Source organism: Anomalospiza imberbis, chromosome 6 (genome assembly GCF_031753505.1).
Source record: "Anomalospiza imberbis isolate Cuckoo-Finch-1a 21T00152 chromosome 6, ASM3175350v1, whole genome shotgun sequence".
In the NCBI taxonomy this organism is placed as follows: Eukaryota; Metazoa; Chordata; class Aves; order Passeriformes; family Viduidae; genus Anomalospiza; species Anomalospiza imberbis.
Genome location: NC_089686.1, coordinates 204,884 through 347,632, shown reverse-complemented (window position 1 = coordinate 347,632; position 142,749 = coordinate 204,884). Strand labels below are relative to the sequence as shown.

The window sequence follows — 142,749 nt, the reverse complement described above, 5'->3', positions numbered from 1 at the left end:
GCACAGGTGCCCAGAGCAGCTGTGGCTGCCCCTGGATCCCTGGCAGTGCCCAAGGCCAGGCTGGGAGCAGCCTGGGACAGTGGGAGGTGCAGCAAAGGGGTTGAGGGGCATGGCTGGAGCACATGGAGAGCAGAGGGGAAGAGCTGTGCCCCCATGAGAGGCTCCTGCTGACTGCCTTCCCAACAGCAGCATTTGGAAGGGCAGGAGCTCCCAGGCTGGTTGAAGCTGCTTTCCCAGGGTCACACTTCCCTCCAGAGCTGGTGGAGGCAGCAGAAGCTGTCCCTGCCCTGCCAGGGCCCCCTCATGCCCTGTCCCTGCCGCACAGGGACTCTGTCAGAGCAGCTGGGCCGCAGAGATGGAGGTGGCAGAAGGGTTTCACAGTGCCAGCTCTGCCAGCACAGGGAGCTCGTTGGCATTTCTGTGGGACTGCCACGCAGCCAGCCAGGACGGGCACACAGGTGTCCCTGCACAGCACAGCTCTGGCTGGGAGGCTCCATCCTCCTGCTCTGGGCTCTGCCCACAGCCCCCCAGCAAACCTCGGGGACCCTCCCCACCAGCCCAGCCCAGCCTAGCCCAGCACACGCTGCCCTGTGCTCCCAAAATGCCACGTCACCAAACTAAAACAGGCTGAAAATAAAGGCTTGCTTCCTCCACAAGACCTAGAGGAACACAGACCTTTGGTTCTGATCTGGCACTAGGAAAAATACATTTTCTTTTCTCTCGGGAACAATAAATTTGATTTCAGAAACATGGAAGTGAGTCCACAGCAGAGCCTGCCCTGCCTGTCTGCCAGCAGATGGGCAGAGTCTGCGGTTGTGAAGCCACAGAACTGCAGGACTCGAGTGTGCCACAAGGGTAATGTTCTTTCATATCCACAACAGAAGCTGTTAGCTTGATTGTTAATCTGTAAAGTGGTTTTTTTCCCTAGGAGAAAACAGGCAAATTACAGAGTCAGTCACCAGGAGATGTTCCCATGGATCTGATCGTACATATGTGAGAAAATGTTCTGCAGGAGCTGAGAGCAGCAGGAGCTGGCTGCCCAGGAAAACAAACCTGTGAACACTGCCCGAGGTGGGGGATTACTCACGCCAGGAAAGGTCACATTAGGCCCAGAGAGAGGATGGTTCACGGGAGGTCAGGCAGCCAGGGAGGAGCAGGCCCCTTTAATAACCCCTTCTGCTGCTCCCAGCTTCTTCTGCGAGTACAAACGGGAACACTGGGGAGTGGGAAGGAGGTGAACTTATCCTTCCTTTGCTTGACTGGCAGGCAGAAACCCTCAGGGAGACCTGTTCCCAGTGCTAACAGACCTGCACCAGAACCCGCAGGGAGACCTGTTCCCACTGCTCACAGACCTGCACCAGAACCCGCAGGGAGACCTGTTCCCACTGCTCACAGACCTGCACCAGAACCCGCAGGGAGACCTGTTCCCACTGCTCACAGACCTGCACCTGCACCAGAACCCACAGGGAGACCTGTTCCCAGTGCTCACAGACCTGCACCAGAACCCACAGGGAGACCTGTTCCCACTGCTCACAGACCTGCACCTGCACCAGAACCCACAGGGAGACCTGTTCCCAGTGCTCACAGACCTGCACCAGAACCCACAGGGAGACCTGTTCCCACTGCTCACAGACCTGCACCGAGCTGAGCACACAGCCCAGCTCCTCGGCTCCCTGCTCAGGGGACCCATCACCAGCACATCCTGCCGTGTCCAGGGGAGCAGAGCGGGGAGATGTGGGGTGGGAGTGGTTCCTGGCTGCAAGACATCTCCTGTAGGTCCTAGCAAGGAAAGCGTTCAACTCTGTCAGGTATTTCATTAAAATGTCCTGTTGGAGGGGGACGAGAGCAGAAGGAAAAAGGAGATCACGAGCAATCTGGCATCCCACCAGGTGCAGAAGATGCCAGGCCATGAGATGTTGGGCAGAACTCTGGCCTGGGCACGGCAGGAGGCACAGCCTGTCCTTGGCACCGTCGGTGCCTGCTGAGCCTCAGCAGCGTGGGGACGTGCTGGGAGTGCCTGCACCAAGACTAGCACCCATGGGCTATGGCTGCCCCAGCTGCAGGAAACAACCCCTTTTTATTCACTCACCCCTCCTTGTCCTCCCCAGAGTCCCTGGGCCTCTTTTCCACGTTCCTCTGGCAGCAATGAGGTCGGCTCCCAAAGCACAGTCTAAGGCTCACCCCAGTGACAACGAGGTCCTGAAAAATGGCAAAAACACCCTTTTCTCCTTCCTTGCTGGGTCACTCAGTCACAGGGAGGGGCTGTAATTTCCTCATGGCTCATGAGTTCTCTGTTCTGTCCCCAGGGACAAGCCTTTTACAAGGAAGATCTAAAGACGTTGGACATAGTCCAAAGGAGGGACACAAAGATGGTGAAGGGTCTAAAGGACCTTAGGAGGAGCAGCTGAGGACACTTGGTTTGTCCAGCTGGAACAGAGGAGACTGAGGTCAGACCTCACTGGGGCCTCCAGCTCCTCCCGAGGGACAGCAGAGGGGCAGCTCCCATCCCTGCTCTGGGCCAGGGCTCAGGGAGCAGCTGGGGCTGGGCCAGGGAGGGTTTAGGATGGATCTCAGGGAAAGGTTCTTCCCCAGAGGTGCTGGCACTGCCCAGGCTCCCCAGGGAATGGGCACGGCCCCGAGGCTGCCAGAGCTCCAGGAGCCTTTGGACAGCGCTGCCAGGGATGCCCAGGGTGGGGCTGTTGGGGGTCTGGGCAGGGCCAGGGGCTGGGATGATCCCTGGGGGTCCCTCCAGTTCAGGAGCTTCTGTGATTCTTTGATTCTAAGATTTCAGGCTTTGCCTGAGTGAAATTCCACATTAGTGCCCGTTTTGCTCCCCAGTCTTACACAGACGGTTTCCCCAGCCCACACTAGAATTCCTGTCAGTAATTACAGCTCTCCAGACTGCTGTGCTCCTGCAGAAGCTGTGACCCTCACAGCATTCTCTGAGGTCCCTCCTGGCCCAGCTGGGGGTGCTGGGGCGTTCTGGGGTGGCTGATCCCTGCTGGGCTCCCAGCACACACCCAGGAGTGCAAACCCTCTCTGCAGCAGCAGCCCGCACACCAGCCCTCCTTGGTGCTCCCTGAGGCTGCAAGCACTGTCCAAGCAGGAAACACTGCTTTGGGATAACTGGGGCTTAGCTCGGGAAGGTTTTGGCAAACACTGATGTTCCTCACTCCATGCCAGCCCCGACAGCTCTGGCTCCCACGGGTGAGGTGCTGCTCTGCCCCTGCACTGCCGGGGCCGCCGCCAGTTGAGAGCTCTCCTGCCACCGGAGATGTCTGTCGTCGCACAGCGCAGTCTGGCTGCACAGGAAAAGGGCATTTTTACTTTGTTGTGGTGGTATTTGCACCTTTTGAGGTACTTTATCTGTTTTCTTTTCCTTTAGAAAGGAGGTGTGGTAACTCACCCTTGTCCTGCCAGCATTCTTTCCCCAGGTCTGGGATCCGCAGGGCAGCGATGGCTCTGCCACTTGTCCTGCAGCCTCTGGAGCTGGGTGTGGGAGGAGGCTGCTCCCTGTGCCAGCTGGGTGAGCCCTTCTCCTCTCCCACTGCTGCTGGCATTACAGGAAATCCCTTCAGCTTGGCAGCTGCTCCCCAGTACCTGTTCTGCCATGTGGTTCCTGCCTCTATAACCAGGCTTTGTGATTTTGCATTTAGATTTCAGGTAAAATCATCTTCTGTACGAGCATTTACAAAATTTAAAATGAAAACAGTCCCGAGTCCAACACAGGGTAGTAAAGTGCTGACTAGAGACCACCTGTAAGGCTAGGAATGAAAATATAGTGCCCAGCTGAAAGTGCAGCACGACAAGTTGAATATTTGGAAGGGCCCTGTTTCCTTCTCTTGTGCCAAAATTTCTCAAGGTTTTGGCTGGTGATGTGATGTATAAGAAAAAAAAAAATCTAAAATCATAGAATCACAGACTGGTGTGGGTTGAAAAAGACCTTAAAACTTCTCTCATTCCAACCCCCTGCATGGGCAGGGACACCTTCCTCTAGACCAGATTGCTCAGGGACACAGAAAAAATAGCTTTTTTTTAAAATTTATTTTTTCTTTTTTGAAAGAGTTCCTTTTTATAAATGCCAGACAATTGGTTCCTTGTTTATTGCTGTGCTGTCATACATGCGTCCGTAGGTGTTCATTTGGAGATTTAGCACTTTCTCACCAGTGAGAACACTTCTCTGCAAGTGTGCTGCTATGATGAGTTAATTAAGTATTCATTGTAATGACACTGATATTAACAAACTTATTTTGCATTCATTTTCACGTGCACGTTCCGTATTTCCAAATGAGTGCTGTCAGTGCTATTTTCACTGATCGTTGCAATCAGAGGTATAAAAATGAGCCCTCAGCAGGAGTGTGTAAAGGCCTGAGCTCCCACCCTGGCTGCTCACTCAGGGGGCTTTGCCCCTTGGGTTTCCCCTCCCCGGGGTCCCAGGCACAGCTGGGCAGCCTGAGCTCTGCAGTCAGGCGCAGCTCCAGGGGATCTGGGGCTCTCTTAGGGTACAGGATCTCCTGGGGCAAGTATTCACATGAGAAGGCATCTGCTCGGGGCTGGGGAGAGGCTCTCAGCTGGAGAGCCACCGCAGAGGGGCTGCTGTGCTGGAGCCAGGCTCGGGGGCCCTGGGGCCAGGGTTTGGTGCTCTCTGATGGGCAGAGCCCCCAGGGACAGCCACAACACTGTCACCCCCCTCTGAGCCCCAGTGGGGGTCCCCATGCCACGGCTCCTGTCTCACAGCACAGTCCCCTGGCCAGGTGCTGAGGGACAGGGCACTGCCCAGGTGGACCTGGAGCGTGTCCATGGCTTATCTGGGGGCAGGAGAGGAAGGGAAATGCTGCACAGTGCAGGCTGCAGCTTTCTCACGCTGCCAGCAGGCAGGAGATCCACAGGGAAGGCAGCAGGGAGAGCAAAACAGGCCGAAACCCTGGCTAAAAGCTGCTGGCAGAAACAGCAGGATTCACAGTGGGGAGGGAGGGCACAGCTGGGTGCAGGGAGCCTGGAGGCTTCCTGCAGACATCAGGCACTGCAGCCCAGCGACTCTGTGTGTGTGTGCCCCTCTGGGAGCGACTCTGTGTGTGTGTGCCCCTCTGGGAGCAGCAGCAGGACAGCAGCTGGCACAGCTGGAGCTGCAGCTGGCCACTGCCCTGGCATTCCCTGAGCTGCGCTCCAGAGGCTCTCTGGCTCGCAGGTGTGTCGGGGGATGAGCTGCACACAGAGCCCTCCCTGTCGGCCAGCCGGGCTGGGGAGCAGAGTCCCACAGCTGGCAGCTGCTGCTGGCAGGGCTGGGCTGTCCTCACAGACTCTGCTTCCTCCCGCTGAGGAGGAGGAGGATGCTCCTTGGGAGGCGAGGGCACAGAGGGACACGTGGATGCCAGCACCTGTCACTGCATGAGCCAGGAGAGCTCTGCCCAGGAGCAAATTCCCCAGCCAATTCCCCAGCCAATTCCCACTCTTCCGTGCTGCTCTCGGGTTTGCTCCCAGCGGGGCAGAGCTGTGGGGAACTCACCTGGAAAGGCACCGGAGAGCAGCAGCTGCTCCCCAGCCCGTGCACCAGGGCCTCTGACCCAGCGGAGGAGAAGGAAGAGGGGAAAGGGAAAAAAAGCAGGTGGAGAGGGAGAAGGAAAAAGATTTAGTAGAAGAGAGAAGAAGAAAACTAAACAAAGCGTGTGATTTGGGGAAAACACGAGCTGGCCTTCTGTCCTCTGCCTGGGTCCGATTCAGATCCAGGGAAAGCAGCAGGTGGGTACCTCAGGTTCTGCCACAAAAACAAACCTAACAGACTTCAAAATTCTGTCACAAAACAAGGAATCTGCATGAAAATTATATTTTCGAAACTGTTCTCATTGGACCTCTTATTTTTATTTAAATCTCTCTTTATTTGAAATATTGTTAGTGTGTAATGCAGACTTTGGCAGGGAGGGTATTGCAACCCTCTGCCTGGGCAGCTGCCTCCCCTTTCTTCCTGCACTCTGCAAAAGGCTCCCGTCCCCCGGGTTGCCTGGCTTTATCCTGGAAAATCCCTGGGGTTCTGCAATCCTCAGAAATAGTTTCTTTGCTAAATAGGGATAAGGAAATAAGATAATATAAAAATATAATACTGATTGGCAATGACTTCTGACCAAGCAGATAAAGACTTTTCATTGCAAGATATGACGTGATGTTAAATACCACAGTGGTTTAGAGGGTGAGGAGTCACTTGCATTAAGGAATGTGCCCCAGTGCCAGGGGTGTTTGTTCACACAACCTTTAGATTCAACACCCAGTGGCTGGGATTTACCTCCCAGGCTGTTTTCATGGAAATAACACAACCATAACAAAGCAATAACTAAATGGGGCTCACAGAGGGAAGAGCCTCCCCAGCAATGTGGCTCCTTCTGCTGGAACAGGGAATGGTGAAACTCTCACCTCAAGGAAAAATCAACTTTCAGGTTTGAGGTGATTAGCAGCAGCAGTGAACACATTTTAAATATTTTGCTATTAAAATACTGATCTATAATATTTAAGTGTTGTTGTATAAAATATTGAGCCAATTATATTTAAACGTTATTAGTTATCATTAACAAGAGTTGTGGACTACCACAGCCACGATGAAGTTTTGGCAAGGATGTGTTAAGTGGAAAGATAATCTCTTAGGTGCCGTGATTCCAGAATGTTGGGTGTGAGGTGATTAATGAGGAAGATGATCTGTTCTGACAGGTTCAGTCCCCCACGGGGGTGACAGTGATGCTAACAGCAGTGACCCATGGTCAGCACTGCTGGAGCAGCAGCTGCGGAGCTGTGCTGTCTGCTGGGCACAGCCCAGCCCCGGTGACACTGCCAAGGGCACAGGGGGCGAGCCCAGCCCCTGCCACACCCAGCAAGGAGCAATTGGTCCTCCCCCGAGCTCCTTTCTAAAAATACCTGCCCCAGACAGCTTGGACCTGGGTGAGGGCAGGCTCAGGCTGGAGATCAGGGAAAGGTTCTTCCCCAGAGGTGCTGGCACTGCCCAGGCTCCCCAGGGAACGGGCACGGCCCCGAGGCTGCCAGAGCTCCAGGAGCCTTTGGGCAGCGCTGCCAGGGATGCCCAGGGTGGGACTGCTGGGGGTCTGGGCAGGGCCAGAGGCTGGGATGATCCCTGGGGGTCCCTCCAGCTCAGGACATTCCATGATTTTATGTCAGCCCTGCAGACCCCTGAGCTGTAGTAAGGAATGCTCATCTCTTTTCCTCCCATTTCCTCCAGGAATGTTTTGAACTCTGCCTCCAGCAGGTCTTGCTGGGCTGCACCAGTTCAACAGGAGAGCTGGCTATGCCACGGCATTGGAGAGGAGCTTCCCTGTGTCCCTGGCCACTGCTGCTGTGCCCAAATTTCTCCCTGGGCAGTCCCAAAAGCTTGGGAAGAACGTCCCGTGTCCCCCACTCCATGTCTCTGTGGAATCAGCCACACATCTGTGAGGCACTGAGGAGATCACCGAGGATCTCCCCTGCTCCACATCTCAGCTGTTTCTAAAAGCAGGCTCGGCTGCCATTCCAGGTGAGGGCCGTGCCCATCAGCCCCTCGGGATTTCCACATCTGGAGCATCCAGCACAGCAGCACTCTGTTCATGGACACTGTCAGCAGCCGTGAAAGCACCAGGAACACCATCCCTGTGACAGCTCCAGGAACACGGAACCCTGTGACTGAACAGGAACACGGAACCCTGTGACTGAACCAGGAACACCATCCCTGTGACAGCTCCAGGAACACGGAACCCTGTGACTGAACCAGGAGCACGAAACCTGTGACAGCTCCAGGAACACCGAACCCTGTGACAGCTCCAGGAACACCGAACCCTGTGACAGCTCCAGGAACACCATCCCTGTGACAGCTCCAGGAACACCGAACCCTGTGACTGAACCAGGAACACGGAACCCTGTGACTGAACCAGGAACACGGAACCCTGTGACTGAACCAGGAACACCATCCCTGTGACTGAACCAGGAGCACGGAACCTGTGACAGCTCCAGGAACACCATCCCTGTGACTGAACCAGGAACACGGAAACCTGTGACTGAACCAGGAACACGGAACCCTGTGACTGAACCAGGAACACCATCCCTGTGACAGCTCCAGGAACACGGAACCCTGTGACAGCTCCAGGAACACCATCCCTGTGACAGCTCCAGGAACACCGAACCCTGTGACAGCTCCAGGAACACTGAACCCTGTGACAGCTCCAGGAACACCGAACCCTGTGACAGCTCCAGGAACACTGAACCCTGTGACAGCTCCAGGAACACTGAACCCTGTGACAGCTCCAGGAACACCATCCCTGTGACAGCTCCAGGAACACTGAACCCTGTGACAGCTCCAGGAACACTGAACCCTGTGACTGAACCAGGAACACCACCCCTGTGACAGCTCCAGGAACACCACCCCTGTGACAGCTCCAGGAACACTGAACCCTGTGACTGAACCAGGAACACCACCCCTGTGACAGCTCCAGGAACACCACCCCTGTGACAGCTCCAGGAACACCACCCCTGTGACAGCTCCAGGACGAAACCAGCGCCGGTGAAGCATAAACGCGGCTCTGGAGGCTGGGTCACCACCGGGACAAGGGCGAGCAGGGGAGCGTGTCACAGCTGCAGCACCGCTCCTGCCCTTGTGCCAGGGAATGCTCCCAGCAGCCACGGGAGAGACAAACCGAGCAATTAACCCCTTTTTAAACAGCGGGTTAAACAAACAGAGCAATTAACCCTTTTTAAACAGCGGGTTAAACAAACAGAGCAATTAACCCCTTTTTAAACAGCGGGTTAAACAAACAGAGCAATTAACCCTTTTTAAACAGCGGGTTAAACAAACAGAGCAATTAACCCCTTTTTAAACAGCGGGTTAAACAAACAGAGCAATTAACCCCTTTTTAAACAGCGGGTTAAACAAACAGAGCAATTAACCCTTTTTAAACAGCGGGTTAAACAAACAGAGCAATTAACCCTTTTTAAACAGCGGGTTAAACAAGCAAACAGAGCAATTAACCCTTTTTAAACAGCGGGTTAAACAAGCAAACAGAGCAATTAACCCTTTTTAAACAGCGGGTTAAACAAGCAAACAGAGCAATTAACCCTTTTTAAACAGCGGGTTAAACAAGCAAACAGAGCAATTAACCCTTTTTAAACAGCGGGTTAAACAAGCAAACAGAGCAATTAACCCTTTTTAAACAGCGGGTTAAACAAGCAAACCGAGCAATTAACCCTTTTTGCACAGCGGGCTAAACAAACAAATAGAGCAATTAACCCTTTTTTATTCGCGGGTTAAACAAACAAACAGAGCAATTAACACTTTTTTAACAGCGGGTTAAACAAACAGATCAATTAACCCTTTTTTACCAGCGGATTAAACTAACAGAGCAATTAACCCTTTTTTAAGAGCGGATTGATTCCCAGCACGTGTCCGAGCCAATTTAACAGGAGCAATGACAAAGCCCAGAACTACCACACAATGATGCTAAAAGCCACAAACAGAGAAGGTGATATATTCAGAGAGTCCAAAAGAACCCTACGCTAATAATTACAAAATTAATTCCTTCCACTAAAAATAAATACACTGCTGGAACATTTAATACAAGGAACAGCAGAAGAAATTATTGTTCTATCCAGTTAAACGTCAACAAGTGTTTCTGAGGTTGTGAGGGCATTTACTGAGTTATCTCTGAACTTCTTATGCAAATCAGAGGTAGACCCGAATGCCTTATATTGAGCTGTGTCTGCACCCAGCAGTGCTGAGGCTCCGAGGAGCAGAAAAAAGGGCAGAGCCTCCCTGAGGGCTTGGAAGATCCCTGTGTCTCTGGGAGGCAGCTGCCACCATTCCCTCTGCCCAGCCCACCAGCGCAAGGCAGCCCCTCTGCCAAAGAAGAAAAGTGTTCCAGATAAAAGCTTTCAGAAAGGCACATTTCTGAGTTCTCAGCTCTAAATGACGAGCCAGGTGTCCTCGGAGGGGTTCCACCGAGGGCTCACGGCGTGGTCTCACCACAGGCACAGCCAGTGGATCACTTCCCAGCCAGGTCTGTATCCCGGGAGAGCAAACGCCTCGGAGGACAGGGATCTGATCCAACAGACCGCAGCCAGGGATTCCTCCAGCAGGCATGTGGCCAGGGGGTGAGAAACCGCTGCACCACCCCTGGTAGGAGCCAGAGACCCCGGGCACTGGGCCTGTGGGGGGTCTCTGGCTGCGCTTTGAGTCTCCGCGCAGCCACATGTGAGAGTTTGAAGAACGGCTGTTAAATAGAAGTCATTTAATAGATGATTTTGCATTTAGTATTTTGTGCACGTTAATGAGTGACAGTATTTGTTGTCTGTAACAGAGGCTGATGCAGTGTATGCATTGGCAGAGGCTGGAACTGAACGGTCTTTAAGGTCCTTTCCAAGGCAAACCAGCCTGTGATATTAAAGTGTTCCTGCGAGCAGAGATAGCACTGTGGCTCCTAATAATAAAATACCCTGTTAACACAGAACACAGCGACTCATTCTCTCTTCTTGACCAAGTGAAATCCAGCAAACAGGAGAGTCTGGGCAGAGGCTGTTCCCACTGTAACCATAGCAGTAAATTATCCCACCTGAGTTAGCATTTTGGATCATAAATCTCTTTCTTTTTGAGCGCTGGAAATATGAAAACAAATCATCTATTCAAAAAATTAGATAAATTACATTAGCAGAGTGTAATTGCATCACACATTACAATCTACAAAGCTCTCTGACTGTAATCTGCAAATTAATGACAGTTAAACATTTCAAGCTCAAATCTTTGCAAGCGTCTTCAATTCCCCACCTGCTGGGGGGATATCGTTGAGAAAGATCTCGTACTAAATTATGTATTCAAAGCATGAAGATGCACTGAAAGAGACAGAAATGTCCCCAGAAGGCACTTCTAGAAAGGAGTCATAAATTTAAATAGGAATCGAGAAAGCTTGTTTGAGCTGTAAATCACAATTGTTTTCTAAACAAAAGTATTTTCATATAAATATCAAAGTTTTTTATTTCCATGGCACAAGTGAAGGATTTACTGAGATAAGCACCAAGTGAGTAACCCAGGGACAGTCGATACCCAAAGCAGATTTTACAGATACAGATGAAGCGTTGATGGATCGACACTTGATAGCATCCAGCTCCAAAGAAACCCTCGAAAACGGATCTAACTGATCAGGCAAAGCCACTGGGAGAAGGCAGCGGCACGACAGCCGTGGAAATGAAGCCCAGCACACCTCAGCCCCCTCGGGCCCCAGCCCAGGTCCCACCCGCAGCAGTGCCCAGCCAGGCATCCTTGGCCAGGGCTGGGGTGGCAGCGGGCACCGGGACAGGGATGTGGGACAGCCCCAGCCCTGCCACAGGGGCAGGTGGCGTCTGGGCTGGCAGAGAGGGGCTTGTCCTGAGCTGGGCTCAAGAGGGCACAAAGGGACACAGAGACTCCTGGGCTTCCAGCGGGTGCGGGGCACAGCTGCTCAGCCCTGGAGCTCAGCCACCCCACCCCAGACTGCAGCACCCCCAGCTCTGCCAGATCCAGAATTCAGCACTGCAGAGCACACTGGAAAGGAGAACTCCAGATCTGCAGAGACGTGGGAGCTGGAGCTGGAGCAGCTCTGCAGGAGGAGGGCCTGTGAGGGCTCTGTGAGGGCTGCACGGAGCTCCAGGGAGAGCGTCCAGGAGCAGCAGCGCTGGCAAGACCCACACGGAGCTGGAACAGCCATGGCAGAGCAGGTTCTGACCCAAACCTGCCAGCAGGACTCACACAGTACCTGAACAGCCATGGCAGAGCAGGTTCTGACCCAGACCTGCCAGCAGGACTCACACAATACCTGAACAGCCACGGCAGAGCAGGTTCTGACCCAAACCTGCCAGCAGGACTCACACAGTACCTGAACAGCCATGGCAGAGCAGGTTCTGACCCAAACCTGCCAGCAGGACTCACACAGTACCTGAACAGCCACGGCAGAGCAGGTTCTGACCCAGACCTGCCAGCAGGACTCACACAGTACCTGAACAGCCACGGCAGAGCAGGTTCTGACCCAAACCTGCCAGCAGGACTCACACAGTACCTGAACAGCCACGGCAGAGCAGGTTCTGACCCAAACCTGCCAGCAGGACTCACACAGTACCTGAACAGCCATGGCAGAGCAGGTTCTGACCCAAACCTGCCAGCAGGACTCACACAATACCTGAACAGCCACAGCAGAGCAGGTTCTGACCCAAACCTGCCAGCAGGACTCACACAGTACCTGAACAGCCTCACACAGTACCTGAACAGCCATGGCAGAGCAGGTTCTGACCCAAACCTGCCAGCAGGACTCACACAGTACCTGAACAGCCACGGCAGAGCAGGTTCTGACCCAAACCTGCCAGCAGGACTCACACAGTACCTGAACAGCCACGGCAGAGCAGGTTCTGACCCAGACCTGCCAAGCTGTGAGGAGGGTTCAGCCACCACATGAAGGGACAGATCAGTGCAGTGTGTGCTCAGCACAGGAGCAGCATCAGTAATTATTTAAATTCAGGTAAGATGGTGACAAAGAGCTCCCAGCCCAGGTCAGCAGAGGAAATCACACTGGCGTGGGAGCTCATTAAGAGCTTTAGCCAGGTCCCCTGGCCTGGCTCTGGTGGCCCAGGGTGGAACACACGAGAGAGGGGCCAGAAGGACCCTCCAGCCTGCGAGGGACACCGCTGTCCTCAGGACAAACCAGGAGAAGGAAGCTGAGCAGGGGGCATCTCACCACCAGCACGGCTCCAAAGCCACACTGGCAGCAGTGCTCCTGCAGGCAGAAGTGCAGCAGCAAATCCCAGAGGCCGTGGCTGCACAGAGCTCCAGGGTGCCCAGAGTGCCTCCTGCCCTCAGCTTCCCCGGCTGTGCCCGTCCCAGACACAAACATTGCCCTGAGCCCACCCACAGCTGCGGGTGCAGCTGCAGGAGCACTGGGGACTGCATCCCAGGGCTGCAGGGAGCCAGCTGAGCTGGGCTGTGTGTCCTCCCCGGCCTCAGAGCTCCTGGAAGGGAGCCTTCCCTCCTGTGCTCTGCACAGGGACCAGAGCAAAGCAGAAAGAAAACAGGGAGAGATAACGTGCACACAGCAGATTTTTACAGGTGAACTGGCAGAAACGTAGGCAAAGCACAGTTTTTTAGTTCATCCTAAAAGGTCCCTGCAAGAAGAGATTTAAAACTTTTTGGCAAAACAAGTTTTCTTGGCTAGAACATGCGAGAGGCTTGTCAGTTGGGACTGGGAAAAAAAAAAGCCAGATGAGACATGTGATTTCTGTCCCAGGGTGGGCATGGAGCAGGGACAGACCTCCAGGCAGAACTGGACTGTCCAGGGGAAGGGCCCCTAAAAAGGTAGGTGAGTCCATTTGAGTACAGAGAACACTGAAATCTGCACATAACTGACTATTAAAGCCATCTTTTCCCCAAAGAAATGCTAACCCTTTTCAGACTGATCATTGCCCACATGATCGACTACAGTAACAGCAAATACAGCACAGCTTGCAGGATGAGAGAAAGAAGCTGAATTTTTTTATTAATTTATATGATACATTTTATTATTTGTAATTTAAAATTAATTTATACACTATGCTTTTATTTTATTTTATCTTATTAATTTTATTATTTTTATTAATTTACACAATATATTTTATTGTATATTATGACAGAAGCAAGAAACTCTTTTGGTTTTTAATTTCAAAATAATCTCTGGCTTTTAAGAGAGTGAAACCTTCAGCTCCCAAAAAAGTTCTGTGCTTCTCACTCCAGAAGAAACAGAGCCTGGCATTGTAACTGAAGTGTTGCTCAAGAGTCCCAGGTTGGGAGGGACCTCAGAGGGGATCTGGCCCAGCCTTCCCTGGCCAGAGCCTGGTGTGGATGGGATGCCCAAGCACCCTGCTGTGGCTATTGTGACACAAAATGAGTACACAGAAGCTTGGGAAGTTCAAAAGAGAAAAAGAGCCAGTTTTATTCAAACATCTGGTATTGATAGAATTCCAAAGGTGACCGTGGATTGGAGGATGGAATTACCACCTCTCCAACCACACTGGTCCAAAGATCAATCCATCCTTTCTCTCCACCCACAGAGAAATATGTAAATATTCTATTTATACATGAAACTGTGTGGGACCTCTGACTCTCAAATATGCAAACATTATCAGAAGGCTGAAGAAGTTTTATGAGAACTTTAAAACTTTTAAAAGAACTATAAAAGAAAACTTAACACTTTTAAAAATCAGGGCAACACCCTGCCCAGCTGCACGAGATCCCTGCTGGGACGGGCAGCACAGAGCCACAGCGTGGGCAGGAGGGCATTCGAGGGGTCTCCAGCCCAGCCTCCCACTGAAAGCAGGGCGAATGTCAGCGGCACTCCCAGCGAGCACAGCTCCAGTGCTGCCAGCGAGCACAGCTCCAGTGCTTCCAGGGAGCACAGCTCCAGTGCTGCCAGTGAGCACAGCTTCAGTGCTGCCAGCGAGCACAGCTCCAGTGCTGCCAGTGAGCACAGCTCCAGTGCTTCCAGTAAGCACAGCTCCAGTGCTTCCAGGGAGCACAGCTCCAGTGCTTCCAGGGAGCACAGCTCCAGTGCTTCCAGCGAGCACAGCTTCAGTGCTTCCAGCGAGCACAGCTCCAGTGCTTCCAGCGAGCACAGCTCCAGTGCTTCCAGCGAGCACAGCTCCAGTGCTGCCAGCGAGCACAGCTTCAGTGCTTCCAGCGAGCACAGCTCCAGTGCTTCCAGTGAGCACAGCTCCAGTGCTTCCAGTGAGCACAGCTCCAGTGCTTCCAGTGAGCACAGCTCCAGTGCTTCCAGTGAGCACAGCTCCAGTGCTGCCAGCGAGCACAGTTCCAGTGCTGCCAGCGAGCACAGCTCCAGTGCTGCCAGTGAGCACAGCTCCAGTGCTGTCAACGAGCACAGCTCCAGTGCTGCCAGCGAGCACAGCTCCAGTGCTTCCAGCGAGCACAGCTCCAGTGCTGCCAGCGAGCACAGTTCCAGTGCTGCCAGTGAGCACAGTTCCAGTGCTATCAATGAGCACAGCTCCAGTGCTGCCAGTGAGCACAGCTCCAGTGCTGCCAGTGAGCACAGCTTCAGTGCTTCCAGTGAGCACAGCTCCAGTGCTGCCAGTGAGCACAGCTCCAGTGCTTCCAGGGAGCACAGCTCCAGTGCTTCCAGCGAGCACAGCTCCAGTGCTGCCAGCGAGCACAGTTCCAGTGCTGCCAGTGAGCACAGTTCCAGTGCTATCAATGAGCACAGCTCCAGTGCTGCCAGTGAGCACAGCTCCAGTGCTTCCAGTGAGCACAGCTCCAGTGCTTCCAGCGAGCACAGCTCCAGTGCTATCAATGAGCACAGCTCCAGTGCTGCCAGTGAGCACAGCTCCAGTGCTTCCAGTGAGCACAGCTCCAGTGCTGCCAGTGAGCACAGCTCCAGTGCTGCCAGCGAGCACAGCTCCAGTGCTTCCAGTGAGCACAGCTCCAGTGCTGCCAGCGAGCACAGTTCCAGTGCTGCCAGTGAGCACAGTTCCAGTGCTATCAATGAGCACAGCTCCAGTGCTGCCAGTGAGCACAGCTCCAGTGCTTCCAGCGAGCACAGCTCCAGTGCTGCCAGTGAGCACAGCTCCAGTGCTGCCAGCGAGCACAGCTCCAGTGCTTCCAGCGAGCACAGCTCCAGTGCTTCCAGGGAGCACAGCTCCAGTGCTGCCAGTGAGCACAGCTCCAGTGCTGCCAGCGAGCACAGCTCCAGTGCTGTCAATGAGCACAGCTCCAGTGCTTCCAGTGAGCACAGCTCCAGTGCTGCCAGTGAGCACAGCTCCAGTGCTGCCAGGGAGCACAGCTCCAGTGCTTCCAGCGAGCACAGTTCCAGTGCTTCCAGCTTTCTCCTCTACTAGAAAAGGCGAAAGCTCTGATTTTCCACAGGCAACTTTCATTGCCGCTTGGAAGATTTTTTTTTTTTTTTTAATTGCACAAGATGATTTCCTAAACTCTCCTCCTGAGATGGTGATTTGAGCGTTTCTCCAGCTCCCTGCCTGCAGCACTGATGCTCCCCTGGCTGTAAACTGGAATGTCAATGGCTGAGCCGGGTGCTGAATGATGGCCAAGCGTGCAGGAAGCTCTGCTGACCCAACACCCCTCACACTCCTGTGGCATTGGGTGGGGGTTTTCACCCTCTAGTCCTGCCTGCTTTGTTTGAGAGAAGAAGGAATGAGAATGCAGGGAGCTGGTTCCCATTTATAGCAGAAATATGGCAGAGTGGGTTGGTGTATTCTGTGTGATCACAGGAGATTCAGAGCGAGCTCGCAGGGGAAGCAGCACACACACACACACACACACACACACACTCCTTAAATCCAACCCTGGCATCACAAACACTCCCTTCCACCGCTCCTCACGCAGATTTGGGGAGCTGGAAGAGAAGCCATGTGCCATGGACGACAGCAAGAGCACTTTATTCCTACCAGGGTGCAGATAAGATCAAAAATGTTCATTCCTGGAGGAAAAAGAAAAGCTCTTGAAAGAGATAATGAACCATTCACTTCTTTAATTTTATATATAATTATTTAACAAGATGCATTTTTAGCCAATCACTTCATAATTTAAAACTTTCTGCAGAGTAATTATGCATAGCAAGGGTTGCACCTCTATCTATAAAAACACACTCTGCAAGTAGCATCAAACCAATATTTTCACAAAAATTCTATTATTGTTTGGTATTTAGTGGAGTGTTTACCTTAAATCTAAATGAACTGTGCCCTTAAGCATATTAAAAATACCAAGTTTAAAATGTTAAATGCAGATGAGGCTGAATAACATTTGTTTTCTAATGTGTTTTCTAATGAGTTTTCTGTGATTTTCATCTTTCTCTTTGTGAGATTTTCACAGAAACTTGATTTTCTTTAAATTTGCTATTGGAAGGGGAAGAAATATTTTTATGAGAGAGAAGTGCTGGATGTCTTCACTGCCTCCGATGTTTCCCAGGAGCAGAGTGTGGGTGACAGCTGCTGGCAATGGCAGGGGTGGTGTGGGCAGGCTTGAATCACAAATTCAGAGAAATGTTTAGGTTGGAAAAGACCTTTTAAGGCCATCCCCCAGCACTGCCAGGGCTACCAGGAACCCCTGTCCCCAGATGCCACATCCATATGCCAGGGCTGGACAGCCCTTCTGCTGAGGAGATTTTCCCTGTATCCAACCAGAACCTCCCCAGTACAATCTGAGGCCGTTACCCCCTGACTGTTGCTTGTTACGCGCTGCCCAAGGCTGAGCCACAAAAATCAGAAGTGCAAGGAGCTTCCTGGGAAAGTGTTGTGGTTTCAGATGTGCTCACCAGTGTCCTTCCTTGTGCCATGACCATCCTAGAGAGCACGTGTCCTGCCCAGGGCACACTGACCATCCCTGCAGGGCAGCTCGTGTCCTGCCCAGGACACACTGACCATCCCTGCAGGGCAGCTCGTGTCCCTCCCAGGGCACACTGACCATCCCCAGGGCAGCTCGTGTCCTGCCCAGGACACACTGACCATCCCCAGGGCAGCTCGTGTCCTGCCCAGGACACACTGACCATCCCTGCAGGGCAGCTCGTGTCCCTCCCAGGACACACTGACCATCCCCAGGGCAGCTCGTGTCCTGCCCAGGACACACTGACCATCCCCAGGGCAGCTCGTGTCCTGCCCAGGGCACACTGACCATCCCTGCAGGGCAGCTCGTGTCCTGCCCAGGACACACTGACCATCCCCAAGGCAGCTCGTGTCCTGCCCAGGACACACTGACCATCCCTGCAGGGCAGCTCGTGTCCTGCCCAGGACACACTGACCATCCCTGCAGAGAGCTCGTGTCCTGCCCAGGACACACTGACCATCCCCAGGGCAGCTCGTGTCCTGCCCAGGACACACTGACCATCCCTGCAGAGAGCTCGTGTCCTGCCCAGGACACACTGACCATCCCTGCAGAGAGCTCGTGTCCTGCCCAGGACACACTGACCATCCCTGCAGAGAGCTCGTGTCCTGCCCAGGACACACTGACCATCCCTGCAGGGCAGCTCGTGTCCTGCCCAGGACACACTGACCATCCCTGCAGGGCAGCTCGTGTCCTGCCCAGGACACACTGACCATCCCTGCAGAGAGCTCGTGTCCTGCCCAGGACACACTGACCATCCCCAGGGCAGCTCGTGTCCTGCCCAGGACACACTGACCATCCCTGCAGAGAGCTCGTGTCCTGCCCAGGACACACTGACCATCCCTGCAGAGAGCTCGTGTCCTGCCCAGGACACACTGACCATCCCTGCAGAGAGCTCGTGTCCTGCCCAGGACACACTGACCATCCCTGCAGGGCAGCTCGTGTCCTGCCCAGGACACACTGACCATCCCCAGGGCAGCTCGTGTCCTGCCCAGGACACACTGACCATCCCTGCAGGGCAGCTCGTGTCCTGCCCAGGACACACTGACCATCCCCAGGGCAGCTCGTGTCCTGCCCAGGACACACTGACCATCCCTGCAGAGAGCTCGTGTCCTGCCCAGGACACACTGACCATCCCCAGGGCAGCTCGTGTCCTGCCCAGGACACACTGACCATCCCTGCAGAGAGCTCGTGTCCTGCCCAGGACACACTGACCATCCCTGCAGAGAGCTCGTGTCCTGCCCAGGACACACTGACCATCCCCAGGGCAGCTCGTGTCCTGCCCAGGACACACTGACCATCCCTGCAGAGAGCTCGTGTCCTGCCCAGGACACACTGACCATCCCTGCAGGGCAGCTCGTGTCCTGCCCAGGACACACTGACCATCCCTGCAGGGCAGCTCGTGTCCTGCCCAGGACACACTGACCATCCCCAGGGCAGCTCGTGTCCTGCCCAGGACACACTGACCATCCCTGCAGGGCAGCTCGTGTCCTGCCCAGGACACACTGACCATCCCTGCAGGGCAGCTCGTGTCCTGCCCAGGACACACTGACCATCCCTGCAGGGCAGCTCGTGTCCTGCCCAGGACACACTGACCATCCCCAAGGCAGCTCGTGTCCTGCCCAGGACACACTGACCATCCCTGCAGAGAGCTCGTGTCCTGCCCAGGACACACTGACCATCCCTGCAGAGAGCTCATGTCTGTGGGCTCTTCTCAGTGAGAAAATCACCGTCATGGCTTGGGAAGAGCAAAGCTCAGAGGAGGCTTGTGTTGGGTTTGCTCAACCACCCACAGAGGATTTCTTTGTGTTTTTTTCTGGAGGACCTGTTGGCTCTCCACTGACAGTCTGGAAATCTCTCCTGAGGAGCTTTGCTGTGCTCCCTTCAGAGTCACACTTAGGGCATGGCTGGAAGCAAAAACATACCAGTGAAAATTATCACCTTTGGAATTCCTGTGAAGTTTATTGAGAGTTCTGGCTTTGGCAGGGTGATGGTGCCACAATTTATTTAATCCATTTAGCCAGCTCAGTTATTAATTAATCAGTCTTGGGAAAGTCTAATGACAGGTTCATATTAACAGTAATAGCTGTTTCTCACAGTGACATAAAATGAAAATATAATGGAGAATCGGAAGAGACATTATCCATGGGAAATCAGATCTCCTAGCAGAAACAAGAGCAGAATCTCTGCAAATGTTCAGAAGAAGATGTGAGACAGTTAAATATTTAAACCACATAATATTCATTATAAAAGCAAGTTCAATGATACATTAAAAGTCATTGGACAGAACAGAAAACACATCCAGTGGCAGTGGGAGGAAGAAGTTTCTGAGAAATTTGAGGCAGAATGTGGTTGCAGGAACACATCTCAGAGTGAATCCACCGAGATCTGTGCCACTGTTGCTCTTTCTCTTGCTGCCCGGTACTGCAGACACAGCTCTGCCCTCCTGGGGGATCCTGCTCAGAGCCCCACAAGTGCAGGCTCGTGGGTGAAACCATCACAACAGGACACAGCCACACAGCTCTGGCAGCAAACACGTCTCCAGAGGGTCCATCTGGGAGAAGGCAACAGCCTTTGGGTCACCAGGGGCTTCAAACTCAGCAGTTTTCATTTTGAAAAGAATGAAATTGTTGCTACAAAAAATAAAGTATGGGGGAGTGAACTGCATCAACATAAAAAAATAAAAAATTCTGAAAAAACAAAGAGAAGACTTCTTTCACTTGAGCTTTCAAATTGGAGTTTTTTGATGTCTCCTTCAAACCAAACCATCTGGCTTTTCCAAAACATATATTACCATGAGTGGTATTATTTTCAAGTTTAATGAGTTTACCTCCCTGAAACCCCCCCTGCTCATTTTCCTGCTCAGCCCTCATCCTGTCTTTCACGTGCTGTTTCTCAGCTCTGGGAAAAAGGCTCCATCCAGCCAAGCACCACCAGCTCCTCCAGCACAGAGCCTCTGGCTGGAGCAGTGAAAACCCAGTGTCCAACCCAGTCAGGTCTGCAGGTGCAAAGCCAGGTGAGATCCTGTGGGATGCTGGCAGCTCAGGGAGGAGCAGGTGACCCACGGAGAGCTGCACCTGCTCTTCAGGGAGAGCATCTCCATCCACTGCTCTGGGACAAACAGGCTGCAGAAAACAGAACTGCTGTGGCCAGCAGGGTTTTCTCCTTGCTCCCAACAGTGTGGAGGAATTGCAGCAGGGTGGAGTCTGCCAAACAGAACACTTTGTGCCCAAGAGAGGAGAAGGAGCATGTCCTTTCTGAGCAGAGCTTTCCTCTTGGCCAAACATGCAGGATTTTGGTCTCCATGGACGTACTTCGGGGTCCTATATGGATTTGGGGAAAGTTGTTTATGTACGCATGCATGTAGGTCCCTAATTATTTGTTTAATTAATTACCACCACTGTCTTCCTCCTCTGTCTAGCCCCACCACCTCCCCACTGGTGCTAGCTGGGGCCCAGGGAATGCCTCCCTGCAGCCCCACGTGTCCAGGAGGTCAGGTCACTCTGGTGGGTGTTGTGGGTGCACTCAGAGGCACGGAAACGGGGTGACAACGGTGTGTCCCCAGCAGGTGTGTCCCAGAATCTGCCAGGACTCCAGAACAGTCTTTTCCTTTTAACTAAGAAAACCATTAAGGCTGGTTGCCTTGAGCTCTGGTTAATGGACTGCACGGATTATTTATTTATTTTTAAATGAACACACTTTATTTCCCCAAAGTGCCGCTGTTGACTTTCTCTAAGTGCTGCCATCTGGCTCCCCTGACTCAAAGGGAGAGAGAGGTAGTGTGGTAATAAATAAGAAACCAAACAAATAAACAAATAAAAAATCCTGATTCCTTGCAATTGGAGCGTCACCCAAACATTTGTAGGTTTATGTTAAATTCTATAATTGTCTTGCTGATGATTTTGAAAGAAACAAGTGCTGTTGTGCTGGCAGCCTGTAGCACTGATTGAAAATTACCACATCAATCTCCTCGACTGAGGGTCTCTCCCCACCATTCTTTCTGCACTGCTGGAGACTCCCCTCTCTGTGGGAGTGCCATTACCAGCCCAGGAATGTTCATCCTGGCTTTTATTTCCCTTTGCAGAGCGGCTCAGGGCTCAGAACTGCAGCCTCGCTTTGCTTCCCTTTTTCCTCCTCCCCTTGCCCCTTGCAAGAGAGCGTTCCCGAGCCTCACAGCAGAGGACTCCTCACCTTCCAGAACGAGCTGAGGCCATTCCCAGGGGCAGCAGGAATGCCCAGCAGCCTGGGCAGCTCCTTGTCCTTGGCAGAGCCCCAAGGAGCTGGGGGCCACTCAGGGCTGAGGATGGGTCTGTCCCCAGGATTGAGGGTGGGAATGTCCCCAGGGATGAGGGTGGGTCTGTCCCCAGGGATGAGGATGGGTCTGTCCCCAGAGCTGAGGATGGGTCTGTCCCCAGGGATGAGGGTGGGTCTGTCCCCAGAGCTGAGGATGGGTCTGTCCCCAGGGATGAGGGTGGGTCTGTCCCCAGAGCTGAGAATGGGTCTGTCCCCAGGGATGAGGATGGGTCTGTCCCCAGGGATGAGGGTGGGTCTGTCCCCAGGGATGAGGGTGGGTCTGTCCCCAGGGATGAGGGTGGGTCGGTCCCCAGGGATGAAGGTGGGTCTGTCGCCAGGGCCAGGATGGGTCTGTCCCCAGGGATGAGGGTGGGTCTGTCCCCAGGGATGAAGGTGGGTCTGTCCCCAGAGCTGAGGATGGGTCTGTCCCCAGGGATGAGGGTGGGTCTGTCCCCAGGGATGAGGGTGGGTCTGTCCCCAGGATTGAGGGTGGGTCTGTCCCCAGGGATGAGGGTGGGTCTGTCCTCAGGGCTGAGGTTGGGTCTGTCCCCAGGATTGAGGGTGGGTCTGTCCCCAGGGATGAGGGTGGGTCTGTCCTCAGGGCTGAGGTTGGGTCTGTCCCCAGGCTGGCCCTGGGCCGAGGTCCTGCTTGTCCACCTTTCCAACCTCCTCAGCCTCTGCCTGAACTCCGGCATGGCCGTGCCAGGGCAGGATTCTCCCCTTCCCAGCTCGCAGCACGGCGGGCAGATATGACCACAGGGGAGAGGCTGGAGATGGGTGCAGGAGCGTCTGTCCAACAAAACACACACAGGAGTCACACGTGCCAAGACTACACTGAGGAATGATTTCATTTTAGAATGAAAGCTCACTGCCTCTTCCATCCCAGGGCGGGAGTCAGAAGTCATGGAAAATGTAGGCTACAGGCAAGGATAATTGTTGTAAATTGCCAGGAAATGCTCAGATCCTTTGGGTAAGTGTGCAGCACAGGGAAGCTGGCAATCCATCACACTCCTTCCAGCTGCAAAGTTTTGCCCATTTTTACTCCTTGTGCCGGTGACAGGTAATTTTGTGAGAGGTACCTGTGAAACCAATTAGGACCATACGGGGCATGGGGACACAGCGAGTGACAGCGGTGCTGCTGACAGGCACTTTCTCTGGGAGCAATCCCTGGTAATGGCCTCGGGCACAAGGACACGGGGACAAAAGCACCATGGTGCCCCTCTCCGGGAGCTGTGGGGACAAAAGCACCGTGGTGCCCCTGTCTGGGAGCTGTGGAAGCCGGGCTGTCCCTGATCTCAGTGCAGGGCTGGAGGTGCACACACACCCCAGTGTGCAGCACTGGCACCGCTGCTCGCAGCCTGTGCAGCTCCAGGGAGCCCCTGACCAAAGCCACGTGGGCTTGCACCTCTGCTGCTCTGGGGCTGCAGTGAGGCTCCTGGGCAGACTGTCCTTGATGCAAAGGAGTCACTGCTGGCTGCTGGAGCCGTGTTTTGGCATCTGCAGGCATCACTGGGCCAGAGAAGAACCTCGGCCAGGGCTGGGATGGGTGGCAGGCGATCCTGAGGGGAGCCGCAGCTGGTGGCACCAAGATGTCCCCACACCGGCACTGCCAGGGCTTTCCTTCCCATCCTGCAGCTCAGCTGGCACTGCCCCTGTGCCCCGTGTCTCCCAAACTCCTTGCCAGCAGTGCCCAGAGACGCGGTGCTGCCACACACACCCTGCTCTGCTCCCATGCCTTGCCCTTCCTCCCACCCAGCGCCTGGTTTGCAGTGGGGATTGGAGGTGACTCCTGCCCTGCCTGCAGCACCACACTCTCAGGGATGTTGGTTAACCTGAGCTCTTCTCTGATCAAGGGCACTTCCTTCTGGAGACACCGTGCTCCCAGGGCCCCAGCCCAGAAAAACCTTCCAAGTTAATTGGTTGCCCACTGAGAGTATAGGTGTCTTTAATCGGACACAAATCTTTCTCCAGGAAAAGCCATTTCATGGTTGAGGACATTTTCCAACAAGATCTAAACAAGGAAATCACTTAATTGATGGTACAAGCTGTATATCTAGCAAAGAATTGTGTCTCAGGAGATAGCAATACTTTTTGTGTCTGAAGCAGTGACCTAACAGCTTGCTGTTGGCTCAGAGGAAAGCTGTGCCAGCCCTCCATGGAAGCACAGCCTCTGCCCAGCACTCGGAGCTGCAGCACAGCCTTGGAGACTGCTGTTCCCATCAATCCAGCCCCTCAACTCTGGCACTGCGAATAAAATAATGACAGCAAAAGTAAAATAAAAATTTCCCCATCACTTCACTTTTCTGTAGGGCAGGTAAGCAAAGCTTTACAGTTTGTCAGAAGCAGCATAAAATCCTCTCCAGCCCACCTGGGAGTGCCACTTGCTAAATCATCAGCTGAGCTTGCTCCAGAGCCTTCACTCCGCACAGCACGCTGCTCTGAGTCCTGTGGCCACAGCTGCATGTTCAGGGGGGCCAGGATCACACACCCCAAGGCTTACAGCCAGACACGGGGCAGACACTTTGGTGTGCCCATTTGGAGTGCGAGTGCACGGCTTCTTCCTCTGGGGATTGCACAAACAAGGGGAAGAAATCCTTCCTCTGCTCTGTTATGATTGAAAGGGGGTTGGGTGGGGATCTTTGGCGTTTCCAGTGCAGTATTCCTGGTATTACCTCATGATGAAATGAAGTCCAGCACAGTGAGTTCAGCATTTCCTGCCCCGGTAGCCCTAATTTGGAGGTACTCCTGCAAACATCCATCCCAGCTGCCTGAGCCCATACACTTTCCTTAAAAGAGGCTCCAAGTATTCCTGTGAGGACTTCTGCTTTTTTCTTCTTTTTCTACCAGAGGCTACGAATCCCCCCACACCTACTGCTTTTTCCCAGATCCTTAGACATGCCCCCAGCACCAACCGGCTCAGCTGCCTGCATGCTCCAGCTTTGGTGATGAGTGAGCGCTGGGTTCACACCCTGGAACAGCTTTCCTTGTGCTCCCCTCCAGGACGGGAGGCTGTGGGCAGCAGAGCAGAGCCATGTGGGCTGTGGGACACCTGTGGGGCAGGACGGGAGGACATGGGGAGCTGGGACAGAGCTGAGCCCAGGGCGCTGCTGCAGGCTGCTCCTGCGGGCCCCTGATGTGGAGCAGATCTCTTGGCAGGCAAAGGAATGTTGTTGCCTCAGGTTGTCTCTTAACTGCTTTCAATTCTTCATCTCCTCCTGGTCTCAGGCAATATTTGGAGGCTATTACAGCAAATCAAAGGGTAAAACCACCCTGCTCGTCCTCCCTGCCCGCGGGTGTGGTCAGAGCAGAGCGGACCAAGCTCTTTCTGCAGAGGTGCCAGTGCTGCTCAGCAGGAACCCATTTTCACCGCTTTTGGTGAGGATCAGTGAACCCCACACAGCCGTTTTGGGGGTTCCTGCACCCACCCCACAGTGCCGTGCACAGGGCACTGGGGCTCTTCCCTCTGCTCCGTGAGCCAAGGCCCCTGCACAGGGATCCCCTGGCCATGAGCAAGCTGTTGGACCAACATCAACCTTCCTCGGGCAGGGAAATAAAAATCTTGTCTTCAGGCTTCCAGGACAAATTACAGCCATATTCTGACTTGCTGTACAGTAGCAGTGGCTTTTTGTCCTCACTTTTTATTGATTGTAAGGATTCATATTAAATGTAATAGTTGCAATAATTCACCAATAGCCTATTCATCTTACATACAAAAATCTGCAAATAAAATGCAAATGTGCGATTTTACTATTATTATTTCCATGTGAAAGAATCTGTCATATTCTTTTAATAGATTACATAGATTATTCCACATTTTCTCTTCCTTTTAATAGCTGTGCCATGCAATAAGCCATGCCGGATTGTTTGCCCACTTACACATTTTGCCATCACTTTTTAAATCAGTGTTTCTTAGAAATGCTTTTTCATGCTTTACAACCTCATCCATGCAGCCTTATCTTTAAACAAAGTACAAGCCAGAGGTAAAACATACGTGATCTTCACCTTTACAAGGAGATTAAACCCTGTGGCTATTTTTTAACCTTTTAGTTTTATAGTGTGCTCTTTTTCACCATAAACACTTGCTCAAGCACTGCAGTAATGGGCCCATCTCCGGAGAGACAGGAGAAGGATTGCCCTGAGCCACACGCGGCCTTGCAGGAGGAGATGGGATTTTAAACCCAAAGGGCTGAAGGCATTTTTACTCCAGTTACAGAGGGAAAGATCCAGTGCTCTGCCACGGCCTCTGACATTCGGAGGTATGCCGGGCTCCCAGCACAGTCACACTGAAATGCACTTCATCAGCCAGTTTCCTTATCTAATATTCTATCAACCCTCAGACAGCCCCACTTAAATTGATTGAAAGCCTCTTGCCCAACAAAGCAAGAGGAGGAACAGGAGCAGGAATCAGTAAGCAAAGGGCAATGTGACTCATTTCCCACGGAGGCTCTGGCTCTGGTGTCCCCACAGCACGAGCTCCACGAGGAGCTGCAGAGCCAGCCAGGAACCGGCCACCAGTGCAGCACTGGGGGTGGTGGGGAGCAGGAGAGCGGCTGGAGCTGGATGGACACACTGAGCTGGACAGAGGGCCACCTCCCCGAGCTGTCAGCACCCCTGGGGACGCTCCTGGCACATGTCAGACCCCCAGGGCAAGGCTGGGAGGGAGCCCTGGGTGACCCAGCACAGGTAACCCAGGTGGGGAGGAGACCCAGGAACCCCTGGGAACCACTGCCACAGAGCAGCACAACGACGGGCGGGCACTGACACAGGGAGGCGGCACGGGCTGGACATGGTCCCTTGTGACCTCTCGAACCAGCCCCGGGAAGGCCCCACAGCCCAGGACACGGCTCAGCAGACGTGGCAGCCCTGCCTGCGAGCCATCAGCCGTTCCCTGCTCCAGGAGCAGGCAAGGTAACCCTGTGTGCCTCGTGTCACCTCCTGCATTTCTGCACTGCCACTTGGATGTGCTCTGAGCCCAAGTGCGCCCTGTCCTGGAGCAGGCACACGCAGTGACACACCGGGGGCACCGTCCCTCAGGGTGCTGCTGTGTGCTCCCTCACAGGTGACAGCTCCATTCCTGCATCACTGTCCTCAGAGGAGATTCTGAGCTGCTTCTGGAGGGGCTCAGGAGGTTCTGGGCACGCTGATGGGAGATTTTGTTTGCCACAAAAATTTTCTGAGCTTTTTCTCGGTTTCTCCAGTTCAGAAGAAAAGGACAACCTATTTGGCATGAATGTAAGACGAAATGGAGGGGAGGGGCAGAGGCTCTGTCCCACGGGATGTCCCTGCAGCTCCCCTGCAGCTCAGCCTGGAGCAGTGAGGCCGCTCTGCCCCCACATCACAGCCAGCCTGAACCACTGTTTGCCAGAGACCGCCGTGCCTGTGCTGGGGCTGGGCCTCCCCAGGGCAACGGATTCTGCACCAGGATGCTGCTGCGCTGCAGCCGGGCAGGGCACCAGGGGCCGGGCAGGGCACCCAGGGTCCTGGCAGGGCACCAGGGTCCTGGCAGGGAACACAGGGTTGTGGCAGAGCACACAGGGTCCTGGCAGGGCTCCCAGGGTCCTGGCAGGGCACCCAGGGTCCTGGCAGGGCACCAGGGGCCTGGCAGGGCACACAGGGTTGTGGCAGAGCACCCAGGGTCCTGGCAGGGCACCAGGGTCCTGGCAGGGCACCAGGGTCCTGGCAGGGCACCAGGGTCCTGGCAGGGCACGCAGGGTCGTGGCAGAGCACACAGGGTCCTGGCAGGGCTCCCAGGGTCCTGGCAGGGCACACAGGGTCCTGGCAGGGCACCAGGGGCCTGGCAGGGCACACAGGGTTGTGGCAGAGCACCCAGGGTCCTGGCAGGGCTCCCAGGGTCCTGGCAGGGCACACAGGGTTGTGGCAGAGCACACAGGGTCCTGGCAGGGCATGCAGGGTCCTGGGAGGGCACCCACGGTCCTAGGAGGGCTCCCAGGGTCCTGGCAGGGCCCACAGGGTCGTGGCAGAGCACACAGGGTTCTGGCAGGGCTCCCAGGGTCCTGGCAGGGCACGCAGGGTCGTGGCAGAGCACACAGCGTCCTGGCAGGGCACCAGGGTCCTGGCAGGGCACGCAGGGTTGTGGCAGAGCACATAGGGTCCTGGCAGGGCTCCCAGGGTCCTGGCAGGGCACACAGGGTCGTGGCAGAGCACACAGGGTCCTGGCAGGGCTCCCAGGGTCCTGGCAGGGCACACAGGGTTGTGGCAGAGCACACAGGGTCCTGGCAGGGCTCCCAGGGTCCTGGCAGGGCACACAGGGTTGTGGCAGAGCACACAGGGTCCTGGCAGGGCTCCCAGGGTCCTGGCAGGGCACGCAGGGCCCTGGCTGCACAGGCCATGGATCTTTCCGTTCATTGTGGGTCCATGGGATAACTGGGAGCCCCGAGGCTGCACTGTCAGTGTGAGAGGACTGTGCAGCCTTCACGTGTCAGCCTGGACAGCCCCTGAGCAGCTCTGGAGATTTCATCCATGTGCTGGTTTCTGGAGCTGCCCTGTGTGACCTGCCTGCCCCCAGGGCACAGACCAGGAGGGATCTGTTTGGGAAATCACAGAACCCAAGAATGGTTTGGGTTGGAAGGGACCTTCAAGACCACCTCATTCCACCCCTCTCTCATGGGCAGGGACACCTCCCACTGTTCCAGGCTGCTCCAAGCCCCATCCAGCCTGGTCCTGTGCACTTCCAGGGATCCAGGAGCAGCCACAGCTGCTCTGGGCACCTGTGCCAGGGCCTCACAGCAAAGAATTCCTTCCCAATCTCCCATCCATCCCTGCCCTCTGGTACAAGGAAGCCATTCCCTGGTCCTGTCACTCCATCCCTTGTCCCCAGTCCCGCTCCAGCTCTCCTGGAGCCCCTTCAGGCAGTGGAAGGGGCTCTCAGGTCTCCCCAGAGACTTTCAATCAAAGTGCTTAGGTATGCTCAGCTCCTTATCACTGCCTAACTGTTTGGTATTCATTTCAGAAATCGTCCCAATAATTGTGCAAGCAAATTATAAATATACTGAACATTTCAGTTAAAACATTAATGAGAGGGAATACCCTAATTTATTTTTAATTTGTCACTAAATCATATTACCCTGAACTGAATATGTGTAGAAGGAGCCTCAGTAAAAGCAAGAGTGCAGGGGTTTGACCCAGTGTTGACTCTAACTATTCTCCTGTTTTTACAGTTTGTAGTAAATACAAACAGCCCACTAATGATTAATAAAAATATCACTGGCAATAGAGTAAGTTTTGGTTTTCAATATGAAGGTCTTAAATATCAATTTATTCTCCTGTCTTCTGGGTACTTTTCCACCGTTAGTTGCCTTTTAAACACAGAAGAAAAAGGCACTTTAAACAGCAAATCATCATTCTTCCCTTTGCAGCAAGGGCTGTGTGCACCTGGTGGAGTGTGGCTTCACTGTGACATTGCTTCTCCAGGTGGGAGGGTTCACCTCGGGCAGGATCCCAGGGCAGGATCCCAGGCAGGATCCCAGGGCAGGATCCCAGGGCAGGATCCCAGGCAGGATCCCAGGGCAGGATCCCAGGGCAGGATCCCAGGCAGCATCTCAGGGCAGGATCCCAGGGCAGGATCCCAGGGCGGGATCCCAGGGCGGGATCCCAGGGCGGGATCCCAGGGCAGGATCCCAGGCAGGATCCCAGGGCAGGATCCCAGGGCAGGATCCCAGGGCAGGATTCCAGGGCAGGGTCCCAGGGCAGGATCCCAGGGAGGATCCCAGGGCAGGGTCCCAGGGTGGGATCCCAGGGCGGGATCCCAGGGCAGGGTCCCAGGGCAGGGTCCCAGGGCAGGATCCCAGGGAGGATCCCAGGGCAGGATCCCAGGGCAGGATCCCAGGGCAGCATCCCAGGGCGGCATCCCAGGGCAGGATCCCAGGGAGGATCCCAGGGTGGGATCCCAGGGCAGGATCCCAGGCAGGATCCCAGGGTGGGATCCCAGGGCAGGATCCCAGGCAGGATCCCAGGGCAGGATCCCAGGGCAGGATCCCAGACAGGATTCCAGGGCAGGGTCCCAGGGCAGGATCCCAGGCAGGATCCCAGGGCAGGATCCCAGGGCAGGGTCCCAGGGCAGCATCCCAGGGCGGCATCCCAGGGAGGATCCCAGGGCAGGATCCCAGGCAGGATCCCAGGGTGGGATCCCAGGGCAGGATCCCAGGGCAGGGTCCCAGGGCAGGATCCCAGGGTGGGATCCCAGGGCAGGATCCCAGGGCAGGGTCCCAGGGCAGGATCCCAGGGCAGCATCCCAGGCAGGATCCCAGGGCAGCATCCCAGGGCGGCATCCCAGGCAGGATCCCAGGGCAGGATCCCAGGCAGGATCCCAGGGTGGGATCCCAGGGCAGGATCCCAGGCCAGATTTGGCTGCTGCAGACAAGCTGGCAGTGGGGACAGTGGCACTGAGCTCACATCGGACATTTCAGGGCTGATGGAGCGGGGGAGACAGGGACCCAGGCAGGGTCATGGAAATAGGCACGGTCTGAACGAGGACAGGGTGAAATGCGATATTGGGAATTGGGAATTCCTGGCTGGCAGGGTGGGCAGGCCCTGGCACAGGTGCCCAGAGCAGCTGTGGCTGCCCCTGGATCCCTGGCAGTGCCCAAGGCCAGGTTGGACACTGAGGCTGGGAGCAGCCTGGGACAGTGGGAGGTGTCCCTGCCATGGCAGGGGGCTGGAACTAGATGAGTTTTAAGGTCCCTTCCAGCCCAAGCAGTCTGGGATTCTGTGGGCAGGGCCAGGGGAACAGGCAGGGGCACAGGCAGAGTGGGCACACCTGAACAATAAATAACATTTGTGAGCAGTGTGAGGAAGAAGATGGCTGATTTCAGGAGAGTCAACTGCTTCAGGGGATTCAGAGGAACAAATGCCTAATTCCTGCAATGGCACAGCATTAATAGGTTAATAATTAATTAACAGGCACTAAGAGGTTCCTGTTACTGCTCTTTTGGATTTGCATTACTCTGGGATAGCTGGTCACTAGCTGCGGGTTCACAGGGGTCCTGGGATCGCTTTTAGGGAGATGGAGAAGGGAGAAAGAGCTCACACTCTTCTAAGGCAGCAGAAGGCTCCAGAAGCCGCCTGGGCTGTGCAGAAGCTCTCAGCACGGCTCGGATGCAATTAAGGCAGAAATGGGCACAGATCTCCCGGGCTTTGCCCCGCACACCTTCCAACAGCCACGTCCTGGCACTCTCACTCCTGGATTAACCCCTGCTTTTCTCCTGCCTGGGTACGAGGCACTGCTGCCTGCGATGCCAGCTGAGTAAAACTGTCCCTTTCCAGCCCCACCTGGGAAGGAGCACTGGAAAGAGCACCCAGGCAGGGGACTAGTGTTCAGGCACTGGCACCGCGGACTTCCTCCTCCCCAAGGAGCTTGTGCTTCACCCGGTGCTTCAAAGCAGGACAGAACTGACCCTTTTTACACCAAAATGGGCAGTCAAGGTATTTGTGTTCTTTGACCTTGGGAATGGTTCAGCACAAAGGCTGTTTACAGACACTTTTTTAATTTAAATCCCCTTTTAAAAGGGTTTCTTGAACACATGCTCAAGTGCTTCATTTGGGTTTCTCTTTCATCTTTTCTGCTCTACACAATTTTCTCTAAATCCTCTGGGATTTAATTAGCAGCTGGGAAATTCCGGCAGCCTCCTGCCCCCCTGCACTGCATCCAGAAGTGACCCGGTGCTGTGCAGCCCCCTTTTCTCTTCTGAATAACTCCTGAAGCTCTGTAGGGCAGGCCAGGACTTCAAGTGTATATTCCAACCTGATTTTCCTAAACTTGTCAGCTCAGGTGGAAATCCTACACACCAGAATCTGGCACCTACATCTGCTTAGTCAGATGGGCCTGTAGTGACAGATTTGGAAGAAATATTTACCTGTACAGATATAAACACTGAAATAAATACTAATTTTTATCTTTAGGTAAGAGTGCTTAGAGACATTCTTGTCAAAACATTTTATTTCTTGAAGATATTTTCTGCTAATTCTTAGCAAGATTCACGTAAAGCTAACACAACTGAAGTGTTTTTGCTGCTTGATAAGTTTGTAATTAAATCCTGAACCTCCACTGCTCCCTCAGTGAATTGCCAGGAGCGTGCCTTAGAGCATGAAAAGCCTCTCAGGTGTGTGTCCAGGAGCAGAGCTGGATGCCTGAACACAGCTGGGCTGCCCAGCTTCACATCAGCAATCACTAAAGGTCACTTGCACATCTGGGGCCGGCAGCCAGCAGCGAGGCTGCTCTGCAGAGCGCCCAGCTGTGTGCAGCTGGGGACCAGAGGCTGTGGGGAGCACATTAGCACAGGCTCACAGCCGCACTTCATTAAGCCATGAATACTGCAGGTGGAAAAGACCTTCTTGGTCTCCGTGGAACAAGCCTAATTAAGTTCAGTTTTCTCTTAGATCACAGCGATAGCTACCACGGAATTGGGAAAAGCAATTAACTCCTTCAGAATTCAGATGTGTGGAGCTGGATGGACAGAGGCAGCGTTAAACCGGCGTTCAGGCTGGGCCTTAGCAGGTGAAGCAGCTGAGGTCAAACCCGTCAGTGCCCAGCAGCACAGACCCCGAGTGCTCCCAGCCCGTGCTGCCCAGACAGATTTCAGATATCTCACTGTCCCTCAGCTACAGATGTGCATCAGGTGTACAAAGGCCCATGGTGCTGCTTGAGTGTCAGGGGGTCTCTCTCTGGGAAACTCACGGCAGATTTGGCAAAAATGCAGTAACATCTGTCCCAAAAATTCTCACTGGCTTCGACAATCGTTTCAGATGCCATTTGTCTAAAGCAAGGCCATGCTGCATGTAGCATGGAAGAAGATACATAGGTACATAAAAGGTAATTTCAGAGGGTTTGGTAAGAGCTGGCCCAAGTCTCGCTGTGGATGTCTGGCACTCGGTGAGAGGAAAGGAAGTGGATCAGCAGTGCAGCACAGCACAGGAGATGGCCCAGACCATTACAGACCTGTCAGTCCAACACCTGGAAAGGGAACCCAGCAGCGGCTCTGGAAGCTAATCAAGAGACAGCTACAAGAATAAGATACAGTCTGGGCTGGTTTGACAGAATAATTACCTTCTTTTTGGACAGGATTCCAATTTTAAAAGTGTCACAGGGCACTCAAGGAAACTCCAGCAGCGCCCACCAGCTGGGCCAGCATCCTGGAGGGGTGTGGGAGCCTGGGGAAGGAAGCTCTGCAGGAGTAGGAGTGCTGGGAGAGCCATAGAACAGTGTCCAAGGCACATCCTGCTAGAACTGCCTCTGGGAGAGACAAGGGGAGATGGCATCGTCGGGGGACACCTCCCAGGGAAGCCAAAATGTGGGGAAAGGGGAATTTTCATAGAACCACAGAATCCCAGAGTGGTTTGGGGTGGAAGGGACCTTAAAGCTCGTCTCTTTCCACCCCCTACCCTGGGCAGGGACACCTTCCACTATTCCAGGTTTCCCCAAGCCCATCCAGCCTGGCCTGAAGCACTCCCAGGGCTGGGCAGTGAGCAGTTGTGGGTGTGGAGGGGCCAGGGGTCGGCCTGGCTGCCACTGGAAGCTGAGGCACTGCTGGCAAGGGCTGGACAGACTTCTGCTCCACAGGAGTCACCAGGGATCTGACAAACTGATCATGGGCCTGGGAAGTTTGGAATCAGGATGAGATTGATGTTGCTGGTTTTGCTGCTGTTCAGCAGCTCTCCAAGTCAGCCAGGAGTGTGCTGAAGGAGCTCCTGGGGCCTCTGTTGGGAGGAAAGTATCACCAGTCCCCTCTGAGTCTGTAATGTGTAAATCCCATAATCTGTGGATAAAGCACAGGCAGTGAATCCGAGCAGTTAAAAGCCAAGCAGGAACCGAATTACTGTGCTTTAATTGAGAATGAGGAAAAGCATGGTTCTTAGGAGACTTGATCCTGACTTTGGGAGGAGCAATATTGTCAGGATGAGACAACTGCTCTTCCCAAAACAGACCATTTGCAGGCGTCTGCATGCAGAGGATGAGGGACACACCACAAAGAGAACCACTGGCACCTTCCTGAACCATCCCATTCCTGACTGTGGGAAATGAGGAGTAGAGAACTGTGGATTAACAAGAATGGTTTCTGATGAACCAAGGTGACTGCACAGCTGCCTTGACACAAGGGAAGGGAGCAAAGGGTACTTTGTTTTCATGACATGCTTTTTTTATTCCATCCCCGAATAACTATTCCCTTCTCCAAAGTTCCACAGGGCAAGGCCATGGTGAGGGCTCAGCTTGGCTCATGCCCTGATTTGGACAGGGGTCTCCCAGCCAAGCACTGCCCAGGGGATGCAGCTTCCCAGACTGTTGGCTCTTGAGCAGGCTTTTTTCAGAGTATAGCTGGAAGCTCTGTTCTGCAAGAAAGGAAAGCTAACACCTCCCATCCCTGCCCTTGGAAGAAAACAAGCGGTGCTGCACTTTGCTGCCCAGCAGTGCTGAGCAGAAATTCAGTCAAGAGAAGTGCAAGTGCAGCAAGGGAAGACTCGAGAGCAGAAAATCTCCTTTCCTTCCTCCCTCATCCCCACAGCAGGAAATCTCCTCATCCTCACAGTGCTTCCTGAGGTGGGTGCAGGATGGCAGGACCCTCAATGGCACAGCTTTATGGTTTTCTACAGGACACTGATTTCCCAATTCCCAGTGTCAAGGCAATCCCTGTGGCATTACAATGTGAGATCAGAAGTTTCCTGCTTGGCTCTTTTACTTACTTAATCGAAACCCTTTCTGCAGGGAATGACCCTCCAGCCTCCTGTCCTGTAGCACAGAAGGATGAACGCTGGGTTCTGCTCTAACCTCATTACCTGAAAGGGCTTTGTGCCAGTATTAACCACACCAGAGCTCTGGGCAAGGAACCAGTCCCTTCCTCCACGCCTACTCCCTTCCCTCCCATTCCCAGGACACATAAGCCTCTCTGCAGAGCAGGATCTATTTCTGGCATGGCAATCAAGACACCTGTTAATCATGTCTAAGTACCACAATTAAGATCTGACCTGATAAGCAGCAGGCATGGCAGGAGCCCAGTTCTCAGGTTTGTTTATTTTCCTTGATGTGTGGATATCTGCTTCAACTTTTGTTCCTTTTCATAGAATCACAAAATCCCAGGATATGCTGAGTTGGATGGGACCCACAAGGATCACGCAGTCCAGCCAAGGACAGTTTCTGCAGTAGTGTGTCACCACTCCTCCCCTGGTGTCCCAGTGCAGCACAGCATCCTTGATAGGACTGGCCAGCTCGCTGCTGCTGGCAGAAAGTTAATTAATCCTGTTTCACAGAGCGGGCCACTGGAGCCTCAGTGAAGCAGCTGTAGAATTGCTATAACCAGAACTTCTTCTTATTACAGCCCTGGAGTCATGAAAATAGAATTACTTCACCTGCAGCAAGGTGAAGAATTACTTCACCTGCACCCAGCAGCCTGCCTGGAAAGCCTTTCATGCAGCTGTGCTCCTCGGGCAGCAGAGCCCACCTCAGACAGGGTTCCCTGACACCCTGGTATGCTGCACATGGGCTGAGGCCAGCCGGGCTGGTGGCCACAGCAGAGCCCACCTCAGACAGGGTTCCCTGACACCCTGGTATGCTGCACATGGGCTGAGGCCAGCCGGGCTGGTGGCCACAGCAGAGCCCACCTCAGACAGGGTTCCCTGACACCCTGGTATGCTGCACATGGGCTGAGGCCAGCCGGGCTGGTGGCCACAGCAGCAGCTGGTTTTATCACGTACCAAATCCCAAACAGCCATTCCTCTGTGCTCAGGCTTCAGTAGGGCTCTGGGCTCGCAGCAAGGCTCCAAACCCATGCCACGGGTAGGATCACACCGGCCTTCCCCCTTCCTGCCCAGCAGCTGCACCTCCTTCCCTCCCCAGAAGACATGGGAGGACCTGCCCATGGAATCTGTGACACACAGGTGCCACCAGCCCTGGGCAGGCCCAGCACAAAGCCCTGTAGAGGTGGCACATGGCCTGGCAGAGGTGGCACACGGAGCTGCAGAGGTGGCACAGGCCTGGAAAAGGTGGCACAAAGCCCTGCAGAGGTGGCACAAGCCCCGCAGAGGTGGCACAAAGCCCTGCAGAGGTGGCACAGGCCCCGCAGAGGTGGCACAGGCCCCGCAGAGGTGGCACAGGCCTGGCAGAGGTGGCACAAAGCCCTGCAGGGGTGGCACAGGCCTGGCAGAGGTGGCACAGGCCCCGCAGAGGTGGCACAGGCCTGGCAGAGGTGACACAGGCCCAGCAGCGGTGACACAGGCCCGGCAGCGGTGGCACAGGCCCCGCAGTGGTGGCACGGGCCCAGCAGCGGTGGCACGGGCCCGGCGGCGGTGGCACAGGCCCGGCAGCGGTGGCACAGGCCCAGCAGCGGTGGCACGGGCCCGGCGGCGGTGGCACAGGCCCAGCAGCCTTGGCACAGGCCCTGCAGAGGTGGCACATGGCCCTGCAGAGGTGGCACAAAGCCCGGCAGAGGTGGCACAGGCCCAGCAGCGGTGGCACAGGCCCCGCAAAGGTGGCACAAAGCCCGGCAGTGGTGGCACAGGCCCGGCAGCGGTGGCACAGGCCCGGCAGCGGTGGCACAGGCCCGGCAGAGGTGGCACAGGCCCGGCAGCGGTGGCACAGGCCCCGCAGAGGTGGCACAGGCCCAGCAGCGGTGGCACAGGCCCGGCAGAGGTGGCACAGGCCCGGCAGAGCTGGCACAAAGCCCTGCAGAGGTGGCACAGGCCCGGCAGAGCTGGCACGGGCCCAGCAGCGGTGGCACGGGCCCGGCAGCGGTGGCACGGGCCCTGCAGAGGTGGCACATGGCCCTGCAGAGGTGGCACAAAGCCCGGCAGAGGTGGCACAGGCCCAGCAGCGGTGGCACAGGCCCCGCAAAGGTGGCACAAAGCCCGGCAGTGGTGGCACAGGCCCGGCAGCGGTGGCACAGGCCCGGCAGCGGTGGCACAGGCCCGGCAGAGGTGGCACAGGCCCGGCAGCGGTGGCACAGGCCCCGCAGAGGTGGCACAGGCCCAGCAGCGGTGGCACAGGCCCGGCAGAGGTGGCACAGGCCCGGCAGAGCTGGCACAAAGCCCTGCAGAGGTGGCACAGGCCCGGCAGAGCTGGCACGGGCCCAGCAGCGGTGGCACGGGCCCGGCAGCGGTGGCACGGGCCCGGCAGAGGTGGCACAGGCCCGGCAGCAGTGGCACAGGCCCTGCAGCGGTGGCACAGGCCCGGCAGGCCCTCGGCGGTGCTGGCGCTGCCCACAGCCGCGTGCCCCGGGAGCCCCCGGAGGCACTGCACAGGGAGCCGTGCCCACACCTCTGGGTGTTCCCACCGCCTCACAAACAGCTTTGCAGGGCGTTCACACGGCACAGACAGCAAAGGCTCGCTCCATCCAGTGTTTCCTTGGGCCGTGCTGCAGCAGCTCCTCTGAACCCACCTGACCCTGCTCACCCCGCGGTGCTGAGCCGCCGGGCACCAGCCGCGCCAGCCTCTGCTGCCAGCACGGCGTCCCCTTCCCTGAGGCCGGCTCTGTGACTGGCCCAGCCGTGGGAGACGGGCCGCGTGCCGGTGCCAGGCTGCTGTGCCCCGGCCTGGCTGTGTGCTGAGCTCTGTGCCACGGCACGGCTTTGAGCTGCCTCGCCCCCTGCCTCCGATGCCCACCAGACAGGGAGAGCCACCCTCCCCATCCCCTCCTGCACGAGCACAGGATGCTCCTGCATCCTCCTCTGCACCCAGCCCACCGTGCAGAGGCTCCTGCAGCCCCCCTGAAACCAGCACAGCGGTGAGAGCGTGTCTGCACTGCTCCCACAGCAGGCCCTCCAGGTGCACAAGAGGCCATGCATACCTCATTTATTACCACTTGCACATACAGCTGAATTTTTTAAAATAAATTCAATGATGTGTGTGATAATCTAGGTGATATACGTGTAAATCCATGTGACACAAGTGATTTGAAATATTGGAGAGCCTCAGGGTAACAGGAAAATAAAATCCAAAACACCCCCAACAGCATGAGCAGAAACAAACTGAAAAATCTAAGGTAAACAAAGAGAAAAGGAGCATTATATTTTCAACCTTGTAAAGCACAAAGCATTAGTAAATAGATGCTTAAGGGTATAAAACAGTAAAAAGGTACAAAAAGCACAGAGGCAATGGGTTTTTTACAACAAAATAATTAATATTATTATTCTCTGTTGGCCTCAGTTGAACTTGCAGAGATTCAGGCAAGCTCTCACATGCTGCAGACAAACAGGACTGCACCACTCTGTACTGCTGTTGCTCCCTTGTAGGCAATAAATACATCAACTTCCTTGAATTTCATCCCCACATAATGAGCCAAACTGTTATGACAGCAAAACATATGCCTCTTGCATCTAAACACTTTCAATACCACCTGTTTGGGGATCCTTCCTCATTAAATGGGTTAGAAAGTAATCAAACAGAGCTTTCTGCAGACAAAGTACCTCAGGGGGTGTCGGCAGATTGGAAGGTCAGAACTAGCTGCATTTCGTAATTCTGATGCTCCGTGAGGTAAAAGGAGTAGTGAGGACCAGAGGGGTCATCAGTGCAGGGAGAGGTCAGCAAGCAGCTGAAGATCACAGGATGACACAATCACAGAGGGGTTTGGGTTGGGAGGAATCTCAGAGCTCATCCTGTTCCAACCCCCTGCCATGGCAGGGACACCTCCCACTGTCCCAGGCTGCTCCCAGCCCCAGTGTCCAGCCTGGCCTTGGGCACTGCCAGGGATCCAGGGGCAGCCACAGCTGCTCTGGGCACCTCTGCCAGGGCCTGCCCACCCTGCCAGGAACAATTCCTAATTTCCAATATCCCATCCATCCCTGCCCTCTGGGAAGCCGTTAAGATCTCAAGACAGCTTCTCAGCCAGGTTCCAGAAAAGCGTGACAGTGGCTGCCTCCATCTCCTGTGCCCTCTCGGGCCCCAGGAGTGGCAGGTCCTGCACAGCTTAGGGAGGGCTGGCAGGGCTCTGGGCACATCACTGCCCAGGGGCTCCTCCTGCACCCCTGGATTGCTGAGGGATGAGCTGGAGAGCTGGGGTTACCCCTGGAGCTCTCCAACACCTGCGGGCACAGGTGGGACACACCTGTCCCCTGTCACCGACCAGGGATGCGTGTCCTTGGATGGGCAGGTGGTGACAGCCATAATACTGCCTCCACCTTTCCACCAGCCTCCCCTGCCCACAGCAGCCCTGGTGCGTGGCCATTGGCTTTCCCAGAGGTGGCCCCGAGGATCTCCCGAGCAGCAGGATCATCACAGCTCTCACGACGAGGAGACACACGAGGGAAAGGAAAGTGTTAGGTGAGCCCAGGTGTGGTTTTACTTGGTCAGATAAGGCTTAGACGTTATGAAAGGAGCTTGGAGCTTGTCTTTCTCCTCACAGTGCCCAAACATTGGCTTTATCACACACACCTCACTGAATTCCAGTCATCTCACAAGTCATGGCAGCTTCCAGATCATTCTCTGAAGGGCTGCTACTGAGCCAGTCATTCTCCAGCCTTACCTTTCAGGTGATTATTTCCTATTCTATTCTACTCTATTCTATTCTATTCTATTCTATTCTATTCTATTCTGTTGTATTCTATTCTATTCTAGTCTAGTCTAGTCTAGTCTAGTCTAGCTTATTCTCTTCTATTTCCAGAAAATAAAAAACTTTCCATTTGTCCCCACTTTTTCTTACCTTTTTTTCAGTTAATCTCCTTAAAAGCAGGCCAGAAAATTCCCTCCAGAGCCTCCTGAAGCAAAGCAGAGCACATGGCTGAGGCAGGACACACTGTTTCTCCAAATGGGTTAGAAAAATCAGATGATAAGAATTCACTACAAGAAAGCTGGAGAGGGACTTTGGACAAGAGCCTGGAGTGACAAGGAAGAATGGTTCCCACTTACAGAGGGAAGGGCCAGATGGGATGTGGGAAGAAATTCCTCCATGTGAGGGAGGTGAGGCCCTGGCACAGGTTGCCCAGAGTGGTCAGGGGGCAGCTGTTCAAAGAAGAACCTTTCTTTTTGCAGGGGTTACAGAGTGACAGAATTTTGTTCAATTCCGTGCACCAAGATGAAGATTTCAGTCAGCAGAAAGTGAGGAAAGTGAGGGATTAGCCCAATTTGTGCAATGATTAACAGTTACAGGTGCCACAGGTGTTGCTTCCTGTCCTCACTACGCCCCATTTCCTCTGAGTCCTTCCTGCCGTGCAGCATTGATTTCTCCTGGTGCAGAATCGTGAGCAGTTCCAATGGATCTCTGCTAGAGCTGCCTCCTTCCTCCTGAATTCCACTGCAGCAGAGGTTTCATGCTGCTTTTGCACAGTGTATCATGCCAGTGAGGAGTTTATTATCCATTCAGTTCATTTCAGCTGTCCTTAAAAATCACTGTTACCACTCCAGTGCTGATGGAGGGCAGCTCTGACACTTGCCTGGACCAGTTAAGTGAGTCAGTAGAATAGTTATTTCAGTGCTGAATATTTGATATCACTCCAGGACCCTGGTCCTGCTGATTTTTGCTGCAAGGACATGAAGATATCTCAAAGTAGCTGATGGAGACATGCGATCAGAACACAGCCCCAGCACTGGGACACGTGGTGCTGGCAGCCTCCGTGGCACACGCCAGCTCCGTGGGCAAGGCAGGGGCTGCCGAGCCTCCTCCCAGAGCCCTGCTGACGTCTCCTCAGACTTGCTCTCATGACTCTCCCCAGCTGACCTTCAGCAGCAGTCGGGCAATGCAAAGCATCCTGCTGTGACATTTTCCTGCAGATTTTTGTTGCTGTGTTTTCAAAACACAATCCTGGTTGACACTCTCTGCCAAAGTGAGGTGGATACTCTGCCACTGTTCTCTTTATGCTGATATTTGAGGCAAACCCCAGATCAGAATCATCACCCAAACTATCAAGCAGCTGCTACATCACCCACATTTGCCACGTTTCTAGAGCGTGACAATGGCTGCAGAGTGTCAGTGCCTGAGAAATCTTCTCCCTGTGCCGGCAGGAATGAACAGTTCTCTGCTTTGGCCACAAAGCTGGAATATATTGAGAGGACTAGCACTGTGTCTGCTGTCTCAACCCCTGACACTGGTTCAGCAATCACTCCAAAGGGGAGCATCATCTCCAATCAGACTGTATGCCCAACTCCAACGCCTTTTACCAACAAGTTTTCCAGCTGGGATCAGGAGCCCAAAGGGTCATTTGCTACTCTGCTTCCAGGGCAGGAGGAATTCAGGCACTGCATGGCACAAAGCTCAGGCTGCTTCTCCACTCAGCACTGCTCCTGCAGCACAGGGTGGCCCAGCTCACCGAGCCACGGGCTGGCTCAGGCTGAAAGGCCCTCTGAGATCCCCCAGCCCAGCTGTTCCCCCAGCACTGATGAGAAACATCCAGGACTGCCTGGATCTAGGCAAAGGGCAGCTAAGAAGCATTCTCCAAGATACTGCAGTAGGAAAACCCAGGCTGTCCTCAGGCCCAAGCTCACCTGGCTCCCTAGAGCAGGTGCCTGCCAAGCTCACTCCTGATGACCTGTCTGAGACTAAGAAATCCACAGCAAGGCCTGCCCTTCATTTTGCAAAGGCACCTCAGCCATCCAGAGGACCCAGGGGCACCACAGGGCTGAGAAGCTGGGGAGTTTAGTTGACAACAGAAGATACACCTGCATGATGCTGGATCTGCTCTGCCATGGCTGCCAGTTTGTGCTGGTGCCACTGGCCCCATCAGGGTGACACTGACAGATACAAATAATTCTCAGGTGCAGCAGATGTCTGAGATTGAGCAGTTTTTATACCAGGCTTCCCCTCCCAAATCTGAACAGAGATTGGTTTAGAAAAGAGCACTGCAGTTAGAGCTGCCCAACCTATTGCAGGCATAGCCCTGTGCTCTACTCTGGTACTCATCCCCCAGAGCTTCTGGCAGTCTAAAGGCAGTACTGAGATGGTCACCTCAGCATCAGGGACAGGAATTTGGGAGGTGCCTCTTATTGATGGCAGGCATTATAGTTACTTACATATTCAGAGAGATGTTTCTCCAGTTTTGTTTTCAAGGTTTCACATGCAGAAATCCTGACAAGACCACATCAGCTAAAGGTAGGAGCCTGAGTCACTTCCTGCGCTCCCAGACATATGACCTACGTGTGGATCCTGGAGCCCAGCTGTGCAAACCAAAGGATCTCCAGGGAAATGTCAGCCTTCCCATCCATTTCAGTCCCCTTCTTTCCCCAGACCTGGGATTCCCTTGGCTCTGTGCATCTCCCCCTGCCCTGCCACATTCCCACATGGGACTGGTGCCCAGGGGAGGCCCACAGCAGTGACCCTTCCCTGGCACTGAGCCTCCAGGCTGGCTGCCCTGGCACATGCAAGTGGGGCTGGACGCAGCAGTGTGCATGCCCTGCCGTGGAGGGCAGTGACAGCTCAGGGGCAGTGACAGCTCAGGAGGAGGCGATCCTGTGCCATGCTCCCTTGGTGGAGCTGGCAGATGCTCCACAGCCCAAGGACTCACAGACAGGGAGCACTCGAGGCGGGAGCTCAGTATTTGGGATGGCTGCAGCTTGTGAGGATGGAAACAGACAAACACCTGACCTGTGCATGTGCCGTCAAGTTACCAAGGGTGCCATGATTTATTCCATCTGCTCTTGCTTCCTTTAGGTTGGTTGGTTGGTTTTTCCAGGCATTAACAGGATCATCTGAAGACTGAAAAGAAATCTGAAAATCCATTAAAAAGCCCTTCAAGGCAGTGTGAAATGCTTCAGCAACTCTGCCTCAAGTTTCCAGCACGAGCTGGTGAACAGACAGGCAAGGAAAAGAGCTGTCATGCACTGATATCTACACATTAAATTACTCATCTTAATTGGTATCTAAAGCTTTGCAATATTTGTTAATTTTATAAGACTATTCTTTTTGTTTTTCCCTTCATGGAAGCAAACAGCATTGAAATATTAGAAAAGGAAATAAACAAAAAGATACGTTATGCTCCTTGTTGTAAGAATATTCACTGGAGACACACAAAGTTTTAATGTTAATGTCTCTGCATCACTACTCCCTGCATGCTAAAATAGGTTTGGAAATGCTTGAAAGGTTAAAGCTTTCACAAATGATGAAGCCAGACCATTTTGGAGCTATAAATCCTGCTCATCTGGGAGAGTTGTTCTTGTGTAAAACCTCATGTTTTCTTGAGAGACTGAGCTGAATATTTATGCTTAGCACATCAAACACAAGAAAGGCACAGAGGTTCACTTGTCTGCGGTGGGTATTTAAGAGTTTACTGTTGATAGTTAAATCTAGAAATTATAATTAGTCATTTATCCCAACTGGAGTGCCCAGTTTTTCATCACTTACCTTTCCAGCATAGCACTGGTGCTGGCTCACTGGCTATCCTGGAGCGACAGGATCCAGGATAATCCAGCTGTTACCATTTGTGATTTCAGCGTGCCCTGGTGGCTCCAGAGGCCCTTTCCTGGTGCAGAAGCCTGGCCCTGGGCAGGGCAGGGCAGGGCAGGGCTGACCCCAGCCAGGGGCTCATGGCGCACAGCAGTGTGCTGTCAGCTGGGCAGGCTTGCTCACAGGTGAGGCACCTGCACTCACACCACCACTCACCTCACACCAGGACACAAATGACCTGGTCCTGAGGAAAGCAAGGCCCAGCAAGGTGAGCACGGGGCCCATGGGTGGGGCTCTGAGCCAACAAGCAAAAGGGGCACAGTAATCCTGAGAAGTGCACGAGGAGGGCTTGGGACAGCTCTGGTGCCAGGCATGGTGAGATACAGCTCTGTGACTTTGAGGAGTGCTTGGGGCTCTGCCAGTGGTGGTCAGCAAGTCCGGGTGGTGACATTTGGCATGAAAACATCTGCTGGGGCAGCCTTGCTGGGGTAGCAGACATGCAGAGACAGAGCACAGGGACACACTCAGGGAGCTGCAGCAGTGCCCAGCACTGCACAGCCAGCAGGAGCACAGGGACAGGGACACGCTCAGGGAGCTGCAGCAGTGCCCAGCACTGCACACCCAGCAGGAGCACAGGGACACGCTCAGGGAGCTGCAGCAGTGCCCAGCACTGCACACCCAGCAGGAGCACAGGGACACACTCAGGGAGCTGCAGCAGTGCCCAGCACTGCACAGCCAGCAGGAGCACAGGGACACGCTCAGGGAGCTGCAGCAGTGCCCAGCACTGCACAGCCAGCAGGAGCACAGGGACAGGGACACACTCAGGGAGCTGCAGCAGTGCCCAGCACTGCACAGCCAGCAGGAGCACAGGGACAGGGACACGCTCAGGGAGCTGCAGCAGTGCCCAGCACTGCACAGCCAGCAGGAGCACAGGGACAGGGACACACTCAGGGAGCTGCAGCAGTGCCCAGCACTGCACACCCAGCTGCCTGGGCAGCCAGCAGCACTCCAGGTCTTGCACAGCTCCTCCAGCTCCTGTCTGGTGTTTCCTGACACACCAGCCCCAGTCAGGCCAAAAGTCAGCCCAGCAGACAAGAAATCAAAGGTGTTGGGAGGATCTGGTTCTCAGCTTGGGCTGAAACCCCTGGCAAGGGGAGAAAGGAGTCACATGGAGCTGCGAACCCCTCCTGGCACCGAGTGTCTGCAAAGGGTAGGGAGGAGGCCTGGCAAGCGGTCACAGCTGATCCCCACTGCATCTCTGCAGCCTCAGCTGCACCCGTCCCTCTCCCAGCACCTCGAGCTGTGCCCTGCAGCCCCCCAGAAACATCCACACTGCCGTTTACCACAGTGCAAAGCACCCGTGGCAGTACCCCCAGAAGTTCTCCAGACCTCTCCGCCACTATCTGCAATACAATCCCACCTGCCCTGTCATTCACAAGTCCTGGGTTTTGTTTTCCAGGTTATACCAACACCTCAATGCTCACAAAAGCAATTCTGTAGCAACCTACTCTTGCCAAAATACATCTTGTGGGGTTTTCATGTCTTCTTAAATAAATAGCTTCCCTATGCAGTGAAATAAGATCCTGAGGAAAAAAAAAAAAAAAGAAAACAAATAAAAAATAATCCCATCTTCTCCACAAACATCTCCACCAACCACCAACTATTTGTCGCTCTTTTGACTCTGATAAGCCAGAGCAGGATACACGCATTTATCGATGTGGTTGTTGCACTGGGATTTGTAAACATTTTCTTGGCTCAGAGCAGGTTTTCAGTGTGTCCCTGGGACTTACTTATCACTTTCCAAAATCAAAGCAAAACAATTGAAGCCTTAGTTTGGAATATTTAACCTGCCATGTACCATGTGTCCCTCTGCCAGCTGGGGTGCTATGATTCACACAGTTTGGGAGGACACGACAGCACATGCCCCTGCTTGGTTCTTCATGTCCTGCCTCTCATTCATCCAAACAGAACACGAGCAGAATATCCCCATGAAAAAGCACCTGTACCCAAAATCATCTCACCCTAGACCCAAACGCCTCCTGTCAAAACTGCATTCAAGCACCTGCAGATAAATTCTGCTGCTGGCTCACCCTGAGCAGCTTCTCTTCATTTGAAACAAACATCTCACTCCTGCACTGTAAACCTGGGCAGACAACTTTGAAGGCAAGAGAAATCCAGAGCTGCCACCCCAAGATGTAGAATGAAGCCTCACAGAACTCTGAACAAGCTCAATTCCTTCTCCCTGCAGAAGATGAGTGGAGAAGCATTTTCTCTGGAGGAAGGTGAAGGTTTGGCTGTGTGTGGGAAACCCAAACACCTCATCTGCGATGGGATCCCTGCTCAGCCGGAGCTGTCAGACTGCTTCCACCTCCCTTCCAAGATGAGCATCCCAACATCACTAAAAATAGAGACTAGTGGTTAGGTTTTATGCAAATGACATCTGGAATAAGACATGGTTTAAACATAGAACTTTAGATCTCCCAAAGGAGAGGAAATGCATTGAGAGGATCCTGTTTCCCCCAGTCAGGGCACCCCTGCAAAGCTGGCCCTTATCCCATGTGTTACTTAATTTTATGGCCTTTATAGCAGGTGTCTTCTGCTCTCACCAGTCAAAGCAGAGCCTGTCTCCTTCCAGCACCCCACATGCTGCATTCTTGCTTTTGTGTGCATTTGTAGGAGTTGAACAATCCATTGCTTCAGTTATTACGATTTTATAGCAAACAGATTCTGAACTGAGATCCTGCTCTACTTGAACAATTTGTGTATCACCAACTGGCAGAAGCAGGCTCGGCAACCACAGCAGGAATAGCTGCAGATCTCACTGAGCCAGCTGGGTACTCCTGTCGTGCCATGGTTTACTAGGGAATCACCCCAGATCTTGCAGCCAGGGCAGCGCTGTGGGGCTGCTGTGGGGTCAGGCGGAGGGAGTCCCACCCTGCACATGGACAGCCCCCGCACACGGACACCCACCCTGCACACAGAGACCCACCCTGCACACGAGCACCCCCTCTGCACACGGGCACCCACCCTGCACACGGAGACCCACCCTGCACACGAGCACCCCCTCTGCACACAGACCCCCACCCTGCACACGGACACCCACCCTGCACACAGAGACCCACCCTGCACACGAGCACCCCCTCTGCACACGGGCACCCACCCTGCACACGGAGACCCACCCTGCACACGAGCACCCCCTCTGCACACAGACCCCCACCCTGCACACGGACACCCACCCTGGACACAGACACCCACCCTGGATACGGGCACCCACCCTGCACACAGACCCCCACCCTGCACACGGACACCCACCCTGCACACGGACACCCACCCTGGATACGGGCACCCACCCTGCACACGGACACCCACTCTGCACATGGACACCCACCCTGCACACAGAGACCCACCCTGCACACAGACCCCCACCCTGCACACGGACACCCACTCTGCACACGGACACCCACTCTGCACATGGACACCCACCCTGCACACAGAGACCCCCCCTGCACACAGACCCCCACCCTGCACACAGACACCCACCCTGCACAAGGGCACCCCCCCTGCACACAGGCACCCACCCTGCACCCAGGCACCCTGCCTGCCCTGCTCCCCCAGCCCCTGCAGCCACCATGGGCACTGGGGGAGCAGCCGGGCCAGGCCCTGGGGGCCACCCGTGCAGAGCTGGGCTGCTGGGGACACCCCTGCTGCCCCAGGGCTGCATTCTGCCTGCCCCGGGGGACCTCTGCCCCCACAAACAGCTGTGGGAAACCAGCCAAAGGAGAGGAAAAACGTCACAAAAGTAACAAATCACACAAAGTCTGCACAGGAGCACAGGAGTGCTGATTTGTCTAGCAGCAACCTAAGGTCAGGGATGCTCAATTGCACCCATTAACACAGGGCTGCCACCTCGGCCTCTTCCCTGCTCTGTGTCAGAGCACCAGGTATTTTTCTCCATCTAATAAGCTGTGCCCACCCTTTTGTGTCTCATTCCTCAGCTCCATCTCCTGAGCCGTGGCCAGCCTGGAGCCAGCTCAGCCTTTCCTTGAAGCTCACAAAACCATTGCCAGCACCATCCAGTTTTTCCCTGTGTCCTCCTGGAGAGGATGCTGAGTGGATAAAGACTTGTCTGCTTTTGGCCTTGCAGGCATGCAGGAGCACGTGGAGTCATTCTCCCCAGATTTTGAGCCTTTCTTCTCTAGCCCCAGCAAGGTAGTTTCACTGAGTTCAACCCATGGGCAGAGCCAGGTCCCACGAGCTCGTGATGAGGATGTGCTGATGTAATGTCAGGGGTAGAAATTGCAGCTGCAGGGGAGCTGTTTTGATGGGGAGGAAAGCAGCAGCAGAGCTGGTATGAATCACTGCCAATTGCTAGGATATCTAAAATTACACAAAGCATCTACACATAGTCTGGAGAATCACAAGCTGAGTACCAGGCAGTTTCCTCCCTGCTGCCAGCAAGTTACAGATGAGCTGATTTGGTTTTATCCTTTCCAAGCAAAATATATTATGATTGCTCTGCCTGGGATGTCACAGCAAAAGCCTCTCCAGGCTGTGACCACCAGCCTGGGGGCAGGAGACAGAGGTGTCTGTCACAGGGTTCTTCCTCTGCAGTCACTCCTTTTCTATGGGCCACCCTCATGGTTCTCCATGGTGTGATAAAAATGTCTTTTCTGAGCATTCAGGCGCCTTTTGGAACATGTGTCTCTGGGGTCCAATGCAGACAGACTCTATTCTCTGATCTGGTGAACCCATGAACTGCCCTCACTGGTAAAGAGCACCCTCACACCTGACCAGGAATGCAGATTTTTCATATTGGCACTCACAGCTGCTCCCTGGGCAGTGCCCATCCCATTTGCCAAAGAATTTCAGGTTGGGGTCATAATAACTTGTCCCACCCTCAGAAACAATTCCACAATAATGAAGAAAAGAAGAACCTGTTTAATAAAATAGTACCTCTTTGCCAAGGAGAAGAAACGTCATTATTTAACATGCAAAATCAATTACACCATGGAAATAGCAAAGCTTCTGACTGCAGTGTTGTTAAAAAGTGTTTTCACATACCATGTGAAGTAGCTGCAAAAGCAGATTGTGAGTTTTTAGAAACATGATTCTTAGCAGATGAAATCTCAGCCAGTAGTAGGCAAGAGCCAAGAAGTAGGAGCATTATCACCATCAACCCTAATTTAGGAAAACATTCTTGAAAAAATTGGTCCAGCCAAATGTGTATAACATTTGGCTCTGACTGAAATCTCACCTAAACCAATATGTCACAGGCAAGGCAGGGTGCAACTGGAGATCTTTGGTCTGAAAACTACTGAGCTGGAGCTCCTCTCAGGCTGGCAGCCACCCTTAGTGGCTCTAAGAGAGTGATGGTGCGAGCGAGGGGAGCCGTGGGCCGTTCAGGGCTCAGTTCTTCTCCAGTCTCTCAGTCAGGCTGAGGGGTCTGGTCCTGCTGTGTCCCTCCAGCCTGAAGAGTTCTGCTCCCAGAGGCTCCAGCTCTGCTGGAGTCCTCCAGCCCCGTTCTGTGTCCAGCCACCCAGAGGTGGCTGCCTCAGCCTAGTCTCTCCCATGGCTCATTCTGGCTTCCATCTCCAGCTCCAGCTTTGAGAGCTTCCAGCAGCTTTCATAGCTCCAGGACAAATTTAGATTTTTCTCATGCTTTGCCACATTGCAGAGCAATTAAACATTAAACATCAGCAATATGGCAAAGGCAAATCTACAGCTTCTGTCTTGGGGACAGACAGCATTTCCCCACCATTCCAAAATGTTTTGCCATACATGGCTCCTTCCCAGGAAAACAGGTCTGTGCTTCAGGGTCACAGTGAGCAGCAGCTCTGTGGTTTCCCTCTGGACAATCCCAGCAGCACGCTCAGGCTCGTAGAGCAAGAAGAGCTCTAAGGTCCCTTCCAACCAACCATTCCATCATTCTGTGCAGTGCCTGGCTGTAGCAGGTTCAGACAAACCTCTCTGCTCCTGCAACTGCCTTCAGCTCCTCTGGTTCTACGCCTCTGCCAGGGCAGGGACACCTCCCACTGTCCCAGCTTTCTCCAGCCTGGCCTTGGGCACTGCCAGGGATCCAGGAGCAGCCACAGCTGCTCTGGGCACCCTGTGCCAGGGCCTCACTGCCTTCCCAGGGAAAAATTTCTTTCCCATATCCCATTTAACCCTGCCCTCGTGTCAACTTTGTCCTGCTTGACCCCTCCCTGCTCATGGGTGGACTCTGGCTGTAGAACAACCACACTGTGCTTGCCTTTCTCTGGACAGAGCAGAACAGCCCCTGGGCACACAGGCTGAGCAGGGAATGGGAAACTCCACGTATTTTCCATCAGGCCCACTGCTTCTAAGTCCCAGTGCTCAGGCAAGGGGGGTACCCAGCAGCCTGAATGTGCTGGGATTGTCCAGAGGGAAACCACAGAGCTGCTGCTCACTGTGACCCTGAAGCACAGACCTGTTTTCCTGGGCAGGAGCCATGTATGGCAAAACATCTTGGAATGGTGGGGGAATGCTGTCTGTCCCCAGTCCAGCCCAGACCAGCCCCACCCAGCCCAGTCCAGCTCAGTCCAGCCCATCCCCAGCCCAGCCCCAGTCCCAGTCCCAGTCCCAGTCCCAGTCCATCCCCAGCCCAGCCCCAGTCCCAGTCCCAGCCCCAGCCCCAGCCCAGCCCCAGTCCAGCCCCAGTCCAGCCCCAGTCCCAGTCCCAGTCCCAGCCCCAGTCCAGCCCCAGTCCCAGTCCCAGTCCCAGTCCCAGTCCCAGTCCCAGTCCCAGCCCCAGTCCCAGTCCCAGTCCCAGCCCAGCCCAGCCCCAGCCCAGCCCCAGTCCAGCCCTAGTCCAGCCCCAGTCCCAGTCCCAGCCCAGCCCAGCCCAGCCCTAGTCCAGCCCCAGTCCCAGTCCAGCCCCAACCCCAGTCCCAGTCCCAGTCCCAGCCCAGCCCAGCCCCAGCCCAGCCCCAGTCCAGCCCTAGTCCAGCCTCAGTCCCAGTCCCAGCCCCAGTCCAGCCTCAGTCCCAGTCCCAGTCCCAGTCCCAGTCCCAGCCCCAGTCCAGCCCAGCCCTAGTCCAGCCCCAGTCCCAGTCCCAGTCCCAGTCCCAGTCCCAGTCTCAGTCCCAGTCCCAGCCCTAGTCCAGCCCATCCCCAGCCCAGCCCCAGTCCCAGTCCCAGTCCCAGTCCCAGCCCCAGTCCAGCCCCAGTCCAGCCCCAGTCCCAGCCCTAGCCCAGCCCAGTCCAGCCGAGCCCTGTGCAGCACACAGCTGCTGCACAGGCCCTGGAAAAGCCCAGGATGTTCACTCCAAGTGCTCCTGTTGGAAGGGGATGAAGGCTCAGCTGCGGGGAGCCCAAACCTTCGGGCACAGGGTACATTTCCCAGCCAGCCTGTCCCAGCCCTCCCCTCACATCCACAGCTGCTGCTGCTCCTCCACCTGACTTCCAGAAGGCAGCCTTGCCCCAGGGATGGGCACAGGGATTAGCATGTCCGTGTGGTCAGGGCCAAAATTATCCATGGCTATAAAACCATTTTATGGCACAAAACTCTTTATGGCAATTCTTACCAACAATTATGTATGAGAATGACACACATATGGGGATCAGAGAATTTCAAAACTTCACCTCCACCAAAACCACGGGTTGGTTACGTCAGTCTTTCATGTTTGGTTCTGCCTACCATTTTTGAGAAAAGTTTATTTAAAAATACATCATATCCATGTATGTCCAAAGAACTCACAAATCAGGGCAGGAAGCAGGTTCTAAAGTGTTAATACATAGGGAGCTCTTTGTGACATATAATTATCAATTTGTGCAGTGACTGCATAATTAATATGTGGTCTCATCTCATTCTCTTTTAAATGTATTCCCACACTGCCTAGAAGTTGTTGGCTAATGAATTAAACAGTTTGATGTTGATGAATCACAATTTTGCCTATCAATATTAAAATATTGCCAGAGGTATGTTTTCAGTTTGGGTCATGAAAGTTTAAATTGTAATACTGTCAGAAATGCAGCATCCTGTGTTCCCAAGCTTTGCTGCAAAATCAGAAGAGTCCAAGTTTTGTTTTCAGATTTGAGGGTTTTGAACTATCTTTATTTGCTTTCTTCCATTGAAGGAATGACAGGAACATAAGGTATCTTGCAAAACTTCAGACTTATCAATAACAGCATCTAAAACAGAGAAATCCAGTTACTCGGGAAACCTCAAGTCAAAACTAGTTTATTCCTTGGACTGTGATTAATGTGGTAAGTGAGACCAGATGGTGAACACTTTGAGAAGCCTCTGTGCTCCGAAGAAGTGTTAATTACCTCCAGAGCTGCAGCAAAAGGGTAATGGGGAAGAGCAGATCCCAGCCCTGCACCCAAGGGACAGAGAACAAAGGGTGCCTTGGCAAGGGACACAGAGGGCAGGGATGGGTGGGATATTGGGAATTGGGAATTGCTCCCTGGCAGGGTGGGCAGGCCCTGGCACAGGTGCCCAGAGCAGCTGGGGCTGCCCCTGGATCCCTGGCAGTGTCCCAGGCCAGGCTGGACAGGGCTGGGAGCAGCCTGGGACAATGGGAGGGGGTGGAACAGGAGGGTGTGTAAGGCCACTTTCCAACCAAACCATGATTCTACAAACCTGGGGGAGCAGAGCCCTGCACCTCTGCTCAACTCCCAGCCGTGGTCACCTGCAAGGACAGGATCCACAGCAGCCAGCCCTGCTGCCCTGCCCTGCCGTGTCCCAGCCCTGGCTGTCACAGCGCCAGCTCTCTCTTTGCTCCATTGCCTAATAAAGACATTTCTTGCACATTCCTGAGTCACACAAGCTCACACAGAGCTTCTGAGGCTCTGTGAATGGTGAGATGCCCAGGTAAAATCCACACGAGGCACAGGGCTGTGGTCAGAGCCCTTGGGAGGGAGGGGGCAGCAGGCTCGGGCAGCAGCTGGGGAGGAGCAGGGCTGCACTGCAGAGCTCTGGGATAACAAATATAGGATTGCAGCTGGCTGGACTCACATTCAGGGTAGGAGTAAAGGCAGAAAATCCATGGTGGCCAGGGAAACTTGGTCCCTAGAGATCTCAGCAAGGCCCAGGCTGCATGGGAAGATGGAGGAGTGCGAGTAGCTAATGGCACCTGGGGTGAGAAAAAGATGATGTAGGTGAGCTCAGATTCCCTCCTGATTCTGTGCCACTGGGGGCACAGACCTGGCTGAGGGTCGATATTCCACAAGATCAGGCCTCCCAAAAGGCCTGTGGATCTGTGCCTCATTTCATGAAATAAAGAAAAAAAAAAAAAAACGAACCCCAACCAAAGCTTAAAAAAGACAAGATGAAGGACGTTGAGAGCATCATCACTGCCTCTCTGAGCAGCGCTGATGTGGTGTCAGATGGAAACTTCCCAGAGGTACAAAATGAACAGCCCAAAAGCCAGCCCAAGGTAAAGCAAATTGCAATTCCACAGCAGTGAGATTTTGCTGTTTCACTATGGGTTTCCTGTAGGGGATAAAAATACAGAGCACAACAGGCTCGTGAGTTACCACAAATAAAGCATGGGCAATAACCATGAGCTCTGAGGACTGAGACTCCCTGGGCAGCCACGAGCTCTGGCTGCCGCCGCGACCGCCCCAGAGCGCCCGGGGCAGCCCAGGGCATGGCCAGGGCCAGACTCAGACAGTGACTGCCCCTGCAGACCCAGCAGGCTGGCAGCTCCCCAGGGAACCAGGGAGCTCCCTGCAATGATTTAAGACAGGAAGCCTAGAGTTGCTTGGGTTATTTTACAGGCAAAAAGAATAACTCTAAGAAGCAAGTGTGATGAGAGCTCTGCTGCTTCAGTAATTTCACAGCTGAAAAGGTCACATTGCAGAAAAGCCAGTTCTTTTAAAAACTCCTTCAGAGGTGAATCTGGAGAGAGTGCCCAAGGAAAGTGGTTGTTAATGTACACTTAACCTCTGCACAGCTGAGGAGGTAATACCTGAGAGCAGCTGCACCACCAGCAGCCTTGAAAAACGTGAATTCAACTCCACAAAACGTCACCTAAAACTGGAGCAGTCCCATCAGCACCACTGGGGCTGCAGGATTGGCCCAAAAGCTGAAAAAGGAAAAGCTCTCCAGGAAGGCTGGAGAGGGATGTTTTGCAAGGGCAAGCAAGTGACAGGACAAAGGGAAATAGCTCCAAGCTGAAAGAGAGGAGATTTTGATGGGATATTGGGAAGAAATTCTTCCCTGGGAGGTTGGGGAGGCCCTGGCACAGGGTGCCCGGGGAAGCTGTGGCAGCCCCATTCTGGAAGTGCCCAAGGCCAGGCTGGATGGGATTTGAAGCGGCCTGGGACAGTGGAAGGTGTCCCTGCCCAGGGCAGGGGTGGAGCAGGATGAGCTGTAAGGTCCCTTCCCACCCAAACCCTTCTGTGATTCTGTGATTTGAAAAAGGGTCTTTGTTTCCCAGACCTGGTTCTCTCTCTCCTGCCGTGACACTGGAGGGCAGAGAAAGCTCCCTGCTTGCACCTCCCAACAGCCAGAGGAGCTGAAGCCCCTGAGCACAGGCATGCCTGGTGTTTTCCACCTGGCTGTGATTCCAGCACCAGCCCAGCCCTGCACGAGGCCCTGCTGCCTTCACTTCCCCCATGAAATGAGGAATGCAGTGCTCAGAACGCAGTGAGGATGGCAATGATCTCCCAGCCTTTGCATGTCACAAAACACTGACAACTCCAACAAAAATCAGAGCCCAAGGGCCACATCAGCACTGCATGCTGGCATCAGAGGGCTCTGGAGCAGGGACACTGCAGCTCTGGGCACTGCTGGTGGGAGCTGCTGTAGAGCCACCCTGCAGGGCAGAGGCAACACCCGTGCCAGGGCCAGGAGAGGCAGGAGGAAACACCTGTGCCAGGGCTGGGAAACGCAGGAGAAAACACCAGTGCCAGGGAAGGAGAGGCAGGAGAAAACACCCCTGCCAGGGCTGGGAGAGGCTGCTCCAGCCTCCAGCTCGGTGCTGCGCTGCAGGGACCCACCGAGCTCCCGAGGCAGAGCATATTTCAGTGCTGGAAGCAGCAGCAGGAGAGCCTCATCCCCTGGACAAGCAGAGAGAGGAAATGCTGGTTCCTCACTGCACTGGAGAACCTTTGTCAGGAGTGCCCCAGGCACACATCCTGCCAGTTCTGCCCCCCAGCAGGGCAGGAGTTCTCCTAAAGCCCCAGAGCTAAGATTTCCTACGGAACTTATCACACAAGGAATTTTACCAGTCATGGATGAGTGCTGACTGAGCAGTTTGTCCTGATGCACATTTCAGCTATCATTCAAAGAAATCCTCAGTACTAATGTTGTTGACCACTTTACCCAAGGAAAGAGAGGAACGGTGAAAAGGAAAGTACAGATTCCTCTACTGACGTTTCATAGGCTTTCAGAATCATTCATTTTGGAAAAAAAACTCCAAAATCACCAAGTCCAAACATCAACATAGCACCACCACCACGTTCACCACCAAACCGTGTCCTCAAATTTGAGTCCCAACGGCTCTGAACCGCACAGAAATAACATCCCAGCCATCCATCCAGTCCTGCGTGTGCTGTTCTGCCTGAGTTTGTCAGGTTTTAGCTTTCAATGACTGGCTTTTCTAGACTTTATTTCTGCTGGATTAAAAGAGCTGTTAGAAGCTGTTTGTATTTCTGGCTGCCAGCTCTTCAAACCTCTCCAAGGCTCTGACAACTGTGCCAAGTCTCTTCCTGGGAATAGGGGAAGCATGAGCTCCAAATAATAGACTTCATATGCTAAACTTAATCTTCAGTGACACCTGTGCAAACAAAATGTCTTTGAAGGCATTGCTAAAATATAATTGACCAGCCACATGAGCAGAAACCACTGGAGGTGCAGGAGACGGCTCAGCTTGCTGCTCCCACAGTGTCGGGCCTGCAGGAGGAAAAAGGAGCTCAGACAGGTTTTGTGTCTCTCAGACATCGGGACACTCCTCACCAGAAATAAATATCTCTAAAAAATGTCCTTCTAGTGTGCAATTCCCTGATCAAGTGGTGATCCACGGCCAACAAGGACGTGGGACTAGCACCTGAACATGAGGGCTGCATGAGGACCATGCAGCAGCATCAGCCCTCTGTAGAAGCCAGGGGATAGGATTCCATGGAAGGCCCTGCCAGGGAAATTCCCCACGCTTCTCACACCCGGTTTGGCCCTGGCAGCTGGCAGACAAATCCCACCAGTCCCGGCGTGCCCCCACCGGGGCTTACAACTCACAAGGAGCCTCACTCCAGCACACGAGGCATCTTTCCCACACTGGTTCCCAGGCACTTACCCAGGAAAGTGCAGTGTAGCAAATTATTTTGTGGCTGTGGCTGTGTGAGACATTGTTTAATTGACAAATTGTCCATAAAAATAAGCAAGGAAATTGTCCCCTCCCCACAGCCCACGAGCAGCAGCTTGAGCTCTCCTGTAGCAGGGAGAGGAGCCTTTGAACAGGGAGTGAAGTGCCACCTGGACCTAGAAGAATTCTTAATTGGATATAAGAAAAGATTTTGTATATTCGGTGTAAAGGAGACTAAGCCACTTAGAAAAGGATCAAACAAATCCTCTGAAGTGGGTCAGTACCATTTGATCAGCACTCGGTGCCTTGGAGCTGAGCAGAGATTTCCCCCTGCGCTGGGCAAGGAGGCGATGCAGGGGAGCAGCAGCCCTGGCGCCGTGGCATGAGCAGAGAGCATCACTGCCCTGGCAGGAGCTGCCCGCCTGCTGTGCTCAGCCAGCCAGCAAGGGGCTCCCGGGCTGGGACCCACGGCACGGGCGGGCTGCTGGCCACGAGGAGGGAGGCCTGGTGTCACCGGTGTCACCGGCGTCACCGGTGTCAGTGGTGTCACCAGTGTCACCAGTGTCACCAGTGTCACCGGTGTCACCAGTGTCACCAGTGTCAGTGGTGTCAGTGGTGTCACCGGCGTCACCGGTGTCAGTGGTGTCAGTGGTGTCACCAGTGTCACCGGTGTCACCGGTGTCACCGGTGTCACCAGTGTCAGTGGTGTCAGTGGTGTCACCAGTGTCACCAGTGTCAGTGGTGTCACTGGTGTCAGTGGTGTCACCAGTGTCACCAGTGTCAGTGGTGTCACCGGTGTCACCAGTGTCACCAGTGTCAGTGGTGTCACCAGTGTCACCGGTGTCAGTGGTGTCAGTGGTGTCAGTGGTGTCACCAGTGTCACCGGTGTCAGTGGTGTCAGTGGTGTCACTGGTGTCACTGGTGTCACCAGTGTCACCAGTGTCAGTGGTGTCACCAGTGTCACCGGTGTCACCGGTGTCAGTGGTGTCAGTGGTGTCAGTGGTGTCAGTGGTGTCACCAGTGTCACCGGTGTCACTGGTGTCACTGGTGTCACTGGTGTCACCAGTGTCACCGGTGTCACTGGTGTCACTGGTGTCACTGGTGTCACCAGTGTCACCAGTGTCACCAGTGTCAGTGGTGTCACCAGTGTCACCAGTGTCCCTGGTGTCACCGGTGTCACTGGTGTCACTGGTGTCACTGGTGTCAGATGGTGTCACCGGTGTCCCTGGTGTCCCCTGGTGTCCCCGGAGTCCCCAGCCCGGGCACTGCTCTCTCCCTTTCCTTGCACAGGCCAGAGGAGGAGGAGGAGGAGGAGGAGGAGCACTGCTCTGCGTGTGCAGAAGGGAACAACAGCTCTGCCTGAGCTGGGGCAGTTTCTGGTGGACACCATCGGCTCAGGCCCCTGACCGTGATGCCACAGAGCATTCCTGCCTTCCAGCCCATCTGCACGGGCAGAAGCAGCTTTGCCCTGCAGAGCTCAGCCTGCTGACCGGTTTCCCTTCGTGCAGGCGGGCTGTGCAGCTGGCAGCTCAGCACAGCGTGTTTCAGGAGTGCCCCTGATCCCTGCCCAGGGCCAGGCCCTCTCCAGCTCAGCTCTCGTCGCCCAGAGGCGACAGAGCGAGCAGGGCCCTACAGAGTGCCGAAGGAGCACAGGGCGTCCTTTGGAGAATGCAGGGCCCCTGCTGTCCTCTGATGTGCTTCATACAGCAGCTCCAGCCCAGCATCCCTGTGGGAACAACCTGCAGAGCCTGCTTCTGTGCCAGCCACAGTTTTCCTCACCATCATGCTGCTGGCAGGGCCAGAGCAGTGAGAGAGGTCCCAGAGCAGAGCTGAAATCAGCAGGGCAGTGCTGGTGACATTGCTGTGGGACACAGCCACCCTCCCATGGCCCACAAGACCCTCACATGGACCCCCCCAGAGGCCCTTCTTCCATGGCAGAGCTGCCTGGGCCAGCTCACAGGGGCTCAGCGGAGATTTCCCACCCAACCTGTGCCCTACCCTGTGCCAAGGTCCCAGTAAATCAGTGAATTTCCCAGAAATGCTCCAGTTTGTGTGTCTGTGCAGGACAGCTGCTCCCCTGTGCCATTATGGTGACAGATTCATCTGGAGGCTTGCCCAAGAGACAGAGGAAAACGCTTTTTCCTCGTACTAACAGCAACGAGACACTGGCACAGGAGGTACCAAAGCAATGCCAGGCATCCAAATCAAGTGGAGCCCAGTTAGTTATTGTTCTTTAAAACAAACTGCAAAATTTCTTACTAATTGAGATAGAGCTTCATCTTCAATTTCTGCAAAACAGGTGTCCTGCACATCACAGCAAAGGTCACTCCTAGAGGTGAACGGGGCTGCTCTGAGAGGACGGAGCCCAGGGCTCACCTCTGCACCTGAGCACAGAGTAAAGCTGGTGACAAGTGTCAGATCTGCAGTTAGAGATGTTTCAAAAAAAAAAAAAAAAAAAAGGATTTTGCCCACGCTGAGATGTCAGTGTGCCCAGGCTGGGCCAGTGCTCTACTCTGTCAGCGAGCCATGGTGGACAAAGGGCTTTACTGAGGCTCAAGTAAAGTCCTTTTTGGCTCAGAGGTGAGACCCACAAGGCACCAGCAGCATCAGAAAAAGCCCCACACTAAGACTTTAGCCGGGTCTTGGCACAGCCAGGGAGCTGCACGTTCTGCCCCTTTTATTTTATTCCATTGCCCATCCTGATCATTCCATAGTCACTCCATGCAAACAGCCCCACCGGCACGCCCAGAGCAGGCAGGGGGAACACGGGCTCCCACAGGCCATCCCATAAATGTATTTATCCTCCCTTTGCTTGGGACCGGAACTCTGCTGTTTCCCTGTGCTTCTCCTGTGCTCTCGACAGACATGAGAGCACTGATCCACGCCAGCTTGGTGCAATCCGATCACAGGTTTTACATCAAGAGGAGTGGAAAGTTTTAAAGGATTTGCAAAACATTGGTTCAGTGGCTGTGTCTGCTTCTTACAGGTTCTCTGCTTTGCATTTGTTTTCCAATCAAAAAACCTTCCACAAAAACAGGGTGAAACACCCTCAAATGACAAATTACTTTTCTAAGCTCTTAGTCTTTACTTAAGTCAATGTAAATCAGATAGTGAATATGATTATTCATACCCTTAAAATGTGCTGTATTTTAAATCCTTTTCTCACTGAAATGCCAACAAGAAAGAAAAAAATAGTGCCATCTCAAAGAGCTGTGCCCCCGGTACAGCTGTCTCACCAGCCTCTGAAACAAATTTCAGTTTTTATTTGTTTATTCCATGAGTACAAACTTACATTAATGTTTGCAAAATACTTTCAGTGAACGGTGTGTGGATTACAAACCAAAGCTGCTGTGGACTGAAGAGAATTGTCCTTCCAAGGAATGCTGGGGCCATGCAGCTGGAGAGTCCCTGCGGAGCTCTCCAGGTCCCCAGTGGGCCAGGTGGAGGTGGTTACCCACCAAGAGGAGCCAGAAGACAAGCCCCACCCCAGCAGCAGAAGCAGTGGAGGAATGCCATATAGCAGCCCTGGATCTGCAGTAAGGATGTCTGGCAGGGTACTGCCACTGAACAGTCACTTTCTCTGCCTAGAAATCCTCATCATTTCAAATAACAGTGGAGTTTTCTCAGCGATGAACTCAAGGACAATTAGCTGGACTCATCCAGTGAAATGTGTTATGGCTTGCCATAAAAATACATCCAGGGAATTTGTCCCGCCCCGAGGGTGTCGGGGCAGCGGCAGCGCAGGGGCCGGGTTTGCTGCTGCTCCCATGAACGCTTTACCAGCCCCACTGAAATGAGAGCAGCAGCTATTATTGGTCCACTTACTGCAGCACTAACATTTACACTCCACACTAGCTAGCCATGATTTAAAAATCATTAAAAACACAGCTGAAATCTGCCCAGGTGAATTCCCCGGGGTTTCTGGATGGAGGAGCTCCTGGAGCTGGCCCCACGGGGACTGGGGGTGCTGGCCCCCTGCTGCACGGCACTTCTCCACGTCACACTTGGATGGACTGGGGGTCACAGAGGGGTCCCACCACCCAGCAGAGCTCCTCATTAGCATGAGCGAGTCTTTCATTAAGGGAGGTAAAGTACAGCCAAAACAAACTCTGGCAGCAGGGGTTTGCTCTGCCCACGCACGGCACTGCCCCAGTGCAAGGCACTGCCCCCGGCTCAGAGCTGAAACTGGCATGGGACCTCCTGATGGACACGGAGCCCATAGTGCTCTCCTAGCAACAGCAAAATAAAACTAATGAGATATTGGGTAGTTCATCTGGTGAGGAAAAATGTCAAAACCAGCTGAGCCATTATAAAATACAGGGGAAGATGCTCAGGGAATAGGAGGCACCAGGAAGCAATGGCCGGAGGTACCAGAGCCATGCCCACCATCCCACCCTGGCTTTGCTGGGATCAGAAGTGACCTCACATGGCACTGCTCCCCTGGGACACTGCTGGGAGCTGCTGTGTGAGGCCAGCCCCTTCCAGCTCCCCGTGGACCTGCTCCTCGGCAGCGAGAGCAGAGAGGGACAGAGCACAGCTGTCCCCTTCTCACTGCACAGCCCTGGTACACGGGGCGAGGCTGGGACCGCACGGGGAACAAGGATGTCCCTGGCTGGCAGCAGGGCCCTGCCCTCCAGGATTTACCCACCCTTCATGGTGCAGAACAATTGCACAGCCACCGAGCCTGCTCGGGCGAGCAGCAGGAGCTCCCTCGGCTTCTCCCGGGCCCTCGGTGCTGCAGGGCTGCATCTCACACCTGAGCTCTTGGCTGGGATCAGTAAGAGCTCCCTTTGCTTTAGAACCTTCAAAATGCAGCGCATTCACAGCTTTGGCCCAGCTGCCTCGGCAGCAGCTTTTCAAAGGACACACTCTGTGCAAAACAACTTGTCACATCCCAGCAAAGCCTCCAGAGCCGCCCAGAGGAACCTGCTCCAGTCCCAGCTCCGGCTGCCAGCGTGGCTCTGGGCTACCCACAGACACAGGGGCAAATTCAAATTTTGTCTTTTAAGAAATTCATACTGTCTTGTACCATTGATATCAAAGCAACTGGATGCAAATTTGATACTCGGCACATATTTTCTTATAGGAAACAACTCCAAAGGGATGACTAAATTACTTCTCATTCCAGCTTGGATTTATGGCTTTCTCAAATTTTACATGGATGCATTTGCCTGCCTTTTTTTCACCCTTCCAAGGCCAGGAAACTTCCTTAGCCTAAGTGTATGGGCAAACAGCCAAGAATGCATCATTTTCAGTGTTTACAGCAAACTATCCATAACAAACAGCAGGACTGCCCAGTGTCTGAGCAGAACTAAAAGTAAAACACTGAAGCGATTCATCACAATCAGTTTGCAGCTCAGAACATTTGATCCAAGCCCTGGTGAGGCTGCAGAGCAGTGGATAACCCAGGCGCTGCCCCAGCTCAGCCAGGCGCTGCTTTCCCACAGCACTGCAGCCAGGGATGCACCGGGTGCTCCCTCTGCACTCACCTGCCCCGACATTGGCACCAGGTGGAAACCTGAGGTTTATTTCTTGGGCTCAGATGCAGCAGGAAAGGTTGAAGCTGTGCAGAGTGACAGGTCAGCAGTGACGGCCTCGCTGGGTCCCTGTGTTAGACCATAAATCATCGGGTGACCTGCTCAGGAGCGATGCACGGCTCCCAGCAGCCGGGCTGGGAACCTGCCCAGCTCCCGCTGCTCGGGGCTGTCCGGGCACAGCACCGCAGCTCCCCTGCCAGGCATCCGCAGAGCCCCTGAGTGACGCTAACGCGGCAGGTGACAAGTGCAGCACCCGCAGAGCTTGCTCTCTGCCGTCCATCACCGTTCTTGCCAGGTTTGAGCCTCCTCTCAGCAGGAAAGGTGCTGGGGACCACCTCACGCCACTTCATGGAGCTACCAAAGGGAAACCACACACCAGCAAGCGCTTCAGAGGTGATTTGTTTTCTTAAAACGTTTGGATGGGAAAAATATATTTGAAATTACTTTGGTGCTGGCAAGAACAACCGTGGGGAATGTATGAGAATTCAAGAAGTTCCAGCCAGAAAAGGGACAGGAGAAAAAGCAAGTTATTTTAAAAAATCCAAACAAAAACAAACAAAAAGCCCTCACAACAACAACAAAAACATAAAGCAAAGTAAAATCGTAACACCCCCCAAGAAAACGAAAACAAAACCAAACCAACAAAAAACACGCCAGCACTCTAAGTGCACTGCTAAATACACATTCTTTCGCATGCAAATCTTCCTTTTGCACCGCTTCATTGATTCTGAATAGGGGTAAAGACAAATGACACTAAGATAAATTCAAAGCAAAGGCAGAGATACTAGATAGCGAAAAGTAAACAAACTCTTTTTTTGGCGGTGGGGGGGACCAACAACAAAGAGATGAGATGGAAAGGAGCCGTTAAAGACCATTTCTTTGCCCACATCAACAGTCACTCTCCTGTAGCTATACAAAAGATAACTTGGGACAGCAGCAGGAAACACCAGCTCCTCCCTGTCACTCCCTCTATTGACTCTCAGGTGTTTTTATTGCTTTTTATTGCTTTTATTGCAGACTCACAGCCGCGGACGAGGGAAAGGGGCTCCATGTGAAGGGCTGCAGCTGCTTCACGGCAGCTGCGGGTGAGCAGGACCGGGGAGGGGCTGGTCCTGCCCCGGGCACAGCTGGGCACAGCTGGGCAGCCGCAGCTCAGTCCCCACCCCTCTCCTGGACAAAGGGAAGAACCGCCACCCCAGGGATGCTCCAGGGCAGCATCCAGCGCGGCGGGGCTCGTCCTGACCCGGACACCCGCGGGACACCCTTGAGACATGGAGCTGGAAATGAATCGCCCTGCTAATCACCCTGCACTGCTTGGGCTGGACCCCGGCAGGGACACAGACCCCCCGCCCCTCCCACCCTCCCTCCGACGCTGCCAGCCAGTCCCGTGTCCGGGGCTTCGCTGTGCTCCAGAGCTTCCAGCTGTGCACAGCTGGCAAATGAAGTGCTATCACACACCCAGTGGGATAAAGATAATGAAGATTTAATGTAAAACCATGTGAAATGTGCTGCGGATTCCCTTCCCCTCCCCTTTCTTCCTTCAAACATCAGTACATGCTTAGGAACTAGAAAGGTTTGCCTGAAGCAGATCAGGGCTGGGTTTTACTGTTTCACAATGCAAAGATGAAATCCAACAGAAAAAATAAAACCAACCAAAACAAAACCAAACCAAAACCAAACGAAAACAAAACAAACCAAACAAAAACAAAACCAACAAAAAATCCTAAACCATTTCTTACTGCGTCCCTAGTTGCTCTAAATAAAAATACTTACCAACACAGAAACCTCTGCTCAGCTCTGTTCCACTCCTTTCTTAAATTACCTTGTGGTTTTTGGTTTTGTTTAAGAATGGTGGGTGTTTGGGTTCTCCAAAGGCCCTCTCCATCCCAGGCAGCTGAGGAGAGGAAGGGCAGGAGAAGGCACAGTCCTGGGGCTGGGGGCACCCTGCCAGCACAAGGTCCTGACAGAGCTGGACTGCACTTCCCACAGGTGGAGATGCCACAAGCCTGAGATTCTTCCTAAGGCACTGGCCCAGGGGAGGGAAGGAGGGAGTTTGTTAACAGAGGAACCCTGGGCAGCTCCCGGTGAGCCTGCTGAGTGACAGCAAACCATCACGCTGGGCACCCACTCAGCACCACCACTGGGCTGCTGTGAACGGCAAATTTCAGGAATTGCAGGGATTAAATCACAGGGATTACAAATCAAATCAATTATCAAATTACAGGGATGTTATCCTAAGTCACTGACCCTTGCTCCGTGCTACAAACACACTTTATGTGAAGCAGAAGGAAAGTGCCTGAAGAACTGCAAATGCCTTTGAGCAGATTCCCTCAAGACCCTGCCCAGGACAGTGGACTGGCTCTGCAGTTGTTATTGACATCAGAACCAGGTGGAAAGGAGGCTGGGGCAGAGCAGTCCCTCCCCGGTGGAGCGGGCACGCCCCAGCCTGGCAGCCGCAGAGGGACAGTCAGCACAGCCAGCAGAGGTGGCCTCCTGGCACAGTCTGTGTGGAGCCACCGTGCCAGCACAGCCCAGTGCTGCTCAGCCAGTCCCCCAGAAACCATCTCCATTGAGAGGGACAAACCCAGAGCCCAGGAGCCATCAGTCTGGAGCCCCTTTTATAACACAATTAAACCTCAGTCACAATTGTGTGAGAGCCTGTGGCATTCTGCTCTTTGACTTCTTGTCTCCGCAATGTGATTCCATGAACACAACCTTTGCCATCAGCTGCGATCGGTGATGAACCAGGAGATCCCCTCTGAACCCCAGCACCCTCCTCCCTGCACTATTCAGGACAGCCTTAGGGAGAGGGGAACAAGTCCCAGGGCTGCTAGGAATTTGGATCCAGGGCAGGTACTTCCACCACCACAAACCAGGCACACCGCGTGCCTCTGGCAATGTCAGTGCACGATTAATAACCTTCCTCTGTGTCCAGATGAGAAACAGAATCCAGCTCTCCTATACCGCAGGAATTTTTCTAAGCTCAGTTTATTGCAACCTGTCAAGATGCTCTTTGCAATTTGTGCCCTGCTGCATCACTCCAAAGCACAACTAGCAGCCTCTCAGCCAGGCTCAACCAGTTATTTGTTCAGCTAGTATGAGGGAATAATGGGGACAGAAAGGACACTTGTGCACCACATTTATCTACTACATCAGCAAAAATACACAGACAGATCTCAGCCCTGTTTGAGAAGCAGTACTGAGACTGCCCAGAGCTCCAGACAGAAGTTTGTGCAGCACAGGTAACCATGCAGCATGTTTTCAAACAGCAGTGTTCCCCCTGTGCTCCTGCAGCACCATTTTCCACCAGGGACACCTCCTGTGGTAGTGTCAGACACAGTCGCTGTGTAACGAGTTCAAAACCCCCCAGCACACTGCTGGCCAAGCCCTGTGGAGCATCCCGCGGGGACTGTCACCACCCCAAGAGCCACACTGCTCCGCAGCTGCCCACCCTCCCCTGATCCTGAGACATTCTTTGGTGAACCGCTGAGCCCCGACCCTCGGGTCAGACGAGCCCAGGTTTGGACAGGTTACAATAAGTTTGGAAAAGCTACAACTGACTCTTTTTCCTTTCACGAATGGCTTTTATTGTAACTACAAAATAAATGTTCTGTATTGTTATTGTAACTACAAAATAAGGGTTTGCCTTTTACCTTCTCACCTCCTGTAAGGGGTTTCAACTCTACAAAAACACTAGGCAAATATACCTGACTTTAAATTTTCTCTGGTTTCAGTGAACTGCACAACAAACAACACAGTTGCAGGGAAGGTGTTCCCTTGGAGGCTGATCACACACACACATCCCCACCTCCCTGTGCAGCCCCCTGCACATGGCAGAGCCACCCTCCACCACCAGCTGCCATCCCTCTCTGGCACAGCAGAACTGCTGCAGGGCCCTCAACCCCTACCCCAGAGGAGAGGCCATCCTAGTCAGGCCCAGCACGGCAATTTTCTCTTCTTACAGCCACCCTTTCATCCCAGCAAAGCAGGCAAATCACTGCCTGTCACCCGTGTGGGTTCACCCTGCTGCCACTTCTGGAGCAGCTCCACCCCGAAAACCAGCTGCAGCCCCTGGTCCCTTCCTGCTTCCCCACTGCCTACCCGGCCCCAGCCGGGGCAGTTCCACGCCCTGGCTGCTGGGCTGTTCCGTGGTGGGGCAGCTGGTGCCCAGCACCCTCATCTCTCCTGCTGCAGTGGCTGGCATCTCTCCTGCTCCTTGCCTGGCACTAGTTCCATCGCCCCAGACGTGGCACAGCCAGCGTGGAACACTTGGGCAGAAAAGAGAGGCTGTTTGCAATGTGGCAGGTATGTGGTATTCACATTACCTGGACAGAGAGATGTAATTCTGTCTCTCAGGACTGCACAGAGAGAAGAAGAGAAAACAATCTTTATCTCTGCCCCTTTGCTTTCCCCATGTGGAATGTGGTGTGGAGATTGTTCACCTGCAGTGATGGCTGGGTTGGATCCTGGTGAAGGTTGTTTGGGGTCAGTGACCAGTGGGGTCCAGCTGTGGCTCGGGCTCTCAGCAGAGTCACGAGTTTGTAGTTGGATAGGTAAGTAAGAAGTCAGTATGTAGAAGAGGATAGTCTATCTTTAAATAGTATATTAATGTAATAGAGTATAGTTTTAATAAAGCTATCCTTCAGCCTTCTGATCTGGAGCCAGACATCAGCATTTCTTCCCCGTTGGGGTTGCCTTTTTCTACTATAGCTGGTAACTCCAGTGCCACTTGAGCTTGCCCTGGCAGGGCCAGCTCCCAAAGGCTGTGCCATCCCCTCCTCTGCAGGGGTTTGGGTGAGCCCCCATTCCCCTGCTCCATGCTGAATCCCAGAAACCTGAACTGCCTGGGTGGGACCTCAGGGGTCCCTGCCCTGGTCCCTGCTCGGAGCAGGGCCAGCCCTGGGCTCAGGCCAGGTTACTCAGGGCTTTATCCCCTTGGCTCCCACAAACCTCCAGGGACAGAGGACAGGGACACACTGTCCACCCTGCTCCCCTGCCTAGGGGAAGGCTTCTCCCAGCATCCAGCCTGAGCCACTTGGCCAGCAGCTGGAGAGGCAGCAGGACCAGAGTCCCACTTCTCCCCTGCCTCTTCAGCAACCCTGGCTCAAAATGCTGAGGCACAAAAAACTGTTCATCTCCCTAATGCTCGGGGAAGGCTCCAGCCCAACAGGGAATTACCCACATTGTTCCTCTGAGACAGTGACAGGGTATCAGCCCAGATACAGATTAGATTCCATCTATTCCAAATTTCAGTAGGGTTGTGGGACTTTAAGAGTCAGAACATTTTTAGGGATGAACATTCCTAAATGACGAAGATGACTATGAGGCCACTTTGAATGAATGAGTGTTTATGAGCAGTGTAATTGCTGCCCCTCAGCAGCATGAGCTCAGATGTGGTGGTGCATACTGCAACCTGAAATCATTCTGCAGGACTACACTGTTTCCAGCATAACTGGGAGAAGGGATTGCTGCGTCATTAGGCAGACACAGCGTGGTGGCATCCTCCTTGTCTCGCCCATCTTTTCCTGCCTGGTAGCCAGGGAAAGTCTCTTAGGAGACTGACAACGTCATCCTATGGCGTGTGCCAAGACAAACCAGCCCTGCTCCAGTCCTGAGTACACCAGAGAATTTATGGGAAAAGATTACAGGGAATCATGATCCCTTAAAGGGTGATCCACCATCAAATACTTTTTCCCACTGGCCTCAAAACTCCTCCCGTGTCTGTGCCAGGGGACACCTGGGGGTCCTCCCTTGCCTCTGCCTGTGCCTGTCCCGGGCAGCCCCAGGGACTCGGGCAGGGCAGACCCCAGACCCCGAGCCTGGGCTCACACAGTGACACTGCTCCCAGGAGGGCTCTTCCAGAGGGTCTCCAGCTTCCTTGTGCCACTAGTAAGGTCGGTGCCACTTCTCCCTGAGTGTGCTGTTGCCCACTGAGCAGGATGTGCCCAGCTGAGCATCTTTCCCACCCCCTGAGTGCCCCTGCAATGAGTTTGCCCTTAGCTGCCACCTCTGTTTGTCAGATTTCTATGAAAATGCCTCTGGAAGTCCTGGCTTGCAGCAAACACAGCTCCCACATGATCACATCCCCTGCCCAGCTCCGTGCTGCCCCAAGGCCCAGACATCCTGAACAACTGGGATGTGCTGCCAGGAAGTGCTTCCATGGCTTCGTAAGGTTTCCATGAGATTAAAAGCAAACAAAAACTCCCATCAACCAAACAAAAACCCAAAAGAAAAAGACCAAGGAAGCTGTCAGCAGTGTCTGCTAATTGTGAGTGTTGTTTGCATCAGATAAGAAAAAGGAGATTTATACCTCCACTGCAAATCCAGCCTCATCTGGGGTTCCTGCTTCCCAGAGTGATGCTCCTCAGTCTGCTCTGGGGTGTCATTTGTCTCTGAACAGAAAGTTTTTCTTCAATTAATTTTCCCCTTCTTAAAAAATAAAACAGAACCAACAAAACCAGAACTAGACCATGATAAATCTGTGTATTTCTGTGAAAACAAAATGTAGCCTGAAAACTCCCATTAGCTGTCTGTGGTGCCTTGCAGGACTGCAAGAGCCAAGCACATGCTGCAGTGAGAATGCTGGTGGGCTGGAATGCGCAGGCTTTTCCCACGGAGGAAGCCCTGGAACAGCACAAGACAAAACTCATCACACCACCATCATCTGGTCAGCCCTGGGAGCAGGGTGTCGGGCTGTCTGGGCTCCCAGGAGCTGCTGGGACGGGCTGTTGTGCATCCACCAGCCTCCCCTGGGCCCTGGCCACCATCCTCAGTCCTACCGACACATTCCTGGCCTTGGGTCACCTGTGAGGAGAAGCAATTCCCATAATAATCCACTCTCTCCCTGCGACGAGCGCCAGAGGGGAGTCAGTGAAGCACCACAGTGCCCGCCTGGCCAAGAGCCCACCCGTGGCCACTGCTGGCCTGGGACACTGCTGCAGACCCACGGGGAGACAAAGTGCTGTTTCTGAGCCAGAATTACCTTCAGCTTTAGCAGCTGAGATGACTTGCATGGTTCTTCAGTAAGTTCTCAAGTTCTGGATCTCATAATAGGTCACTTTTGCTTGTTGATGTTCCTCTAAACCCTTTGTGGATGAAATGCCATCCTGGGCAGAGCAGCCCCTGCTTCTTGCCCAACAAGAGGATCACTCATGGCACCATACAAGCAAGCACACTCTACTGCACAGATTCCAAAGGGTTTTTTTCCCAAATCTGATTCACAACTGCAGTGCAGTTTGCCCCATGAAAGCTGCATTTCCAGTTAACATCAAACGGACACATGGAACTTATCCTGACAATTAATTAAAAGGATACAGAAAGGAATCAGCACGGGCAAAGTAGCCCTGCTCTGAGCATGGAAGCCTGGAACTGGAGCTGCTGAATGAGGGGAATAACATGGTAGCAATGTGGGATGAAATTCTAAGCATGGATGTGGTCTGTGCAGCTGGAACATGGAGCACGTTGGTGTCACAAGGGTTCAGGCAGCTGCACGTCTGAGCACGGGATGCCAGAAGGAAGCAGCGGCCTCTGCTCTTCCTGCACCTCACACACCTGGGCCAGGTGTGCTCTGCCCAGCTGCTTTGCAGACCTCAGCATCACCTGCTTGCTCCAAGAAAGGTCACTTGTCCTGAACTTCACTGGGGGAGTCACTCCAGTCTGCAGAGAGAGAGGGGATGGGTCTGTGGACTCAACATCCACTGAACGCTTTATTGAAGAGCAGCTTGTCTGGGGCTCAGCCTCTGCCAGTATTTAAACCCCATTTGCACTGCACAGCAAGGAAAGGGAAGAGCAATACCCGCTGTTACTATAATCCACAAGAAACCCAAGCTGTGTGCAGTGCCAGAAGCATCACTGCTCAGGCTTTGTGAGGAAAAGAGCGATGATCCAACCCTGATCAAAGCCTTGGCTTTCCCCCTTGAAGTGCCCACTCAGCATGGCATTCCGAGCACTGGATGAGTCCTGGAGCATCGGCCCCAGGGTCTGCGGGGCCACACCAGCACTGCATTTTTCACACACACACAAGCCTTGCGTGCCAAGCTTGAGGCCTCCTTGCCAATGTCAGGGGGTGAATCCTGTCTCTGCGGCATCAGAAGAGGAAGCATAGGAGGGGACCTGATGGGTGAGGCTCCTGGCTCAGCTCAGCCTCTCCTCCATGGACTGTTGTGTACTGGAGAGATGTTGATGTCTCTGCTGCTACAGACGAGCCACGGGCAAGTCACTGAGCCAGCTGCCCCAGCTGAGGTCCATCATCAGCACAGCAGGACAGGGGCCAGCAGCAGGACAGCCTCCACTGGAGGGGGAGCAGTGGGACCAGGAGAGCCCCATCTGGGCAGCCCTGGTGACAAGACAGGGCTCTCATCTGCTCTCCTGAAGTCATGTTAAGGCTGGCTGATTCACTGTGGTTCTGAGAAAGCTCCAATTATATCTGTGAGCCAGATGGAATGCTGACAAGGCAGAAAAAAAAAATCCAAAAAACCCCTTTGGTCTTGTTAGAGGAGCAAGGCGAGGCTGCGTGGACCGAGGGACTGGGGCACCATGAGAGCCCCAGGCCAGTCCCCAGCTGTTCCCCACCCCAGGCCGTCCTGTTAGGGCTGACACTGGCCCAGAGCTCCTGGCACTCTATGCTCCACGCTTTGCCTGCCCCATGGCACTGCTGGCACACGGTGCTGGAGCAGCCTGCAGTGCTGTCACCCCCACAGCCTGGGCTGCCCTCCTGGCACAGGGAAGGGGGGCTCTGTGGGAAAGCCCCAGGGCTGTCCTCCAAGGGCAGACGGGGCTCCCTCTGCCCAAAGCCCGTGTCACTGCCCAGCACCAAGGGGCAAAGCCAGGCAGCTCCCTGGTGGCACCTGCCTGACCCAGCTGGTCACCCCGGGCCAGTGGCACCAAGGGCTGCGAGCTGGGGCTGCAGCCAGGCACAGCTCACTGCTCCCACTCAGAGGCACAGGAATCGGCCACCGTCGCTCCTGCAGTGCCCAGCCTGACCTCACACAGCTCGGCCAAGCACCTGGACCCCGGGCAGCATGGGGTCCCTGTGGGCACAGACCCCAGCAGCATGGGGTCCCTGTGTGGGCACAGACCCCAGCAGCATGGGGTCCCTGTGGGCACAAACCGGGGCAGCATGGGGTCCCTGTGTGGGCACAGACCCCAGCAGCATGGGGTCCCTGTGTGGGCACAGACCCCAGCAGCATGGGGTCCCTGTGGGCACAGACCCCAGCAGCATGGGGTCCCTGTGTGGGCACAGACCCCAGCAGCATGGGGTCCCTGTGTGGGCACAGACCCCAGCAGCATGGGGTCCCTGTGGGCACAGACCCCAGCAGCATGGGGTCCCTGTGGGCACAGACCTGGGCAGCATGGGGTCTCTCGGGATCAACCAGCCTGCCAGGCACAAACCCCTGGATCAACCAACATGCCCATGCCATTGTAGTAAAACATTTATTTGTTCAGGTGATTGAAGCTCCCATGTTTACAGCTCGTGACCTCACCACTGGCGACATGGAACATGACTGGGACTGCAGCTGTTGTCACCAGATTTTTCATCATCATTTTTAGTTATAAAAAACTTGGACACCAGAAAAAACAGGTATTTTAGACTTTAAGTGGCAGACGGGAGATGGGAATGCTGTGAGGGGGGAAGACAGTTTATTGAGGCAGCCGACCTTGACGGCCACGTGGCCTCGGCTGCAGCTTCAAGTAAAGGTTTCGGTGGGGTGAGCGCGGTGCCAAATGTCAGTCCTCGGAGAGTTGGAACCGTATTGTTTTCTGCCGAGTTACAACATCGGTGGCAACGTTTTCGGGGAGTGCAGAAGGGCTGGTGTCCTGCAGAGAGGCCCCGGCTTCTGCGCAAAGAGACAGAACACAGACAGTGAGGGGACGAGGAGCAGCATCAGCCCTGCCCATGGCCAAGGCCACGCTGATGTGGCACCACAGCAAGAGCCCCAGGAGCTGCCACGGGGCCAGCCTGGGCACGGCACCCACCAAGAGCTGCCACGGGGCCAGCCTGGGCACAGCACCCACCAAGAGCTGCCACGGGGCCAGCCTGGGCACGACACCCACCAAGAGCTGCCACGGGGCCAGCCTGGGCACAGCACCCACCAAGAGCTGCCCTGGGGCCAGCCTGGGCACAGCACCCACCAAGAGCTGCCCTGGGGCCAGCCTGGGCACAGCACCCACTGACGGTCCTAGAACTGCTGCACAGCCAGCTGGACACTGCACCAAGAGTCCCAGGAGCTGCCACAGAGCCAGCCCGGTGAGGAAGCAGCAGCAGACCCTGCCCTCAGCCCTGGCACCCACGGAATTGTGCCATGTGCACTGCAGGGGCTGGGGCACAGAGCATGGCAGCTAACAGGGGACTGGGCTAACAGGGGACTGGGCTAACAGGAGATGGGCTAACAGGGGACAGGGCTAACAGGAGATGGGCTAACAGGAGATGGGGCTAACAGGGGACAGGGCTAACAGGGGACAGGGCTAACAGGGGACTGGGCTAACAGGAGATGGGGCTAACAGGGGACAGGGCTAACAGGGGACAGGGCTAACAGGGGACTGGGCTAACAGGGGACAGGGCTAACAGGGGACAGGGCTAACAGGGGACAGGGCTAACAGGAGATGGGCTAACAGGGGACAGGGCTAACAGGAGATGGGCTAACAGGAGATGGGGCTAACAGGAGACAGGGCTAACAGGGGACAGGGCTAACAGGAGATGGGCTAACAGGAGATGGGGCTAACAGGGGACAGGGCTAACAGGAGATGGGGCTAACAGGGGACAGGGCTAACAGGGGACTGGGCTAACAGGGGACAGGGCTAACAGGAGACTGGGCTAACAGGAGATGGGCTAACAGGAGATGGGGCTAACAGGGGACAGGGCTAACAGGAGATGGGCTAACAGGGGACAGGGCTAACAGGGGACAGGGCTAACAGGAGATGGGGCTAACAGGGGACAGGGCTAACAGGAGACAGGGCTAACAGGGGACAGGGCTAACAGGAGATGGGGCTAACAGGGGACTGGGCTAACAGCAGATGGGCTAACAGGGGACAGGGCTAACAGGAGATGGGCTTACAGGGGACAGGGCTAACAGGAGATGGGCTAACAGGGGACTGGGCTAACAGGAGACAGGGCTAACAGGGGACAGGGCTAACAGGGGACAGGGCTAACAGGGGACAGGGCTAACAGGAGATGGGGCTTACAGGGGACAGGGCTAACAGGAGACTGGGCTAACAGGAGACAGGGCTAACAGGAGACAGGGCTAACAGGAGACTGGGCTAACAGTACCCAATGTCCCCAGCCACAGCTCTGCCACAAGTCTTGTCACAATCAGGGAGCACAGGCACAGCACTACTACTGCTGCTGCTGCTGCTGCTTCAGGGAAAACCCAAGAAAACCCCCAAAACCCCCAGCAGAACCAGCACAGCTCATTGTTCCAGAACCAGAGACTTCTCCATTTTCTAGATTTGCTTCTGCCCTTGCATAGGCCAAGCCTTTGCCCACGGCAGGGACTCCAACTCCACACACTGCCAGGGGCTCACGCAGAGCTGGGGACACCAGAGCAGAGCAGCAGGTGGGCACAGACACAGCACTCACCTTCCTGAGGTTTGCGTGCACGAGGAAAGGTCACTGCAATGAGGGTGTGCCACGTGTCACTGTCCTGCCCCTCCAACCCCAGGGCACGGGGACAGCCCGGGGGGCAGTTTTTCCACCACCTTGCCTGGTCCCACTGCACCAGCCTCCCCTGGCACCCAGCACAGCCTCACTTACCTGGGGGAGTGCAGATGTGCCACTGCCATGTGCAAGTATCAAGCAGGCACCACCTTAAACTCATCTTTGGGTTGCTGTGGGTTACAGCCCCAGACTACAGACTGGCCACAGGGAGCCCAGGCTTAGGCCAGGTGGGGGTCCCTGTGTGCCCACCGAGGGGGCTGGGCTCCATCCCTGACTGGTTTTCCTCATTCCCAATCCCAGTGGGAATTTCCCCTGCAGAAGAGGTGGCACAGCTTGCACACAGCACTGAGAGCAGCAACCTGGCAGTGCAGGAGGAAAACCAGCTCACACCAAGCCAGGCACACCAGCCCGGGCTCACCTCTCAGATTCCTGACCCAGACACTTCTAAAGAGCAGTTCCTGAAGCGACAGCACCACAAAACCTGGAGCGTATTCTGTTCATTTCAATACAAACACAGTCCCCGATGTGGGGTCTGCAGCCAGCCGTGTGCCACATTTGCTCTTTCCCTTTCAAGTTACCTTCTCTCCAAGCCAAGCTTCCCTTTCTTTCCAGCAGCAGCCCTCACACTGGCTCTGGGAATGAATGTCCTGCACTGAAGTGCACAGCCAGCAAACCCAGTGCATTCCCCTTCTGCTGGGCTGGCGTCACTGCTGCGGGCTGTGGGTGCTGAGCCGCTGCTCCACACCTGGCACAGGCCTGTCCTGGGCTCTGTGCCTCTGTGACAGCCAGAGCCCAGCCACTCCAGAGCCCAGCCACTCACAGGGACAGGGCACGGCTGTCCCTATCCACAGAGCTGGGTTTCCTGGCACTCCGTGCCCGCTGCCGTGCACCTGCCCACACCTGGCAGTGAAGGGTGGACAAGCTGCTGCTGAGCAGGTGGGCTGTCCCCAGCCAGACCCCTCTGCTGTGCCTGATGTCCCCAGAGACAATTCCACAGTCACAGGGGGTGCAGCACCACAGAACAGTGGCCGAGGACTTGGTGCTTGGCCTGCGGGGAGCCCCAGCTGTGCTGAGGGTTGGTGGGTGACACCACGGTGGCTGACAATCCAGCACGGTTGTGATCGGGCAGCACAGGCTCTGCTCTGCCCCAGGCCCAGCACCCAACACACAGCCAGGCACACAGGGACACGTTTGCAAAGGGGAAACGGGACAACCACGTTATTGGTAAGCAGGACCCTATGGCCTGGCCACAGTTTGCTGCTTTTGAACCAGAACTCTGACCAACATTAACATGACTGCCAGGAGAAGGCACCGTGCAACTGGGTGGCTGCTGCTAGTGCAGCTTTTGGGCAGCCATGGTGCACCCTGAGCGGGCAGCAGCACCATGGAGCAGGGAGGTGACTGTTCCTGAGGGATCACAGTGCTGACAGCTGTGGCCACGTTGCCAGGGGCACTGCTCAGGCTCCAGTGCCCCCAAAGCTCCAGCATCGCTGAGGCTCTGCTTCCCCTTGCTTGATGGGAACAGAGGTGATCCTGGGGGCAGCTGCAGCCATTACTGCTGGTTTGAAGCCATTCCCAAGGAAGCAGCGTGCCCCTCTCAGTGCTGGGAGCCCACCATGGCTTCGGGCACACTTGCCATGGCACACGAAGGGCCCCACTGCACCTTCTGGGGGGCACACACAGCTGCCCAAGCCTGTCACCCCAGCACAGTTCCGTGCCACTCTGCTGGTGTGGGATGCTCCCAGAGCAATGCCCATGGTCCCCGGGAGGCAGGAGCCCCCCTGTGCTGCTGGCACCAAGCCTCCAGCTGCTCTGCTGCCAGCAGGGGCAAGAGCAGCTCGTGCCAGCGCCTCGGCAGGAGCTCTGGGGCAGGCGGCGTGCCCCAGCCGTGCCAGGCCCTTCCCAGCTGGAGCGGCGGGTCCAGGAGCTGTGTCCCCTGTGCCACGCACAGGCTGTGCTTTGCAGCTCCCTCTCCATGGCTGCAGAGCCAGTGGGCACAGGGGCAGGGCTGGAAAACGCGTGGGGACACGCTGCAGAAACAGCCACGCTGGCAGCAGAGCGGAACAGCACCAGGTATCCATGTACCCAAGGAGCATGGATCCATGTACCCAAGGAGCATGGAGCATGGATCCATGTGCCCAAGGAGCAGCACCAGGTATCCATGTACCCAAGGAGCATGGATCCACGTACCCAAGGAGCATGGAGCATGGATCCATGTACCCAAGGAGCAGCACCAGGTATCCATGTACCCAAGGAGCATGGATCCATGTACCCAAGGAGCATGGAGCATGGATCCATGTACCCAAGGAGCAGCACCAGATATCCATGTACCCAAGGAGCATGGATCCATGTGCCCAAGGAGCATGGAGCACGGATCCATGTGCCCAAGGAGCAGCACCAGGTATCCATGTACCCAAGGAGCATGGATCCACGTACCCAAGGAGCATGGAGCATGGATCCATGTACCCAAGGAGCAGCACCAGATATCCATGTACCCAAGGAGCATGGATCCATGTGCCCAAGGAGCAGCACCAGGTATCCATGTACCCAAGGAGCATGGATCCATGTGCCCAAGGAGCATGGAGCACGGATCCATGTACCCAAGGAGCAGCACCAGATATCCATGTACCCAAGGAGCATGGATCCATGTGCCCAAGGAGCAGCACCAGGTATCCATGTACCCAAGGAGCATGGAGCATGGATCCATGTGCCCAAGGAGCAGCACCAGGTATCCATGTACCCAAGGAGCAGCACCGTGGATAAGGAGCATGGATCCATGTACCCAAGGAGCAGCGCCACGTATCCATGTACTCAAGGAGCATGGAGCATGGATCCATGCACCCAAGGAGCAGCACCATGGATCCATGTACCCAAGGAGCAAGGACACACCTGGACACAGCAGGAAGGCAGCACAGACACAGAGACACGGCACAACACTCAGCTCCTGCCAGCACAGCCGAGCAGCCCCCAAGAGAGCCCATCTCCAGAGTGTTCCAGCCACTGCAGAAGAGCTAAGAACCTCCTGCAACAGTTTCTCCTCCACCAGTGCCTGAGAATAAAGACTCTCCATGACTAAAATCTCAGATAATCTGTAGCTGAGCAGCAGCACACAGAGCCCAGCTGTAGGCAGGCGATGCCTGAGGGGCAGGGAGGCACCTTGGGCTCATGTCCCTGCAGACCCTTCTTCATCTGGGGGTGATGCTGGGGCCACAGCACATCACACCCCCATTCCATCATCTGTGGTGAGGAGTTATTCCAGCTGGGGGGAAGTAACCTGGTGTTATTCTGATCCAGGAGCATCTTAGCACTTTTTCTGGCTCACAGTTGGCAACCTATAGTTTTTGCAGAAACTACTGAGAATTTCCTCCTCCATGAGGCTTCCCACACTTTGAATCAAGCCTGAATAAAACAAATGTCCCACTGCACAGTTACTCCAGTGGGAACGGATGGTTCCATGCCCAGGGCATTCCCAAGGGATGAATGATCCTGTCAGCCAGGGAGAGAAGCTGGCACAAGAGGAAGCCCCGACTGCCCAGATCCCCTTTCCTGCACTGTCAGCAGAGAATCCAACCAAACACAGGGCCATATGGTCCCTGTACACTGCTTGACACAGAGGCACCATGGACAGAACATCAGCTGCAGTGCTTAGAAAATTATTCCTTTGAGTGAAAAAATACAAATATAAAAATAAATGTCCTTAAACCACAAAACATCATTAGTATTTTAGCACTTTCACAAAACTTCACACAGATTTAGGTCCAGTTTTAGACAACATATAAAAGCATTTTCATTTGATGTTTTTAAAATGCGTGATTAAACCAAACCACTCCACAGCCAACCTCTGACACTCTCCCTCTACCCCAGCATGGGGGGAAGGTGCCTCTGCCAGGACAGTCCCTCACTGGGGCTCAGACCTTCACGTTTAACCCACACTGAGCAAAGCCCTTATCATCAGACTGCCAGACCCTGGACAGACCAGCCCTGTCCTCGACAGCACGTTATTTAATAGCTCCTTTCTGCGCATGCAGTGCTCATGGGTTGCCAGAGCAATCCGAGGAGGGATTTATTGAATTTTTTTAAAACTTTTCCAGCAGGAAGCAGGTTTTCTCATTTTGAGGCTTTGTTTCCTATTTGGTCTCTGCATTTTCTGAGGGAAGCAAAAAGGGTTTCTAAAAAAGAAGCAACCTCTTCCTTTTAGGTCCTTTACACCACCCTGGCTGACTTTATTCTTCCATGACAGGCAATAAAATCACCCAGAACAACCCAGGCTGGCCAAGAGCATCAGCCCCATGCTGCAGAGCCCCGGGGACAGAGATGGGGTGCCAGGGGCTGTTCCCCACTGTGAGATGTTCCCCCACAACTGCCCTGGGGCCGGCTGCTGCCCTGGCTGGAGCCAGGCTGGCCTCAGGCACCTGCCTTAGCTACTGTGCCCTCAGAAACAGGTGTACAGGGTATAAAATTTAACAATTCTCTCACTTTTATGGCCACAAAGCCCATCTTGAACCTGTTATTTGGCATCTGATAATGCACAATGCTCAATATTCTGAGTTAAGCTGTCTGTAATTTGAATATGATGACCATATGAGTTTAATTAATATTAACTGCAGGCTTCCCTTTACAGTGAGCAGAGCAGCTGCCATCCACACAACGAAATTTGCGTCTGCTGTCCCCTGCTGCTGCGGGGTTCTGCCCCCAGAGAGTGGCCTAAAATCACTCTATCTCCCGGGCACTGCAATTAAGAGCAGCTTAAAGGTGAAACCATCATTTTCCAGGCCCTTCAATGCTCTCAGGGATTGAAAAGAACTGGAACCAACCATAAAGTTCAGAGGAAATGTGCCCCAGGAGTCTGGGACAGCAGGAGATGACCATCAGCACCCCACCAGCCAAGGTGCTGAAAGGCCACGACCCTGCTAGCTGCAGCCCTGCCTGCCCCCCTGCCTGCCCCCCGGCCACCTGCCAGCCCCGCTCACGGCCCTGCTCAGCTGTGCCCTGCACCCCGAGGCGCGCCAGCCCCGCTCCCTCCCCAGGGCTGCAGGGCAGGGCGCTGCCTGCCCCGCGGGATCGGGGTGCAGGTCTGGGTGCTCTGAGACCGGGGGTCGGGTACCTTCCAGGGAGAGCCGCTGTGGGACCCCAGTGCTCCAGCAGTGCCCAGCCCCGGCCGGCCAGACCCGGCACAGGGGAATGGAGCCGCACCCTGGTGCCTCCTCGTGCTGCCCGCAGCCCCACGGTGGGAGCTCCGCGGCCCCACGGCCCCGGCCCGGCTCCGGCAGGGCAGTCACCGCGAGGCTGGCTGGCGTACCGAGTGAATATTTTATTTTACACAACATAACAACACAGCGTTGTTGCTCCTGTACAGCATCTGCCTAAAAACAAAGGCAACACCATAGTCACGGAAAAGAAATATACAGTCTGACCGGTTTAAAAAATATCATTTTACTGATTGATCCAGAAGTGGTTATTTGTTAGCTTGGAGGAAATTGCATTTCCTTTATAAAAGGCTTTTTCTGTGAAAACTCTCTCTTTTATTTTCTGCTACCGCAGAACCAGGAAGCCAGTCCTAGAGCAGGGAAGGCACTGGTGCTGTTTCGTGCTTTTTTTCGCCCCTTAATCTTTTTTTCCTTTTTTTTTTTTTTTTTTTTTAATCTCTGAATGTTGCCTTCGGTTTTGATATTAAATAAAACCAAACGAAAACTAAATAAACCCCCGTGTGCACTGGGTGGCTTATACAGAACCCCGCATGAACAAGCCATTAATCAGCGAGACAGCAGTGGACATCCAAATCCAATTCCCTGGAAAAGGGAGTTTCACACAATGTTTGGTGGTTTTAGTTAAAATAAAAATTAAAAAAAAAAAAAAGAAAAAAGAAAAAAAAAGCAGGTCACACAGTGCTTTCCAATATCCACTCAGAACTGGAGAAAGTTGCTTTTCCGCTCTCGGCCCCGGCGCAGTCTGCCTGGACCAGCATCCCGTTCATGGACATGCTCCGTTTGGAGCGCAGGCCGCCGGCGCCGGCGCCGCGGGGCTCCAGCAGCTCACCGCCCAGCGAGCGCCGGCGCTTGGCTCGGGACGCGTCGGCCGGCAGCGTGAGGAACTTACTTGGCTTTGATTGTGCTCTTTTGTACGTGTGGGCCGCGGGGGCCGCGTCGGGGGGCCGGCTGGCTAGCTGCAGGGCCGTGGAGTTATTTCTGTTCGAGTTCTGGGGCTCGGCGCTGCCGCCAGCCTCGCCCTGCGGCTCGCTGCCGGGCTTTGGCCCCGACTTTCGCTTCGGCTTCTGCGAGAGGGAAGTGCTTGAAGTCCAGGCGGGAGGCAAAGCGGAGGTAGTGGTGGCTGAGTCCTGGCTGGAGCCGGTGTCCGGTGACTGCGTCACACCGTCGCTGGCAGCCTTGCAGCACTGGATGCCCTCCTCGTGCCCGAGAGCCTGCTTGGACATGGACTGCAACAGCACCCCGCTGCAGCCCTGGATCTGCGCCCCGTTCGTCTGCGAGTACACGTTGCTGACCTTGGTGGCCTTCTGCTGCCCGTTGTTGTTACACACCTTGTAGCGGATCATGAGGATGATGATGAACACGAGCACGGACGCCACAATGATCCCACCAATGATGATAATCATGGTCCCACCCAGGAACTGGGACTGCATGAAGTGGCAGCGCACATAATCCTGCTCGGTGGTGAACTGCGTGCAGCCCACGACTCTGGTGGCCGTCAGCGAGGTGATCCCGTCATCGTAGATGGCCAGGACGCACAGGTCGTACATCGTCCCCGCAGCCAGGTTGTTGACCAGAAAGGTTTTGCTCGTGGGAGGTATCATTCTGGGGGAGAAGGAAACCAGTGTGAATGAACCTGGCGGACACACCGGCACCTTCCCACCCTGTGGGGCAGCCCAGGTCACACTGGGCACCACCACGGCTTGTCTGTCCACTGTCCCCGTGGGGCTGATCTCCACTCCCCCAGCAGCTCCTGTCTGGCCTTTGATGCAGCAGCAGTGACTACCAAGGCCCTGGCATGGCTCAGCATGGCAGAGCCCCCCATTAGAACAACCACATCAAAAACATAGAATCACAGGATCACAGAATGGCTTGGGTTGGAAGTAACATTTGAAGACCATCTAGTTCACCCTCCTGCCATGGGCAGGGATAACTTCCACCAGACAAGGGTGCTCCAAGCCCTGTCCAGCCTGGCCTTGGACACTTCCATGGATGGAGCACCCACAACTTCTCTGAGGAACCTGTGCCAGTGTCTCACTGTCCTCACAGGGAAGATTTTTTCAATTATCTGATCAACATCTACCCTCTTTCAGTTTAAAGGCAGCACCCCTTGTCCTAGTAATGGATAAAGAAATTCACAGAAGAAATGACCAAACAAAGCCAGTGCTGAAGGGTGCAACAGCTACACCTGGGAGCACAGAGCCCCTCTGCACTTCCCCAGCACGGGCATCACCAGGAAGTGCTGTGAGGAACTCACAGACGCTGCCACAGACAGTGTCACAGACACTGTCCTCCCTGTGCTTCCACAAAGCTGAGCACATTAGGAACCATTTGATCCATCTACCTTCACAACCTTTCTCAGATCAGTTCAGAGGATTAGAGGTCCATTTGGATTATCTAAAAATAACACTGTTCTAAGTAATTTTCCCATTTGTGAGCAGAAATGGCACGAGTCCTTCCTGAGGCTCCCACCATGAGCTGCCGGGGCTGGGTTCCGCTCAGCTGGCACGGCATGGCACAGGAACTCCAGCAGAGGGGCTGCCCAGGCCAGGGCCACACGCCAGCACCGAGCACCCAGCACGGTCCCACATGGGCAGGCTGGGGCTGCCTTACCTGTAAACAAGGGAGTCATCGTAAGTACCATTGTACTGGATTTGAAACATACGTATCCCAGGTATATTCCTCTGAAAATTGAATTTCAGCAGAGCCGTGGAGGACGTCGCTTCCGCAACGACCACCTTCCTATCCTGGCTGACTTTAGTATCCCCGTTGCTACTGCTCGCATTGGAGCCCGACTTGGTGGATGTGGAGATATCCGAGGAGCCTGGGTCAGGCTCGTGGATGTGGTTTGTGCTGTTCAGCAAGTGGGGGAGTTTGATGATGTGCAGGTCCACCGTCTGCGTGGCCTCCCCCGCTGGATTGGAAGCAATGCAGGTGAAGGAGCCCGTGTCCTTCACCGTCGTGATAAGGATGTCGAGCGTCCCGTTGTCGTACACCGTGGACCTGGTCGCATTGGAAATCAGTTTGCCCTCAGGTGAAATCCAATGGATTGCTGGCTCGGGGTCACCCCGGGCCTTGCAGCGCAGGGCTGCCCGCTGCCCCTCCAGCACCCGCAGCTCGTGGGTGTGCCGGGTGATGAGCGGGGGCTCGCAGAGGAACTCCTCCTCAGGGATCGACCAGAAGTACCGGCCGGACAGCAGTGTCGGAGAGGCACAGGTCTCCAGGTCATCCTCCCTGGAAAGGCGCCTCAGCCACAAAAGCTCACAGTTGCAATGCAAGGGGTTCCCACCAAAGCTCAGCGCAAATGTTGAGGGGCTGATAATTCCTGAGGTTGCCAGCACCTGAGCGCGCTGGAAGAGCGGATCAGGCGGCAGCTTCTGCAGTTTGTTGGATGTGACGTCCAGCCTGGTCATCTTGTGGAGGTGGGAGAAGGTCCCCTTAGGAATATGGTCAATCATGTTGTGGTCAAGACTGAGAGTGTGCAAACTGACCATTTTCTCCACGGCATCCCAAGGGATGGTTTCCAGATTGTTGTAAGACAAATCCAATTCCTCGAGAGCTAAAACATCATCGAAAGCTGTGGAAGAAATTAAAGTCAGCTGATTGTTGTTCAGTATCAAGTGGTGGAGATTGGAGAGCCCACTGAACATGTCATTAGTGATCTTAGTCAATCGGTTGCTGTTCAAATGCAGAGCCCGCAAATTGCGCAGGTCGGCAAACGCGTGAGGTGTGATAAAACTGATTGTATTCCGGGACAGCGTCAGGTCCACCAGGCTGGTCATGTTGGCAAAGTCTTTCCTTTTAATGTTTGTAACAAAGTTGTCTGCCAGCCGCAGCTCCACAGTCCTCCTGTCAATGTTGGGAGGAACGAACAAGAGCCCTTTCTTGGCACAGAGGGTGGCGAGGTTCGGAGACAAGATCTGACAGACACAGCGTTTGGGGCAGATCTGAGCTCGCACCGCTACGCCAATGAACAGCAGAAACAAAAGCAGTTTTTCCATTGTAGAACAGATTCAAGAGCCTGCAAGGGAGAGCAGACAGCGGTTAGGCTCTGTGAGGTAAGACAGACATAATAAAAAAGCCAAGACAGCCAGTCTGTGGCTAAACCACAGAACTGAAGTTCAGGTAGCAGCGAGTCACCCTCCCTGTGTTACCTGGTTCTTCTTCATCCCCCCATCCTAACACAAGAGTGCCTGCCAGGAGTACAGCTGAGAGTCGGGGATGTTTGCAGATCCATGTATCCACACCAACACTCACACACAAATGACAAAGCGATTGGGAAGCCGCCCCTTGGGCCCCTCCTGCTAGAGCCCATCCTGCTGCCCAGCACACCTCCACATCCGACCAGAGCCCCTGACCTCCCAGGCCGTTGGCCACAGTGACAAATGTCCAGGTATAGAAAATGAGGAGTGGTTCATGTGTGCTTCACTTGCTAAGCTGAAACTCTCAGCAGCCTTGAAATCGCAGCAGCTCAATGGGTTTACAGCCATCTCCACTGAACATTTAAGCTCTTAATGCTATTTTCAGAATAAACTCAGAAGGAGCTAATTTTATGTCATTCAAACCCCAAAAATGCAAATAAAACAAAGTTAAACAAAAAGAAAAAAAAAAAAACAACAGAAAAAACAAAACAAAACAAAACAAAAACCCAAGCAAAGCCCCCACAACGGCGATCTAAATAAAAACGGATCTTGGGCTAATTTTAGCTGATCACAGCTTTCCGGCTCCCCGGGAAGCCCAGCGGTTCAAGCAGCTTTATTGCTCACGCTGCCAGGCCCACTCCTCGTGGCGAGTGGGAGCGGGGCTGGCAGCAGCAGTGCCCACGCCAGCTCAGCGAGATCTCCCAGCAGTGACTACACCAGAGGCTTCACGGCACGGGCGGCTGGGAGGGCGGGGGATGCTCCTCCGTGGAACAGGTGGGAGCACGGTCCCGTGGAGAAGCACCCACGGGGTGCTGAGGGAAGTGTCTGAGGGAACCTGTGCCTTTGCAAGCAGTGGTGCTCGGAGGGGCTCCAAGCTGTGACTGAAGCACTCGGCTCCCTTTGGGACCGGCACAATTAGACATGTTCTGATCAGATTACTCAGACCCATTACCACCCCAGAGATGCATTAATGAAGCTCAGCTGAAATACAGTTTCACAGCTAGCCAGAACCAGAACTCTTGAATCGTCATTGATATTTAAAGACATTTAATGTTAGAGTAACAATTATTGCTCCTGTTGTCCAGTCCATCCATAACCCAAACCAAATCTGTGGTGCCATGCAAGCAGAGGCAACAAAATTAATAGTGAAAATACCAGCCCTAAACCCTGCATTTCAGCAATCAATGTACTTTTTCTTGATACTTCTGGGGACTGCAAGTATTCAGGACTACTCCAGCTTTGAGTTCCCACTGGAATAATAAAAGCCTGCTACTGCGGTCCAAAGCGGAGTCTGCTGCTGTGTGCAGTGCTGGGAGCTGCTCCCATAACCAGCATAACCAGCACCATTCTTGCTGCCATGACTTGTGGCAGAAACAAAGTGCCATGGCAGTATTCAGGTATGCTCTGTGGACTCACTTTCATGACAGCACTGCAAATCAGAGTGGCGCTGCAGGTGACAAGGACCTGGAGGAGAATGGCAATGCCAAGCAGTGAAGGAAACGGCCTGCTGCAGTCCCCAAGCCCCACTGGTGTCACCCAGCAGCCACCTCCCAGAGCAGCAGCTGCACTCAATGGCCAGGGACTGTCACCTGTCCTTTCCAGGCAGGACTTTGCTCTTTTAATGCACACCTGCTAAGTCCTAGATTGAACGGGCTCAGCAGCTCAGGGCACCTGCAGCACAGCCACTGGGGTCCCTGGACAGCCTTGGCTGGGGACACCATGCTCATTTAAATTTGCTAACTTAAGGCTGCCAGCTCAGATTCATGGCTGTGATTAAAGCCATGTGCCTGGATTCAGCCAAGTCCATTGCCAGAGCTACCCAAGACTAACACAAGCTTGAACCCAAATCAGCAAGTTCATGAGTTTGGAAAAACCATTCCAAGATGAAACAACTTAAACAACAGCTGGGATGACAAGGTTACCACAAAGTTACCCACCAGCAGAGGTGGGTTTTTGGATGTTAAGAGAGTTTTGGATATTGTCTCTGCCAATTTCCTCAGGTCAAATGCCCAGCATATGGCCAGAGCTGGATGCAACGCCATCAGTGAACATCAGGCTCCAAGGGCTGCAGTAAATGGGCAAGACCAGCCGGTGGCCAGTCGCCAGCACTGTCCCCCATGACTTGGGTTCAGGGACAGTCCTCTCCCGTGTCTCTCTCAGTGGCCTGGGCAGGGAGGTGAGTGCACCCCACATACATCTGCCAACGACACTGAATTAGGAGGAGGGACAGAGCCCTCAGAGCACGGGGCGCTTATGGAGAGGTGGATCAGAGTGCTGAGCACCCGGCCTGCAGCCCTGACTGCAACGAAGACTAGTGAGGATTTGGCATCTGGATGCCTCAACTGATGGAAACAGCACAGCCACACCTGGATCTATATGAGGAAGCTGGTGCCCCAGGCTGTGCAGGGATGGGGATAGCCCATCCTCCCCAGCCCGGGCATCATCCCTTGCTGCAGAGGTAGCACAAACATTTCCCCTCCTTGCTGAAAACACACAGAGCATTTCCTCCCAGAGTGCTCAGTGCAGCAGCCTTGTGGCTGTGCCCCACCACTGAGACATTCCAGACAACAATACCAACTGCAGGACCTGGTGCCTTAGGAGGACAGCCATCAAAAAACACACCTGCTGAAAGTCAGCCTGGACATGTGTCCCCTCCTCTCCCAGCATACCTCATCCCCCACACAGATCATTTGCAGAGATAGCAGCACTGACATGGCTTACAGCTCATTGCAGAAAACACCTTTTTGACTAATGAAAGCAGTGTGTGATTCTCATTACTTGCTTGAAAGATGACAGAACAGGAAGGAAACTGCATTCATACATAAAACAAATGCCAGCTTCCTGGGAAAGTGGGCACTGCTTATTTACTGCTTGGTGCCTGCAATAGGACAAGGGTAGTCAAGCTCTTCATGTGACATTTGTGATTAAAAAAAATCCTCTCACATATACTACTATTTACATCCATCCTGTTGCTACATTTGATCATTTTGAGTTATTCATCTGTCTATAAATCCTAAGTTCGAGTTGCTGTGGGCTGCATGGCTTATGGTCACACAGAGTGGGAACCGTGTCTGCAAAGAGCCAGGAACCTGTGAGCCCCAGCATACTGAGGGGGCTGGGAGCCCCTCCACCCTTCCCCCATCGGCTGGAGGGGACTGACTGGAGTCCCCAGACTGCTGCTCCTGTCTCCGAGCAGAGGAAGTCTTCTCCTCCCCCCATTTCTCAGGTATGGAGCAGGCCTGACAGTGGTTGGGCAGGGCCAGGGCTCATGGAGGCAGGGACTCCTCTGGTGCTGTCACCCCTGCCCACCTTCCCCTGGCCACTCTCAGGTGGCATGTCCCCACACAGTGGGTGACACTCCCATGGTCCTTCCCCTGCCAGGTGTTTCCCACAGGTCTTCTGGCCTTCAGGCCACCTCCAGCCCAGCTCTGGAACACACACCTCCATTCCAGCCCAGCTTGGGAACACAGACCTCCATTCTAGCCCAGCTCTGGAACACACACCTCCATTCCATCCCAGCTCTGAACACACACCTCCATTCCAGCCCAGCTCTGGAACACACACCTCCATTCCATCCCAGCTCTGAACACACACCTCCATTCCATTCCATTCCATTCCATTCCATTCCATTCCATTCCACTCCATTCCATTCCACTCCAGCCCAGCTCTGGAACACACACCTCCATTCCACTCCAGCCCAGCTCTGGAACACACACCTCTGTTCCAGCCCAGCTCTGGAACACACACCTCCATTCCATCCCAGCTCTGAACACACACCTCCATTCCAGCCCAGCTTGGGAACACAGACCTCCATTCCATCCCAGCTCTGAACACACACCTCCATTCCAGCCCAGCTCTGGAACACACACCTCCATTCCATTCCATTCCATTCCATTCCATTCCATTCCACTCCATTCCATTCCACTCCAGCCCAGCTCTGGAACACACACCTCCATTCCACTCCAGCCCAGCTCTGGAACACACACCTCTGTTCCAGCACAGTTCTGGAGCACACACCTCCATTCCATTCCATCCCAGCTATGGAACACAGACCTTCATTCCATTCCATTCCAGCTCTGAACACACACCTCCATTCCATTCCATTCCATTCCATTCCATTCCATTCCATTCCAGAGGCGCGCTCTGGCCCCAGCCTGGCAGGTGCAGAACATCCATCCCTGCACAGAGGAGGAACCCTGAGCTGGCATGGGACCAGGCCCACACACGGGCAGGTGTAGGGACAGCTGGGGCACTCTCCAGCTCCAGCACCACACGTGGCTCTGTGAGACCCACCAGAGGATTTCCACCACTTCCAGAGGAGACACCCACTCCTGCTGGGTGACAGCCACCCGCTCCTGGGTGACAGCCCAACAGCCCCTGCTGAGTCCTGGGGCACACACAGACCCTCCGGCCAGCACCTCCTAAGGGCAGACTCCCACCACAAACCTCTGACAGGTGCTGGGGAATGGCCAGAGTGAGCCCAGGCCCGGTGGGGCACAGCCGTTCTGAGCCCCCGCAGCAGTGCCAGCAGAGCCAGCAGTGCCAGCAGTGCCGGGGTGAACAGCAGGCACAGCCTGGCACCAGTCAGCAGCAGGCCGTGGGATAACTACCCACCTGCTCCAGCAGCAGACAGAGGTCAGCTGAAGTGCTAATGAATTTGAAATTCCTGCCTGGAATGGATCCAAGGAACCCAGGACTGAAATGCCACGTAATGTGATGGCTCCTTGTGCCCAACATACTGCATGCTGGGCGTTTTGCTTCCTCCTTTTTGGGATATGAAGTGCACCATCTCAGCATCTGCCAGTGCGCCCAGTGCTCCAAAGGGTCATTTACATATTGTGGATCACACAACACATGGGAGCAGCAGAATCCATAAGACAGCCATTAATTAGCAAACAACTTCCACAACTTCCAATTCCTGTTTGGATGGCCAGCATGCCAGGGATGCCCAGTGTGCACACCGGGAGATGCTGGAGCCAGCTGTCAGCTCAGGGCCTGGCTCAGACATCATCTGTCACTGCTGAGGTCACAACAGAGCGACTGACTGCCCTTCCCTCCCATCCAGAAGGACGGGTGGGAAGGAATCCACCCAGGATTCTCAGAATCTCTGCAAATTCAGTTTCGTGATGGAGGAAAAAATAGTCTGGAAGCTGATGATGTTCAGCTGTTGGGGATGGAGGAAGGGAAATCACAGCACCAGCCACCACAGGCACCCCATAGCCATGCCAGAATGTGGTAAGTAAAAGGAGATTCTGGGATCTGCTGGGACCAGTGAAGTGGAGAACGAGGAGCTTCCGTTTAACGAAGGTCAGTGGTTTCTAGAAAGGTTGGAGGATTTTGCTGAATTGGAAACAAAGTACCTGAGGAAAAAAAGCATTTGAATCAAAGAAACTCACCCAGAGGTTTGCTCTGGGGGCTGTGCTAGCCACCCAGTGCTGAGCTGGCCAGGAACACCAGCCAGGAACACCATCCAGGACCACAAGGCTACCACGTTTGACACTTGCTATAGGACTGGACAGGTGAATCCCCATGGGGAGCCATGAGACTGGGAAATCCTGTACCCTGGTCCCAGTTAAAGGGCTTCAAACAGCCATGAACCCCTCAGACCTCTGGGAATCTTAGCAGCAGGAGCAAGGGCCCAAAGTGAAGGCCAGGGGCAGTGCTGCCAGCTCACATAGGGATAATGCCTCTCCTGACATAATGTATGTTCCTTCCTCAAAAGCTCAGTTTCTGGATTTTTGCTGCGTTTCCTGTCTTCTACACAACAAACAGCTTCAGCACTTGCCCTTGCAATACACAGCTTAAAAACATGCCCATAAAGTTCAGAAATTGAGGAGAAAAAATATAACATCCTTTTTATTTAAACGCTTCATTTTAGAATTGCTCCACATTGTCTGCAGCAGACAACACTAACAATGCCAAGTGCTCGGAAAGGTGAAAAACCCACGGGGTTCCTGCAGCAGTGCACTTGTCACAGCTGGAGTGTTTCCAGCAGAAGCAGGGACATGGGCACATTCTAGGCATTGTCCCTTCACTTCTGCTGACATGGCACCCCGTGTCCTGCATTTTCACAAGGATGCTGGAGCCTTCCCAGGAACCACAGGCAGGGCAGTGCCCTGCACTCAGGGCAGTGCCCAGCACCACCCTGGTCCTGGCCCACCTCCAGCACCGCCTGCTGCAGGCTGGTGGCAGCTCCCCTGGGACAGTGACCCTGGGGTCAGCACAGCCAGCGCAGCAGAGACACGGCATTCCCAGGGATTTCATTTCTTTCCCTTGTCGTTCTGCTCCCAGCCGCACCCCACACGAGTCCCAGCGAGCCGCCCTGAGCACATGGGCACCAGCACTGCCGGCACTGCCTGCCACGCGCCGACAGTGGCAGACGAGGTGGTGCACGCTCCCAGCACACTCCCAGGGTGCCTCCTGCACACTTCCAGCACTGCTCCTGCACTCCTGCTGCTGGCACAGCCCCGGGCCCACGGCCGCACGCGAGAGCTGGCACACGCCGCTGAGCTGGCCGCGCCTGCCGTGCCCCGGAGCAGAGGCCGAGCCAACAGAGCACAGGGGTCGCCCACACCGCGGTGGCTTCAGTGCAGGCAGCTTATCAGGGCTTTGGTGCCACAGACAAGAGCCCAGAGTGATCCAGGGGATGAGTCAGGCGGCAGAGCAGAGCACGACTGCAGCTCGGTGAGGTATTAATAGCTGTGCGTGAGGAAACGCCGAGGATGCCACGGTCTGGGCTGGGGGCGCCTGCTGCTGCTCCGTGGATGGGGAGAGGGCACTGAACCAGGTACTGAACCAAGCACTGAACCACTGAACCAGGCACTGAACCAGGCACAAAACAGAGCGGCACCTGAGAAATGTCCCCTGATAAAAGCACACGTGGAGACATCACCTCCCATTTCTGAGGACAGCTCTGCACTCCCATCTCGCCCAGTGCCAAACCCAGCAAACTGCTTCAGCCTTGTAACTACCTGGAGCTTTGCAGGCACAGCCAGGAGCCCATCTGGGCTCTTTCCATTGCATCCTCCTGCTCCCTGGGGCAGAAGGTGTCAGCAGTGCATCTCCCAGCCCAGCAGCAGTGAGCACCAGCTTCCCAAGGCACCTCTAGCCCCTGCACAAGCAGCACATACCGCTGGCACCATCTGTCACCATTCACGACTGTCCTTGTGCCCTGATGACCACCAGCACCCAGGGCTGCTGCTCCATGTGCCGGCCAGCCCGGCTCTGAGAACACCACAGGTACAGACAGATGGACAGGCTGTTCCACTTCCCTGGCTCCCTCTACAAAATGTGCATTAGGAATTCCATCCTCTTCCTTTCCTTCAGCCCCCAGGAATCGTCCCTGCAGTGGTATGCAACACAGGGAAAGCAGCACAGCCCCACTGCCTGCACTCGAGAGCTCCCAGCCCAGCTGCAGCCCCTCCCAAACCCCAGCCCAGGGCTGCCAGTGCCATCACAGACAGCTTCCAACCTCATCCCCCTGATCCCACCAACCCTGCACCCCACAGCCCCCACGCAGTGCAGGAGCCAGGGCCAGAGCTCTGCACAGGGGGATGTCACTGAAAAGCATCTCAGCTGTGGTGGCACACACACATTGTGTTCTAAGGTCAGAACACCAGGACATTTAAGGTCCTTCCAACCCAGACCATCCCATGATTCTATACGAAGCTTTCCAGCTCCTGAGGAGATCCTGTACCAAATATTACACGGATATGCCAAGCACTGACACCAACATCAGCATCAGCCATGCAGCTTCCAAAAAGGAGCGGGCCTAAGTGAATAATTGTTTAAACAAGGCAGCTTTTAACTTGCCAAAACATTTGTATTGAATTGGGGTATTGTGGCATTTTAAAAACTGTTTTTGCAACATCAGAACACAACACAAGGGAAGGGATGTGAAGGGATTTTCTCTGCCTCTCCTCTATCCCTCTGTTCCAGCCATACATTCCCAGGTGGTATGGGAAGCTGAGGCAGCCACAGTGGCCCTGCATGACCTGCCGCACAACCTCCAGCCACAGGTCTCGCTCAGAGGGACACGTGGCGAGCACTGCGGTGGGGAAAGAGGCTCCTCAGGGTCAGCACCACCCTGTGCAGTCCCTGGCACGCAGGCCCAGGCAGAGGCAGCCCAGGCACGGGGGTGGCAGCGCACCAGCCATGTCCTCCCACGAGCACAGGGTGCACCAAATCAGGGTCCACAACCCAACTCCTGGCTAACTGCTGCAGGACACCAGCTGTGCCAGCTGTGCCAGCTGTGCTGGCTGTGCCAGCCCCTCACTCACTCCTGTCCTGGCACAGGCTCGCTCTCACCTGCACACTGTCCCTGCACACTGTCCCTGCACACTGTCCCTGCACACTGTCTCTGCACACTGTCCCTGCACACTGTCCCTGTACACTCTCACCTGCACACTGTCCCTGCACACTGTCCCTGCACACTGTCCCTGCACACTGTCCCTGCACACTCTCACCTGCACACTGTCCCTGCACACTGTCCCTGCACACTGTCCCTGCACACTGTCCCTGCACACTCTCACCTGCACACTCTCACCTGCACACTCTCACCTGCACACTGTCTCTGCACACTGTCCCTGCACACTGTCCCTGCACACTGTCTCTGCACACTGTCCCTGCACACTGTCCCTGTACACTCTCACCTGCACACTGTCCCTGCACACTGTCCCTGCACACTGTCCCTGCACACTGTCCCTGCACACTCTCACCTGCACACTGTCCCTGCACACTGTCCCTGTACACTCTCACCTGCACACTGTCCCTGTACACTCTCACCTGCACACTGTCCCTGCACACTGTCCCTGCACACTGTCTCTGCACACTGTCCCTGCACACTGTCCCTGCACACTGTCTCTGCACACTGTCCCTGCACACTCTCACCTGCACACTGTCCCTGCACACTGTCCCTGCACACTGTCTCTGCACACTCTCACCTGCACACTGTCTCTGCACACTGTCCCTGCACACTGTCCCTGCACACTGTCTCTGCACACTGTCCCTGCACACTGTCCCTGCACACTCTCACCTGCACACTGTCCCTGCACACTGTCTCTGCACACTGTCCCAGCACACTGTCCCAGCACACTGTCCCAGCACACTCTCACCTGCACACTCTCACCTGCACACTGTCCCTGCACACTCTCACCTGTACACTGTCCCTGCACACTGTCTCTGCACACTCTCACCTGCACACTCTCACCTGCACACTGTCTCTGCACACTCTCACCTGCACACTCTCACCTGCACACTGTCCCTGTACACTGTCCCTGCACACTCTCACCTGCACACTCTCACCTGCACACTCTCACCTGCACATTCTCACCTGCACACTCTCACCTGCACACTGTCCCTGCACACTCTCACCTGCACACTCTCACCTGCACACTGTCCCTGCACACTCTCACCTGCACACTGTCCCTGCACACTGTCCCTGCACACTCTCACCTGCACACTGTCCCTGCACACTGTCCCTGCACACTCTCACCTGCACACTGTCCCTGCACACTCTCACCTGCACACTGTCCCTGCACACTGTCCCTGTACACTCTCACCTGCACACTGTCCCTGCACACTCTCACCTGCACACTGTCCCTGCACACTGTCCCTGCACACTCTCACCTGCACACTGTCCCTGCACACTGTCCCTGCACACTGTCTCTGCACACTGTCCCTGCACACTCTCACCTGCACACTGTCCCTGCACATTCTCACCTGCACACTGTCTCTGCACACTCTCACCTGCACACTGTCTCTGCACACTGTCCCTGCACACTCTCACCTGCACACTGTCCCTGCACACTGTCCCTGCACACTCTCACCTGCACACTGTCCCTGCACACTCTCACCTGCACACTGTCCCTGCACACTGTCCCTGCACACTGTCCCTGCACACTCTCACCTGCACACTGTCTCTGCACACTCTCTCCTGCACACTGTCTCTGCACACTGTCCCTGCAGCTCTTCCTGCCTGAGCACCCCGACAGCAGCGCTCCACATGCTGGCAAGTCTTACAACAAGGAATCTGGGATTCTCATCTTACTGTCAAATACCCACCAGTGCCTGGTGAGTGCCAGCTGCCAGGGCTGCCCATGGAAGGCTCCAGGGTCCAGCACAGCCCAACCATTCCCTGGCCACATCCTGGCTGTGCCCTCACATCCTCACGGAGCAGTGACCCGTGCTCAATGTTCCTGAGCTTCACCCACTCCACCTCTCCAGCCTGTTCCAGTCCCTTGGACGCCATCCCTTCCCTCCAGTGTTGACCACACCTCACAGCTGTGTGTGGTTGCCCGAGGTGCTGAGGGGAGCAAGGGGGGCACAGGAGAAATGGTAAGCAGACAGGCCCCAGGACGCAGAGGTGGATACACAACCTGCCATACACCCCAAACTCCCTGGAGCTCTCCATCCCTGACACCACCCTACAGCAGTACAGGATGCCCAGCACTGGCCATGCCTAACTTATTGCTGTGATAAATATGTAATAATGGAAAAATGAGGTAACTGATGCCTCATCCCCAGAAATGTTCAAGGCGAGATTGGGCAGGACTTGGAGCAACCTGATCTAGTGGAAAGTGTCCTTGCCTATGGCAGAGGCATGGAACAAGATGGACTTTAAGGACCCCTTCCCAACCACCCATTCTGGGATTCTATGAGTCTATGAATAAAATTATTCTTAAGGTTTCCTTTGCCAACAAATACCACCATTTTTAAAGCACCAATGCTCATTCCCCAACAGGCACTGGAAGAGGGATGAGGGTGAAGGGGGAGCCAGGTACTGGCCAGGGCACTGTGGCCAAACCCAACATGCCCACCAAACACACACAGATTCACTGGGGGAAACCAGAAGCAGAGGAACCAGCACTGTGCAGGGTGACACTGTCAGCACGACACAGCACAGAAAACAGGGGATTAACCATAAGCAGATTTCCAAGCCTGAACAGTCCGCAGGTCTTATCAAGCACTGTAAAAATAACTTATTTCTTCCATGGCCTTGCTTCTGCACGGCCCACCAAATTAAATGAAAAGTAAACTAACAATGATTTACTCCAGATGGACAATTATTATCTGCATAATAATACCTTGCAATCGTCACAGCATTAACCAAGGCCAATTCTTTTCTTAGTCACTGTACTCTCACATAAACATATAGTAAATTAAACAATCTAAAACCAGGCCTTTATTAGGGTTGTCTCTACACTTGCCTGAACATCACTTGAAGATGTGAGTCATAAAACAAGCTGGATTTTGAGTTCTAAAGTTTAATTTAATGTCAAGGAGTACTAGGTACAAACCGTAGATCGCTCTCATGGAAGAACACTATTTAGTATTTAGGTCTGGTTTGTTAACTGGTAAATCAAACAGATGTGGCCAAATTAGCTACTGAGATGATCTAAGATGTGCCATGTCTACAGCAGCCCTGACACTTCAAAGGCAAGCCCAGGGAATCTCAAGGAGATAAAACATTTCCATCACAATAGTGGGTGACACGCGCCGGCAGGATACATGTAATAAAGGAAGGACAACAAGAGATGAAATGGAAATTTGTTTTGCAGAAGCCAAGAATAGAACATGATTTATATGCACTTATTTTAATTTATTTCAGGCTGAATGCAATTTATCTAAAGTCATCAAAAATTAATAGGCCATACAGAAAGTAGTAGTAATAAATCCAAACTTGGGGCACACAGCAAGCACATCTCTTTTCAATTGCTATTAGCACTTCACCATCTAATTAATCCACCGTGTTATCTCGTCTGGAAAGCCAAGCAATCCAGCCTGGCAGGACAGGCACTGACTGTGCGGCCCCTGGCATGCTGTGAAACATTAAGAAAATGTTTCTTAATGTTTCCATCCAAAGCTGAGACCAGCCCAGAGAGGGAGCCCAGCAGAACCCACTGCCCTGGGCCTGGGCACCCCAAAGCTGCTGCTGCTGCTGCAGCCCCCAATGTCCCACAGCCACTGGGGACACAGCCAAAACACCATGTGTCCCAGCAGGGACCCCCCAAAGGGTGACCAGAGCACCGTGTGTCCCAGCAGGGACACCCCAAAGGGTGACCAGAGCACCGTGTGTCCCAGCAGGGACACCCCAGGGGTGACCAGAGTACTGTGTGTCCCAGCAGGGAACCCCAAGGGTGACCAGAGCACCGTGTGTCCCAGCAGGGACATCCCAAGGGTGACCAGAGCACCGTGTGTCCCAGCAGGGACACCCCAAAGGGTGACCCGAGCACCGTGTGTCCCAGCAGGGACACCCCAAGGGTGACCCAAGCACCGTGTGTCCCAGCAGTGACACTCCAAGCGGTGACCAGAGTACTGTGTGTCCCAGCAGGGACACCCCAAGGGTGACCAGAGCACCGTGTGTCCCAGCAGGGACACCCCAAGGGTGACCCAAGCACCGTGTGTCCCAGCAGGGACACCCCAAAGGATGACGTGAGGTGACACTGCCCCAGCAGGCGAGTCCCTGCCCGAGGCTCTCCAACCCGGAGTACATTCCAAGCACTTCCAGCCCCACACGCAGCTGGTGTCCAGCCCCAGAGCAGCAGGACAAGGGCAGGGCAGTGCCAGCCCCTGGCCCCAGCTGCTCCCGTCTGCTGGCGATGCAGCCGGGGCAGGAGGAGCAGCACGTGCCGTGCCCCAGCACCCTGCTCTGAGGTGCTCCAGACTCTGGAGGTGAGGCAGGAGCAGTAGCTGCCTCCTCTCAGCTGGAGGCTGCGGAAGAAGCAGGGGTCAGTCCCCACCAAAGAGCGAGCACGGAGCAGAACCCCCTCCCTCTTCCTGCACGTTCCGCTCGTGTGTGCTGAAGGGGCTCAGACCCCAGCACAGGCAGGGCACAGGGCTCTGGGCAGTCCCTCCAGCTGCCACAGCAGCTCAGGGCAGAGTCTGACCACAGAGCCAGCCTGGAACAGCTGCTCAACACATGCACGGAGCTCACTGACCACACAGCTGCAGCAGGAACCCGACAGACCTCAGTCTCTGTTTGGATCCAAAGGAAATCAATGGGCACACCAAAAGGAATATTTGCCTTTACCAAAAATGACAGTTTAAGTGAAATACTGGGACTCATATTTTTCAAAACTTCAGATACATCTGTCAGGGTTGGGCAATTTCGCCTAAAAGGGAAACTTTCAATGTGCCATAAGGGAGAAACTATTTTTGCAATCTTCCCTTTGGCTCAAAATCTGCTGCTGGGATTTTTCAGGAGGCAGCACTCCACACGCTCGAAAAAACTGACGGCTCTAAAATACATATTTATGGTTTCCTGATATAGGGAATAAGAACAGAAGAAAGTAATGATAAACTGCAGGAAATGTTACAGAGCCTGGCAGCAGGACAGACAGCAAACTGGGATCAGCGGCGGAGCCGGGGGGACAGGAGTAAAGGAAGGAGGCAGTGAAGGCCAGGCACTGCCCCAGGGATCCTGGCCAAGGACAGGACAGGCTCAGGCACAGGGCTGCTCAGCTGCAGGCACAGGGATGTGCTTAGATACAGGCACGCTCCAGCAGAGGGGGGCCTGGATGCAGGCACGTTGGGGCACAAGATGCTCAGTTCAGGGGTGCTCAGGGGGTCTGTGGGGATCCCTGGCACAGCCCCGTGCCCCAGCCCTGGTTCACAGACTGCCATGGCCCCAGCCCGGGCTCACAGACTGCCATGGCCCCAGCCCGGGCTCACAGACTGCCATGGCCCCAGCCCTGGCTCACAGACTGCCATGGCCCCAGCCCTGGCTCACGGGCTGCCATGGCCCCAGCCCTGGCTCACAGACTGCCATGGCCCCAGCCCTGGCTCACGGGCTGCCATGGCCCCAGCCCTGGCTCACGGGCTGCCATGGCCCCAGCCCTGGCTCACAGACTGCCATGGCCCCAGCCCTGGCTCACAGACTGCCATGGCCCCAGCCCTGGCTCACAGACTGCCATGGCCCCAGCCCTGGCTCACAGACTGCCATGGCCCCAGCCCTGGCTCACGGGCTGCCATGGCCCCAGCCCTGGCTCACAGACTGCCATGGCCCCAGCCCTGGTTCACAGACTGCCATGGCCCCAGCCCTGGCTCACGGGCTGCCATGGCCCCAGCTCTGGTTCACAGACTGCCATGGCCCCAGCCCTGTGCCCCAGCCCTGGCTCACGGGCTGCCATGGCCCCAGCCCCTGCCAGCAGCCCCTCTCAGGCGGGACCCTCGCGTCGCTGCCTCACAACACAACTCTGCATCTCTGCTGGGCTCCACGCTCAGGGAGTGACCCTCTCAGAAAGAGGGAAAAGCACATGGGGAGCACAAGGTAACACAGCAGAAAGCCACCCGGGCCATCTCTGCTGCACAGTCAGGAAATGACACGTGAGCCTGTGCTGTCAGCTCACCTCGGCTCTCTCCGGAACTGCCGCCTGACTGCTGAGAGGCAACAGAGTCATCAGCCACAGGGCTTAAAGGTCTGCTCTGGAGATGTTGTGAGGCCTTTGGGTACAAGGAAACAAGTAAGGAAAGCTGTTGGGCGGGATGGAGACAGGAGAACCCCAGAAGCCTGTGAAATACACAGCCTGGCCCTGGAACAAGGGTTGGCGAGTCAAGATCAGGAACATCCACCGGGCCTCCCTGGATGTTCCCGGTGTCCCTCCCTCAGGGACAGGGACTGGTCGTCTGCTGGGTCAGCACCCGTCACCATCACTTGGTCACATCGCACAGGTGTCCAGCTGGCACCTCCCCGGCTGGGGACACCAGAGGCTGGTGCAGGGGGCGGAGGCTGTGGGACTGCCTTGGAACCAGTGTCCAGGATCAGTATCTGTCACACAGCCACTGACGGCATCAGCCAAACCACTGCCCAGCCATCAAATGTGCCAGGACAGGGTGGGAGAGAGGCTGGGCGTGGCCGTGCTGTCCCAGCAGCACATCCAACAGCAGCAAGGACAGGAGATGTCACTGCTTCATTGTCCAGGTCCGCAGGAAGAGCCTGTGGTGGAAACAGTGAGGGAGGGGAGTGGGAGGAGAGCAGAGCCAGTGGGAGAGGGATCCAGCCCAGGAGGAGCGGATGGCACAATTCCCCCTAGACCAAATCATATTTAATTTTTCTATCAATTTTCATTAGCCTTTTCCCATGCCTCTGGTTCATCTTCAGCATTTCAGGATTTGTTAAAAATAAACCATTACTGTCTCAGGGAGCTCCTCGGCCAATTATTTTAATACTCCTGGGTACCAGTTATCCAGCTCTACCACTTTCAAACTGCCTTACTTAAACTGTCACTTTTTAACCTTTTTCTTAGCTCCTGTAGCAGTAGAAAACAGCTTCCATGAGTTTGCATTTCTCTACTCCTTTGCAAATGGCGAATAGAAATAATCACAGAAAACTTCTGTATCACCCCAATGTATTTCCCACTGTGCCTTGTGAGGTCCAGCCCTGTAACAGGCTTATGTTTGTATCTCAGGTGTACTCCTCCTCCCGCACCTGGTACCTGGCCCAAGGATACTGAACGTGTTAATTAGAAAACATCCACCAATCTCAGAAGACAGATATTTAGGCACAAAAAAGACCCTCAGTGTGCAGACACATTTTTGGGCAGCGGAGCAAAGAATTAAACTCCTTGGGCATAGGAAGAATTTCTTCATGGAAAGGGCTGTCAGTCACTGAAAGGGGGGGCCCAGGGAGGCTGGGAGTGCCCATCCCTGGAGGTGTCCAAGGAATGACTGGAGGTGGCCCTGAGAGCTCTGGGCTGGGGACAAGGCGGGCATCGGGCACAGCTGGGACCGAGGCTCTCGGAAAGCTCTCGCAGCCCCAGTGGTTGTGCAGTTCAGTGGCCTGGCAGGAGCGTGGGCTGTGAGAGGCTGCTGAGAAGGGCAGCTGCAGCAGGAACTCGGCCCCTGCAGCCCCAGCCCAGCGCTGCTGGCTCCTGGCAGGTGCTTCCAACCCACAGCTTTAAACAAGTTGCCACCAGGCAACTAATGAGCAAGTGCCTCATTATTTCATCTGTTAATTAGCCACTTCTCCATCCCCTGTCACCTCACATTAATAAGCCCTGCTGTCAGGGCCACTGGGGTAATGGCAGCACTGGTGTTTGCTGGTTGTTAGGATAGAAGCTTGTTCTTTTGAGAGTTTTAAAGTTCTTCTAAAAGTTTTCCATGCCTTCTGATAGTTACATATTTCTACTGAGTTTTCTCACACTGTTCATATAAACCATGATTGTTTTGCATTCTTCTTTGAGGGTGGAGAGAACTGATGGGCTGTTGGTTTGGCCAGTGTGGCTGGAGAAGTGGCAGCTTCACCCTCCAATCCACTGCCACTTTTGCTATTGTATATATAGTGGAGTTAGAAAATAAAGCTTGCTTTTTTGGGTTCTTTTTCTTTCCTTTTGCATCTGGCCTGCTTCTGTGAGTGATTTTGTGTCATAGTGTGACAGAAGCTCTGTCTAGAAAGCACAGCTCAGAGCTGAGTGGAGCTACTCCCACTAATGAACCACAGCTCCTGAACTTGCAGACCATGGATTAGTGGAGGACAGCATCACTGACACCAGGAGAAGCTGAACCACGACTGTTTGCGGCCTCACCTACATCAGAATGACAGTTCTGAAAAGTTTGTGAACATGATGACCAGAGAAGGTGTGAACTGCTCAGTCAAGGGCTGACAGAGTGGCACTGTGTCCTTTCCTCTGCTCCCAAAAGATGCATCAAACATCTTGTAGGACAGAAAAAGTAATATAAGCAAATAAAACAGGTTTCCCTTCAGCTGGACAAGACCAAAACCACTTTACACAGACTTCTGGAAAAAGAAAAGAGCCACTTCCAAAACTTCTATCCCAGAGAAATGATTCTGAAAGGTATTTTCCTCCTCTACATCTCAGTGCATGAAGCAGATACCATCAGATCTGCCACATGCGAGCCCATCAGTTTGCAGGATTTATCTCCTTTGTCTGTGCCAAAAAATTTAATGGGTCTCTTGGTCCTAATGTTCTTCACTCAGCAAAGAGTCTGAGCATTTCAGATAAGAGACATACTTAAGGCTTTGAAAAAGAAATTTAGATTTTAATTGCTGCTTCAAAATTTGATCAAACGTGCTGCTATGGCAAGATTTCCACAGAACTCAAGAAAGAGATGCCAACAGATGGCCACCCACATCCCAAATCCAGCTGTACAGCTGGGGCTGATCCTGCCCCGAGGCCGCAGCAATGCCTCACAAGGGCTGCACACCTGCAGCCACCCTGCCCACACCACAATCCAGCTGTAGGCCAGCTGTGCAGGGGCTGCACAGCAGCTGCTGAGGACCACTCCAGGCTCTGCCCATCGCAGTACATGCCTGCAACCCTGCTGTAGGAATCTTCATTTTGCATTCCAACCATGGCCTGGAGAAGGCAGAGATCCTGGGAGATCCTGACAACCTTTTCCCACATCGACACACCCAAACCACCTCTCCACGGCTCGCAGGAGCAGCACTGTGCTCTGAACCAACTCAAGAGGCAGCTCCAGAGTCCCACCAGGGGTAAGCAGCACTGGCTGGGACTGCACAGCACCCTGCAGTGTGTCCATGTGGAATGACAGAATCCTTCAGCAAGAGGGAACTCAGCACTGGAGCTCACCCCCGAGCACTGCCAGCCCCCACACCGCCTCCTGAGCCCTTCCAGTTCTGGAATGGAGCTTGGGATGGAGCTCGCAGGGTCAGCACCTGCATGCCCTGCCCTTGTGCTTCCCTGCCCAGCACCAGCATGGCAAGGCAGCGGCAGGAGCCCCGCTCTGGAGCACCAGCGGCAGCACTGGCGCAGAGCACGGCACTGGCACAGAGCACAGCACACAGGATCAGCACACAGCTCCAGAGCACAGCACACAGCTCCAGAGCACAGCACACAGCTCCAGAGCACAGCACACAGGATCAGCACACAGCTCCAGAGCACAGCACACAGCTCCAGAGCACAGCACACAGCACACAGGATCAGCACACAGCTCCAGAGCACAGCACACAGGTCCAGCACACAGCACACAGCACACAGGATCAGCACACAGCTCCAGAGCACAGCACACAGCTCCAGAGCACAGCACACAGCACACAGGATCAGCACACAGCTCCAGAGCACAGCACACAGCTCCAGCACACAGCACACAGCTCCAGCACACAGCTCCAGAGCACAGCACACAGCTCCAGAGCACAGCACACAGCACACAGGATCAGCACACAGCTCCAGAGCACAGCACACAGCTCCAGAGCACAGCACACAGGATCAGCACACAGCTCCAGAGCACAGCACACAGCACACAAGATCAGCACACAGCTCCAGAGCACAGCACACAGCTCCAGAGCACAGCACACAGCTCCAGCACACAGCACACAGGATCAGCACACAGCTCCAGCACACAGCACACAGCTCCAGCACACAGCACACAGGATCAGCACACAGCTCCAGCACACAGCACACAGCTCCAGAGCACAGCACACAGCTCCAGCACACAGCTCCAGAGCACAGCACACAGCTCCAGAGCACAGCACACAGCTCCAGCACACAGGATCAGCACACAGGATCAGCACACAGCTCCAGAGCACAGCACACAGCTCCAGAGCACAGCACACAGCTCCAGCACACAGCTCCAGAGCACAGCACACAGCTCCAGAGCACAGCACACAGCTCCAGCACACAGGATCAGCACACAGGATCAGCACACAGCTCCAGAGCACAGCACACAGCTCCAGAGCACAGCACACAGGATCAGCACACAGCTCCAGAGCACAGCACACAGCTCCAGCACACAGCACACAGCTCCAGCACACAGCTCCAGAGCACAGCACACAGCTCCAGCACACAGCTCCAGCACACAGGATCAGCACACAGGATCAGCACACAGGATCAGCACACAGCTCCAGCACACAGGATCAGCACACAGCTCCAGCACACAGCACACAGGATCAGCACACAGCTCCAGCACACAGCTCCAGCACACAGCTCCAGCACACAGCTCCAGCACACAGGATCAGCACACAGCTCCAGCACACAGGATCAGCACACAGCTCCAGCACACAGCTCCACCACACAGCTCCAGCACACAGGATCAGCACACAGCTCCTGCACACAGGATCAGCACACAGCTCCAGCACACAGGATCAGCACACAGGATCAGCACACAGCTCCAGCACACAGGATCAGCACACAGGATCAGCACACAGCTCCAGCACACAGGATCAGCACACAGCTCCAGCACACAGGATCAGCACACAGGATCAGCACACAGCTCCAGCACACAGGATCAGCACACAGGATCAGCACACAGGATCAGCACACAGCTCCAGCACACAGGATCAGCACACAGCTCCAGCACACAGGATCAGCACACAGGATCAGCACACAGGATCAGCACACAGGATCAGCACACAGGTCTGGCACAGCTCTGGCACAGAGCATCTCCTCACACCACAGCACTCCCAGCCACGAGGAGATGGAGCCCACGTGGTGCCACCCTTGGACATGCACAGACACACTTCAGCTCATGGTGAGCACAGCACAGCCGGTCTCTTGCATCCCCTCCCTGTGTGAACAGCCGGATTTTCAAAGGCAAATGAAGCCCAGGTGGATCCCAAGCAGCACCACAGCCAGGCCCCCCTCTCAGCCCCCACACCTGGGGTGCCAGCGCTGTGCCAGCAGCCAGGCCAGGGACTGTGATCTGGAGTTTGGGCATGTTTTACACTTATTTATTTTCCTTATAGTACATTTTGGCATAACTGTCTCTTATCTTAATTAATATCAGGAAAAATACACAGTTTCCCTCTCACAAGAGGAGGCAGAGCAGCACTGTGCAGGGAAATGCTTGTAGAAACAAAACAAGGAACCTCAAACTCTTACCTCAAGTAAATCAGCATGACTTTACTGCAGCTAATTGAGTTATCTTCAAATTATGCCCAGAAATCAAAGCACAGAGAGAGAGACACTTTGCCCTCCACACAATGTCCTCTTTAAAAATACATCACTGCTCCTCACCTGGGATAATTCACTTGTAGGGAGTTTTGAGTAAGTTAGAGACAGGACCTCTGAGCTGTTTTTGATGATGTGGTTTATTTTCTTATCTTCTACACAGGCAGGAAGGGTGAGTTGGGCTCACATCTTCACTGCACGGTTCAGAAGGTCACAAGACCCTCCGTTACAAGAATTTTAAGGAGTTATTGACCAATAAACACTGCCAACAAGGATATTTATGTTTCTGACCCAATCCTTAAATATTTCCTCTTATGGAGCCATGCTGCAGTGTAAGCTTTCTTAGCCAATCATGTTATGGCACACAAACCCACAATGCTGCATTCTAAACTCCTTGTTTACCTCTGGAATTGCTTTTATTTTTGTATCTTAGACTCTGAAACTCTAAACTTTCCTTTCCTTAGCTGAACGTGTCTCTGCTTTAAACTACAAATCCACATTCTCACTTGGAGCACCTCAGTCTGGGAGCCTTTCCCCAGGTCTCAGATCAAATCCTGGGTTTAATTCTCAGCTTTGGCTCACAGGCCCAAAGCTCTGAGAGCTCCCTGCATTTCTGGTTCCAACACTCATCCCTCAGCTCATGGCACGGGAAGGTGTCTGTGCCATGTCCCTGTCACACCACATCACTGACCCCAGCAGGTCTGGCAGGAAGGGACGGAGCAGGAGGAAGAGGGGACAGAGGGGAGAGGTCCAAGCTTCCAAAGGCAGAACAGGGTCCCAGGTGCCAGGAGCACAGGGAGCAAGACCCAAACACCATTCCCAGGCACTCCCACAGGCACTCTTGCTGCTCAGACACTCCCTGGATTTACACGAGGAGATGAGAGAAAGTGAGAGACAAACACAGAGATGATGGCGGGGGATGCCACTGGGAGTTTTTAACTTTTGTTTCACTCCGAACAGACCAAAAATCCATCTTCTTCTCCAAAATTATTTCTGGAGAGCCCAAATCCCCAAGCTGACCGGGGTCAGTGCCACCAGCAGTGCCCGCAGTGCTGGTGGCACAAGGGAACCCGCAGCCGTCCCCGCAGGCTCGGGGTGCCTGGCTCTCACCACACACTCCAGGGACCCCCAGAGCCCCCACCCCGGGCAGCCCAGCCAAAACTTGGCCTAACTACAAGGAACAGTCAGCAGGTGGGAAACACTTTGAGAAGAGCATTCTGTATTCCAAAAAATGTCATTTTTTAGCAGAGAAGCTTGCCTTGACAATTTCCTGGTTACTTCCTGCCACAGGAGCAGCTGCTCCTTGGTTACAGCTCGGGAAGCACCCAGAGGCTTGAGCCCAGCTAAAATATGGATCCAGTGGCCCCAGGGAGGAGGACAGGTGACAGCAGAGGGACAGGGGGCAGGTCCTGGCACAGTGTGAGGGGACATGATAGCAGATCCCAGTGCCAGACAAGTGCCACAGCCATTTGCCAACATTTCAACAGTTGTGTTGTTGCTGATTGGTTTTTTAAAGTTTTTCACCATTCTTTAAATTCAAGTTTTCTTATATTAAAGAAAGCAACAGAAAAGCAAAGGCATCATGCCCTTCCTGCTGTACTGGAGATTCTTGAGATACACAAATTCTTTTGCATGCACTTAATTTCTGCTGCAAAGATCTGATGCCAATTGAATCTCTTTTAATAGGAAAGCCTTTCACTGGAAAAAAAAAATCTTACTTTAAGGAATCCATAACATTTTTTTTAATTCTCAGCTTTGCTATCTAAGCTCTCCCTTGCCTATCTCTTTTGCTGTCTGGTCCTCTTGTTCACTTTTCTAATTAAGAATGAGGTGGGGGAGCTGGAGAAAACAAAATTACTTGAGTGTCCCAGCAAGGGGACAGAGCAGAGCAGAATGATGCCCTGGGCAGCACTTCCAATCCTGCTCACAGCACTGACTCATTTTCCAGTCCTTTCATCAGCCAGCAGCTCCAGCACTGCTGATTCTGTGGGCACAGTGACCTGACACAGCTCCCATGAACAGGATTTGTGGATTTTCTGAAAGACCACAGAATCCCAGAACGGTTTGAGTTGGGAGGGACCTTGAAGACCATCCAGTTCCACCCGCTGACATGGGCAGAGACACCTTCCCCTTGATCAGGCTGCTGGGGGCAAGAGTAAATTTGCCAAAAGTAAAACATCCTGGCATCAGGCTGCCACTCTCAGAATGGCTGTGACCAGAGGAAGCATCACCATCAGGTCCATGGCTGCCAAAACCCCACCAAGACCACCCAGAAGCTGCTGGGAGGAACACAGCCACCAATAGGCTGTGTCAGAGAGAGCAGAGGAGAGCTGCCCGGAGCAATGCCCAGCAAACAAAGACCCTCAGGAGAGACGCCCCTGAGACACAAAATCCTGCTCTGGACTGAGGGAGAGGAAGGAAGCCAACACCTTCAACTCCAGGGGACTGGGACAGTACCAGGCACAGGAACAGCTCCTCTGCTGGCTCTGGCACTGAGGGATGACATAGGGACGGTGGGTTCCTATCCAGCAGTTCTGTCCACAGCACAGGACAGCTCACACCACTGGAGAGGGACAGGGCAATGCCTCCCTCTGCCTCACCCACGCGAATCAGGGAATGTTATCTGGCACTTTGCTATGTGCCATCAGTTAGACTCGCACAGCAGGAGACAAACAAATCCCCAGATCTCCCAGAGCAGGGTCTCCTAGAGAAGGATCTCCTGCAGCAGGATCTCCTCACTCCCAGGCAGTCATTCCTCCACATCATCTGAATGAGATGCAGCTGTGCTCACGGCATCCTCCCAGTGTAAGAGCCCCTTTTACAATTGCCTTACCACACATGGGCACTCCACACATGCACCCACCAGGGCACAGCTGGAATTATACTGAGACAGACTTTTTGCAAAGCAAAGTGATCCTGTCTGGAAGCCTGGTGTCCCCAAAACAAGGCTGGCAAACAACAACCCGGCCCACACCCAGAGCAGAGGCTCCAGCCATCAGCTCTGTGCCCTTCCAAGTGTGATAACACTTGGGAACACATGGATAGAATGTGACAAACCCTCTGTGTGACACAGGGATTGCCACCTCTACAGCAGCAATGAGGTCCTGATGCCTCTCCCTGGTTTTAAAAATTTGAGAGCCACATATGGCTAAGGGATAAGGGGTTTTAACCTCGGTGTTTTAACAAGGATCCTTATTGGTGCACCACTTCGCCAAGGTGGAATGCACCGCAGTGCACACAAACAGAAAATCCCATATGCCATTTATAGACCTTACAAATTAGCAGATCTAACAAGGATGCCCCAACGAGAGGCTGGATGAATGGCCTGATATTCCCCCATCCACGGAATTCCCCCTGGATGGGCCAGATCTCTAGATTCCAGGATGTGTTCTCTTGGTTTCCCAAGGCAGGGTTTAATGGTCTCCTGTTATGAGGCCTTTAGGACGTTTGGTTTCCTGGCCTAACAGAATACAGGAGTGTGCTAAGTTATCACACTTCAGGAATTACAAGGATGCATGCTAAGAATACCGAGGATACATAAGAGTTATAGAAAAGGTACAGAAAACAAAAGGCAAAAAATCATCATGGCACCAGTCCAACAAATGGGAGTTTCCTGCAGGACTCATTCCATTCCCAGTATGGGCAGGACAGGGACACAGGAGCACTTTGTCCAACAGCACTGTGCCCACCCAGCACTACACCGCTCCTTCTCCTGCCCACAGCCCCAGCCTCAGTGCTCTGCAGGCAGCCCAGCCCCACTGCAGGGGTGCTGCAGCCCAGGAATGCCTCCTCCTCCTCCCCGTTTGCTGGCAGCCTGCACCATCCATCAGCACGTGCCCAATCCTCCTGAACCTGCCACTCAGCCCTGTCCTGCCACAGCCCCAGGAGCACAGGTCACCACGAACCGTGCAGAGAGGAAGCCAACAGCTGCAAGGATTTGCATGAGCTTTAAGTCAGCACAGATGTGGGCAGGTTGCTGTTTCCATTACTGTCTTCATGTGCTGGGAGTGGACATCCCTCCGGTGCCTCTTTCCCCTTCACTAAGCAGTAACCAGTCCCCTCCCAGCTCCAGCCCCTCCTGCTACCATGATCTCCTCCCTACTCTGTTCTCCTGACCTCAGGAGCGGGGAGCACGGCGGGGACTGCTGCTCCTGCGTGCCCAGAAGTGCTGAACCTGCAATTAAATTCCTGGGGAAACAGCGTCTGTGCATCAATACAAACTGACACTCTGAAGGACCAAAATTGCATCCCACAGCCACACGACTCAACTGTGCCAGTGCACAAAGGCCTGAGGGCTGGAATGCCATCACCTGGGAGCAGCAGCAGGGCACAGGTGAACAGCCAGGCACTGCATGGCACCAGGACAGGAACAGGAAACACATCAGGAGAGCAGATCACTGCCAGCATGACGGGGAGCTGCCAGCCTGGCACTGGGCACGGAGATCCTGAGCTCTCACTCTTGTTCTCCACGAAAAGCAATTCAAATCTTGTCATTTTGGAAGGATTCGAAGAAGCGGCTGAAGCTGCAGTGGCAGAAGCAGCACCTGAGAGGTTTCACAGCAGCACAGACAGGCAGCAGCAGGCAGCAGCCCCAGGAGCACGAGGCTGCTGCAGCAGGCACCGTGCCTGAGCCTGCCTGCGCCACCTCAGTGCCTGTGCCACTGCCCACGAGGGCAGGAACGCCCTGCTGAGGGCTGGGGCTCCCACTGCCCTGCACTGGGAGAGGGCAGGGGGGTCAGGATAGCTCCCTCCCTGCAGCACCCTCAGCCTCCCTGCCCTGCTGCCAAGATCACCCTCCTGGCCCCTCTACCTGGTACTTTTTTGTCAGGAAGGAGCTCACTGCCAGGCTGTACCCTCTGCTCAGCTCAGAGCTCACTAGCTGCCAGCCCCCAGCAGTCCAGGGTTTCCACCAGACAAACGGGAATTGCCAGACAAGCAAAACCCCGTGAAGTGCAGCTGAGCAAGTAAATGCTACAAAATAAGAGCAATTTATTTCACAGTTTACAAGTCAGTCTGTGGTCCTCAGAGATAATTCTGCTGTCAGGTGCTTATGTTCCTCCAGCAGTGCCAGGCTACATGAGCTGCTTTTGTGCCTCTATTAGCCCACATATGTGCAGATCCTCCTTTTCCACATTATATCTGCATTCAACCCTTAAAGTTTTGCTTGACCTGTGCTGCAAGCTAAGTGCAATTCTGTCATAAGATTGCATGGAAAACCAGAGCAGGCTTCTGACCAGCGTTTATTATACAGGACACTGGAACATACTGATCTTTCTGGAAAGGTCCGGCAGTCTGGAAACACCTTTTGCACCCAGTTGTGCCCAGCCACACACTGATGGTGCGCTGTCTGAGTTCCATTGTCTCTCACCTAGGAGCAAACCACCCCTTACTGAGATTTGAACTTTAATTTATTCTCCAAATCTGCTGAACCAGTCCTGTTCCACTCCTGCACAGCCTTACTGACATACGGGGTATTTTACACTTCTGTTTCTCCCCATCTTTCCTGGCAGACAGGTGCCCAGCCAGTGCTTTGCTCTGATGCCAAGGCACCACGAGTCACCCACCAGCCCCCAGAGGGAAAAACACCCGCAGCCCTCTGCCTGCCCTGGGCTGTCACCGGGCCCAGAGCAGAGGGATTTCCCAGGGGACAGGACTCTCAGCACTGAGGAGTTCCCCAAAAGGAGCAGACGCTTCACCCCCTCCACCCCATGGCACTCGCCTGGACTGCTGCAGGACCATGGAGCAGCGCGAGGCACAGCCTGACCTGGGCACAGGGAGGGGACTGCAGCCACCCACAGTCACCCAGACACAGGCACGGGGGCATGGGCTGTGCTTTGGACACCGTTTGGAGACGCAGGGCTTTCTGAGCCACAACAAACAGTAAACACTCAGAAATCTGAAACCATCTCATAATAATAAACCATTTCATTTCTACAGAAGAACTTCCTCCCTATGCAAGTGGGGAGGCCCTGGCACAGGTTTCCCAGAGCAGCTGTGGCTGCCCCTGGATCCCTGGAAGTGTCCCAGGCCAGGCTGGAGTGGCCTTGGAGCAGCCTGGGGCAGTGGAAGGTGTCCCTGCCCATGGCAGGGGGTGGAATGAGCCATAAGGTCCTTTCCAACCCAAAGAATTCTGGGATTCTGTGACTCTGTAAAGGAAACACGTCAGTAAAAGCCATAAAAAACTCCCACGGTTCCACGTTGGGCACAGGGAGCTACAGAGGGGCAGCTGCTCCCCTCAGCTCCTGCTGCTCCCATCTGGGGGGGCAGAGCTTGAGACCAACCTGACTGGCATCCACATTAGACATCAGCAGGTCAGTCTGTCACTAATTGAATTATACCTGCATTACTTAATAAACAAAGAATACTCTCCACATTACAAGGATGTAATCCTTTAATTGGTTTATGAGCACAGAGTCCCATGGGAAGTGTCACAAATCCATCAGGATGCCCTGAGCACCGCGTTTCTGAGCTGCACAGATAACGAGTGTCATATGCCAGCAGTCGGCTCTGGGCTGAGCTGGAAAGGGAGCTGAGCCAGCACTCTGCTCTGCTCCACGCCACCAGCACACCGAGCACCAGTGCTGCCAGCACTGCTGCTGAGGCTGTGGAGCTGCCACCAGCAGCAGCAGCAGCAGCAGCAGGCAGACCCCGTCCTTCCAGCCGCCCCAGCTGCAGCCCCCTCCTCCCGGGCTGCTGCCCACCCCGGTGTGCAGGGCGTGGGGTGGCCCCCACCCAGTGCCCCTTCCAGGCACAACGTCGTGGGCAGCTGAGCCCCCACCAGTGCCTCCAGCCCCCTGTTCACACCCGATTCATCGAGCCTTGCCCACACAGTCCCACCTGGCTGCCCAGACACACGTGGAGGGGACGCGGGTCCTCCTCGTCCATCATCTCACCCTAGAAACCCCCTTCTGCTGCTTCACACGACTTGCTACTGTAGATGCAAACCAAAACCATATCTGTGAAGCTCAGCACACTTCAAAAGCCTTGGCAGCGGGAACCCATGCTCTGCAGGAGGCAGGTATGCTGCTCCATGACGCCTCATGCACACACACCTCAGCTCAGGACCAAGCCTCTGCTGGACAAAATCCACTTCAGCACCTGACCCACCAGCACTGCTGCTCCAGCTTGCACTGCTGGCCATGCTGAGGGCAAGGATGGAACAGGGCATGGACACATGCTGGCCACACAGGAGGGCACAGAGCACACAGCACTGCTGGCCACAGCAACAGCATGGAGGGAACAGAGCATGGGGCATGGGAGTACAGCTGGGACCCACGTGCTCTACGTTGTCCCTACAGGGACACCCAGATTGCCAGATATGTGTGCTGCTCCCCAGATGCTTGGGTTAGATTTTCCGTGCCTGGCATCACAGGAACACCATGTGGTGCCCCTGGAGTACGAGTGGTTCCTTTGATCCGTGTGTGGTAGCTGTAATACTGCTGTCCTTCACTCTCCTCCTTTAGCCTTCACGTCTCCCCACATCCCCAGTACAAACCAGGGATGCATTACTGACCATTGGGGAACCACTTGGATATCTTATTAACACCTAAACCCAAATTCCAGATGGCAAGGAGCAAGTCCAGCCTCTCCCCAGCATTCCAAGTCTCGTTCCTCGTTATTGTTCTTTATTTACTGTTACAACTTTCCAGATGGAATTTAAGTGCAGTCACACGCTTTGTACATTGATTGGCTTCTTTAATGCTCCTCAGATGAAACGAAGCTCACTCAGCTCAGCCCTTCGTGCCTGCTGGTGACACCACGGGAGGCCCTGGCAGAGCCGGTGGAGCGTGGCGGGGCCGCGGTGCCGAACGGAGCTGCTGGGGCACGCGGTGCCACAATCCCAGGGCACCCACCTGAGCAGCTCAGCTGGCACCCACCTGGATACACAGCACAATCCTCATTTAAACACTACTGTCCTCATCTGTTCCCTTAGAAATTAACACAGTCCTCATCGGGCACTAACAGCAGCTGCCACCATCCATCCTGACCTATCGCGCCTTTTTCCACGGTGTTTATCATGTTTTCCTTCTAGGGCAGGGAAGGACAGGGGATTGCTTCAATCCCTTCAATTGCTTCAATCCACAGAAGTTTCATGTTTGTAAAATGCTTCTTAAATAACACATGCCAGGTGTGACCAGCTCAGGGCAATAATGAGCACAACAGGAATGGCAGCCCTTGGGAGGCAACCTCTCATTTCAACCATATCAGGACACCAGACCCCGACGGAGGGATCCTCGCTGCTCGCCAGAGGGGGAATGCAGAGAGGGGGGTGCGTGTGGGGCACCTGCAGGATCCAGCTGCAGCTGAGCAGGGGGCTCTGTGCAAGGAACATGGAGTAGTAGAAGGGAGGCTGCACCTCCCAGTCACTAAATGCAATCCTGCCATGTACCTGGGGACAAGGACACTTCTGTTTTCAGTGGCCCAACACGCCAGGGCAGCAAGTGACGACTAGCCCACAAAGGAGTCCCCATGAAGGTGCTCTGCTGGCTGAGCCTCTGAGGCCACATGTCACCAGGGTGGCTGATTGTCTCCATGTTCATCCCCATCCCTGGTCCTCAGCACAGCATATGGGGCCTGAACGTTAGCAGACCCACATTATGAGGACAGGTTGTCACCTGGAAGCACTTGCAGCACATTTCCAACCCACCACAGGCCATGCCAAGGACCCCTGCACAGGGCCTGCTGGGACACCCTGCCACTGGGAACTGGCAGACAGCACTGGAGCCTAGACTGGGGCCTGTGCTGTTATCCTGGCTCTTTACACCGTAGCTGAAAGATGCTCAGTTGTCTGTGTCAGCTTGCCCAGGCTCAGTTGTGGCATTCAGGGCCACGGTGCTCTCCTGACCAGGATACTGTTGGTGTGCAGAGCCTTCCTGCCCACCTGTGACACAGCAGACTGTCCGCAAAGGCAGCCACGGCCAAAGCTGAGGCTCAGAAGCAGGAAAGCAGCAGTCACTTCTCAGGAACCGCAGTTTGGAGCCCACTGCCCAAGAGCAGCGTCACTGCAGCTGGGTGCCGGCGGAGATGAGACACAAGGCTGACGTGTCAGAGGAGCCACAGCACGGCAAACCTGCCCACGGCACAGCAACACCAAACCTGCCCACGGCAACACCCAACCTGCCCACGGCACGCACGGCGCAGCGACACCGGCTCGGTGCAACGGCAGCCGGCAGCAGAAGCTCCCTGTGAAACACCACGTACCCGGCAGCAGCACTGACTCACAGCTGACAAGGCGACAAATCCCGCTCGCCTTACTCAGACCCGCTCCCACGAGCCCTATCAGGGAGCTTTACATCAGGGCTTGCAAAAGTGCGTTGGAGAAAACAGGAACGACGCAGCTCCCGGAGCCCCAGCAGCGCTGCCAGCGGCACCTGCCTGCTGTGCCCAGGGCACCTGGCTCCCTGTGCCCATGGCACCTGCCTGCTGTGCCCATGGCACCTGCCTGCTGTGCCCAGGGCACCTGGCTCCCTGTGCCCATGGCACCTGCCTGCTGTGCCCATGGCACCTGGCTCCCTGTGCCAGGGCACCTGCCTGCTGTGCCCAGGGCACCTGGCTCCCTGTGCCAGGGCACCTGCCTGCTGTGCCAACGGCACCTGCCTGCTGTGCCCATGGCACCTGGCTCCCTGTGCCAGGGCACCTGCCTGCTGTGCCCAGGGCACCTGGCTCCCTGTGCCAACGGCACCCGCCTGCTGTGCCCATGGCACCTGGCTCCCTGTGCCAGGGCACCTGCCTGCTGTGCCCAGGGCACCTGGCTCCCTGTGCCAGGGCACCTGCCTGCTGTGCCCACGGCACCTGGCTCCCTGTGCCAGGGCACCTGCCTGCTGTGCCCATGGCACCTGGCTCCCTGTGCCAGGGCACCTGCCTGCTGTGCCCAGGGCACCTGGCTCCCTGTGCCCATGGCACCTGCCTGCTGTGCCCATGGCACCTGGCTCCCTGTGCCAGGGCACCTGCCTGCTGTGCCCATGGCACCTGCCTGCTGTGCCCAGGGCACCTGGCTCCCTGTGCCAGGGCACCTGGCTCCCTGTGCCAGGGCACCTGCCTGCTGTGCCCATGGCACCTGGCTGCTGTGCCCATGGCACCTGGTTCCCTGTGCCAGGGCACCTGCCTGCTGTGCCCATGGCACCTGGCTCCCTGTGCCAGGGCACCTGCCTGCTGTGCCCATGGCACCTGGCTCCCTGTGCCAGGGCACCTGCCTGCTGTGCCCATGGCACCTGGCTCCCTGTGCCAGGGCACCTGCCTGCTGTGCCAGAGCAGATACTTCACATTCCAGGCAAACTCTTAAGTCTGGCTTAAGCATGGAGAACTAGCTCCTCACCCATGTGCAGCAGAACGTCTCTGCATGACTCCCCAGTGGTGCCAAGGCAATCCCATCCCAATCCCAGGACCAGCAGCACCAGGGGACTAAGAACACATCCTGGGGATTCTCCACCACGCCTTTTCCTCATTGTTTGTGTTTTCCTTTTACACCTGCTGTCCCACAGCTGGTGAGTCCTGCTGCAGGACTCACAGAGCTGTCACAGCTCACTGGGGTGGGCTCCTGCTTCTCCATCCCCCATGGCCAACTACAGAGACCAGGAAGTATAAATAATTGGAAATAATACACAGGGAATATCAGCTCTCTGGCAATGAAACAATGCTGAGGCAATGAAAACTGAAGAGTTTTATCTGTCTCCAATCCAAAAGAATTCCAACATGATCTTGACAGAGAAGCCTAAATAAAAACTTCAAGGGAAAAAAGATATCCCACTTTAAAGTAAAGCTACCTAATCATTTGTTTTCATGGAAATGTTTTGCCGTAAGACAGTTCCTGGGGAGAATCTTCATCTACAAGAGCAAACTCAAAACCACAGCATTGGACACGAGCTCTGCAGCACTGGGAACTGGTTCAAATACACTGAGGTCCCACTGGCCACTTGCTGCACAATTAGAGGCACCCACCAAGGCTCCCATTACTGCCTCAGTCATTTGACAAACCACCTTCTACATCACCCAGCCTGCTGGAAACAAATATGACCTGTACAGCCATTTATTCCATGGAAACGCAGAGGCTGCTGCCCAGCTCAGGCAGCAGGCATGGCGTGCTGCTGGCCTCAGTGGCCAGCAAGCCAGGCGGGATGGGGCACACGGGCAGGCAGCCCTCGGACACCTCAGTCACCCACACCAACCTGTGCCCACGGGGCAGGGCATGGCTCCTGGCACCACAGCATGTCACCACAGCATGTCACCACACTACAGACCTCTGGCTCGTGGAGGCCAGAGCCCCAGCCAAGGGACCTGGGGTGGCCCAGGGGATCAGCACCTGTCTTTGGCTCGAGGGGCTCTGGGCCAGGGCCTTCTCCAAGAGCCCTCCTGTCTTCTCCTCTCATCTCACCTGCTCCCCTGTGAATACCAACCCCTTTCCCTTCCTCTGCAGCATCTTAGCTCTCCAAGAACGACAGCAAGAGCTGCCACAGAAAACAAAACGAAGGCCAGCACTATTCCATGTCAGGCTGCAGGCACTCAGCCAGCCATCACTGTCAGCACCACCCAGCCAGCAAGCCCATGGGCTACTTGGGAATGTAGCCAAGGTCTCCAGCCCTCCTCGGGAGCCCCACTAAGAGTGACACCAGCTCCAGAGAACTGCACACAGGGACACAGACCCACCCCTACCGCAGGGCTCTGTGGGAACACCCTCGACAGCCTGGATCTGGGCACTGCAGAGGAATTCCATAACCTACGTTACTTCAAGATTTGTCATTTTGTTTTCAGAATGACATCTCAAACTCCAGAGTACCAGAAGGTATAACTGACTAATTTGAAGCAAATGTTTCTATTTTGCTGCAAAGTGCATGATTATTTGATAAAAACTTTCTAGAAAGAATGGTTCACTCTTCAGCAACAAAACCTTATACTTTGGATAAGGTTTGGATTGGGTTTCCCAGGCTGGAGCATGCCTCCAGCGCTGCTTCTGTTCGACCACATTTCCCCCTGCAACCCAGCCACACAGACAACAAGCTTTTGTTTCCAAAGCATTTTGGGTAACTACCTCAAGAATAGTTTTTGTTTAAAACAAAGACACACACATAAGCCTCTCCTAGCACAAACTTCATCAGATAGTGTCAGCAAGCATGGTTTATTAGCATGATATTGAAAAGTAATTTTACTACTAGCTAGAAAAGTCTGAAGACTGCATTGGATATATTTAGATGTGTATAAATAGACAACACTCAGTGATGTCTGGTCCAAAGAGTACAAATCTTCTCTAATGCATGGAATATGCCTGGCCCAAAACGCTTGAGCAGCACTTACACAGCCTTTTCAGTCTGGCTCAGGTTCTGAGCCCGCTAATAGCGAGGCCATTAGAGCGGCGCTCAGGCCCAGCTGCTTGTGCAGGGAATATGCAAGGACTGCTCTATAAAACCCAGCCCATCACCACATCTGAAAGCACAGGCAGTATCGATCAGCACTGGAAAGCCATTAGCTCTCCAGCCTCTGAACTACCTCCACGTGCACCAGCGGAGGGACAAGCCCTCCAGGCACCTCGGGATGCTCCACCTACCCAAGGTAAGCACCTAGTGTGCCAAGGCCATCCTTCCTGATGCACCCACCTTCGCATCCCCTCTAATCTTCCTCAAAAATTGGGGAAGATCTGTTTTTTTCTTGCCATGCTGCTCAGACACATCGCTTCTTGGGTTCCCCACATTCCCAGCCAGCCCAGATCCTGGGCTGGGCAGCTACCTCTCAGCCTCCTTCCCCTGGCCCCACTCACGCCTTTGATGGCCAACAGGAGCCTCTCCAGACAATAGACCTGCATGAAAAGTTCCAACCAAGCCTCTGAGGCACCATCCTGAGCAGTGCTGCAGTCCAGCGCAGCTTCTCTTGGCTGTAAGGATGACACCAGCTCTCAGCCCACCAGCTCTCACTGGGATAGGACAATCTGGAGGCCACTTCTGCAGCTGCATGTGCTTGGTGGAACAGGTCAATCTGGAGCCCACTTCCACATGTGCATGTGTTTGGTGGAATAGGTCAATCTCAAGTCCCTTCCTGCAGCTGGAAGTGTTTGGTGAACAGGTGAACTAGTTCAGCTTTAACTTGCACTGGATACCTGACATATCCAGGATTTGCTTCCGCTGACTGCCCTGCCATGATAAAACCAGGAACTGCTCTTTCTGAAAGCAGAAAGATGAGGTAATAAGCCAGGAGATGTATCTTAGAGAGGCTTGTAACTGGAGGCCAAACTGGCAAGCTCTGGGGTGCATTATGATCCAGTCTTACGCATTTAAACACATTTATTATGCATTTAAACAAATGCATAATCCCTTGAGCACAGTATATATTTAGCAACGTGGATTGGGAAGGTGTTGGGCACCGAGAACACTCAGTCTCTGGTACGGCTGCTTGTGCAAAACCAAACCTGACTCCCAGACCAGCAGTGGAATTGCCAGGCCTGGCACACCTCTGCCTGCCAGGACCGACTGGCAATACCACAGAGTCCACGGGCCAGCTCCGAGGAGTGGCCTGTACACAGGACCAGGGGGCTCACTTAGAGTCCTTGTGGCAGCACACACAGCCCCGAGCACCCAGCTCCAGGCAGCTGGGATGAAGTTCTCCTCACCAGGACACACGGGAGCCAGCACACACAGTCCATCTGGGCAGCACTGCCCCATGCTCCTGGGCACAGCCATGGCCAAGATCACTGCTGCCAGGGCCAGCCCAGACCCCTCCATCTGCAGAGGCACAGCTGGAAGCAAACAGGCTTCAATTCCAGGATGGATCCATCTTGCCTCGCCAGTGTGCTGGCTGGCTGTGCTGGCCTGAGCAGCCCTGGACACGCAGCACTTGCCCGAGGATGCTCAGAAGGAACAAGCTGACACCACGTGTCACACAGGAACATGCGAAATGGAAGTGTGGGTGGGGAGGATCACCAGCACGACAGCACAATGGCCAAGGGCAGGCACTCCCAGACTGTCCAGTTTCACGGCACGCAGCCAAAGGCCACACGGGGCTGGGCTCGGCTGGGGGCACCTGCTGTCCCATCCCTGGTCTCCAGGACTGCTGAGGCCGAGTTCATGACCACAGCTGGAACGAACACATATCTCTGTTCCACACACACAACATAATGAGTACCCCGGAGACTCAACAGACTGGAAGGGAGGAGGCAAAAGTGCAGGAAGGGAAGAGCTGCTGTCCCAGGATGCAGAGGAACCGCAGAGCCGGTGTTCCCCCGTCCACGCTGGGAAGGACCAGCCCGGGAAGAGGCTTCCCCAGGGCACCTAGCCCAGACCTGCCCGTTCCCGCAGCGCAGCCGGGCCCCCGAGCCGCGAGGGCTGATGCTCCGACACCAACATGGCTGCGAGGCTCCGCCGGCTTCTCCGCCGCTGCTCTGCCACCTCCCCACCGGGAACCTTCCGGCGGGGAAGGGCCGTTCTGTCCTACATTTCTTCTCCCGCACACAGCGGTGTTCGCCACGGAGGGGTCGGAGGGGACGGAGGAAAGGGGGGCGCAGCCGCATCCCGGGACGCAGGGGACCGCGGCGGCCCTAGGGAGAGAGCCGCGGGGAGAGCGGGGGGTGTGTGGCGGCCAGGGGCGGCGGGACGGGGCGGGAGGACTGGGGAGGGGGGAGCCGCGGGGCCGCAGAGCCCTGCACCCCCTGAGCACCCCCCGAGCCACCCGGGAGAGCGCCCCGGGATGGCTCCGCGAACAGCGGCGCCTCCGCCCGCTCGGGCAGCGCCGCAGCGCCAGCGGTGCCGGGTAACCGGGCGGCGGCGGCGGCGGCAGCGGCATCGCGGCGCGGAGGGGGCGGCGGCCGCGGCACGGGCGGCCCCGCAGCATCGCAGCCTGGCAGCATCTCCGGCCCCGCAGCATGCCCAGCCCAGCCCAGCCCAGCCCAGCACGGGCGGCCGCCGGCGCCGTCCCGCGGGCAGCGGCGGCAGCGCGGCCGGGCCCGGCCCGGCCCGTCCGCGGGGCACCCGCCCCGCCGCTCCGCGCTCCCCGCGGCCGCCGCCCTCCCGGGAAGGGCGTCGTCCCGGCGCCCCCGCCGCACCGTGGGGTCGTCCTGACCGGGACGTTCAGGACCGGCCGGGCCGCCCCTCACCCCCCCCCCCGCCCCGTCCCCTGGGCCAGTACCGCGGTGCAATGCAGATGTGCCGGGCGCGACTCCCTTCGCGTTACCTGGTGCCTCCGGGGACGGGCGGCGGCCGGAGCGCGTCCCCTGCGGGTGCGGCCGCGGCCGGGCCCCGGCGGGCTGCGGGCGCTGGCGGCAGGCGGGCTGCCCGCCGCTCCGCCCCGAGCCGGCGCTCACCCCCCGCATCCTACCGCGGGTCCGCGGCGGAGCTGCCCGCGGCCGGGACGGGCAGGGCGGCCCGGAGACGGCCCCACGCGGCGGCTCGGGCGGGCGGCGGCACATGCACACACGCGCGGCGGGGGCGGGAGGCGCGGGACAACCCGCCTGCATCAGCCGGCCCGCATCGCCCCGCACCGGGCAGCCCGCCCCATTCTGCTCCCGCCGGCGCTGACCTTGTCGCGTACCTGCGCCAGGTTAATCCTCGCCAAGCGCCGCCGCTCCGCACCCCGCTGCGGGATCCTGCGCGCCGGGCGCTGCACTGGACGGACGGACGGATGGACAGACGGACGTGGCCGAGGCGCGGGCAGCCCCGCCGCCGGGCCGGCGCCTCCCGGGTCCGGGTGCCGCTAGCGCGGGGCGGCCGGCGGCAGGGCCATGCGGCTCCGCGCCGCTCCGCGCCGGGAGCGCTCAGGCGGAGCAGCCGCGGCGGCGGGTGCTGCGGCGGGGCAGAGCGGGGAGCGCGGCGCCCGCGGCTCGGCCCTCCGCGGCGGCGGCAGCTGCGCCCATCCTCCGCGCCGCCGGCCTCCGCCCGGCCCCGGCCCCGGCCGCGGGCAGCCGCGCCGCTCGCTGCCGCATGGAGCAGCCGCCGCCTCCCCCGCGCCGCGCCGCGCCGGGGCGGGCTGGAGCAGCCGGGCCCTCCCCGCCCCGCCGCACGCACGGCTGAGCCGCAGCCGCCCGACCGCCGCCGCGCAGACGTGCGGCCGGGCCGCCCCCCGCCGCGCCGGGCTCGGGGCTGCGCGCCGCCGGGCGGGACCGGGCACGGGCACCGGCACGGCTACGGACACGTCTCCGCCTGCCCCGCCACGCCGGGGCCAGGCTGCGGCGACGGGCGCCGAGAGCGGCCGCGGCCCTCGGGGCACCCCGCTGCCCTCCCGGGGGCCGCAGCCCTCCCCCAGCTGCCGCCCGGGGCCCCGGGTCCGGGGCGGGCGGCGGGCGGGGGCCGCGCGGCTGCGGGAGGTGCGCGGGAGTTTGACCTGACGATCGATCCGGTAGATGCACCGGCGGAACCGTCCCGCGGCGCGGAGCGGCCACGCGGGGTGGGAGCGCGACGGCAACTCCGCTCCGCTCCGCGCCGCCCGGCATGGCGAGGGCTCCTGTCCACCCTCGGGGCACGCAGCTGCCTGCATCCTGCCCGCGCCCCGCCGGTCCGAGGACGGGGACTGCAACACCGGACTTCTAGGAGGGATGGTCCTGGCAGGAGAAGGAAAGGCTGGGTCATCTGTGGGGGCAGTAAATTGGAGCGCTTTTGGGGATTGCGGCATCGTTACCTGTCTCCTGGATCTCTAACAGGGAGGAGAGTGCATTTCGTGCTATGGAACACTGACACCCTTTTCTAGTGCTCTTTTGTGGGAAAACGCCGGGGATGTTGCAGAACCCGAAGAAGAGGAGCACTGCCTGGAAAGCCTGGAAGAGGAGCTAATCAACGACCCTCGTCAGCGGCCAGGGACCTCGCACCTGGAGGGATGTGCTGGCACGTGCCCTGCCACCACTGGGCAATGGCCCCGTGTCCCCCGACACCCTCCCCCTGGCACGGGAGGCAGTTGTGGGCTCCTCTGGGGCTGCCCTGCGACTCTCTGCAGCCGGACCAGCCCCCGTGGCCACTGCTGCTGAAGGTGCAGGAGAAAACCCATGGACTGCCTGGCACGCTTGGAGGCAGCGGGAGCAATGCTGCCGGGATAGATCTTCTGGCAGGGGATGCACGTGGTAGGAGCCCCGTTCCAGAAACGGGAAGGTGCAGTGGCAGTCCTCATGCCTCTTTGCTGATACTGTGCCAAAGTGTTCTGTGCCTTGGGATGGAGCGTCTGGCACGGGTAAGGGTGAGAAGAGGGAACACATCAGTATTCCTGGGCTCAGGGCTGTCCGTGTGACCTGAGAACTTTGAAGTGGTCTCCACAGCAGCCTGTGATCCTTGTCTCGTAAGGAACACAGCTGCCAGAGCCGCATCATCCTCTGTCCTTCTGACAGCCTCTGAAGCTGTCCAGGGCTGGGCTGCCGGGCTGAGCCTCGGTTAGTGTTTATCTCCAAGTACCAGCTGCTGTTTCACAGAGCTAGTCCGAGCTGTTACAGGGGAGAGAGGCTGGCAGGAGCAAATGAGTCTAAATCTTCTCTCCCTCAAAGGAACTCATGTCAGCTGGCTTTGCTGGGGCGGTCTGTCCCACACTCAGTCTCAGCACTGGTCGCCTTCGGAGCTGGAGGCAGTGTCATGCTCAGCCCTGATTTGGCGTTCACAGTGTGCTCCCCTGTGGAGAGAGAAGAGAGACAGTAAGATGCTCCCTGGTAAAACATCCCTGGTCTTGGCTGGCATCTGTCAGTGTCTTGAGCTTCAGGTTCAAGCATTTGCTGCTCTGTCAGTTCTCTGCCCCAGAAGCAGGGGGGCTGGCATGCCAGTGATGCCAGCAGTGTGGCTGGAAGAGGAGACAAACATCGGGATACAGCTTCCCTGGCCATAGGAACATGGAGAAGCTCGGTGAAAACTCAGTGGAAGCATGTGCCCAGAGCCTGGTGTGTCCTGGGGGGTGCACTGGTTTGCAGCATCCAGCACAAAAACACTGTGAGGGCTGGTTCAGGACCACTCTGAACTGGTACCAGTACAGCACAACCACAGCTAAAGCAATGTCCTGTGCTCTCTGGCCTCAGGTGTTCGAGCAAGGGCTGCTGCATCTTCTTTGGCAGCCTGAAATCCCTCCTGGACACGATGCTGAGATGACACCACCGCCTAGTTAATGTACCCAGTGTGAAAACTGCACCTCCCTGGGGCATCCAGGAGTGTGGGAGCTGTGGGTGTGCTGGGGAGGTTCGCTCGCTGGGCGGGGATGGAAAGCCTGCTTGTCTGATCCTGGTGACAGTGTGTGGCTGCTGTGCCATGCAGGTCTTACCCTGAAACTGTTCCCCTCCCTCTTGTTCACCCCTCCACTGGGCCTCACCTGGCTGCCACCGGTGACTCTGGAGGTGTCTGTGCCTGAATGCTCCCTTGAGTGCCCAGGGACAGGATGGTTTGGGACAAACCTCAGTGTCCTGGGGGGGCAGGTCTGTGTCCTGGCATCGTTATTCCCAGTGCCTGGCAGTGTACCTCGTGGACAGCACTGTCCTGCGTGGCCCTGGCACTGGGGATGCTCAGGATTACTCAGGTGAGCTCCCACCTAGGTCTGGCCAGGATTCACCTTGCCTTGGGGACCCTCACCCTGCTGGGGCTCAGTCACCTCCTCTATTACCCTTCTAAACAAGCCCTTGCTGGGGGTTTTGTCTTGGTGTCTGTAGCTAGTGTTAAAATGCTTTTTACTGGCAGAGCTGGTAACTCCTTAACCTGAACTCTTTCCCCTCACAGGTAAAATTACTTTTTTTTTTTTTTTTTTTTTTTTTTTTTTTTTTTTTTTTTTTTTTTTTCCCTGAAATAATGAGACCTGGAGGAAAGTGCTTTGTTTAAATAACAGAGAGAGCTCTTTTATGCCCTTTCTAACCCTTAGTCACCTCGGGAAGGAGGGACCTGGGGCCTAGGCACAGTGCCACCGTGCTGCAGCTGCTGGCGGCAGGGTGCCGTGCTCACCCAGCCTGCTGCCCACAGCACCCCGGTGCCACAGGGGCTGCCCGTCCCTCATCCCTTCACGGTTTGTGGCGTGGAGCTCCTCCCCAGCCCCACGCCGCAGACCCGAGCAATGCTGTGAGCTGTGCCGGGAGCCAGCAGCATCCTTGGGAGCTGCTCCCGCACCGCTGGGGCAGAGGAGGGGCGGCGTGCCCGTGTCCGCGGTGGCGGCAGCTGTGGCAGGAGCGGGGCAGGAGCTGCTCGGCGATCACGTCGCCGTGCACTGAGCACAGCTCCCCATCGGCACCGAGCCCTTCCGTGCCCCGCCGGCCCCGAGCGCCGGTTCCGTGCGCTGCGTGTACACCCCAAGCAGGGCAGCAGCAGCGCAGGGAGCGGCGCCGGGCTCGGCAGCTTCCCACAGCCCGGCGGAAAACGCGGCAGGAGGCACTACATGGTGCTCCTTGAGAGAGACTGGCACCTCATCAAAAAGTGTGTGGAACCGGCAGTGCTTATTCATCCTTACAAGGAGAAAATTCACTGCCCGAATCGCTGAAATGTCACATGTCACGTTGCGTGAAGTAGATTTCTCTTCCCTGGAGCACCTTGGAGACAAGAACGCCTCAGGTAGCAGTGCACTGCCAGCCTCTCCTTCCAGAAAAGCCGGGGAAGCGTGTGGAGTTACCCCAGCCATCACTTCCTGGGGATGTTTTTCCACTTTAAGTTCTTGAGTCTGTAAGATGGGGGAGCTGTTGCATTGTACAAAAAATGGCAGGGAACGATCCTGTTCCTTCGGGAGCCCTCCGTCTCCTCATTGCCAGGCCAGAGGTGAGAACGCTCCCCAGCTGTCCTGGTGCCCCAGCTCTCACCCTCACTGGCCAGGGAGGCTCAGGGCAGGCAGAGCGAAACCTGGCCGGGGCACACACACCCCTCAGCACCACTTCGGATTTTATTCATGGGGAACTGGTGTGGCATTTTTCCTGGGGTGCCTTGGTGGGTGGTGAAGCCCCAGCATGTACTGGTGCCCTGGCCTTCATGTGCCAGCCCTACACTGCCAGCGAATCAGACCTCACACCCAAAACCACCACGGGGGTGGGGGGCAGGTGACTGGTTTACCCTCAAACGCTTCATCTGGTGGAACCAAACCAAGATACTTAATAGCTAATAATACTTAATTACATTTTAAATAAAAAAATAGGTTTAAAGTCATGAGTAAAGTAATTGTAGTGTCTGTTTGCTTAATCTTTTAACAGATTTGTTTTTTTGAGAAATAAAATAATGTGCTGATTTATTTTTTTAATTTCTTGCATGATTATTTGCAGGCTTCTAGCTGTTGGTACCTGGTATATTTAAAAGGTGCTGTAACTGTCAGACACGAGCTGGCAGATGAGCACTGAATGTCCTGCTGGAATGGCATGCCTGCCACTATCCTGCACTGCACAAGCACAGCTTTGTCTGGGAGGGTCCAGAGGCACAACTGGGAAAAGTTTGCTGTGCTGGCAAGGAGCCTTGTCCGCCTCAGCCCACACCTCATGGGCAGGCTCTGCCCACCCTGGAGCCAGCACGCGAGCTCAGGGCTCTCTTCAGCCAGCTTTCTGCCCCACACAATGGGTTTTTCTCACCCCCATGGTGGCCTGGCAGGGACACGAGCTCACCCAGAGCATGGCTTGTTTAATTTGGAAATAGGGGTGGGAGGAAATATTGTGGGAAGAAACAGATACATGCAGGGCTGTGAATAAAAATAGAGACTAAGCCCAGTCATAATTTAGAAAAATAGCCTGTCCCAAAAAAACCTGTTACCTGCAAAAAGCCATTTCCTTCTGACAAGTGTCATTGTTACTGCCAGGCACTGGGACTTGGTGTTCCCAAGGCAGGCAGAGGCCAGAGCAGTCAGGGACTGCCGGGGGCCCACTGCAGCTGACAGGCAGTGCTGATGTGTGGGATGGAGCTGGGGCAGAGCCTGCATGAGGAGAGGGCTGCTGACACCATGGGCGGCCCCATCATTCCAGCTCTGTACACAGAGTACTAGTGTTTATCATTACTTGTGGTCTTGAGGGGACCAGTGCAGCTGGACATGAAAGGCAAAGCCAACCTGTACAGCAGGGAAAGACCCAGGGCTGCTGTGCAGTGCTGTGCTCTGATGAGCTGGTTTAGGGGAAAACAGTTCCACGTTTGTTTCTGAAGGTGACATTAAACCTGCTGGATTGAATAACAATGATTGCCCATCCCTGAGTGCAGCTTCCAATCTCTGGACAGCTTGAAAGCACTGGGAGGATGGTTGGACTTGATGCTCTCAGAGGATTTTTCCAGTCTAAATGATGCTGTGGTTCCATGATTTCAGCAGACAGAAATGTCAGGTGTCATGCAGATGGGATGGGCATCACCTGACAAGCAGCACAGGTACCTAATCCTGTGCCACTAGGGCTCAGTGCCCCTCCCCTGGCCTGTTTAAACCCAAAGATGTGCCTCATTGCCTGTCTCCTCCTTCTTGATTCTGGAATTTTAATAACATGCTCCCTTAACACCTGCACTCACTTCATGTTGGAGTTTTGGGTCTCGATCTTTTAAAGGTCTTCCTTATTCACATTTATTTCTTTCACAATTTATTCCTTTTTTGTTCAGATGACTTCTCAGTGGAAAACAGCAAAGTCTCCATCACCAGCCTGTCCCAATTCCCTCAGCACTGTCAGAGCCATGTGCAGAGCTCGTTTCCAGAATAGACGGGAATTTCTCGTTCTACCAGTTGCTGGTTTAAGTCTTTTCCTTAAGCCAAATTTTGCATGGAAAATAGTATCCAGTAATTCAAACTATTACTCTTCTGGATATTCCATCTCCTCTCTTCTGTCCAAGCAACATTAGCTGAGGGTTAATGTTCAACTCATCATGGTGGGAGAATGAAGAGCTACCCTACACCTCATTTGTACACAGAAGAAAGAATAAACTTTTATTTACAGTCTTTGCAGTCTTCAGTTTATAATGTTTACAGTCTCTACAGTTACAGTTTAGAGTATAAAGAAGCTCACCACTGTCATAACCACAATGAAAAGGCTGCACCAAAAATGAGTTAATTTTCACTTCAAAAATTGCTCTGGAATGCAGGCTGGAGTGTTGCTCCAGCAGAGACAAGGAATACAATATCCCACTGGAACAGGAGGAGAAAGTGAATTTTGTGATTATTATGCATAAGCATCCCAAACAAGCAGAACCGAGAAAATAATAAGATAACTAATATTTTTGAGAAGCTGCTAATTGGAAAAAAAAAAATAGAGACACAGAAGCAAAAGAATTCTGGTAATAACTCTTCAAAAAAGAGCGAACTAGCGTCTGGCATGGATCCCCACTGCTTCCGAGCTTGTTCAATTAAAATCAACACTGAATGGGTTTTCTTTCACTACCGTTACTCAAGCTGCATCCTTCAAAAGGATGGCAAATGATTGCTATGCATATGAAAGAACTATAGAGTATGAAATTACAAAATGATACAGGGTTTGGATATTTGCACTTTGAGATATTAAATCTTCTGAAGGAAAATATTTGAGCAAATTCTGAATAAAGAACCCTACAGAGGAGGCAGAAAGAGCAGCAAGATAATCTAATAAGGCAGAGACAGAGCAATTTCCAAGTACTGAATTCCTCAGCTGAACCATGACACAGTGTTTCCAGCCCAGCCTCTGCTCTTCTCTCTGGTCTGGGCATTCACTACCAGGGTCTTGTGTATGTTCATAACACAAATCAGCTTCAAGGTCCTGAGTCAGGCTTGGATTTAACCCCTTCTAGAGATACAGAGATGCTAAAAATCACTTCACTGCTCCTGGTGCCCACCCTCCTTTCGTTTTTGCAGGCTCGGTGTTGCTGCTGCACCCCTGTGAGCAGGTGGAAACCTCGAGTGTCCCAAGAGGCTCAGTGGCACAGACAGCCCCTGTTCCTCCAGTCCCTGCTCCCTCAGCCCCTGTTCCCTCAGCCCCTGTTCCCTCAGCCCCTGTTCCCTCAGCGCCTGTTCCCTCAGCCCCTGTTCCCTCAGCCTCTGCTCCTCCAGCCCCTGCTCCCTCAGCCCCTGCTGCTCTGCCTGCCCTGCTGCCCTGCCTGGCCACGGGCACACTTCCTCACAGCTGGCAGGGAGAGCCAAAGGAAGGTTGTCATCGTCATTTGGATCTCTCACAGGACAAAGTGCTCTGTAAATTAGGCTTTTTTAATGAACTCATTAGGAGATACAACAACCAAGCACAACAACAAGGGCTGGATCCCCTTTGCCCAAGGGATTCACGTGAATTCACTTATTCACCACTCAAGCCATATGAGATTCCATATTGTGTAAGTCATAAGTGAATCACACACCCATGAGCAAAGGAGATCCCAGCCCAGGGGTGAGTGTTCATTCCTCCTACTCCATCATCGTGGAGTGGGCATCCCCTCCAGCACAAAAGGAGGCAGGGAAACCTCAGCAGCCCTGCTGCTGTGGGATCCACTGCAAAGGCTTTTGGGGTGAGCTGACTTTTACACTCCCAGCTTGGTCTGCTCTTCTCCCAAGAGTCAGCAGACTCTGAGCTTCCTGACAGGGGAGATGTGGAGATGCTGGCTACAGGGACGGGGAGTGTGGCTGCATTGCAGACCCTTAGCTCTTTCTGGCCACCTCCTGCCACCGTGGGGCTGTTGCTCTGACCCAGTGATGCTGCTCCCAGCACACACCAGGCTGGTGGGCTATGGGCTGTGTTAGCCAAAAGTGTGACCAGCAGTCACAGGAACACTCACAAGGTATCCCTTTGATTCTGGTTTTTGAGAGGGGCAAGAGGAGGACTTGTGCTGTCTGCTATGTCTCAGTCTGGCAGCCTGCTTTATTTTAATAATATTATGTGCAGGTTAAACGTCACTGAAAGTCACGTGTCTGGCATGAAGCATCTTGTCAGGAATACGCTGCACGGAAACCCCTCGGACAGTCCCCTGATGGTCTCTAATCACACAAGACTTCCACACTGTGTTTAAAATCTCGGGATGCCATGACTCCACGGTAATTAGCAGTAATTGAGGGCACGGTATTTGACTAACAACTTCCTTTACAGGAGTCAGGGAGGCCGGAACGCCTGGGTCAGGAGCTGTCACTGCTAATTACCCTCTCACTCCTGTTGCTACAGGGAGCTCTCTGCAGCTCCTGCCGTTGTCCTCTCTCAAGGACAGGATCCTCGGTCCTGGGTTTCCATTCCTTAAGGAGAAGTGGCAGGTGCACCGTGCCAGTCTGGCCTGCCACAGGGCACACACCGGGAGCCACTGAGTGCTGGGGTTTGCTGCTGTTTGAAATTCTTCTGGAAATGAACTCAGGCTGGGCTAAAGAAAAACAACTTCAATAGGCAAAACTCGACTGGCCCCTTGGATAAGCTGTTCCAGTCTCTTGCTGTCCTCGACAAAAATTCTTGGTTTACTTTTATCTCCAGTTTCCCACTGTAGCTTCCAAACACAGGTGTTCTTTTCTTTTTTTTTAAAGTCCAGCCCCTAAAAATGAATGTTTTCCTGCTTTTCCTGTGTTTCTCAGGTTCTGGGTAACATTTCCTAATGTGCTGGGATTGGCTGTGGGTTAACAGGGAGGATCAGGGGCTGCTGAGAACCCTGCTGCCACCCCCAGACCAAAGCCCTCTCTTTCCACCCCCAAGCTGCTGCCCTGACCAGCCATGTGTCTGCCAGTCCTGGGAGCTCACACAGCACATGAAGGATGGAGACTGGTGCTGCCAAATGGGCTTGGAAAAATATGGCTGCAAAAAGAGTTTGGTCATCTGAATAGGTTGAGAAATGCTGAAAATCAGAGGAAAAGAGGTGCTTTTCCTCTTGTGTCAGAGCTGCCCAAGAGGATGTGGGGCTCCTGAGGTGCCAAAGTGCTGGCACAGAGCCCAAGAGCCGTGCCCCCCCTGCACCCCAGGAGGGGTCAGCCCCGTCCCCCCTGCTCACGGTCTGGTCCCCACGGCTGCGAGCCTGAGCCCGGATCCCACAGAGGTGTGGAGCTGCCAGCACACTCCTCTGTGTGTTGGGGTTTTTCACCAACAGGATGGGACTGCTGGGGTACGTTCCTAGAGTTTTACTGCAGCATCCGCCTCATCACCTGGCTGAGAAAATAGGAAGATGGCAAAGATCACGTACAGCCAGCAGCAGCCAAAGATTTCTTTGTCACAGAGCATTTAAAAACTTTCTAGCCAAGAGCACATTGCTAAAGCCCACAGTTGTTCTAGCCAGTCACTAAAAGCACACATAGTCCTCTTACCTTTACTATTTCCCACACTCTGTCTAAGCATCACTGTCCTCTGCTCCCACTGCTCCCTGCCTGCCCATCACAGCTGCCGGCTGCCCAGCCCTACTCTCCAGGAGGCGTGTGAATATCAAAGTTAATCTGATGCTCTGACTTCTAAAAAACCACCCCAAACCTTCACCACAGCCATTTTACAGCCTCAGGAGCTGAGATTGCAAAGAGGTGGTGCCTTTGGGAGGTCACTGAGATATGGACGTGAAATGGGAATTCAGTGTGCATAGGCACATGAAAATATCCAGGAAATGGGGATGAGATAGCCAGAAAATACCTTTTACATGGCAATGACAGCACTTCAGGGAGCTGTGTGGAGCAGCAGCTGTCCCTGTGCACCAAGCCAAAGGCAGGTCTGGGAACATTCCCCTCTGCACCGGGGATAACACCCCAGAAATGCCTCTCCCGCTGCCCCACTAGAGTGGGGTCCCCTGCCTCAGGCTCTGCACGAGCTGAGCCCCACAGCCCAGGGTGAGCCTGCAGTGGCACATGAGTCACTGACACTGTCACAGACAGCTCCTGCTGCCACAGCAGCTCCCACCCGCACCCAGCATCCTCCTGCTGCACACCAGGAGCTGCTGTGTGCCACCGGCCTGGGATCTCCTCTCCTGGGGCCTCCTCTCCTCAGGCCTCCTCTCCTGAGATCTTCTCTCCTGGGATCTCCTCTCCTGGGATCCCCTCTCCCGGGGTCTCCTCTCCCGGGGTCTCCTCTCCTGGGATCCCCTCTCCTGGGGCCTCCTCTCCTCGGGCCTCCTGTCCTGGGATCTCCTCTCCTGGGATCCCCTCTCCTGGGGTCTCCTCTCCTGGGATCCCCTCTCCTGGGGCCTCCTCTCCTGGGGCCTCCTCTCCTGGGATCTCCTCTCCTGGGATCCCCTCTCCTGGGATCTCCTCTCCTGGGAACTCCTCTCCTGGGATCCCCTCTCCTGGGATCTCCTCTCCTGGGATCTCCTCTCCTGGGGTCTCTTCTCCTGGGATCCCCTCTCCTGGGATCTCCTCTCCTGGGATCCCCTCTCCTGGGATCCCCTCTCCTGGGGTCTCCTCTCCTGGGGTCTCCTCTCCTGGGATCCCCTCTCCTGGGATCCCCTCTCCTGGGGCCTCCTCTCCTGGGGTCTCCTCTCCTGGGATCTCCTCTCCTGGGGTCCCCTCTCCTGGGATCCCCTCTCCTGGGGTCTCCTCTCCTGGGATCCCCTCTCCTGGGATCCCCTCTCCTGGGGTCTCCTCTCCTGGGGTCTCCTCTCCTGGGATCCCCTCTCCTGGGGTCTCCTCTCCTGGGGTCTCCTCTCCTGAGATCTCCTCTCCTGGGATCCCCTCTCCTGGGGTCTCCTCTCCTGGGATCTCCTCTCCTGGGGTCTCCTCTCCTGGGGTCTCCTCTCCTGGGATCCCCTCTCCTGGGATCCCCTCTCCTGGGGTCTCTTCTCCTGGGATCTCCTCTCCTGGGGTCTCCTCTCCTGGGGTCTCCTCTCCTGGGATCCCCTCTCCTGGGGTCTCCTCTCCTGGGGTCTCCTCTCCTGGGATCTCCTCTCCTGTGGTCTCCTCTCCTGGGGTCTCCTCTCCTGGGATCTCCTCTCCTGGGGTCTCCTCTCCTGGGGTCTCCTCTCCTGGGGTCTCCTCTCCTGGGATCCCCTCTCCTGGGATCCCCTCTCCTGGGGTCTCTTCTCCTGGGATCTCCTCTCCTGGGGTCTCCTCTCCTGGGGTCTCCTCTCCTGGGATCCCCTCTCCTGGGGTCTCCTCTCCTGGGGTCTCCTCTCCTGGGATCTCCTCTCCTGGGATCCCCTCTCCTGGGATCCCCTCTCCTGGGGTCTCCTCTCCTGGGGTCTCCTCTCCTGGGATCCCCTCTCCTGGGGTCTCTTCTCCTGGGATCTCCTCTCCTGGGGTCTCCTCTCCTGGGGTCTCCTCTCCTGGGATCCCCTCTCCTGGGGTCTCTTCTCCTGGGATCCCCTCTCCTGGGGTCTCCTCTCCTGGGATCTCCTCTCCTGGGATCCCCTCTCCTAGGGTCCCCTCTCCTGGGATCCCCTCTCCTGGGGTCTCCTCTCCTGGGGTCTCCTCTCCTGGGATCCCCTCTCCTGGGATCCCCTCTCCTGGGGTCTCTTCTCCTGGGATCTCCTCTCCTGGGGTCTCCTCTCCTGGGGTCTCCTCTCCTGGGATCCCCTCTCCTGGGGTCTCTTCTCCTGGGATCCCCTCTCCTGGGGTCTCCTCTCCTGGGGTCTCTTCTCCTGGGATCCCCTCTCCTGGGATCCCCTCTCCTGGGGTCTCTTCTCCTGGGGTCTCCTCTCCTGGGGTCTCCTCTCCTGGGGTCTCTTCTCCTGGGATCCCCTCTCCTGGGGTCTCCTCTCCTGGGGTCTCCTCTCCTGGGGTCTCCTCTCCTGGGGTCTCTTCTCCTGGGATCCCCTCTCCTGGGATCCCCTCTCCTGGGGTCTCCTCTCCTGGGGTCTCCTCTCCTGGGATCCCCTTTCCTGGTCTCTGGCTAGGAGGCAGCTCAGGTTGCTGGTGCAGGAACCCGAGTGCTCGGTGCAGGAATCTCTGTGCAGCCCAGCCTGGCCAGCCTCACTCACTCTGGGTGGGCAGTCCGTGATAAACCTGCATGGGAGTCAGGCAACAGGGAAACATTTCTGGCTGAGAAACTTGGCTGCAATTTGCCTCCCTGAAACCCGACTTGTTTGACTCCTAAGTTACCCACATCCACTTGTCTCCAGCTGCTATTTCTTCCCAATTTCTCCCATCACTTTGCACACTGCTGAGGACTAACCTCAACATTCCTGTTTTCCTGTCTCACTCCAACCTTTTCTTAAACCACAGGAACAAGCATACCTCTTTTCCACACCCATGACACCATCCCCAGTTTGGCCATTAAAATCACATTAAAGTCATTAAAGTCACAGATTCTGGTCTGTCACAATAGCACCTTGAGATGAAGATCTGGTGTCTGTGCAGAGGAATCTCAAATAGAGCTGGGCACGGCTCTGTTTCACAGTGGCATTTTTTATATTCAAGCAGATTTTTATTTTGATTCATTCCAATGGAAAAACCTCACACACAATAAAGAGATGGGTGCTGTTGTCTCAATTTAGCTTTTCCTCTCATCACCCCTTTATCTGGTTTCAAACTGCACAGCAAAAGGAGCTGCTTCCAGAAAATATTTTTACCTCCTAGAAAACTGCAGATACTCATGGATAAGAGTTCTCAGTCAGTAGAACCAAAAATCTGCTTCCTGTATGACCAATTGTCACATGTGAGACAGGTTATCAAGCCCCTGGCACAGTTCAGGGTAGGACTGCACTGCTGGTCACATCTGAGAGTAGCATTGCAATGAGAGCTCTGGCTCTGAAACAACAACAGTGAATTAACTTTTTTCTCAAAAAAAAAAAAAAAAAAAAAAAAAACCAGAAGTAAAAAGAAGTAACTTTTTGCCCATCTGACTGGAAAAGCATTTCTAGAGATTCTGTTCATTCCATCTGATTTTAGACTAGTTTTTTAAAGCAAATTTATCATGACAATTCAGAAAACCTTAATACATTTCCAGCAGAAAGACAGGAGAGAGCTTTTTCAATCCTTTTATTGTATCTCCAAACATGAGAAACACAAAAATGCATTACACACCAAAATATTAACGTATTAAACAGAAATACCAAGCCTCCTTTTTGCAGTTTTTTCCATGTTTAACATAGGTTTGATGAAAAATGTGTAAGCTGTGCTGCTGGCCAGGCAGAGCTGTGCTGCTGCCCTGTGTGCAGAGCTGATGCTCAGAGCAGTGGGGCTGGGCTGGGGGTCAGCAGTCCCGAGCCCTCCTGCTGGCCGCCAGCACTGGGTGGGCTGTGCTGGCTCACGCAGAGGGGGACACAGAGGGCCCCAGGGCCGTGCCCCTACTGCCAGCCGTGGCTGGGGCTTGGGGCAGGAGCAGGTCCTTCGCTGAGGAGCCACCATCAGCTTCCAGCAGCCCTGGCCCCGCAGGTGCCCTGGGTCTCACCCAAGCCAGCAGCTCGGCTCACCCTGCCACTGATCACTCTCTGTGGGGAGGGTAGAGGACAGGGAGGGCAGAAGCAGAAAAACTGGTGGGTTGAGGTAAAGTCAGTTTAACAGGTGAAGCTGTGCACACAAACACAGCAAACCAAGGAATTAATTCCCTGCTTCCCATACCAGGCAGGTGCTCAGCCGTCCCAGAGACAGCCAGCCTCCAGCACACACGACAGTGACCTGGGAGACAAACCCCACCACTTCACATGTGCCCCCATCCCTCTCCCCCAGCTCTCCACGTGCTGAGCACAGTGTCCCGTGGGCTGGGACATCCCTCGGGATGTTGGGATCAGCTGTCCCAGCTGTGTCCCCCAGCTCTGAGCACAGTGTCCCAGCGGGGATCAGCTGTCCCAGCTGTGTCCCCCAGCTCTGAGCACAGTGTCCCAGCGGGGATCAGCTGTCCCAGCTGTGTCCCCCAGCTCTGAGCACAGTGTCCCAGCGGGGATCAGCTGTCCCAGCTGTGTCCCCCAGCTCTGAGCACAGTGTCCCAGCGGGGATCAGCTGTCCCAGCTGTGTCCCCCAGCTCTGAGCACAGTGTCCCAGCGGGGATCAGCTGTCCCAGCTGTGTCCCCCAGCTCTGAGCACAGTGTCCCAGCTGGGATCAGCTGTCCCAGCTGTGTCCCCCAGCTCTGAGCACAGTGTCCCAGCTGGGATCAGCTGTCCCAGCTGTGTCCCCCAGCTCTGAGCACAGTGTCCCAGTGGGGATCAGCTGTCCCAGCTGTGTCCCCCAGCTCTGAGCACAGTGTCCCAGTGGGGATCAGCTGTCCCAGCTGTGTCCCCCAGCTCTGAGCACAGTGTCCCAGCTGGGATCAGCTGTCCCAGCTGTGTCCCCCAGCTCTGAGCACAGTGTCCCATTTGGGATCAGCTGTCCCAGCTGTGTCCCCCAGCTCTGAGCACAGTGTCCCAGCGGGGATCAGCTGTCCCAGCTGTGTCCCCCAGCTCTGAGCACAGTGTCCCATTTGGGATCAGCTGTCCCAGCTGTGTCCCCCAGCTCTGAGCACAGTGTCCCAGCGGGGATCAGCTGTCCCAGCTGTGTCCCCCAGCTCTGAGCACAGTGTCCCAGCGGGGATCAGCTGTCCCAGCTGTGTCCCCCAGCTCTGAGCACAGTGTCCCAGCGGGGATCAGCTGTCCCAGCTGTGTCCCCCCAGCTCTGAGCACAGTGTCCCAGTTGGGATCAGCTGTCCCAGCTGTGTCCCCCAGCTCTGAGCACAGTGTCCCAGCGGGGATCAGCTGTCCCAGCTGTGTCCCCCAGCTCTGAGCACAGTGTTCCAGCTGGGATCAGCTGTCCCAGCTGTGTCCCCCAGCTCTGAGCACAGTGTCCCAGCTGGGATCAGCTGTCCCAGCTGTGTCCCCCAGCTCTGAGCACAGTGTCCCAGCGGGGATCAGCTGTCCCAGCTGTGTCCCCCAGCTCTGAGCACAGTGTCCCAGCGGGGATCAGCTGTCCCAGCTGTGTCCCCCAGCTCTGAGCACAGTGTCCCAGCGGGGATCAGCTGTCCCAGCTGTGTCCCCCAGCTCTGAGCACAGTGTCCCAGCGGGGATCAGCTGTCCCAGCTGTGTCCCCCAGCTCTGAGCACAGTGTCCCAGTTGGGATCAGCTGTCCCAGCTGTGTCCCCCAGCTCCTGGTGTCCTCCTGGCTGTGGGGTGGGTAAGGAGCAGAGCAGCCCCTGGCACTGTGCAAGGGCTGCTCAGCAGGGACTGGCACATCCCCATGGGATCCACACTGCTTCCAGCACAGATCCAAAGCACAGCCCCAGACCAGCTACTGGAAGAAAATCAGCTTCATCCCAGCAAGAAATCATCACAACAGCTAACTCACACACAGCTGCTCCAAAACGCTCAGCACTGCTTCCATGGGATCAGTAGGAGCCAAGGTCCATTCTTGGATTAATTTTGAAGTTACACTCCCACTAAGGCCAGAAATTAGCACCAACAGCTGCCTCCTGGCACTTCCTTCAGTCCTCTGCTACAGAAGCTGGACAACACAGCCAGAGGGGGAAGCAGGATGTGGAAGAAGAGGGTGAAGAAAGTTTCCCCTTTTGGTGGCCACCGGCTAGTGGATCCACTTGGCTTGTAACTCCATCTGCCAGTGCTCTGTGAGGATGAGGAAGCTGAGCCGCTCACTTCTGCAGCCCTGGACTGATTTCCCGCCTGCTTTCTGTCAAAAGCCCATAATTAGATGCATTCTCTAAGGCCTTTACAGTGTTTGTAAGTGAGCGATTACCAAATGTTACATTACAACTGTACAATTAGGAGTGCTCCACTGTTAATAACGAATTTAAGACTTGTGTAACAAGACTGGAGGGCTTCCATTTGGAGGGCTCACGAGGATTTCGTTTGCATTACAAAAACCAATCTGTGCACTGGCCTGCCAGTTGCTGACTTTGCATCTGAATGGGGGCAGCATTTCAATCTCAAAGTCAAATTCAGTGACGGGGGGGTACCTTCTCATGAGTGGGGAACTTTCAGTTCAGTCCCATGGCTGAGATGATGAGGATGGAAACATGTCTAAGGGAATCTCGTGGAAGCAAATAAGGCAACATTTCTGAAGAAAATGGCTCTCCAAATACCATTAAAGTCTGGCTTTTTATTTTTCTCGAGCAGTGTCTTGGAGCCCCCCGATTCCCTATTAGTTCCTCAGAGCAGGTTTGTGGGCAGTTTGTGGTTTGTTTAAACAACCCACCATTATTGTTACTGTTCTTTGATGGTGAGAAGGTTGACATTGAATGACATTTAAATTAAGGGATCTTTTTCCAATTCCACTTTCCCAAAACCTAGCACTAACAAAGAAAAGAAATCCAGCCCTGAGGTTGTACTTCTCTCTTCTCTCCTGTTTACTTTCTCCCCACGTTGTCTCACACACCAGATGGCAATTTCGTCCCTAAAAGTTGCTTGATCCCCTGTTCAGTGATGAGTCTGGGAATACATCCATTAGCATCCACAGGAGGGGAGCAGCAGGAGGGACTGAGGAAGCTGGGTGGATGTCAGCTGCAGGAGCCACCCAGGATCCCTCATGGAGCCACTGGCATTGCTTCCATCAGAAAAGGGGGAAGCTTCTGGTAGCTTCTCACCCTTATAATTCCCCCCATAACCAACACCTGGCCATGAAAACCCCATACAATTTACACTTTATTTGTGTGTTTGGTTTGCAGAGTGATTTTTCTTTCAGAAAAATGGTGCATTTCCAAGCAGCCCTGGTGGCTTATGACTTATGTTCAAGGCAAACACAAAACAAATGAGGCACCTCCAGAGAGCCAAACTCCAGGCAGAGCTCACTGCCAGGTGATCCAGTGCTAAATAATGACCACTACTTAGTACAGACTGAATAAATGCATAAAACCCAGGAAAAAGATAAATTTAACCAGAAGGGGATACCTGAACAAGCCAAACCCCACAGAACTGGGGCTTATAAACTGGGCTGTGAGGCTCAAAAATGCAGAGGACAGGTTTGCAATGAGGAATGGTTTCTCTGACAACGTGTCAGATGTGTGATACACAGGTGATACACGTTCGGTCTGTGTGCCATTAATTATGTCACTCGTTATTCAGAACCTTAAATAGCGTTTGTACATGACAAATGGTGGTTTCTGGAAGGTGAGGGGGCCCACGTGGCCTGCAAGGGGTTGCCTTCTGCAGGACCTGGGACCTGGGCAGTCCCAGCAGAATGGTCGTGCCACTGCTCAGGGCTGGCACAGGTCCCACCGGTACCACCGGTACTCATCCATTCCGGGCCTTCTCCTACCAATATTCCTTGCCTCTGGTATATTATATATATAGCTCCTGCCAATACCTTGAATCCCTCTGCAGAGCTACAGCAGCCCTGTCCCACCGCCCAGGAGGAGGACAAGGACTGCCTGTGCTGGGCTGGTGCCACAGGGATGTGCCCCAGGCACTGCTCCAGCCCTATCCACAGGGATTTGCCCCAGGGATGTGCCTCAGGCACTGCTCCAGCCTTATCCACAGGGATTTATCACAGGGGTGTGCCACAGGGATGTGCCCCAGGCACTTCTCCAGCCTTATCCACAGGGATGTGCCCCAGGGATGTGCCCCAGGCACTTCTCCAGCCTTATCCACAGGGATGTGCCCCAGGGATGTGCCCCAGGCACTTCTCCAGCCTTATCCACAGGGATGTGCCCCAGGGATGTGCCCCAGGCACTGCTCCAGCCTTATCCACAGGGATGTGTCCCAGGCACTGCTCCAACCCTTACCCATGCCAGCTTTCTCTGCCAGTGATGCTCGTGGCCCTGACAGTGTGGCCTGGGCCAGGAACGCCTGTGCAGGCGCCCACCCACGTCCCCCAGGCTTTCCCCTCTCCCTGCAGACCCCACAGGCTCCAGCTGCTGCTGCTCCCCATGCCCAGCCCAGCTGTGGCTGTGCTGCCCACAGGCCAGGCTGCATGCACTGCAGCTGGAACCCACCCTGCAGCCCAGGCTGCATGAACTGCAGCTGGGCTGCTGGAACCCCACCCTGCTCCTCCCAGCAGGTTTTCAGGCAAGGCTGCACCCAGAGCTCCCCATTCCTGTGACTTCTGATGTGTCCTAGCAGGAGGGGAGTCTTCCTCTGAGAGGCAGATGGAGGAGAAAATGTTTAAAAAAATACCTGAAATATTTTGTATTTATATTTTATATTTATGGTATTTTATTGTTTTAACATTGTTTGCAGTTAAAACCAGCTTGAGGCACGCAGGTAGCCAGAGTAATCCTTCCCATGTGTCCGGCTTACCTGCATCCCCACAGCTCAGTGCAGCACCAGGTGTGAAAGCAGCTCCTTCCTGATGCTTTGTTATGGAAATCCAAGGGAAGTTTCCATTTTATAGGGGATATTTTTTTATCAAATTATCTTTTTCATAAGCAGCTTAGTGAGACTATTTTTAAAACTACTGCCTGGGGGGACTCCAAGCCTGCCATGTTTTCCCTCAAAGAACAGAAGTTATGTCGCTCATCTCACACAGGGTGGGGTGGCTGCTGCAGCCACGAGGCACTGAGGGTATGAGCAAGGGAGATTTATGGCAGAGAAGATGATCTTTTACCTCAACACCTGATGGAGGAAAACAGACAATCATTCAAAAACCAGAGCACTTCATATCTGAGACTTCACATACCATACCAGTGGTTCTATTAAAAATATAACCTCTATCTACAAGTTTTACCTTCAACATACAGATTATCGGGGCTATAAGTCTATTATTTCTGCAAGATGAAAGATAATCCCGTTTCCCACCATGAGAGATACAGCAGAAGACACAAACAGCCACTAGGTCCAACCAAAAGTCCATATAACCATTTATCCAGCACGAGGTGTGCCAGAAAGGAACAAATCCCAGATCCTACAACTCCGTACAAATCAGTTACTACGTCATGAACTGAAGCCTCATGCTGGGAATAACAGACCAGGTCTGGAGAGCACAGGCTGACTTTGCAGATAAAATCCTGTAGCCAGAAAACGTGGCAGTCTGGCAGAAAATGTGACAAAATGAATGTAAAATACATTGTGCAGGAATGAGACAGACCTAAAAGCAAAGATGACAGAATTGCACACTGGCTGACAGCGCTTAACTGGGAAAGAGATGAAAGCCTGCAATCCTACACTGTTCTCCGGTTTCTAGTGATTAGTGGCTGAAATGGCTTTGCTTAAGATAAAAAGCCAGGATTCTTTCACAGGTTCTTTCTGTGACAAATTTATTCAGTCAGTTTTGGGTTCAAGTGACCCTTTAGTATCAACAACAGCAGCACCTGGTTCTCCAGCTCATGTAAGAACCATGGTGCTGTCCCCAAGGCTGTGTCAACCCAAACCTCTGCCAGCCACACAGAGCTCAGGTCGGTGCCTCTGTGTTTTTCTGCCTCCAGGATTTTCTCTTCTGACTTTGCAGGAAGGCTTCGTTCGCAGGAAGCCTCTGGGCCAAGGTTTGCTCCGGGTGAAAGAAGCTCCCAGCCCAGCTCTGAGCCCTGGCAGGGCTGCCCCAGGGGTGTCACAGTGTGTGCTGGCAGCAGGCTCCATCGCCAAGAGGAGCATGCAGCCACAGATCACAGAACCAGGAGTGGTTTGTGCTGGAAAGGTCCTTGGAACTCACCTTGTCCCACCCCTGCCATGGCCAGAGACACCTTCCACTGACACCTTCCACTAGACCAGCCTGCTCCAAGCCCTGTCCAGCCTGGCCATGACCTTGTACGTGGCACTTTGCCCTCACCAGACCCAGGGCATTTCTGCAGCACCATCAGAGCATCCTGAAACGACCTACACTGAAGGGAAAGGTTGTCCTGACCCCGCTGTACCAGTCTGGAAATCCAGTTTTCCCCTAAGGCCGTGGACTTCCCAAAGCAGCTTTCTTCAGGCAGTACAAGGCTGACAAGGCCAGGAAAAGCTGCCCACATGTTCTTCACAGAGCACCTCAGGGGGGTTTTATTCCAAGGTGGAGATCCCACCTTCCCACCACTCAGGCTCAGACGGGGAGCGCTGGGTGCTGCCACAGAGCCACACTCAGAGCTCCTGACACTTTTAATCCTCTGAGCAGCCGATGCCTTTCATATTTATACATATAAATCACACACTTATAGAGCTCTGATGTCCTGACTGAACTTGTTTTCATTCAGGAGAATCCATAGAATTATTTCAGCTGGAGTTAACGGTTATAACTCAAACATATTTTTTTCTTAAGTGATAAACTTAATTTATCACAGCTTGCTATCAGCAGGGACTCCATGATCTCATGAGCAAATGGAAGATTGAGGAGGGGAAAATAAGGGCAGGTTTGATGTTATAAAATTAAGTGGGAAATTTACAGTGATGTTTGGAAAAGCCTGATATTTTAAAAAATATCTGAGATTCCCACTGATGAGCTGACTAAGCTGTTCTGTGTAACCTGTAGGGGCAAGGCTGTCATTTGCTGCCAGCTCCACATGTTCAGCAAAGCTCAGAGAAACCTTGTGTTTGCACAATGACTTCTGTTTTCAGCCCAAGTTTTATCATCTCAGGAGGTTTTATATGAGATCAGGTTTGCAGTTCTCCACATCACCTCTGGAATTATTTAAAAACAAAGATGAGGTGGACTCATTATGGAAATTTAGTAAACTAGATCTGTTGGAAAAGGATGTGAAAAGCAATTTCTTCCTCCTATTCCAAGCCAAAATGAGTTTGAAATACTGAACTTTTTTACCAATTTACCTTTCCCCTCATTCACCCAAATTTTTATCCTAATTCTTTAAAAATACCATTAAAACTGTGAGTATGTTGGATTCCATCATTGTCCAAAGAATTAGGGGCATTTTCCTCACTGGGAAACACCAGCAAACTTTCTATTACTGCCTTCCATTTATCACTACTTTCAGTTATTTCTAACTTTTGTGGTCACACTCAAACTCTCACATTATGGAACAAAGAAATCAGAGCCAGCTGTCCTCCTTCCTGGAGTTGTCCATACTGGTGTTTCTCACATTCCCATTGCTGCTCTTGGGATGTCAGAGCTGCCCAGCCCTGTCCCTCTGTGTTTGCTCCATCCACACCAGGGAGAGCTGGCAGCACTGGAGGCCATCTCCTGCTGTCCTGTCTTGTTCCCTGGGAGCAGAGCCAGACCTCCCCTGGCTGCAGCCTCCTGTCAGGGACTTGTAGAGAGCAACAGGTTCTCAGTGTTTGTGTAATATTGGTATCAATTATTGCCCTGCATTGTGCTCATCCCCAAGATCTAACCTTGCCTTGCTCAGAGATCATGAACAAATGATCAGGAGAGAATGGTTTGTTTCTGGATTGGATCTGCCCCTGCAGGTTTGCTGGGTGCTGCCAGAAGGGTCCCCAGTGTGAGCAGGTGGTGCCACTGGTACTGCTGTGAGTGGACGTGGTCAACCACTGTCACCACCAGTTTGGAGGGAGCCCAGCACATTCCTGTGAGAGCATTTTGGGCTTTTAAGTGCAGCCAGAAGCCAGGAAGGCACACAAGGCAAGGTGCTCACACACCCAATGAGCAGCTTCCCAAAGCTGCTGCTGCTGCAGCACTGCCCTGCATCCCTGCACATGGGCATGCTTGAAGTCACAAGGTCACCTACACAGAGAGCAACTGCTTTTCATAAATCCTGCTCATTATGCAAATTCATTATTTACAGACACTGTTAGGCTGGATGTGAGAAACGGTAATAGGAGCCTTGCTTTTGGCAGGAGGAAAAAATATTTGACAGAAGATGAATTAGGGCTTGGCCAAATGAGCGAAAACCAATTTGGAGAACGGGAATGAAGAACCTTCCTGGCGATGAAGGCACGGAGTCTAGTCTGGAGGCAGAGCTGGGAGTGGGAGAAGATGGGAGCTGCTGGTGTCCGTGGTGCCTGCTGGCCCTGCAGAGCCCCCTCATGGGGCTGGGGCAGCCCTGGCTCCCACACGTTGGCTCACCTGGCTCCCACACCGTGGCTCACCTGGCTCCCACACCGTGGCTCACCTGGCTCCCACACCGTGGCTCACCTGGCTCCCACACCGTGGGTCACCTGGCTCCCACACCGTGGCTCACCTGGCTCCCACACCGTGGCTCACCTGGCTCCCACACCGTGGCTCACCTGGCCCTGCCAGGGTGGCCGCTGCCAACGGGGCAGGACTGGAGGCTGCCGATGCAGAGCAATGCCTGGAGCACCCACCCCTCTCCCAGCTGTCCTGACACACACACATGGCATCTGCACCATGCCAGGGGGTGACATCAGTGTCTGCCAGACCTCCCTACCTCCCCTGCAGATGCACATTTCAGTGCCCACATCTCTACAGATTAAATGTATAAACCATTAAATTAATTTAATTTGAGGCAGCCTGTAGCTTCATGGTCTAGAAACTTAGCCGTGGCTTCCCCTCCTTAAGCAAATATGTTTGCTGTTCTGCTGTGCTTCTTATTTGTTTTTTGGCTTCTTATCTGTCTTCTGTAGGAGAGCAGAGTAAAACTTATTTATTCATTCAGCATAAAACCATCAGCCTTACAAAAAGGCTGGCAAACACTCAGAGGCTGGTCCTTTGGCTGTGATGCCATCAGATACAGCTGTGGGTCCCAGCCCCGGGGCACTTTGAGGGAAACCTTAATCTGACACACATTTCACCTTGCAGGGCACTGCATGGACATGGTTTGGGGTGTTTTTTCCAGCAGCAGTTAATGCAGGCTTGAACACATTTTTAATCTATTGTACGATTTCGATGGTAGTTTGTCATGTTAGCTCCTTGATGGGCCAAGGGAATGGAATTTCTAATTTACTGGGCTGTCACTGGTATAAGATGTGGATATTCTCAGTTCAGTCAGAGAGAAAAAGAGAAGGTTTTCTAACCAGGCGAAAGCCTGGGAGACAGTTGGGAGAGAATGTAAATAATTCTCTAATCTCTCTTGTTGTTCACATTGTTTATAGATATGTTCTGCCACCGTGCGTCATTCACTGCACACCAATGATGTGAGATGTTTTTACTCTAAGACCAATGAAATTAGTCCGCACAATGTTCTCCATAAATAGAGCGGTGCATTTGAAATAAAGGGTAATTCATTCTCTAGCCTTTGATTTGGAGTCATTCTCGTTACCGTCCTGCTCTACAGCGACATAAGAGAGTGCTGCAGCCGAACAGGGCTGGACAAAGACAGCATCACTACTCAATGGATGCTTTTACATCCTGGTCTTGTCTCTGCCACCTTTATTGGAAGGGATCCCAACCTCACCCTCATGGCCCTGCTGCTCCCTCTCTCTTCAGGGTCTGCTGCATGCCAACACTGCCACCACTGCTGCCACATGAATTCAAGTGGCCCAGGGTGTGTCTGCCAAATCCTGGGCCCAAGAGACAGGCAATTAGTGATTGATCCTGCTGGGTCAGTGCCAGCCAGCGTCTTTTGGGCACACTTAGGAGGTGGACCAGGCACCCAGGCTCTCCCTGCCCAGCCCTGTGAACCAGCAGCACTGCCCACCATGAATCCGACTGATGGAATTATTGATAATGGCTTGCTATTAAATCTATTATTAACTCAATAATATTTTTGCCTTGATAGGTGCTGACACTTGGACTAGGAGCAGCTCCTCTACCTGTGCTAGCAGTGCCCACAGGATAACTCACTATGGGAGACAGCAGGCTGTTAACCTCCAGGGGAAAAGAAAAACCTCCTTTTTGTATAAATGTCAGTGTTATTTTTGAAAGCTCAGCAAACAAAGAAAAAAATCCCTTCCCCAGAAAATCTTCAGCACCCGTTACAGAATCATTTTGCATCTTATCTCCTTTTGCTTTCCCTGTGTGCCTTGGAATTGCTGGTGTCAACATGCAGAACAACAGGCTATGCGCAAAATCTTATTATAATCTCTTTCTTAGGATCCACTGGAGAAAAATGAAAATTTTCCGTCTGTGTGTGCAGGGGCATGTGCACTCAGCTGAAGTGCCAGGTAATGTCTCACTTGTTCACAGTTTCTTTTTCACCCACAAAGCTGAGCAGCTCCTGCCCCCGCTGTACCACAGGGACATGTCTGCAGGGAGTTTCAGTGTCACAGTGTCCCCTGTTTGCCCGTGGAGGGGGCAAACAGGGGCTGGGGTCGCAGCAAGCCAAGAGTTCATGGTGTTCAGGGGATCCAGTGCTCCTGCATTTCACAAGCCACCACAATGCCTGGGGTGAGGCTCTGTCTGTCCCTTGGCACCAGGGGGTAGAGCAGAGCACTGTGGGCAGGCTCTCTTCCATCTGCAGCATCCCCACAACAGCAGGGGCTTTCCCTTGTCTGTCTCCTAGGAAAGTTCCTCCTGGCTGCAGTTCATTGCCAGAGCTGGAGCAGGTACCAGTCCCTTGGTTGTGTGACACAACTTTAATCTCCAGCACTCCCAGAGCTCCTGCCTTGCTACTGATCCATTTAATTCTTCAGCTCCCAGTCAGAATCTTTTGTTTCTTCAACCAGATTAAAAATCTTCCTAGTACCAGACAAGCTTGCCTTGAAAACATATACCAAAGTCAGAATTTTGCTGCATTTCAGGCAAGATAATCAGGTGGAGCCCTTCAACGCTTGCCAGACAAGGATTCTTTTGCTTTCCCCAAATGGTTTTGGTGACTTATTTGAAGCATTTTTCTGTAAGGCACAGACAGAGAACACTACAGAAGCCAGTCCAGTGTGAGCCTTACAAGAGGAAAATTGGCCCCCACTTCCTCCCAGTGCCCCCCTGGCCCATCAGGAGCCCATGGCTGTGGCATCCCCCACTGGCAGGCTGCCAGCCCTGCTCCCTGCACAGCCCCAGTGCCCCGTGATGGAGAGGAGTGGCTCTGGGCTGGATGGGGCCCCTGGCCCAGGCGCTCAGGTCACCGTGGGGTCCAGGGCACTCCCTGGCTGCAGCATGGGGCAATGTAGCATTACAGCATTTCCACTGCAATGCTGGAGTCAGAGCTTTCCACACAGGTGCTGGGCTTGTGCCACATCCAAGGGATTTCGCACAGCACTGAGTGGCCAGAGCCCTTTTCCCTGCGTGGTTTGGCCAATCCTTGGCCATCAGCATGGAGCAGAGCACTGCCAGGTCCCAGGGCACTCCTCACTCCACTGCTTGCCCCATGCCCTGGATATGCTGCTCCTCAGCCACAGGTCTCCAGGGAGTCTCAGGGGAGAGGCTGAGCCCACAGCAAGGGTTCACAGCCCCACACCAGGGGCTTGGGGGTGCTGTGGTTGTTCCAGCAGCTTGTAGGGCTCTCACTATCTGGAAAACCACTTGGGAAAAGAGCAGCTGCCCAAAAATCTTACTGAGGGCTGGAGCTGTGCTGTGGGATGGCCTCAGAACCTCTGTGACCTGAAAGGACCATCACTGGGGTTTAATGTTACAGGGAAATTCACTTCCCACTTTCACCTGTAATTATAACCTCAGGCGTGACAGGTAAATTGCTCTTTGTCACTGGAGCACAAAACATCTCCACTTCATTTTGGAGTATGGGAAGTGCAGGCAAGTTAAGTGTGATTTTTAAAATGCAGTTTTGGCTATGAACTTTAAAGCCATCGTGGCACTGCTGGGTTCATCTAGAAGCACTACAGTCAGTCCAGA

The 142,749-nt window shown here is 54.6% G+C and overlaps 1 protein-coding gene across 5 annotated transcripts; it reads right to left on the bottom strand.

The window, feature by feature from the left end:
• Positions 1-70,176: 70,176 nt before the first annotated feature.
• LRFN5 (leucine rich repeat and fibronectin type III domain containing 5) lies at positions 70,177-117,292 on the bottom strand. 5 transcript variants are annotated; one of them, XM_068192029.1, is made up of 4 exons: positions 117,123-117,274; positions 80,234-81,641; positions 78,513-79,225; positions 70,177-70,599 (listed from the first exon to the last, which is right to left on the bottom strand). In XM_068192029.1, the coding sequence occupies exons 2-4, from the start codon at positions 81,619-81,621 to the stop codon at positions 70,490-70,492; spliced, it is 2,211 nt and encodes a 736-aa protein (XP_068048130.1). In that variant the 5' UTR covers positions 81,622-81,641; positions 117,123-117,274; the 3' UTR covers positions 70,177-70,489. The 5 variants fall into 5 exon arrangements, with proteins under 5 accessions (XP_068048130.1, XP_068048127.1, XP_068048126.1 ...); XM_068192026.1 differs by lacking the exon at positions 70,177-70,599 and having other exon boundaries at positions 77,708-79,225; positions 117,135-117,292; XM_068192025.1 differs by lacking the exon at positions 70,177-70,599 and having other exon boundaries at positions 77,708-79,225; positions 117,123-117,276.
• Between the last annotated feature and the right edge of the window lie 25,457 nt (positions 117,293-142,749).

Coding starts and splice junctions, on each gene's coding strand:
- LRFN5 (XM_068192026.1), bottom strand. CDS start 81,621: ATGGAAAAACTGCTTTTGTTTCTGCTGTTCATTGGCGTAGCGGTGCGA. Junction 79,226..80,233: donor GATGACTCCCTTGTTTACAG/GTAAGGCAGCCC, acceptor CTTCTCCCCCAG/AATGATACCTCCCACGAGCA.